Raw genomic sequence first — 137,855 nt, 5'->3', positions numbered from 1 at the left:
GAGCCCGCCCCCGGGGCGGGGGGACAGCGCTGGAGCCGCCGCCCCACCCGGTACCGGGGGGGTTCTGGTGGCCGCCGAGCCCCCTCCCCGCCTGTGCGCCCCCGAAAGTGGGGGCACCCCCTTCCCTGGGTGGGGTCTCGTCACCCCCGGGGCGCTGCTCACCCCATCCCCGGCAGATTTGGGGTGTCTCTGTCTCCAAGCCCATCACCCCCCATTCCTGACACATTTAGGGTGCTGTTCCCCCATTCCTGACACATTTAGGGTGCTGTTCCCCCAGCCCCAAAACCCCTGGGTGCCTCTGCCCCCATCGCCGTCCCCCCTGCAGTGCGTGTTCCCCCAGCCCCATCAGCCTTGGGGTGCTGCTCACCCCATCCCTGCCACCCCTGGCAGGGTCCCATGGTGCCACTTGGCCCTTTGCTGTCACCCCCCAGGACTGTCCTGCTGCAGGTGACCTCAGTCCTGTCCCCCCAAGGTCCTGTCCCCCCAGGGTGTCCCATCCCGGGGTTTTGCTCATTCCAGGGTCCCTCTCATCCCAACCCCATCATCCCTGGGGTGTCCTGCTTGGGGACAGGTCCTGCAGTGGGGACAGGTCCTGCTGTGGGGACAGGTCCTGCAGTGGGGACAGGTCCTGCAATGGGGACAGGTCCTGCTATAGGGACAGGTCCTGCAGTGGGGACAGGTCCTGCAATGGGGACAGGTCCTGCTATAGGGACAGGTCCTGCTGTGGGGACAGGTCCTGCAGTGGGGACAGGTCCTGCTATAGGGACAGATCCTGCAATGGGGACAGGTCCTGCAGTGGAGACAGGTCCTGTTGGGGACAGGTCCTGCAGTGGGGACAGGTCCTGCAATGGGGACAGGTCCTGCAGTGGGGTCAGGTCCTGCTATAGGGACAGGTCCTGCTGTGGGGACAGGTCCTGCTGTGGGGACAGGTCCTGTTATAGGGACAGGTCCTGTTATAGGGACAGGTCCTGCTGTGGGGACAGGTCCTGTTATAGGGACAGGTCCTGTTATGGGGACAGGTCCTGCTGTGGGGACAGGTCCTGTTATAGGGACAGGTCCTGTTATAGGGACAGCTCCTGCTGTGGGGTCAGGTCCTGCAGTGGGGTCAGGTCCTGCTATGGGGACAGGTCCTGTTATGGGGACAGGTCCTGCTGTGGGGACAGGTCCTGTTGGGGACAGGTCCTGTTATAGGGACAGGTCCTGCTGTGGGGACAGGTCCTGTTATGGGGACAGATCCTGCTGTGGGGACAGGTCCTGTTGGGGACAGGTCCTGTTGTGAGGACAGGTCCTGCTATAGGGACAGGTCCTGTTGGGGACAGGTCCTGCTATAGGGACAGGTCCTGCAGTGGAGACAGGTCCTGCAATGGGGACAGGTCCTGCTATGGGGACAGGTCCTGCTATAGGGACAGTTCCTGAAATGGGGACAGGTCCTGCAGTGGGACAGGTCCTGTTGTGGGGACAGGTCCTGCAATGGGGACAGGTCCTGTTATGGGGACAGGTCCTGCTGTGGGGACAGGTCTTGTTGGGGACAGGTCCTGCTATAGGGACAGGTCCTGCAGTGGGACAGGCTGTGCCGTGTGTCACACCCTCCCTCTCTGAGCACCCTGGCACACGCACAGGGAGGTTTTCCCCCTCTGGCTGCTCCTCCTCTCTGATTTCCCGGAATAGGAGACCGGAGGGGAAAGGAAAATGAGACCAAACTGATGGATTGCTCGTGCTGCCCAGGGCCCTGCAGCGCCCAGCCACTGGGAGCTCCCAAAATCCACACCCTTTAGTGCCATCCCAAACCACCAACATTCCCAGGTGCCACATCCCGAGCTCCGGAGTTTTCCAGGCACCCTGCTCCCCCCAGCGCTGCTCCAGAGCCAGCAGGGGCTGCAGGACCCCCTGTCCCCAGCACACAGCTGTGCCCTGCAGCATCCAAGGCCAGACTCCGAGGGGAAAACAATGTCCCGCTGTGTGTGCTGCACCAACAAGGTCATGTTTTGTCTCCGGCCTCCCTCCCTCCCCCCCGGCACATCAGCTCACCCCCATCAGTGCGAAATTGCTGTTAATTAAAACAGGCGGCATCTTCCTTATTGACTTTTGGGTGCCAGTTGATAAAAAGCCCTTGGACGGCTGCCGGGCTGGCCCTGGGCAGCCCCAGGAGCTGGGCAGGCTGTTCCCTGCTGGAAAACACCAGTTCCTGGAAGGTTCTTGGCTTTGGGAAGACCGAGAGTCCGAGGGAGTGTGGGATTAGTGGATACATGGTGTTTGTTCCCTGTTGGTGCTCCCAGCTGGGGAGGAAAACCTGGCAGAGCTGTGGGAGCCCTTCCTGGTGTCCTGTTCAGAAATATCCACATCAAACCCACACTTCCCACCTTCCAGGAGTGGTTTTCAGTCTTTCTGCTGGAGGTCATTTCAGCCTGGCACTGCTTTTCAGGAATGCAAAGAGTTCTGCTGTCCCATCCCGAAATCCCATGCCAAAATCCCATCCCATGCCATCCCAAAATCCCAAAATCCCAACACAAAATCCCATCCCAGCACCTTCTGGCTGTGCCAAAACCACCTCAACCCAAACCCATCCCTCTCAAACATTCCCATCTCCCATCCCAAAGCCACAGGGAATCCCAGACAGGAGTGGCACCAGCAGCTCGTCCCCACTGGACCTTTCCCAGTTCTGGGGGCTCTGGGGGGCTCCAGCCCAGCTCTGGCTGTTGGGCTGGGGACACAACTTGTCCCTGTGGAATGGATGCTTGTGGCTTTGGGGGATTTATGGGGTCGGGGTTGGGGTCAGCACCTTTTCCATGTTTCTCCAGAGGGGACAAAGGATTCCTGTCCTCTGTCCCCGCCCGGCAGGGTTTTCCAGCCGCTTTCACCTCCGAGGAATCCCCGTCTCGTCCCTCTCCAGCCTCCCCTGCAGCCAGGGCTGTGATTTTGTCATAAACAGCCCCGCTCCCCGCGGGCTCTCCTCTCCCCGGAGCATCCCCGTCCTCCCCGGATCCTTCCCGGGACCATCCCCGTCCTTCCCCGGATCCTTCCCGGGATGGAGCCGCTGCCTCCGGGATTCTGGAGCTCCGTGGGGTGGCCGTGCCTGTCCCCACATCCAGTTTTTCCAGCTTTTCCTCCTCCGTGTGTGGCTGTGGGTGACACCGGGGTGGGGGACAGAACCCATCAGAAACCAGGAATTGGCGAATCCCAGTGAAACCCAAACCATCAAAAATCAGGAATTGGCGAATCCCAGTGAAACCCAAACCATCAAAAACCAGCAATTGGTGAATCCCAGTGAAACCCAAACCATCAGAAATTAGGAATTGGCGAATCCCAGCTCAACCCAAACCATCAGAAACCAGGAACTGGTGAATCCCAGCACAGCCCAAACACCATCCCAGCCCTCCCAGTGCGAACCCAGCCCCGTGCTGGATCCCCTCCTCCACCCCAGGCCAGGTGCTGGAGCAGGGCAGGAGATGCTCGGGCTCCAGCAGAGCTTTGGAAGGGGCAGGAATTTACAGGATTCCCTCAGACGGACAGATTGTGGTCTGTCTGCTCCTCCAGCAGATGGACAGGCAGACAAATCTCTGCTGCTCCTGCCCGCCAGATCCTTGCGGATGTTGTTTTCCACTTTCCAGACCTACTTAAACTGCGGCTGATTATTAATTTATTGGGTGTTAAGCGCTGGGAGGCTGCAGGGCAGAGCAGGGAGCTGGGGAGGGGCAGGAGGGACCGTCCCCAACCCCGCGTCCCTCCCTGCGTTCCCCCACCCTTCCCGAGGAATTAAGGCAATTATTTATTCATGGACCTGGATCATCCTCCCCGGGATTTTACCCCGAGTTAAAGGGGCCCAGCCAGGGAGAACAACTGGGAATAAAAACAGAAGGATTTCCACATTGATTTATAAATAGCAAGGGAATTAACTAATTAGATCTCTCCGGGGAGAGAATTCCAGCAGGGAGAGTGTGGGGTTGGGCTGGATGGGCAGTGATGGGGACAGCCCTTGGGGACAGCCCTTGGGGACAGCCCAGAGCTGCTTTAGGGTCTGGAGTTATCCCTGTAGGGTTTGGGGTTGTCCCTGTAGGATCTGGGGGCTGCCCTGTAGGATCTGGGGCTGCCCCTGTAAGGTCTGAGGTTGCCCCTGTAGGGTCTGAGATTGTCCTTGTAAGGTCTGGGGTTGCCCCTGTAGGGTCTGGGGTTGCCCCTGTAGGATCTGGGGCTGCCCCTGTAGGATCTGGGGGCTACTCCTGTAGGATCTGGGGTTGCCCCTGGAGGGTTTGGAGTTGCTCCTGTAGGATCTGGGGCTGCCCCTGTAGGATCTGGGTCTGCTCCTGTGGGATCTGGGGTTGTCTCTGTAGGATCTGGGGCTGCCCCTGTAGGATCTGGGTCTGCTCCTGTAGGGTCTGGGGTTGTCCCTGTAGGATCTGGGGTTGCTCCTGTGGGATCTGGGGTTGTCTCTGTAGGATCTGGGGCTGCCCTGTAGGATCTGGGTCTGCTCCTGTAGGATCTGAGGTTGTCCCTGTAGGGTCTGAGGTTGTCCCTGTAGAGTCTGGGGCTGTCCCTGTAGGGTCTGGGGTTGCTCCTGTAGGATCTGGTGCTGCCCCTGTAGGGTCTGAGGTTGTCCTTGTAAGGTCTGGGGTTGCCCCTCTAGGATCTGGGGTTGCTCCTGTAGGGTCTGGGGTTGCTCCTGCAGGATCTGGGAGCTGTCCCTGCAGGGTCTGGCATTCCCAGGACATGGACACTCACCTGGGGATGTTCCAGATGTTCATCCCATGGGGATTCAAGGGGCTGAGCTTCCTCAGCTGCAGCAGGAAAATCCTCCACACTGGGGGATTCCTGATGGGAACAGCAGGAGGAACAGGAATCTCTCCCCTTTACCAGGCACAGGTTTCAAGTGACCTCTGAGCTGCACCTGGGAAAATCCTCCTGGAGCAAGCAAGGGTGTGCTGGGAGCAGCAGTGTCCCCAAACCCTTCCTGGCCTGGGCAGGGCTCCAGCCCTGCAGGCTGTGGCCAGGAGCTGACTTCCCATAGAAACACATGAAAGGGCCCCTTCTTGCACTGCCAGGACCCGTCCTTTTGGGCTGTGAGGATCCCATGGCAACCGGCGCCTTCTGCAACTGCACTTGCTGTTTCTGGGCTCCCTTCTCCCCTCCTGTGGGATCATCCCGTGGGATCAGCCCCTCTCTCCCAGCTCTGGGCCTTTCCCAGCCCATCACCCCGTCCCTGCTGAGGTGCTGAGAGTCACAGAGCAGGAAAAGGAGAGGAATCTCCTCTGGGTGTTATCTCAGAGCCCATCTGCCCCTCCTTAGGGTCAGGAGTTGGGATTTTTGCAAACAGAGCCAGCCCTAAACTCAAACCCCTCCAGCCTCACCTCAGGCTGGGCTGTGCAGCCCCAGGGTGGCCTTGGGGACAGTGGTGACATGTGAGGGTCCCCCTGGACATGATTCTGGGGGAGTTTGGGCATTTTGGGGGTCACCACCCCCGCATGGCCTTTGGATCCCTCCCGGCAGAACAGGAACGCCCACAACGTCCTGTCCCGGGCATCCCGCTCATCCCACAGCCCTTATCTCCCCTATCCCGGCCTCGGGCTGCAGCCCGGGGCTGATAAAACCTCCCTGACCCTGAGGGAGCACGGAGAGAGCAGGAAGGGTGCCAGAGGCAGAAACCGGGAATGGAACCTCCCAGAAATCCTCCCAGAAAAGCTCCAGAAAAGCTCCCAGCCCCAGGCGGGGGCAGGGATGGGAGGGGTCGCACCCGGCTCTGCTCCCTGACCTGGGCAGGGTCCCCCAGCCGGGGCCGAGCGGGGACAGGTCCCAGAGCATCCTTCCTGGCCGAGAGGGAAGTTTATAATGGAAACAAAGGCCAGGCTGGCTCCAAGCGGAGCTTTTCCCGTGCTGTTTCCTGGCTCCCGCACGCCACGGCCGGGCCAGCGGGGCAGGAGGGGTGTGCGTGACTGGGGATCCCAAAATCCCACCCAGAACTGCCCTGTGGCACAGGGAGCCATTCCTGGCACTCCAGCCCTTTATCCGAACCTCTCCAGCTCTCTGGAAGGGTCTTTGGGATTTTCCCTTCTCCAGGTGGGACTCTGGGATCTCCCCAACAATTCACATCCTCCCGGTGTGCGGGGCCAGCGCTGCGGGCGCGGCCTCACCCGAGCAGGGAGCTCAGGGACACTCGTGGGGATGCAGATCCCACAGATCCATCCCTCAGCAGGATCCACATCCCACCGCCTCCCCACCGCGCCTCCCGGGACAGCGGCAGGGAAACGGGACCGGGACAAGGGACCGGGACACGGGACCGGGACAAGGGCAGGGACACGGGACCGGGAAACTGGACCGGGACACGGGACCGGGACAAGGGCAGGGACACGGGACCGGGAAACGGGACCGGGACACGGGACCGGGACACGGGACCGGGACAAGGGCAGGGACACGGGACCGGGAAAAGGGACCGAGACAAGGGCAGGGACACGGGACCGGGAAACGGGACCGGGACAAGGACAGGGACACGGGACCGGGAAAAGGGACCGGGACAAGGATAGGAACACGGGACCGGGACACGGGACCGGGAAACGGGGCAGGGACAAGGGCAGGGACACGGGACCGGGAAAAGGGACGGGGACAAGGGCAGGGACACGGGACCGGGAAACGGGACCGGGACACGGGACCGGGACAAGGGCAGGGACACGGGACCGGGAAACGGGGCAGGGACACTGGGCCTGGACATGGAGCAGGGACAAGGGACAGGGAAGAGGGACCGGGACAGCGGCAGGGAAATGGGGCTGGGACACGGGACCGGGAAACGGGACCAGGACAAGGGCAGGGACACCGGACAGGGACACGGGGCAGGGACACGGGGCAGGAAAGCGGGACCGGGACAGGGAGCAGGGAAACGGGGCTGGGAAATGGGGCAGGGACACGGAGCCGGGACATGGAGCCGGAACACGGGGCAGGGACAAGGACAGAGACACGGGGCAAGGAAGAGGGACCGGGACAAGCACAGGGACACGGGGCAGGGACATGGAGCCGGGACACAGGGCCGGGACACGAGGCCGGGACAAGGACAGGGACATGGAGCAGGGACACGGAGCAGGGACACGGGGCCGGGACAAGGACAGGGACACGGAGCAGGGACACGGGCAGGGAAGCGGGGCCGGGACGCTCCGGGGCCGCGCTGCCTCCCCCGGGAGCAGCGGGATGTGAGGGCCCCTTTCTCCCCGCAAGTCAATGCGGTTTTTGTTGCGCTGCCGGGGCTGATACCGCCGAGCGGGGACAGACAATACGTGGCATTGTTCCCTTTCAGCAACATCTGACGGGCCCAGGCGCTGAGAAGAGGCCAGTGTGTGCCCGGGATGAGGGGGGGAAGGGACGGGCACGGACGGACAGACAGCAAGGGACACCCGAACCAGTCCGGGATGCCGGGATGGGCAGCACCGGAGGGATGCTGAGTGCCTGGGAGGTTGTGAAATCATCTCGGTTTGGGTTGGAAGGGAGTTTAAAGAGCGTTTAGATGATGGGGGATGTTGTTTGTGGTACCCAAAGAGCGTGGAAAATCATCCCCGAGAGCCACAAACTTCCCGCCCCGCTTATCCTAATGGAATATTAATTATAAAATCTCATTAGGAAGTGGCAACGGCAACAACACTCTCGCTGTTGCTCCCTCTCCCCCAGGTCCTGGCTGGGTTCCTGAGGCAGCCGGGGGTACCTGAACCCCCGGGAAATCCAGGGAAAATCCTCCCCCCGAAATCCCAGGGGTTCAGTCCCGGCCGGGGGGAGCCGGGAGCAGAGCTCGGGGGGGAATCCCGGCCGTGCCAGGGCTCTCTGCAACTTCCCACCAGAAATCCCCTTTATCCCGGGCCGGGATTGCTTCATCGCCAGCAGCAAAATTCCCCCTTGGCCTCCGAGCAAACCCGAAAGTGCCCCCAGGGTCGCGGCTGCCGGGGCACGGAGACCTCGGGGGTGGCTCTGGGGGGGTCCAGACTGAGATTTTTGGGGAGCGCTTTGCCCTCCCGGCCCGATGAGCTCCCATCCCCCTGGGGGGACGCGCTGGGAGGGGGCACGGAGGGATTTTGGACCCACCTCCCTCACTCCCGCACGGCTTCAGGGTGGGGGGAGCGCGGGGAGGAGGGGCTGGGCAGCCCCCCCAGCTCGGGGTGAGCCCCGAGAGGGATCTCGGGCGGTTTTGGGGAGGGGACGGCGGGGCCGCCCCCGCCCCCACGGCGCGCTGGGATGCAGCGGCGGATGCAGCGCGGGCAGACTTGCATGGCCGTAACCATGGCAACGGCAGCGCGGGGGGATGCGGGGGATGCGGGAGAACCGGGGGGACCGGGGGGGACCGGGGGGAACGTGGGGACCGGGGGGGACCGGGGGGAACGGGGGGGGGAACGGGGCTGCAGCTGCCATCGCACCCAGGCTCGGCTGGGGTCACCCCACATCTGGATTTGTACACATCTGGCTTCCCCAGGGCTGGATTCACCCCCACATCTGGATTTCCCAGGTCTGGGTTCGCCCTCCACCTGTTTTTGTTCTTCCGTGTTTGCTTTCACCCCACACCTGGGCTCACCCCGCATCAGGACCCTCCGCACATCTGTCCCCTCCCAGGTCTGGGTTCATCCCCCATCTGGCTTTTTCCAGTCCCGCCTTCACCCCGCATCTGGCACCACCCCAAGCCCGCCCTGCCCCTGTCCCGTGCCCCCCAAAATCTCTGCCCGCCCCCGGTGCGGGTTCACCGCCGGCGCGGGGACGCTCTCGCTGTTCCCGGGGTGCCGGTTCGGGGGTGCAGCGCTCGGGGGGAGCCCGGGGCTCTCCGGGCCATGAAAGCCGCCGCTGTTTGCTTTGGCGGGGCCGCGTTAACTTTGAACCGCGGCCGTTTTTCCTCTCCCTCCCCTCCTCCCGGCCGCGCTGGGGACACGGGGGACACCGGGCAGCTGGGGGTGGCCGTGCCAGGCTGGTGCTGCCCCACCTGCCCCCCCCGCCAGCCCGGCTGCGTTTGGCAGCAAAGCAGCTCAGCTGGAGAAAAGCCTGCGGCGCTGGAGTGACCCACTAACCTTCTTCTCCTTAAAAATGCATGAAATGCAGGCAGCTGCCGCGGGGATCGCGCATGCAGCGGGGCAGGCGCCCGGGCTGGGCACGGGGAGCCCCCCGGCGAGGATGCGCTGCCCAGATTTGGGGGGCTGGCGGTGTTTGTGTCGGCCCTGGAGGGGGGGACGGCACGGGGCTGTTGGCACCAGGGTGTGGGGACGCCGTGGAGGAGCCAAATCCACCCGGAATTTCGGCAGGGAGCTGGCCCCGCGCTGCCTTTGGGGTCCGAGGACACCCCAAAAAACCATCCCCGCTCCGCTCGGTGCCACCAGAGCGTCCCGCGGGTGACACGGGCGGGTGGCAGAGCCCTCGCTGCCACCGCAGCCCTGACCTGGTTTCTCTGCGGCTCCTCCACGCCTTTCACACACCCGGAGCAGATGGCAGCGAGCCGGGGGGGCAGCGGGGGCACAGCCCCACCGGGGACCCCGCGCTCCGAGCGCCCCAAATCCCCCCGGGGACACTGTCCCTGCAGGGGGACACATCTCCGCCCCCGCAGGGGTTAACAGCTCCTGTGGCACGCTGATTGAATTTCGGTCTCGTTTGCGTGGCTGATTGCGGCTGCGGCACCTCCGCCAAGACGCGCTGCTATTTTTAGCTGCTCCGAGCCCCCGGGCAGTGTCCGACCCCTGCGCCCCCTCCGAGGGGCACAAACACCCGCGGCCCTGGGTGGGGAGAGAGGAGGATTTGCAGGATTGAAGTTTTGCCTTTGTCTCTGTGGTCACAGAATGAGGAACAACCCCGGGAGCCAACAGCAGCACCGGCTGGACTGAGCGAACAACGGAGCTGCTCCATCCCTGCCGGAGAGCGGCTGCATCCCCGTTTCCCATCCTTCTCCCTCCGGAATTCCCAGCCTGGCCACGGCGTGCTGCTGCCGTCACCCGGAGAGCCTCGGGAAGAGGGAGGGAATCACAGCGCGGGGGTTTCCGAGGCGGTTTGGAAATCCCTGCGGCTTCCCGCGGGGTCTCAGCCCTGACTCACGGAGCGCCCGCAGGGAGCTGCGCTGTCCTGCCCCGGCACCCCCAGCGCAGCCAGGTGGCAGAGCCAGCAGTGCCTCCACTCCCCCGGGCTAATTAACATAAATTGACACTGACTAATTAGCCGTCCCGCCTCGTTAGAGCGCGGGTGCCGCATCCCTGGGAGCAGCCGAGTCCTGGCTGTCAAGGCTTGGTGGCCACGGTCCATCCCGCGCCGGCCACCCCTGTGCCCCCATCTCTGTCCCCATCTCTGTCCCCATCGCTGTCCCCATCGCTGTCCCCATCTCTGTCCCCATCTCTGTCCCCATCTCTGTCCCCATCTCTGTCCCCATCGCTGTCCCCATCGCTGTCCCCACCGCTGTCCCCATCCACGGCCCCTGTGAGGCTGCCAGCAGCGATAACGAGATTGCTTCCTAATCCACTTATTCCTGGCTGGAGCAGCGGCCCGGCAGCCGCAGCCCCCGGGGGAAAAACCTCTCTGAGCTGGGCCTGGGGCCGGCAATGACGGCCTGGAGGGGGTGGGAAAACCCAGCGAGAGTTCAAACCCTCGGGGGGAGGTGACACCATCGGCGGCGCTGCCTTGGGGAGCAGCAGGATGAGCAAATCTTGCATCAGCCTGGACGGGAGATAAGAGGCGGCCCAGCCCTGAGCCGGAGCCGGGAGGGAGCGGCGGGGAGCGGGGGGGGGGATGCTCGAGTGCAGGGGAAGGTCACCCCAAGGCGGTGACACCCAGCTCGGCGGGAGGAAGGAAAAGGAAATTTTTCACTTCCCTGTTTGCTCAGGGCTGCCGGGGGTGCGCGGGGCCCGTCCTGCCGCTCCCGCCGGGCTGAGTCACCGCCCCGCACGTCCGACCGGTTTTTGGGGGACACCCTCGGGCTCAGCGTGGGAATGTCCTGCCCTCGGCAGCGCCCTGGAGCCGGGAGCAGCTCCGGGAGTCTCAGCTGCCCAAAAACCGCCCTGAGGGGGGGTTTGGATGCTCCTGGGAAGCTCCTGCTCCTTCCCAGCGCCCTGAGAGGGGGATTATGAACTAGGTCAGCGGCAGATCCCCAAAAGTGATTGGAACGGGGGAGCTGCCGCTCCCTGGAGCCAGATTCGCTCCGCTCGATGCTTTCCCCGCTGGGCTGAAGAAGCTGCGGGTGGAACCCCGGGACAGGTCCCGCGTGGAGCTTTGGGGACCGGAGGCTCCAGGAGGGCTCGGGGTCCTGGGGACACGCGTGGAGACCAAATCCCCCTGTGTGAAGCTCGGGAAGGAGCCCCGGGGTGGGGTGGATGGTGCTGGGAAAGGCGGGAATGCCGAGCGGGCAGGAAGCGGGGCCGGGGCTGCGGGCTGGGCGGAACAGCGGAGGAAGAGCGGAGGAAAGGCTCGAGGCCACCGTGGTGGCGGCGGGAGGAAGCCAGGCCCGGCCCGGAGCTGTCCCGGGGCACGTTGTCCCCGTTTTGTCCCCGTTTTGTCCCCGTTGTCCCCGCGGGGAGGGGATGGGACACGGCACCGAAACTCGCCCGTTCCCGGCTGCAGGTCCTGGCGTGTCAGCCGCGCCTCGGGACTCGCAGCCTCGTGGGACATCCCAAAAGCGGGGACAGGACACTTGGGACACCCCTTGGTGGCCTTGGAGGTGGCGCTGCCGCTCAGGGGGTGCCTGGCTGGGGTCTGACCCAACCAGAACCCCCGGGGTTTAGGGTGGGTTTGGGGTTTCTTATGTTCCTTTTCAATTCTGGGAGGATTTTTGGGGCTCAGCCGGGGGTGGGGTCACCACAGAGCCTGACACCCCCCCTGGGGGGGGCGACATTCCTGGCACTGCCCCCATTCCTCTCCACAGCTTTTGGGAGATGTCCCAGCGCTCTCCAGAGCCTCCATTCCCCACCTCAAGCTCCTCCAGCTCGGATCACTGGGAATATTCAGCTCCAGCTGCGGTGGGGCCGGGTTTCCCATGCCGGGGGTGTCACCCCGGTGTCCCCAACACCCGCGATGTCACCTCGGTGTCCCCCAGCCCTGAGCACAGGAGCCGGAGCGCCGGGAGCCGCCATCCCTCCCCCTGCGGGCTCGGAGCTGTTAAATATTTAATTTATAGCGGCTGCCGGGGAAAATGGCAGCGGAAGCGGGAGGGAGGGTCCATCTGGCCCCCGAGCTCAGAGCCACCATCTGTCCCCGCTCCCGTGCACGACCCGTTTGGTGGCCCGGGGGGCGGCTCGGGGTCCTTGCTCCCACTCCTGGGTCCCCATCGGGGGCTTGTTGGAGTGAGGAAATGAGGACGTGAGCGTAATTGTTAATGAGATGCGCGTATGTTAATTAAGGGCTTGTAATTACGGCCTGTCCTGGTTTTGGCCGTGGCCCTGTGGCTCAGTTCAGCATCTCCAGAATTTGGGTGTCCCAAGGGGATCCCGTAGCTCAGGGGTCCCCCAGCCCGGGATATCCCTGACTGGAATTTTTTTTCCCCTCTCTGGAACTTTTTCCTCTCTTGATCTCACCCCAAACCTGCTGCGGTGTGAGGTGACAGTGAGAAAACGAATCCTTAATTAACCACTTCGGGGATTTGACTTTATTAATGTAAAATATGTTTATTAGGGAGGAATGAAAGCTGCCAGTCTCTGGGTACAGGTGGCACAGCTCAGGTGGGATCACCTTTGGTTTTGGGGGATGTTCCTGTCCCTTCCCACCTTCTCGTCCACATCAGGAACTGCTGGATGTGGATTTGGCAGGGAAGCAGCCAGGGATGGGCTGAGGGTTTGGGATGGGTGAGGAGGAGCAGGGAAGTGTCTGACAGGTCCCCACGAGGGGATCGAGCTGTAGGATCACCCAGAAATCCGGGATCCAACAATCTAGGATTGACAAGAAATCCGGGATCCAGCAACCCAGAAATCCGGGATCCAACAATCTAGGATTGACAAGAAATCCGGGATGCAGCAACCCAGAAATCCGGGATCCAACAATCTAGGATTGACAAGAAATCCGGGATGCAGCAACCCAGAAATCCGGGATGCAACAACCCAGAAATCCGGGATCCAGCAACCCAGAAATCCGGGATCCAACAACCCAGAAATCCGGGATGCAGCAACCCAGAAATCCGGGATCCAACAACCCAGGATCACCCAGAAATCCGGGATCCAGCAACCCAGAAATCCGGGATGCAGCAACCCAGGATCAACCAGCAATTCTCCATCTGTGCCGGGACCAGGCAGCAATTGGCTGCTTGGAGGTCCCAGGAACTGGGATAAGGGTGGGAGATCCCGGCAATGCTGGGATGGGCTTTTAGGGGAAAACAACCATTTCCCATCAGCTGCATCCGCTGGGGAGCGGGAGGGGATTCCCGGCAGGCACTTGGAGGAAATTTCTGCCGGGAATTTTTCTCCAGCGTGGTCGCTGCCCCAGGGTTCTGAGTTTGGGGACACCCCAGATGTGACCTGGCAGATGTGAGCTCCCTGTCCTGGCCGGGGTGGGATTGGCCGCAATTCCTGCGCTTTGATGTCATCACCTCCTCCCGAGGGATCCTCGTTACCTGCAGCAAACCTGCCCCTGGCATCTGGCTGCTAATCCCGGGATTAGCGGGCGTGGGGAGCGCGGCAGATGGAGCCCGAGACCCCCGGGGTGCAGCCCGGGACCCCCGGGGTCACCAAAGCAGCTGAGTCCCCATCGTGCGGAATTCCCACCGGGATCTCCCCTGGGACATCCTCCCTGCCCGCGGGCCCTGGGAAAGCCCCGGCTGGAGGGAAATGAAACGTGTCGCTGCTCCCAGCTGCGGGAACAGCGTTTCTGGGAAGCCAAGATTCCTCCTTCTCGCCCCCGAAATATCCGCAGCGCTCCCGGGGTGGGAAAAAGGGAAGAGAGGAGGAAATGGCTGCGTGTCTCCATCCTGTGCTCCCCCTCCAAAATCCATCTCGTTCATTCTCGGGGTCCCGGCCGGGCAAAGGGGATAAGGGAGGTGCCCCCAGGGCTGTGTCGGGGGTCTCTGCCCCCCAGTTCCCAGCCAGGCCCCCCGTCCTGGTGCCCCACGGCTGCGTGCTAACCCCAGGGTCCCCGCTCAATGGGAGGAAGGAAATCCTCATCCTCGGGAAAGGCAGGACACGGCCGCTTCCTCCCGCCGTGCTGGGGAGGGGGCCGGGCCCCGACATCACCCCCCGGCCCGGCCCGGCTCCAAACCCGACTGGGATCGGGGCTGGTGGGGTCACACGGAACAGGGACAGGCTGGGGGGGCCGCTCTGCGCCCCCAAACCCGCAGGATCTGCCGGGGGGCTCGGGGGTTCCCGCAGCCGCTCCAAGCAGCGGAGCCCCGGGAACGGGCGGTCCCCGCTCGGTGCCGGTGCCGGTCCCGGTGTGGGGTGGGGGTGAGGGAAGGCACAATCTCCAGGGCTCGGCCGCCTTTGGCTCCCCTCCAGCCTTCGCTATTCCCGCTGCTCCTTCCTCTTCCTCGCCCTTCGCCCGCTGACGGCAGCGCTGAGGAGCGGCGGCGGCTTCGCTCCGGTGCCCTTTGGTCCCGCCGTGTCCCCGCCGTGTCCCCGCCGTGTCCCCGCCGCCCCTCGGGGCTCTGCCGGGCACCGACACCCCCCTTCCCCTCCCCGTGACACGGATGATGCTGCTGCCGCTCCCGGTCCTATCCCGATCCCGATCCCGGTTCCCCCGGATCCGCTCGGGTGTTTGATCCCCCGGCGTGCTCGGGGCTGAATCGGGAGCGGTGTTGGAAACGGGACCGGAATCAGAATCGGGATGGGGAGCGGGACTGCGGTGGGAATCGGGATCGGGACCGAGATCTGCACCGGGATCGGGACCGGGACTGCAGTGGGAATCGGGATCTGGGACCGGAATCAGAATCGGGATGGGAATCTGGACCGGGACAGGGATGGGAATCGGGATCGGGACCGGGATCAGAGTCAGGATGGGACGGAGGTCGGGATCGGTATCAGAATGGGATCGGTATCAAGATTGGGACCGGGACGGAAATCGGGACGGGGACCTGGATGAGGACCGGGATTAGAGTCGGGACCGTGACCGGGATCAGAATCGGGATCGGGACGGGATCAGTGTCAGAGGCGGGATCGGTATCACGACCTGGATTGGTGTCAGGATCGGGAATAGAATTGGGATCTGTATCAGAACCGGGATCGGTATCAGAACTGGGATCGGTGTCAGGATCGGTATCAGAATTGGGATCGGTATCAGAATTGGGATCGGTATCAGAACCGGGATCGGTATCAGAATTGGGATCGGTATCAGAATTGGGGTCGGTATCAGAACTGGGATCGGTATCAGAACTGGGATCGGTATCAGAACCGGGATCGGTGTCAGGATCGGGAATAGAACCGGGATCGGTATCAGAATTGGGATCGGTATCAGAACCGGGATCGGTATCAGAATTGGGATCGGTATCAGAATTGGGATCGGTATCAGAACCGGGATCGGTATCAGAACCGGGATCGGTATCAGAACTGGGATCGGTGTCAGGATCGGTATCAGAACCGGGATCGGTATCAGAATTGGGATCGGTATCAGAACCGGGATCGGTATCAGAACCGGGATCGGTATCAGAATTGGGATCGGTATCAGAACCGGGATCGGTATCAGAACCGGGATCGGTATCACGACCGGGACGGGGATCGCGCGCGCCGGGCGCCCCCTGGCGGCCGCGTGGCGCTGCCGAACAAAGGCCGGACCCGAGACCGCCCTGAAGCCCCCGGCACCCCTTTTGGGACCCCCGGCACCCCTTTTGGGACCCCCAGAACCCCTTTTGGGACCCCCAGAACCCCTTTTGGGACCCCTCGGGACCCTCCCGTGGGCAGAGGGAGCCCGGAGCCCCCGCAGCGGCCGCTGCTCCCGGCAGGGGGACGGCCCCGGGGCACTCGGGGATGTGCTGCGACCCTTCCTCCTCTTCCTCCTCCTCTTCCTCCTCCTCCCCCGTGTCCCCACATCCACAGGGCACCCCTCAAACCAGAGCTTGCAGCAGTTTGGGCTCAGCGATTTGAAAATAAACATTTTAGAGAATTAAACGTTTTAGAGGAATTACATCACCTTTCCCTGCACAGAGCATTGGGAGGGGGCACAGGAGCCCCTGGAGACCCCCAAAATTAGAGGATGAGGTTTCATCCCCTCCTGAAGGAACCTTTAACAGGCCTGTAACTCTCACCTTCCTCCTTCCATCCACCTCAGCCAAACCTCAGCACCAATAAACTCCGCCTCACACCCAAACCTTTTGGTGGAGGTGAATCCAAACAACAAACGCACCAAACAACTTGTTGGGAGTAAAAAAATATGTTTTTTTTTTTTTTTTTTCTCTTCCTTTTAATTACATCAGTTATCAAAGAAAACGACAACAACAACAACAACAAAACAAAAAGCAGTGGTAACAAAAATACAAAGCTCTGAGGGTTTCTGGTTTTTGTTTGTTCTGTAATAGGCTGAGAGCAGCAGTGCAATTGTTTTAATTTAACTTCTGCTCTGAGTCCCTGCTGGCAGCATAGGAATAGGCTTTGCCCAGCACCAGGCGGTCCCGCAGCAGCTTGAAGAAGGCGTAGTAGTTGCTGAAGAGGATCAGAGCCAGAGAGATGGTCTGGTGCCACTTCTCTGAGGAAATCAGTGAGTAGAGCTGGTAGAAGATGACAGCTCCTTCCAGCAGGATCAGGATGTTGAGGATTCGCAGTGGTTTGCTGAAAAAGAACTGTGGGAGAGCAGGGTGAGGCACCAGGAGGGGAAACCTTGGGTGAGTGGGGATGGAGTCTGGAGGCACTGCCTGAGCCCCAGCAACTCCCCCAGCCCCAGCAGCCCGAGGAGCCCAGGCCAGCAGGAGCAGCAGATGCTGCTGTGCTCCCCTGGCCCCAGCAGGGACAGCAGCTTACGTGGAATCGGAAGTGCGAGACGTCCGAGGGCACGGCCACGTTGTAGTGACCCACGGCCTTGTAAACGTTCTTGCTGTGCTTCACCAGCACCCCCTGAGGCCACATGCACTCCTCAGTCCACCTGCAGGGAGCAAGAGAGTCCTTAGTGCCACCTGCAGGGATCCAGAGATTCCTTAGTCCCACCTGCAGGGACTAATATGGTCTTTAATTCCACTTTAGGCAACCAGAGATTCCTTAATTCTACCTGCAGGCAACAAGAGATTCCTGCAGGCAACCAGAGATTCCTTAATCTCACTTTAGGCAACAGAGATTCTTTAATGCCACCTGCAGGGACCAAAAGAGTCTTTAATCCCACTTTAGGCAACAAGAGATTCCTGCAGGGAACAAGAGAATCCTCATTCCTACTTGATGCAATGAAAGATTCCTCATTCCCACTTTATGCAACAAAAGATTCTTCATTCCCACTTTATGCAACAAAAGATTCCTCATTCCCACTTTATCAACAGAAGATTCCTTAATCCCACCTGCAAGGAACAAGATAACCCTCAATCCCACTTTAGGAAACAAAAATATCCTTAACCCTACTTGTAAAGAATAAGATTCCTTAATCCCACCTGCACGGGGCACTGGGCTGTGCTGCCTCCCCAGCAGCAGTGAGCAGAACAGGAATTCTGCTCCCAGTCTGGAATTGTCACCGTGGCAGTGACAAACTGCAGGTAGCTGTGGCCAGGAGCAGCAGGCACCTTGCCAAAAATCAGCTCTGCTTGGCAGGGGACAGTGGCCAGAGTGTCTGTGCTGCTGGATGTGTCAGCCAACAACTCTGCTCTCACTTTTTAATTTAAGGCTGAGCTGCCCACCCACCCAGCAAAAGGAAAACTCAAGGCAGGAGAGAATTCCTTACTGGTGCTGCAGCACGTTGGAGCAGAGGGCTGGGTCCACCTTCTGCCAGCAGCCCAGGTGTGCTGCAGCCTTGTGCAGCAGGTCACAGTAGCGAGCAGGCAGCAGGTACTGCATGAGGATCACCGAGGTGCTGATGGAAACCAGCAGGAAGAGCTCACAGGACCAGCGCTTGTCGTAGTACTGGGTGTTCTGGGGGACAGCAAGGTGGGACACTGTGGGACACTGTGACAGCCTCAGCTGCCCAGGCATCACAACACAAAGCACTCAGGCAGGTAAGGAAATGAGGGCTCTGCATGGAGCTGTTGATCTCCTGGAAAGGCAGAGCCCACGTGGGATGGGGGATGGAGAATTCCTGCAAAATATCTGTGCCACTGTCCTTGGTTGCAATACAGGATGTGACCAAAAGTTTGTATTCTGTCCCCATCTGTTAACCCAGCTGGGGCAGTGACCCTGATCTCCATGGAGATATCCTCTGCTCATGGGCCATCTTTAAACCAGCTGGGCAATCATCTTTATCTTCCCACAGCCCATCCTCCCTCCAGGAGATATCTCCTGTTCATGGCCAGTGAGTCCCAGGGCATGACTGATAAAATTCCATCATCCCATGGGAGATGCTCCAGCCAGGGGAGGAGCCAAACATTTCCTACCCAGATAAAAACTGAGATTTGGGACACCAAGGAACCTTCTTCCCACTGGATTCCAGAGGAAAACCAGACCTTTCCACATCATCCCTGGAGCTTCAGAGGAAACTGCACCTTCTCCAGGAGCACTGCTCCAGCTGAACCACATCTGCCCCTGCAGGAGGATGCAGCCACCATTGAATGGGACTGTGCCAACACCCTGACTGACTGACGGGTGTCAGCTTGGATTCTGACTCTGGCAGGGTTTGGGATTGTTCTGTGTAATACTGCATTTCTATTTTTCTATTCAATGTGCCACCCCCCAGCCAGGCCTCACCTTGACAAACCACACGGGCACGAAGGCCACGTAGTAGGCGCTGAGCATGGAGCTCACCAGCACCTCCTTCATGCGCCAGTTGAAGTCCATCTTGAGGAACTCCACCTCGCTGCGGATGAGGTCGGGGGACAGGCAGCAGGCGTGGCTGGGCATGGCCTCCACGCCGTACATCTGCCTCGTGTGCTGCTTCCAGGTCTCCTTCAGCACTGTCAGGTAGTCCCTGCCCCGGTTTGTCACCTCCCCCGTGTCCCTGGGGCCAATGTTGGCCACCTGGGCGAAGAGCCCTGCCTTCCTGAAGTCACAGTTCAGCTGGAGGAAGGGGATGTACATCCCAAACCTGGAAAAACACGGAGCTCAGGAGATGCAGCCCGTCCCAAATTCCCCTGTGGGGTTCTGAGCTGGAACAGCTCAAGGCTGGGATAGTGGAAGGTGTCTCTGACCCTGCTGGATGAGCTTTAAGGTTCCTCTCCCAACCCAAACCAGTCTGGGATTCCACAATTCCAAAAAGAGCTCAAACACAGGCAGCAAATCTTTCAGGATATTTCCCACTGCTGCAAATCTCTGTGGATATTTCATGCTGTAGTGAAGCAGTGAGATCTGTAGTGAAACACCCCAAACCTGCCAAAATTCCAAGTATTTCTAGGAAAAATATTGGGAAAAACCCAGAAAAAATTCAGCTTAAAAAACCCAAAAATTTGCACTAAGAAATGCAAAAATGTCCCCAAAACTGCACTAAAAATGGCCCAAAAAGTCTTAAAATCTGCACTAAAACACCCCAAACCTGCCAAAATTCCAAGTATTTCTAGGAAAAATATTGGGAAAAACCCAGAAAAAAATCAGCATAAAAAATACAAAAAGTCCTCAAAAATTTGCACTAAGAAATGCAAAAATGCCCCCAAAACTGCACTAAAAATGGCCCAAAAAGTCTTAAAATCTGCACTAAAACACCCCAAACCTGCCAAAATTCCAAGTATTTCTAGGAAAAATATTGGGAAAAACCCAGAAAAAATTTAGCCTAAAAAACCCAAAAAGTCCCCAAAAATTGGCACTAAGAAATGCAAAAATGCCCCCAAAACTGCACTAAAAATGGCCCAAAAAGTCTTAAAATCTGCACTAAAACACCCCCAACCTGCCAAAATTCCAAGTATTTCTAGGAAAAATATTGGGAAAAACCTAGAAAAAAATCAGCCTAAAAAACCCAGAAAGTCCCCAAAAATTTGCACTAAGAAATGCAAAAATGCCCCCAAAACTGCACTGAAAATGGCCCAAAAAGCCCTAAAATCTTACTAATACACCCCAAAATGTGCCAAAATTACAAGGATTTCTGGGAAATATATTGGGAAAGAACTCCTAAAAAAATCCTTGCTAAAATATCCCAAACCCCCCTCCACAAAGTCCTAAAATTGGCCACCGGACACCCAAAACCTGCACTGAAACAGCACAAACCTGCCAAAATTCCAAGGATTTTTTTATAAAAAATTCCCCAAGAAGTCCTAAACTGGGGATACTCACGGGTAGCAGAGGAACAGGAGGTTGAGGAAGGAGTAGGTCCTGAACAGGTGGATGATGGAGCGACACAAACTCCAGCCCGTGCCCGTGAGCACGGCGAAGCGAGTGACCACCAGGAAGATGGAGCGTGCCAGGGAGACTTTGCCACTCTGGGAAGCCTGGGGGGACAGGAGAGCACAGCTGGGCACAGCTGGGAATGCCCTCATCAAGGAGAAAACCCAGTGTGTAAAATCAGAGTTATGATGGAAGTGCCAGGAACGAGCTGGCACCAGGACAGGGAGGATTTCTGGGCAATCTGGGCTCTCCAAAACCTCTGGAATTCCTCAGAGTGAGGAGAGTTTCTAGTTAAGGTGCTGTGGGGCACAGGAGAGAGCTGGGCACAGCTGGGAATGCCCTCTTCAAGGAGAAAACCCAGTGTGTAAATCAGAGTTATGATGGAAGTCCCAGGAATGAGCTGGCACCAGGACAGGGAGGATTTCTGGGCAATCTGGGCTCTCAAAAATATCTGGAATTTGGGGTTCACTCCTCAGGGAGTGAGGAGAGTTTCTAGTTAAGGTGCTGTGGGACACAGTAAAGCTGGGCAGAGCTGTGCACTCTTCAAGGAGAAAACTCAGTGTGTAAAATCAGAGCTACAGTGGAAGTGCCAGGGACAAGCTGGCACCAAGACAGGGAGGATTTCTGGGCAATGTGGGCTCTCCAAAACCTCTGGAATTCCTCAGAGAATGAGTAGTTTCTAATTAAGGTCTGGTAGTCAGCAGTGCCCAGCACACTCTCCTGGAGCTGCTCACCATGGGGATTCCACAGTGAGCATCCCTGGGAAAGCTGGAGTGATGGAGAGGGCAGGAAAAGAGCCAGAGGGGAGGAGGGGGTCACAGCCACCAGAGTCTGGCTGAGACAGAAATTCAGAGTCAGAGAAGGACACAGAGCCAGCAGGAGCAGTGCTCTGGGGAGCTCAGCTCTGTTCTCTGCTCCTCCCATTGGAATAGCATGGGATTCTGAGCTGGGAATACCAGAGAGGGGTTTAGGGGAGGATGGAGGAGTTGGAACGGCAGGAGGGACACAGAGTTTACACATGTCCTGCAAGGGCAGCTCTGACTTTACCTCCTTGACGACAGCGCCGATGAGGCGCCGTGCCAGGACGATGGTTGTCACCGTCAGCACGTTGAAGTCGATGAGGTGAAAGTTCTGTGGGGACAAAACTAAAATTAATCCATTCATATCAGCAGCAGGAACCCACAGTGAGCACAGAAAATCCCAAACTATTCTCTCTTCCAAGAGAATGCCAAGCAGGCAAACAGAGCTGCCTTCAGGAGTAACCCTGAAGGGTCAGATGCAGTTTTTATCAAACAACACCTTTAAAACTTTTACATTAATGATGAAAGAGACAAGCTGGGAGCTGCAGCTGCCCCTTGGTGCTCACCAGGGAGGTGTGAGAAGGAGGGTGGGAGGGTGGGTACCACCACACTGTCTTGTAGATGTTGATGTAGTGCACGAAGAGGGCGACCAGGTGGCAGAAGAAGAGCTGCAGCTCGAACAGGACGCTCCTCTCCACGGGCAGCTCGGGGATCTTGCAGTGCCGCAGGGGAACGACTGTCTGAGCTGCCAGAGGGGGGCTGGACAGGCCTGTCCCTGAGCCACTCCTGCACCACAAACCAAGGGACAGCAGGTGAAGCCTTAAGTTTAAGTTTTTCTGTTCTGCTTGGGTGTGCAGCTCTTAGTTTTAGATCAAGGGTTACTAGGATCTTTTCATAGGATGGTGAAGACAAAACAGTTTTATTCCAGCTGGGGACTCAAGGACAATCTCTTCAAACATAAAATAAGCATTAAAGGATGAAACCTCATGATTTGAGGCTATTAACTGAACAGTTGTATGCAAATGGACTATAAAAATGTGAGCTCTTGTGACCAATCTCTCTTTTGATTCCAGCAGGGCAGGGCCACAACTGCCAGGGTTTGGCCTCTGGAGGCCCCTCAATAAATTTTATTCCTCTTGACTCTGTCTAGCCTCTGTTCCAGCTCCTCCAGGCATCAAGGGGAATGTCCTCCAGCACCCCCCACAAGTCTGAGATTGACTGGGAAACCCAAGCTATCAGTGGTTGGCACAAATCACACATTTCAGGCAGGTGTGAGCAGGGATTTGCCCACACAAAGCAATATTTGGACTCAAGACATTTGATATTAATCAAACCCAGGGTGGTGCTGTGCTACTCAGTGGCTCTCCTAATTAACTGGAAGCTTTCAGAGCTCAAGTTGGTGTTTACACATCTAAGAGTGCTTGAACATGAAAGGCACAGCAATTACACACAAGCCCTTGTTCATTCTTCACCTTCTGTTCACCTGAGGAGGAAAAACGAGTTTAGCCAGAGGTGCCTCCTGCTCTGAGCACACACACCATCCCAGAGTGATCCTCGGGACTGAGGGGAATTATAACTCCCAGATCGAGCTGCAATCTCTAAATAACAACAGGAAAAGGAACCTTGGGGAGTGGGATGAACTTTAAGGTCAAGGAATTGGCTGAGTTTTAATGTCAGGGAATGGGATGAGATTTAAAATCAAGGAATGGGTTGAGGTTTAAGGTCAGAGAATGGGCTAAGCTTTAAAATCAGGGAATGGGCTGAGGTTTAAGGTCAGAGAATGGGCTAAGCTTTAAGATCAGGGAATGGGATAAGTTTTAAGATCAGGGAATGGGATGAGATCTAAGATCAGGGAATGGGATGAGATTTAAGGTCAGGAATTGGGATGAGTTCTAAGATCAGGGAATGGGATGAGATTTAAAATCAAGGAATGGGATGAGGTTTAAGGTCAGAGAATGGGCTAAGCTTTAAAATCAGGGAATGGGATAAGTTTTAAAGGTCAGGGAATGGGGTGAACTTTATGATCAAGGAATGGGATGAGTTTTAAGGTAATAGGATGAGGTTTAAGGTCAAAGAATGGAATGAGCTCCAAGACTGGGGAATGGGCTGAGTTTTAAGATCAAAGAATGGGACAAGCTCCAAGGACAGAGAATGGGATGAGTTTTAGGGTTGGGAAACGGGACAAGTTAACGTCAGAGAATGGACTAAGCTTTAAGGTCAGGGAATGGGATGAGCTTTAAAATCAAGGAATGGGATGAGTTCTTAAGGTCAGAGAATGGACTAAGCTTTGAGGTCAGGGAATGGGTTGAGTATTAAGGTTGAGGAATGGGACAAGTTTTAAGGTCAGAGAATGGGATGAGCTTTAAGACCAAGGAATGGGATGAGCTTTAAGGTCAGAGAATGGGACAAGGTCTAAGAACAGGGAATGGGATGAGCTTTAGGGTTGGGGAATGGGCTGAGTTTTAAGATTAAGGAATGGGACGAGTTCCAAGGTCAGGGAATGGGACAAGTTTTAGGGCTGGGGAATGGGCTGAGTTTTAAGATTAAGGAATGGGATGAGCTTTAATGTCAAATAATGGGATGAGCTCCAAGGTTAGGGAATGGGAAGAGCTCTAAGATCAAGGAATGGGATAAGCTTTAAAATCAAAGAATGGGATGAACTCCAAGGTCAGGAAATGGAACGAGCTTTAGGATTGGGGAATGGGATGAGTTTTAAGATCAGGGAACGGGATGAGCTCTAAGACCAAGGAACGGGCTGAGCTCCAAGGTCAGGGAACGGGACAAGTTTTAGGGTTGGAGAACGGGATGGGTTTTAAGACCAAGGAAGAGGCTGAACTCTAAGGTCAGGGAATGGGACAAGTTTTAGGGCTGGGGAATGGGATGAGCTTTAAGACCAAGGACCGTGCTGAGCTCCAAGGTCAGGGAACGGGATGAGTTTTAAGATCAGGGAACGGGATGAGCTCTAAGCCCCAGGACCGTGCTGAGCTCCAAGGTCAGGGAATGAGTCAGGGAATGGGACAAGTTTTAGGGTCAGGGAATGAGATGAGCTCTAAGCCCCAGGACCGTGCTGAGCTCCAAGGTCAGGGAATGGGTCAAGGAACGGGATGAGTTTTAAGATCAGGAAACGGGATGAGCTCTAAGAGCCAGGACCGTGCTGAGCTCCAAGGTCAGGGAACGGGATGAGTTTTAAGATCAGGGAACGGGATGAGCTCTAAGCCCCAGGACCGTGCTGAGCTCCAAGGTCAGGGAACGGGATGAGCTCTAAGCCCCAGGGCCGTGCTGAGCTCCAAGGTCAGGGAACGGGATGAGCTCCAAGCCCCAGGACCGTGCTGAGCTCCAAGGTCAGGGAACGGGATGAGCTCTAAGCCCCAGGACCGTGCTGAGCTCCACGCCGCCCCAGCCGCCCCGTCCGTACCTGGTGCGGGAGCGCACGCCGCTGACGGCGGAGCCCGAGGAGTGCGCGGCGGCGCCGGCGGCCCCGGGCTCGCACAGGGGGTTCCGGCAGTAGGAGCTCCTGTTGGGACCCCGGCGTCCCCCGGCCATGCCTCGGGGCGCTCCTGGCTGCTCACTGCGGGCTGGGCTCGGCCCCCACCACTGCAGGGACACAGGGATCCATCAGCACCCCCTCAACACCCACCAATCCAGGGTAAAACACTTTTCTCCTCTTGTTTTTGCCCCAAGGAGTCCAGCCCTGCTGAGGTGTAAAACCAATTCTATCTGCACCCCTGTGGTGGGATCCTTGTTTTCCACGCTCAAGGGATGCTCGACAGTTTGGCCCCATGAACTCAGAAATTTGGGACTACACTCAAGGGATGCTCAACAGCTGGCCCCAAAAATTCAGAAATTTGGGACCACGCTCAAGGGATGCTCAACAGCTGGCCCCAAAAATTCAGAAATTTGGGACTACACTCAAGGGATACTCAACAGTTTGGCCCCAAAAATTCAGAAATTTGGGACCACGCTCAAGGGATGCTCAACAGCTGGCCCCAAAAATTCAGAAATTTGGGATATTTCTGCATTAGAATTAAAGGTTACAATTTTTTAAAATTATTGTTTTATTCTTGGCTTTTTAAGATGGGAAAACCCAGCATTTTTAGGGTATTTTTGTTTTGTGTTTTGATGGCACTGAGGTCATTTGGTTCAGCTTTTCCAGTGCTTTTTTTTGCCACACAAAAAATTCATCCCAAGGTTTTTCAAGCTTTCTTTGGATCCTGTTAACCTCAGGAGAATCTACACATGTGATAAAAACCCCACATTTCCAAGTGAAATCTGAGCTGTGAGTGAAACTCAGCTCAATGACTGCACATTCCTTTTCCTGGTGGATCATTTCCAGCTTGCACCGCTTTGAAATTCGCATCTGGAGCAACAAAATATCTGCTGAAGGTTTAGAAACTGATCTCAAAGGAGTTTTACAGCTGATGCTGAGTTCAGCTCTCCAAAAACTGCATCCTAGAGCGGGATCTTGAGGGAGCTGCTGTTTTTGGGGAGTGCTGGGGTGGATTTTGGGAGTGCTGGGATGGTTTTTAGGAAGTGCTGGAGCTCTGGGAGCTCCAGGGAGGCTCTGAAGCAGCAGTGGAAGCTGTGAGAGCACAGACTGGGAGGAATTTGGGGTTCAGAGATGCCACGAAGGCTCCAGGAGGGAAATGGGAAATGTGGGGGCACAGTGTGGGCTGTAAAGGGAAATCTGGGGGTAAAATTTGGGGTTAAAGGGGCTCCGGGGGAGCAGCCAGGGAAAGGGAATGTGGGAGAGCACAAGTGGGAGCTGCAGGACAACACTGGGGGCCGCAGGGGCTCTGGGGGAGCTGTGAGGGAAATGTGGGGGCTGCACAAAAGCTGCGAGGGCCCCGTGAGCTCTGAGGGCCTGGGGGGTCCGGCCAGGGCTGCAGGGGGATCCTCGGCGGCTTTGAAAACACGACTGGGGTACGATGGAAGGCTCTGGGGGGACTCCGTGAGGCTCTGAGGGGCCCTGAGGGGCTCGGGGGCTCCGGGCGAGGCCGCGCCGCGGGAGCCGCCCCCCTCACGGCGGCGGGGCGGGGCGAACCGCGGGGCTCTCCCGCGCCCCGCCCGCCACCCGGGCCGCTCCCCCCGCGGCTGCCGGGCGGGTTCTCCCCCCTCCCGGCCCGTTCCGCCCGCTCCCCCTCCCGGCCGCGCCGCCCCGGGCCCGGCTCCCCTCACCCATCGCCGGCCGCCGCTCCGCCTGCGCCGAGCACAATATGGCGGGCGGGGCGCGACGGCGGCCGGCGTGGGACAAGCTGCTGGGGGGCGCGAACGCGCTCGGGGCCACGCCCCTTCAATGGAACCACGCCCCTTCATTGGAACCACGCCCCTTCAATGGAACCACGCCCCTTCATTGGAACCACGCCCCTTCAATGGAACCACGCCCCTTCATTGGAACCACGCCCCTTCAATGGAATCACGCCCCTCAAGGTGGCCACGCCCACCGGCACCGCGTGGTCCCCTCCCGGTGTCACCGCACGGAAACGGGAGAAATTCCCAAATTCACAGAATCTATAGGTTGGAAGAGACTTCAAGATCAAGTCCAACCCGCGCCCTAATATCTCAACTAGACCACGCACCCAGTGCCACATCCAGGCTTTTGACTGGTGACTCCACCACCTCCCCGGGCAGACCATTCCGGTACTTTATCACTTTTTTTTCCGTGAAAAACCTTTTCCTAATATCCAACCTGTATCACCCCTGAGTCTCCTTTTCTCCAGGCTGAACAACCCCTGGGATTCACCTGCAGGGCTCAGCACGTCCCCCGTTATTTGCTCATTTTTGGGGGTTGATGCTTCAGCACAGATAGTTACACAAAGCTGAGAGCCAGCCCTGCCTGGGCTGGAGGAAAAAGCAGCCCTGGAATGAATGGATTTAAATTTTGTTTATTTTCTGGTCATTTTTTTGCTGCCCTTTTTTTGGAGGTATCCAAGGAATGACTGGGTCACAGATCTTGGAGGGCTTTTCCAACCTAAGTTGGTTGTGGGATTGTGCAAAACCATCAAAAATCAGCAGTGGCCAGACATCTGATGTTTAAGGGAATTCTCCAAAGTACCAGGACATCCCTAAAAACACTGTCAGGCTAAAAAATGTATCTGGAATGTGATGGATGAACTTTTTCTGGTTGTGTCTAGTTCCAAATTCAGTGGTAAAATGAACACCTCCATCAGGAAACAGTTTGTATTTCAGTTTTCCAAGGGAATTCCTGGGATCCAAGGGAGCCTCTGGTGTTCTCCACCACTCCCAAAAAACCTGGCAGATGATTCCCATTTTCCAATCCCAGCAAACAGTGTTTGAACTGATCCTCAAGCAGCTCTGGAATCCATCCCTCTTGGCAAAAGGAGCAAAAAGGAGCGTGGAAAAAAAAAATAAAAAATCCCATGAAAACATATGGAAGGTTCAAATGAGCAGCACAGCTCTGTGCTCACTCCAGGAGGAGAAAATCCAAGGAATGACATCTCCATCCCAAATGGGCACTGCAGGAATTCCCTGAGCTGGGATTTCCTCCCCAAAATCTCCCAGCTGGAGCAATCCCTGCTCTCCTCCAGGGCCTCTCCAGGCTGCTGGAATCACCCTGATCCCAAGTTTTCTCTGGGAGAGCAGCAGGAGGGGGTTAAGGGAGTAAAAAAATGCACATTCCAGCTGTTTTTCTTGGCTCTGCTCCTGGCAGATGTTCTCATAAAAATTCAGATTTGTTCAAATCCAGCTGTGCTCTCCGAGCTGGAGTTTTGGAGGTAAAAGATCAACCCACTGTGCTTTCAGTGAGGCTGAGAGATAAAAAAAAATCCCAGGGAAGCTGTGAAATCCCCATCCCTGGAGTGCTCATGGAGTGTTGGATGGTGGCCCTGGAAAGGGACTGGAGCAGCTTTAAGGTCCCTCCCACCCCAAATTATTCCCTGAATCCACAATTCCATAAAATAAAGCTCGGAGCCACTTGTTTTATTGAAACAATCCAAACAGAAAATGGAAACCAGGGGGAAGGAACAGAGCAGGGGATGAGGAAAAAGGAGATTTTCCAGGAAAAGCTGCTGGGATACCTCTGGAATTCCAGCTGGAGAGTTCTCCTCAGATTCACTCCCCACTAAGGACAAAATCCAGCTCCAAGGCTGAGGTTTTACACCCCAGGGCTGGAGAAGTTGTTCCCACTCAGGGAAGGTGGGAATGCCAAGGCACAGAGCAGGAGGATGCTCCCAGAGCCAAATTTCTCCTGACAAAACCAGGGTTTTGTTGGGAAATTCCAGAGAGGAGATGTGAACAGGCTTTTCTCTGGCTTGGGGTTTTCAACCCCAAAATCCTACAAATCACAAGGTGTGGATGAACCCTTTGGGAAAACAGGGAGAGGAAAAGATCCCTGGGAGCAGAATTGCACTGGAAAGGGGAGGTTCTCCAGGTTCCTGAGGTTTCCCAGGAATACCCATCCCAAATGCAACAATTAGGATGTCTGGCTAATTAGAGCATCTCTGAGAGGCACATCCCATGCTGAGGGATATTTTGGGATCTCCAATGACCTCCAGGGCTAAAATCTGCCTGGAGAAGAGCTGGGAGAGGGGGGGAAGGAGGGAGGGGAGCTGCCTGATGTAAGGAATGTTTGCAAAACACTCCCAGCACATCCAGTTAATTCAGAATATTCCCATTTCCACCCTGCCATAACATCCCAGCCCTTGCCTCTGACATCCCACAAAAAGCAAGGCCTGAGCTGGGTTATTCCAAAGGCAGCAGCATTTATTCCATCTGGGAATAAACTGCACCCTAAGAGATGATCTCTAGCAAAAATCTTTTTCTACTTGATTCTTGTGTTGCAATATAGAGTGTGGCCAGAAATGTGGATTCTGTCCCCATCTGTTAACCCAGGTGGGGCAGTGACCCTGATCTCCATGGAGATATCCTCTGCTCATGGGCCATCTTTAAACCAGCTGGGCAATCATCTTTATCTTCCCACAGCCCATCCTCCCTCCAGGAGATATCTCCTGTTAATGGCCACTGAGTCCCAGGGCATGACTGATAAAATTCCATCATCCCACTGGGAGATGCTCCAGCCAGGGGAGGAGCCAAACATTTCCTACCCAGATGAAAAATGAGATTTGGGACACCAAGGAACCTTCTTCCCACTGGATTCCAGAGGAAAGCCAGACCTTTCCACATCATCCCTGGAGCTTCAGAGGAAACTGCACCTTCTCCAGGAGCACTGCTCCAGCTGAACCACATCTGCCCCTGCAGGAGGATGCAGCCACCATTGAATGGGACTGTGCCAACACCCTGACTGACTGACGGGTGTCAGCTTGGATTCTGACTCTGGCAGGGTTGGGATTGTTCTGTGTAATACTGCATTGCTATTTTAATTTTCCTAGTAAAGAACTGTTCTTCCTAATTCCCATATCTTTGCCTGAGAGCTCCTTAATTTCAAAATTATAATAATTTGGAGGGAGGGGATTTATATTCTCCATTTCAAAGAGAAGCTCCTGCCTTTATTGTCAGACACCTGTCCTCCAAACCAGGACAGAGAGAAATGGCAAAGGTTGGTGCATTGCCTTAGCAATTGATGTCCCAATTCCACTGGGAATGGAGATGGATTTGATAACCACAAATCCAGCCCTGTTATCGCTGCCCTCCTGGCAGGATGCAATTTTTCAGGAATTCAGGGTGAACTCCCTGCTGCAGCATTCCCACAAATTCCTGCTGCTCCTGAGGTCAGAGGGGCTCGTTTGGGAGATTTAGAATTCCCTATAAAATCAGATTTGTCCTTTATGTTCCCTGTTCAGTTTGGTTTTGGGCTTTTCCAGCATTTTTAGGGTGGATTCCTTTGTAATTTTTATTTCTGGAGCTCAGATTTCCAGGGAGCATTTTTCACCCCTCAACCATCTCCAGCCATTGAGCAAAGGGATTTTTTTAGGGAAGGATCTCCTCTGTTCCATCCCTGGAAATGTTCCTGGAAATTTGGGATAGGAGAAGGAATTCCTGCTCATGGGAATGGGGTGAAACTTAAGGCTGCCCCCCTAAATCATTCATTCTGATCCCAAACAATTTTGGGATTCTGAAATGCATCCCAGGATCACTGAGGGAGATTCCCTGGGAGAATTCCACAAAAAACAAAACCCCAGCAGCCACACCCCACCCCAGGATCCACAGAGGAGAAGAGGAAAGGGTGGAACTGCAGCTGGAATTTTATGGGATTGTGGCTCCCTGTGGGAATTCCCCCAGAGTAAAAAATCCCAAATTTTGGGAAGCACTGACCCTTTAAGGCCTCTCTGTGATTTCACTCACAAATTCCTGAATCCCAGCTCCCAAAATCCCCTAAAATCCCTTAAAATCCCCCAAAACCTCAACTCAGGAGCCCCCTCCATGTTCTGACCTCTGCCAGAGCAGCAGGCAGGGAAGCAGATTTCCTTTTTTTTTTAATTTTTGTTTTTTTCTGGTGTGGATCCAAAGGAAAAAAAAAAAAAAATCAGAATTTAGCAGCTCAGATGGTGCCACCCCCACGTTGGGAACTCAAGGGGTTGTAAAAATCCCCCAAAAACTCACCCAGCTGGTGCTGCTCCTCCTCCTCACCCTGCTGAGTCACAGCCCCAAATCCCTGCAAATTAAAGGAAAAAAAAATTGTGAGGATCCTCAATGGAAGCAGAGATACCAAATTTTAAAAGAGTTAAAAATAAAATAAAATAAAAGAAAAGGGAAAAGAAAGAAAAAAAGATTCCTGCATGCAATTACACATGAAGGAAAAACATGCACCTTCAGCTGAGCTATGGATATTTCACATTAAACAGCAATTCTGGGGGGGTTAAAAATTGATATTTTCAAACAACTGAGCAGAATTTGGGTTGGTTTTGGGTTTTTTTTTTTGGCAGTAGCTTGGATTCATGTTCATTTTACATCTTTTATCCTTTGAAAAATCCAGGATATTTAAAGATTCCTTTTGGCCCACATTCCAGTGCATCTGCCAAGGGCACGTTATTAAAAGTTATTGCTAATTTATGCCACGTGGGTTGGTTTAAATGTTTATATTTAAAACATTTTTTTTTTTTTTTTTTGTTTTTTTTTTTTTTTCCCCTTTTACATTAAATTACTGAAGGGTCAAAAGTTTACATCACAGGTTTATGGAAAAGAGAAATGTGCTGTATTAAAATCAGACATTTAGGTTTTACCTTTTGGGCTTTGCGGTGCCTTTTTTACACATCCTGATTTCTCCTGCTGATAATTTTCCTTTAAAAGGGGGGGCAGGGGCTGATCTTTTCATCACATTATGCCCTGAAAGCTGACTCCAAACCAGTGTTGAAAATTCAGTTATTTGCACTTTAATAACAATCTACAAATACAATTTTTGTGGTTTTTTTTTTTTTTTTTTTAAATAATTTAAAATATTCCCCTCGGTTCGTACGCTGCATTTTTTTTTTCCCTAAAATTCTATTTTTCACCCCCGAGCAGTTTAATCCTTTCCCTCTAAAAATTCCAAATTTATCTGCTGGATGGGAAATAAACCATGAAGCATTTATTTTTTAAAAATAGAAATATATTTAATATTTCTACATCCACACCCTCTCAGAAAAGATTTAAGGAGAAGCTGCAGCACCGTCCACCAACAAAATAAATTCATTTTTAGTTTTTTTTTTCCAAGGAAAAGCTGCTTGGAAGCATCATCTCAGCCAAGGGGATAAATTCCTTGGAATTCTCAGCATTCCTACTTCAATTTTTAATATTCTGGAATATTCTCTGAGGCCACCTGAAATCTGAATCATCAAGCCAAGAACCATCACAAGCTTTCCAAATTCAGATTTCTGCCTCAAAACTGCTTTTTCAGCAACTTCCAGGGGGTGAAAAACAATTTTTTTTTTTGTTGTATTTTTCATATTTTTTTTAAAAATAAATTTAAGCTCAACGAGCTCGAAAAGTTTTTTTGTTTGTCATGAGAATTACCAAAAAACCACCATTATTTTTTTTTAAAGAAATGCCTCCACTGTTTTAAAAGAAATAATAATAATAATATAATAATAATAATTAAAAATAAAGACAAATTAAATTTAGCACGAATTGAAAAAAAAATAAATATAGAAACCTCCAAAAACAAATGACAATTCATCACATTTAATTTGATTAAAAAAGGACTAAACTTTATTGACAGCTTGAGACAAACATTTTGACAAGTTTTGAGCTACCTAGTTAGGCAGACTTTACACAAAATATAGCATTTTTCTCATTTTTTTCTCATTTTTTTCTTCCAGAACAGAGTGGGAGGACAGTGGAACAAATCCAATTAGGACTTTATTTTATGTACAAAGTGAAATTTGGGATTTTTTTTTTGTCTGGTTTGTTTTTTTTTTTTGGTTTTGATTTTTTTTTTTTTTTTACAGCTGCAGTGTCCCTTTTTATGCAAAGCTGGTGCTGAGATACACTTGAACAAGTGGCTGGGACTGCTGAAAATTGAGATTTTTTTTTTGGGGGGGCAAGTTGGAAATTTTAATCAGATTTTCTGCCCCAAACTGCTACAAAAAATGAGAATTTTACAGGATTACCTATGGAATATTATTTCTATCAAACACTGGGTAATTAGAGCCATATTTTGGGTTTTTGCCCCTTAAAATTGTTCATTTAGAAGCAAACTAAAAATATTCCCAAGCATATCTCAACACTGCAGGGGGGGGCTAGATTTCAAAATCCACATAAGAAAAGTCAATTTTTTTACCAACCTAATTTTTCCTTTTAAGTCAAATTCTCTTTAGAAAATGCTATTTAATTTGTTTGGAGGATCCTTTGGGTTAAAATTTAAACTTCAAGATTCACCTTTTAAAGGTTTGGCATCTGAAGTTGGATTTTTTTTTTTTTTTTTTTTAAATGGTGGCAGCCACTACTGTTACATTATAATTTTAATACTTAAAAAATAACCCTGAATTTTGAAATGTAGCCTATTTTGGGATTCTGCAACTACAACCTTTATGGGTTCCTTTAAAACAAACTTTAGAATTTTTAACAAAACCTTAATTTCAGAACTAAGCAAAGCATGTCACTTTGGAAACTAACATTTTTTAACTTGGTATTTTTTTTCTTTTAAGTTTTTTTTTTTTTAAAAAAGGTACAGTTTTGTTGTTTTTTTTTAGCTAAAATGACAAAGAAAGAAAAGCCATCTACACACTGAAGGAAAAAAAAATAATAAAAATTAAAAAGTTTTTTTTTTTTTCCTCTAAATCTATTTAAATTCCTCTTGAGAAATCACTGAGTACAGAAGCCAAAAATGCAAAGTGAGGATGGAGTGGGAGGAAAAAAAGGGCCAGGAAGAAAAACAGGGAGACAATTACTTGTCTGCTGTGGGTAAAGCAACGAGAATCCTGGGAGATACAAGAACCAGTAACAAGATTTTTGCTCCTAAATTGGGATTTTTGCCAATTTTGGGGTTTAGTAGCGTCCATAGGGGTGCTCTCTGTAGCCCCCCTTGACTGGCCTGGCTGTAGGAGCCTTCAGGGAGGGCCTGGTTCCATTCCAGTCATCTTGGCCTGTGGGGAAAAGGAGGAGAAAAGTCAGGGATGGGTGGGTGGAGATGGGGAGGAAGGGGTTAAAAAATGGGTGGGGAAAGTTTGGGGGGAGAGCAGTGGTGGGGCAGGAGAGGAGTGACAGGGAAATAGAGCCATGAACTGGTCCTGAGACCCCAAAACTGCTCCTGATCCCCTAAAACTGCTCCTGAGCCCCTAAAACAGGTCCTGATCCCCCAAAATAGAACCATAAAACAGGTCCTGATCCCCTAAAACTGCTCCTGAGCCCCCAAAACTGCTCCTGATCTCCTAAAACTGTTCCTGAGCCCCCAAACTGCTCCTGAGCCCCCAAACTGCTCCCGATCCCCCAAAATAGAACCATAAAACAGGTCCTGATCCCCCAAAACTGCTCCTGATCCCCTAAAACTGCTCCTGAGCCCCCAAAACTGCTCCTGAGCCCCCAAAATAGAGCCATAAACAGGTCCTGAGTCCCCAAAATAGAGCCATAAAACAGGTCCTGAGCCCCCAAACTGCTCCTGAGCCCCCAAAACTGCTCCTGAGTCCCCAAAATAGAGCCATAAACAGGTCCTGAGCCCCCAAAACTGCTCCTGAGTCCCCAAAACTGCTCCTGATCCCCTAAAACTGCTCCTGATCCCCTAAAACTGCTCCTGAGCCCCCAAAACTGCTCCTGAGTCCCCAAAATAGAGCCATAAACTGCTCCTGAGCCCCCAAACTGCTCCTGAGCCCCTAAAACAGGTCCTGATCCCCCAAAACAGAGCCATAAAACAGCTCCTGATCCCCCAAAACTGCTCCTGAGTCCCCAAAATAGAGCCATAAACAGGTCCTGAGCCCCCAAAACTGCTCCTGAGCCCCCAAACTGCTCCTGATCCCCTAAAACTGCTCCTGATCCCCTAAAACTGCTCCTGAGTCCCCAAAATAGAGCCATAAACTGCTCCTGAGCCCCCAAACTGCTCCTGAGCCCCCAAAACTGCTCCTGAGCCCCCAAAACTGCTCCTGGTCCCCTAAAATTGCACCTGAGCCCCCAAAATAGAGCCATAAACAGGTCCTGAGCCCCCAAAACTGCTCCCCCAAAACTGCTCCATAAAACAGGTCCTGATCCCCCCAAACAGGTCCTGATCCCCCAAAACTGCTCCCCAAAAACAGCTCATGATCCCCCAAAACAGCTTTTGCTCCCTCAAACAGCTCCACCAAACCAGCTCCTGATCCCTCAAAATCCAACTTGTGGTTTGGGTTCAAACCTGAGCAGGGACCAACCTGAGGTTCCTGGATTTGGGTTCAAACCTGAGAAGGAAATTCCTTAATGGTCCTGGATTTGGATTTAAACCTGGAGCAGGGAATTCCTTGATGCTTCTGGATTTAGACTTAAAACTGAGCAGGAACACCCCAAGGTTCCTGGATTTGGATTTAAACCTGGAGCAGGGAACACCCCAAAGTTTCTGGATTTGGGTTTAAACCTGAAGCAGGGAACACCCCAAGGTTTCTGGATTTGGATTTAAACCTGAGCAGGGAATGCCTTGATGCTTCTGGATTTTAATTCAAACCTGGAGCAGACAAAACCCTGAGGTTCCTGGATTTAGACTTAAACCTGAGCAGGGAATGCCTGAATTCACATTGTGCAAAATGCTCCTCTGGGGTGAGAATTCTGCTGGTTTGGGTGTAAAAGAGAGGAAATCACAGCTGAGGGTGCAGGGAGTGACCTTTGGAGTGTCCCAAGGAAGGAAAGAATTAATTCCTTGTTTTACTTTGCTTTTCTTGTTGAACTTTATCCCAACCCATTAAAAAAAAACACATAAAAAAAAATTCTCTCACTTTTACCCTTCTAATTCTCTCCCCATTCCACAGGGCTCAGCTGCCCTTGGGGTTAAATCACATTTTGGTTCAGCCCAGCCTAAATTGGGAAATTTTACACAATCCAGCTTAGCTAAGCTTTGCCTACTGAGTGAAACAAAGCCAAGGAGAGGCCTCCTCATGACATTTAAACCAAATTTTTGAGCAGCTCCACAGCCCAGAGTCAGGCTCAGGGTTTGTGAGGATAAAGGAAACAGATGGAATCAAATAAAACCCAACCCATGAAAACCAGACTGCAGCACAAGTGCTGTGGGTGGGAATCCAGATCTCCCAAAATATTCTAAACCACAAAATGAAGACACTCCCAGAGTTAAAAAATGGATTTTTTAAAAGCATCACCTTTGAGACAATCAAGATTGAGAAGAATCTGAACCCACAGAGAGGATTTTTAGACCTAAATAAAAACACCATGAAAACCACAAGGTTTTCTTCAATTTTTTATCCAGACATTAATTGGAAAATTGACCACAAGCAATTCCCAATCCTTTGTTTATCCCAGAATTCCCAGACTTACCATAACCTTCATAAGTTTCCTGTGCCTCCCCATGTCCATAATCATAATATTCTGTATCCCTGGAGAAGCAAAGAGGTGGTTACACACAGAAAAATCTCATTTTTACACACAGAAAAATCCCACTTTTACACACAGAGAAATCCCATTCACAAAAAACCAGGGTAGAGAGAAGATGCTTGGGGGAAAAAGGGGGGAAATGGGAAAAAGGAAGGAAAGAGGGGAGGAAAGGGGGAAAGGGGAAGAAAAATGGGAGAGAAAAGAGGGGAAAACTGGGGGGAAAATGGGGGAAAAAAGGGGGAAAAAAGGGGGAAAAAAGGGGGAAAAAAGGGGGAAAAAAGGGGGAAAAAAGGGGGAAAAAAGGGGGAAAAAAGGGGGAAAAAAGGGGGAAAAAAGGGGGAAAAAAGGGGGAAAAAAGTGGGAAAGGGGAAAAAGGGGAAAAAAGGGACAAATAGTAAAAAATGGGAAAGGGGAAAAGGGAATAAAGGGGAAAAAAGGGGAAAAGGGGGGAAAAGGGAAAAAGGGGGAAAAATGTGAAAACAGAGGGAAAAAAGGGAGGATAGGGGACAAATTGGGAAAAAATGGGAAAGGGGAAAAAAGGAATAAAGGAAAAAAGGGGGAAATTGGGAAAACAAAAAGGGGAAAAAAGAGGAAAAAGGGGGGAGAATGGGAAAAAAGGGGAAAAGGGAAAAATGGGAAAACAAAAAGGGAAAAGAGGTGAAAAGGGGGGGGGGAAGAGAAAAAAATGGAAAAACGGAAAAAGGGAATATAGAGAAAAAAGGTGGAAAATTGGGAAAAATGGGGAAAAATGAGGGCAAAAGAGGGAAAAAAGATAAAAAAGGTACAAAAGTGAGGAAAATAAACCCACTCACCCCTGGCCCTGGCTGTAGTAGCCCTCATAGCCCTCATAGCTCTGCTCTGCATAGGTGTCATCGTAGCCCTGGCAGGGATGGGGACAAAAAAATGTCACAAAAGGAGCAAAAAGGAACTAGAGATCCTGGCTTGAAACAGTGTTTTGGTTTAGTTTAGGTTTGTGAGTTTTGATATGTTTCATTTTTGTTGTGAGATAGGATGAGGAGTAAAAATAAGGTTGAAAATTTATAAGGGTCAAAGGAAAAATTTGGTTAATAATAGGGAGAAAATAAGAAATTTTGGATAAGTTTTTTTAAAGTAATTTTTTTTTTTTTAAATTTTTTTGGTGTGTCTGTGTAGGGCTGGATGATCCCAGGGGATCTCTCCCAGCTCAGGATATTCCAAATATTTGGAACACCAAAATTTCCTTAGCAGGAGGGTGGTGCTGGGTTATAGGGCTTGAAACACCACCCTGTCCATTCCAATATTTACTTTTTAGGGGATTTTGAAGAATTTTTTAAAGAATTTAAAGAATTCTCTTGCAGAAAGAGAGAGTGAAATGCAAAACTTCAGTCCTTGGGGACACTTTTATAAAAACCAACCCTGATCCTGGATTCAGGACATTTTGAGTTCCATTCTTTGAGAAATAAAGAGGCAGAGGAGGTCACCCAGCACCATCCCAAGGAACCCTGGGGATCCCAGAACCATCCCAAAGGTCCCTGGGGATCCCAAACCCCTCCCAGTGGTCCCTGATGATCCCCCTGACCCCCAGTGACCCCTAGCCCACCACAACCTCCCTCCTCCCCTCCCACCCACCCTGCAACCATGAACCCCATAATCCCATGAACCCCATAAACTAACCCATTAACCTCATAAACACCATAATCCCATGAACCCCATGACCCCATAAACTCCATGAACCTCATTAACCTCATTAACCCCATGAACCCCATAAACCCATTAATCTCATTAACCCCATAAACCCATTAACCCCATTAACCCCATAAACCCCCTAAACCCATGAACCCATTAATCTCATTAACCCCATTAACCTCATTGACCCCATGAACCCCATAACCTCATTAACCCCATAAATCCCATAACCCAAATTGATCCCATAACCCCATGAACCCCACTAACCCAATAACCTCATTAACCCCATAACCCCCATGAATCCCATAACCCCATGAACCCTCAACCCCATGAACCCCACTAACCCCATAAACCCCATAACCCCATAAATCCCATAACCCAAATTGATCCCATAACCCCATGAACCCCACTAACCCAATAACCTCATTAACCCCATGAACCCCATTAACCCCATAACCCCCATGAATCCCATAACCCCATGAACCCTCAACCCCATGAACCTCATGAACCTTTAACCCCATGAACCCCACTAACCTCATTAACCCCAAAACCCCCATGAATCCCATAACCCAAACTGATCCCATGAACCCCATAACCCCACAAGCCATCAATTCTGAACCCCTCCTCACATATTCCTCGTAGCTCTCCGGCACAGGGGGCGGGGGCAGGGGGATCCTCTGCATTCCAGCTGCCCGTGCCCGGGGGGCAGGAGCCCCTCTGACCGTGGGGGGAGGGGGGGGAGGGGGCACCCCCCGGGCCAGGGCGGCCCCCCGGGCCAGGGCCCCCCGCACGGGGGCTCCCCTGACCAGGGCACCCCGGGGGGGAGGAGGGGGAACGACCCCACGGCCCCTGCAGAGGAGACAGGAAGGTTTGGGTCAGTGCTGGTGCAGGAACTCAGTCACAGGGTGATGGCGTGGAGGTGATTTCGTGGGAATCAGGGGTACAAACCCAAACCTCACTCCCACATGGACATGGTTTTACACCCTTTTCATTATATATTAATTATTAAACCCATATTGTTCTATTGTATACACTGATCAGGGGCTTTTATGGGAATCAGGGGCACAAACCCAAATCTGACTCCCTCATGGATTCCAGATGAACATGTTTCATCCCCTTTTCTTTATAAAATTATATATTAATTATTAAACCCATATTGTTCTATTGTATACACTGATCTTATCCAAGCATGAATTCTTGTGATTTTCAACAGGACCCCCAAACATCCTTTCTCATGACTCTTGTTACGATTACATCATTTCTCATGATTCTTGCTATGATTCAACAATAATTCTATTCAATTACCAATCAATCATAATATTTAACAATCATATTATTTACCATATGATGATTACACAGGTGCAGACAAAGCTCAACATTCCCTTTTCCAAACCAAACACTTCTCTCCACCCCCTGAATCCCCTGTACACAATTCCCACGTTTCAGAACCATTTTAACCCTGTGCTATCACTGGTGCCCCACGTTGGGCGCCAGCTCTCGGTTTGTTCTCTCTCCCCGTCCCCTTTGGGAAGCTCTGGACTGCTGGAGAGAGGAGAAACCAACAACTGGAGTTAGTGCAGAAACACAATCACAGGGTGATTGTCTGCTGGTGATTTTATGGGAATCAGGGGCACAAACCCAAATCTGACTCCCACAGTGACTCAAAATAGGCATGTTTTTATCCCCTTTTCATTATAAAATTATATCTTAATTATTAGCCTATATTATGCTATTGTATACATTGATTTTATCCAAGCATGAATTCTTGTGATTTTCATCAGAACCCCCCAAACATCCTTTATCATGACTCTTGTTACAATTAAAAAATAATTATATTCAATTATCAAACAATCATTATATTTACAATTGTATTATTTATCCTATGATAATTGCACAGGTGCAGACAAAGCTCAACATTCATTCCCAGGGCCAAGTTCCCTTTCCCAAACCCAACCTTTCTTTCCAATCCCTGAATCTTTTTTATACAATTCCCATATTTTAGAAACATTTTAAGCCTACACTATCATCAGGAGCTGGAGATCCCAGGATGGGGAGTTTGGATTTTTTTGTATCAGTAAGGACACAGAGGTGATGAAAATGCAGGCAGGAATTTTGTATCAGCACCAGAATTCACATTGTGGGGCTGCAGGAGGTGCAAAATGCTCCTCAGGGGTGAGAATTCTGCTGGTTTGGATGTAAAAGAGAGGAAATCACAAAGGGAGGGACCTTTGGAGTGTCCCCAAGAAAGGAGAGAATTAATTCCTTGTTTTACTTTGCTTTTCCTGTTGAATTTTATCCAAACCCATTAATTCCCTCACTTTTACCTTTCCAATTGTCTCCCCATCCCATGGGAGATTTCCTGGAGGATCAAGGCCCATTCCAGAGGATTTTTGGGATTTTCAGGATAAGGTTACTTGCAGTGATAAAGGCCCATTCTAGAGGTTTTTGGGATTTTTAGGATAAGATTTCCTGGAGGGACCAAAGCCCATTCCAGAGGATTTTGAGGATTTTTGGAATTTTTTGAGAAGTTTACATGGAAGAATCAAAGGCTACTCCAGTGTTTGTTTTTGATTTTTGGGAGGTTACCTGGAAGGATTAAGGTCCATTCCAGAGTTTTTTTGGGAGAAGGTTACCTGGAGGGATCAAAGCCATTCCAGAAGTTTTTTGGAATTTTTGGGACAAGATTTCCTGGAGGGATCAAAGCCCATTCCAGAGTTTTTTTGGAATTTTTGAGACAAGATTTCCTGGAGGGATCAAAGCCCATTCCAGAGATTTTTTTGGAATTTTTGAGACAAGATTTCCTGGAGGGATCAAAGCCCATTCCAGAAGTTTTTTGGAATTTTTGAGACAAGATTTCCTGGAGGGATCAGAGCCCATTCCAGAGGATTTTTAAGATAAAGTTACCTGGAAGGATCAAAGCCCATTCCAGAGTTTTTCTGGGAGGGAAAAGCAGAACTTTTGGGAATTTGGGATTTTGGGAATACCTTGGCACAGGTGGAGGGGGAGCTGCCCCCCGGCCCCGCCCGGGGACCCCTCGGCCACGGTTGGGCTCTGGGACCCCGTTGAGATAAGAGAGCTCCAAAAACTGCTCCTGGCAGATATCATCCATCATATCCTGCAAAAGGACACAAAAATGAGAATAAAAATGAGGAGGAGGAAAGAAAAATAAGAAGGAGGAAAAGGAGGAGAAGAAGGAGGAGAAAAAGAAAGAAGAGAAAAAGAAAGAGGAGAAAAAGAAAGAGGAGAAAAAGAAAGAGGAGAAAAAGAAAGAGGAGGAAAAGAAAGAGGAGGAAAAGAAAAATAAGGAGGAGAAAAATCAGGATTTCAAGACTCAGCTGCAGAGATATCTAGGATATCACAGGTGCTGGGATAAAATAATAACAAGAGAACTAAAAAATTAATTAAAAAATAATTTTTAAAAATTAAAATTTAAAAGATTAAACTAAAAAAAAAAAAAAAAAATTAAATTAAAAAACCACCTTCTTGAATGATGCTGCCACACATTGACCAACTCACCTCTGCAGGAGGAAATTCCACCCATTGTGATTAAATTAAATAAAAAAAAAAAGTTACATTAAATTAAAAATAAATTAAATTACAAAAAAATTAAAAACCACCTTCCTGAATAATGCTGCCACATGTCAACCACATCATCTACACAGGACGAGGAAATCCCACTCAATGCAATTAAATTAAATTAAATTAAATTTAAAAAAATGAATTAAATTAAAAAAGCTTAAATTAAAAAAATTAAATTAAATTAAAAAAAAAAAGAAATTAAAAATAAAAACCACCTTCCTGAATGATGCTGCCACACCCATCGACCACCTCACCTCTGCAGGAGAAAATCCCACTCAACGCGATTAAATTAAATTAAAAAAAAAATTAAATTAAATTTAAAAAAATAGATGAAAATTAAAAATAAGAGGCTGAGGAGACTCACAGGGACCAGGAATTTCTTGACCTCCTCCATGGCGTGGGCCATGAGCCCGTAGGCCTCGCAGGGGGGCCCAAACACCTCGATGAACACGTGCAGCTCCATGTTCAGGTGAGCGTACTTGGGGTCCCCCCCTTTGCGCAGCTCCTCCTCCTGGGGGGACAGCAGAGCAGAAAGGGTTAAAAACAGGGAAATAAACACAGCAGAAAGGGTTAAAAAATGTGAAATAAACACAGCAGAAAGGGTTAAAAAAACAGGGAAATAAACACAGCAGAAAGGGTTAAAATCTGTTATAAAGGGAAATAAACACAGCAGAAAGGGTTAAAAACAGGGAAATAAACACAGCAGAAAGGGTTAAAAAAAAGGGAAATAAACACAGCAGAAAGGGTTAAAAAAAGGGAAATAAACACAGCAGAAAGGGTTAAAAAATGTGAAATAAACACAGCAGAAAGGGTTAAAAAAAGGGAAATAAACACAGCAGAAAGGGTTAAAAAATGGGAAATAAATAAAGCAGAAAGGGTTAAAAAATGGGAAATAAACACAGCAGAAAGGGTTAAAAACAGGGAAATAAACACAGCAGAAAGGGTTAAAATCTGTTATAAAAGGGGGAAAAAACACAAAAGAAAGGGTTTAAAAAAGGGAAATAAGCAAAGTAGAAAGGGTTAAAAAATGGGAAATAAACACAGCAGAAAGGGTTAAAAAAAAGGGAATAAATAAAGCAGAAAGGGTTAAAATCTGTTTAAAAAAAAGGAAAAAACAGCAGAAAGGGTTAAAATCTGTTAAAAAAGGAAAAAACCCACTAGAAAGGGTTAAAATTTGTTTAAAAAAGGGAAAAAACACAGCAGAATGATTAAAAAAACAAAAGGAAAATAAACACAGCAGAAATTGTTAAAATCTGTTTAAAAAGGGAAATAAACCACAGCAGAAAGGGTTAAAATTTGTTTAAAAAAGGGAAAAAACACAGCAGAATGATTAAAAAAAAAAGGAAAATAAACACAGCAGAAAGGGTTAAAATCTGATTAAAAAAAGGAAATAAAACTCAGCAGAAAGTGTTAAAATTTGTTTAAAATTTGCTTTTTTTTACCTCTTTAATGTGTGTGTAAAGGCATTTTGGGTATAAAGTTTTAAAAATAAAATTATTTTCTTTTTCTTTTTAAAAAGAAATTTGGATCTAGGAAGGTATTTGGGACACAAAGTTTTAAAAGAAAAAACTTTTAAATTTTTCTCTTTTTAAATTTTTTTTCTTTTTTTTTTTATTTTGGGGTCTAGGAAGGTATTTTAGGCACAAAGTTTAAAAAGAAAAAACTTTTTTATTTCTTTTTTTAATTATTTTTTGGATCTAGGAGACATTTTGGGCAAAAATTTTAACAGGAAAAACCTTTAAATTTTTCATTTTTTACATTTTTTTTTCCCTTTTTTTTTATTTTGGGGTCTTGGAAGGCATTTTAGGCACAAAGTTGAAAAAGAAAATATTTATTTATTTATTTTATTTTACAAATTTTTGGATCTAGGATGGCATTTTGGGCACAAAATTTTAACAGAAAAAAACATTAATTTTTTCTTTTTTAATTTTTTTTTTTTTTTTTTTTTTTTTTTGGATCTAGGAAGGCATTTTGGACCCAAAGTTTTAAACCATTTAAATTTTTCTTTTTTTCTCTTTTTTGTTTTATTTTGTGGTCTGGGAAGGCACTTTGGGCACAAAGTTTTAACACAAAAAATCTTTAATTTTTTATTTTTAAATTTTTTTTTTCTTTTTTTAATTTTTGGGCACACAGTTTATGGAGGGGAAAAAAAATCCCTTTATTGAATGGCTTAATCCTTATTTTATCAACTTGGTAGCTCATCTTTCATTGAAGCTTTTCCTAGTTTAATTTTTAATAAAATTTTAATGAAGTACTTTTAACAAAATTTAAAAAAAAATTAAAATTTTATTTTCAGCGAAATTAAAAACGCAAATAAATAAATTTTAAAAAAATATATTTAAAAATAAAAAATTATTTTTATTTTATTTTTATATTAATGAAATAAAAATTAAAAATAAATAAATAAATAAAATTAATGCAATTTTTAAAATTGCTTAACCACTAATTCTCAATAAATGAATAAAAGAAATAAAAATAAATAAAAAGAATTTTGGTTTTTTTGCTCACCTTGGCTTTATCTCTCATGGAACCTTTCCCCAGAACAGAAATTTTGGCACCAGTTTCTTCCTGGAGTCTCTTAATGGTGTTTCCTTGGGGTCCCAAAATCTTCCCAACAAAGTTGAACTGGAAATGAAGAAAGAAAAAAAAAAATCAAAAAAAAAGAAAAAAAAAAAAAAAAAAGTGAAAATTTTGAGCTCAAAAACAGCAACAAAAATTTTTCTGAATTGTTGGCAAAAAATAAAAATAACTCCCCATTTTTTCCTCACCAAAAAAAAAATATAAATGCACAGGAAAGTTTTAGTTTGGAAAGGAAAATTTTAGATTTGGAAAGGAAAATTTTAGGTTTGAAAAGGAAAATTTTAAGTTTGAAAAGGAAAATTTTAGGTTTGAAAAGGAAAATTTTAGGTTTGAAAAGGAAAATTTTAGGTTTGAAAAGGAAAATTTTAGGTTTGAAAAGGAAAATTCAAGTTGGAAAAGGAAAATTTTAGGTTTGAAAAGGAAAATTTTAGGTTTGAAAAGGAAAATTTCAATTTGAAAAGGAAAATTTCAATTTGAAAAGGAAAATTTTAAATTTCAAAAGGAAAATTTTAAGTTTGAAAAGAAAACTTTAAGTGTGAAAATGAAATGTTCAGTTTGAAAAGGAAAATTTTAAATTGCAAAAGGAAAATTTCAGTTTCTAAAGAAAAAATTTTAGTTTGAAATAAAAAAAATTTAAGTTTCAACAGGAAATTTTAAGTTTGAAAAGGAAAATTTCAGTTTGAAAAGGAAAATTTGAAATTTCAAAGGGAAATTTCAGTTTGAAAAAGAAAACTTCAGTTTGAAAAGGAAAGTTTCAGTTTTGAAAAGAAAAATTCAAATTTCAAAAGGAAAATTCTAAATTTCAAAAGGAAAATTTTAAATTTCAAAAGGAAAATTTTAAATTTCAAAAGGAAAATTCTAAATTTCAAAAGGAAAATTCTAAATTTCAAAAGGAAAATTCTAAATTTCAAAAGGAAAATTTCAGTTTCTAACCTTTCTTTTCATTAAAAAAACCAAAACCAACTCCATTAGGAAAATAAAAGTATTTTATTTATTTTATTATTTTTATTATAGAAAAATTAAATTATTTCCATTCCAACCCCTGCTGGGCAGCAGCTTCCAGCAAATCTTTAAGGATTTCAATGAAAAATCACAAATTCCAGAATTATTCACAATTATCAGTCCCAGCAATCCCAGCTGGGATTTAGAAATCCTAAAAAAATTTAATATATTCCAAATAAAAACCCTGAAAAAAAACAACAACAACAACAACAAAAATACTCCTTACTTTTAAAAATTGATTTTTTAAAATATATTTAACTCCTGTGCCACTTTTTCAGGCAGAAAATCCTCCAGAATTTAGGAAATCTCAAAAATTTGGATTTTTTTTTTGTGGTTCTCACCTTGGGGTATTGTTTGACAGGGATCAGAACTCGTTCTTTCAGCTTCATGTTCTTGTGAGAAAATAAATCCAGGTAATTTTCTTCCTCATCCTTCTTTGTTGGCTCACCCTTCTGGATTTTTTCAATTTCTAAAGAAAATAAAAATTATTATAAAATAAATTATTAGAAAATAAAAATTTATAAATCTATATTTAGATTTTTATGTTGAAATTAATATATATTTATATAAATATATTTATATACTTATATATAAATATTTTATATTTTTACACTTTTATATTTTATTATATATATTAATTTTTATATTTTAATATGAATATCGTAATTCAGCCCCTCAACTATAAATTTTTGGCTCTGAAAATTAATTTTTTTTTCTTTTGTGGTGAATTAAAAATTAGTTTTCAAACCAATGAGCTGCTGGAATTAGGTCATTAATGGAAGTTAATGAAATTAATTAGGGATTGGAACACCAAGAGCTCCTGAAAATTCAGATTTTACTGAGAGATGGAGATGGATTTCTGAATTATAATAATAATATAAATAATATAAATTTCTCTATAAAGTCATAAATTGATATTGTAATATTAATTTGAGTTATAATTTTATGAGTAATATTAATAATATAAATTATACAAAAACAATATAAATTTATTTATAATATAAAAATAAAGTATAACACAGTACAATATAACATGATACAATACAATATATTTTAGTATATTTTCATATAATGTAATATAAATTTCTGAGTTATAATTCTGACTTATTAATGCATTTTCCTGGAATAACCCCCAGAATTTTCCAGATGTAATAAAACCCCAATTTTTATTTCAAGGCCAACAACTCCATGACAAAATTCCCCCAAATTTGGAGTCAATCCATTGGTAACAACCCCAAATTTCTGCTGATTTTTTTGTCCAAATAATAATAATTATTAAATTATTTTTTATTAAAAAATAAATCCAACCTCAAGGAAAAATCATCAAATAATCTCTATTTTAATTATTTTTTGGGGGTCCAGTGTCATAAATTTTGCCTCCTGCCAAAGCTGCAGAAACATCTGGGAATTGGAAATTCCACAAAAAAAATTAAAACTCATTCCAGAAGTTTTTTGGGATTTTTTGGAAAATATTTCCCAGAAGGTTCAAGACCCATTCCAGAGGTTTTTTGGGATTTTGGGAGTTTTTTGGGAATTTTTGGGAGAAGATTTCCTGCAGGGATCAAATCCCATTCCAGAGGATTTTTGGGATTTTTCAGGTTTTTGGGAGAAGGTTTCCTGGGGGGATCAAATCCCATTCCAGAGGATTTTTGGGATTTTGGAATTTTTTGGGAGAAGGTTTCCTGGGGGGATCAAATCCAATTCCAGAAATTTTTTGGGATTTTTTTGGAGGTTACCTGGAGGGATCAAGGCCCATTCCAGAGGGGTTTTTTTTTTTTTGATTTTTTGGGAAATTTCCTAGAGGGATCAAAGTCCATTCCAGAAGTTTTTTGGGATTTTAGGGAGAACACTTCCTGGAAGGATCAGAGCCCATCCCAGAGGGATTTTTTGGGAGATTTCCTGGATGGATCAAGACCCATTCCAGAGGTTTTTTGGGATTTTTGGATTTTTTCAACGACCTGCCCTGGGGAATTTAAGCAAGAATGGGAATGGCCACAAAACTGGGAATGGGAATGGCCACAGAACTGGGAATGGGAATGGCCACAAAACTGGGAATGGGAATGGCCACAAAACTGGGAATGGGAATGGCCACAGAACTGGGAATGGGAATGGCCACAAAACTGGGAATGGGAATGGCCACAAAACTGGGAATGGGAATGGCCACAAAACTGGGAATGGGAATGGCCACAAAACTGGGAATGGGAATGGCCACAAAACTGGGAATGGGAATGGCCACAAAACTGGGAATGGGAATGGCCACAAAACTGGGAATGGGAATGGCCACAAAACTGGGAATGGGAATGGCCACAAAACTGGGAATGGGAATGGCCACAGAACTGGGAATGGGAATGGCCACAGAACTGGGAATGGGAATGGCCACAGAGCTGGGAATGGGAATGGCCACAAAACTGGGAATGGGAATGGCCACAAAACTGGGAATGGGAATGGCCACAAAACTGGGAATGGGAATGGCCACAAAACTGGGAATGGGAATGGCCACAAAACTGGGAATGGGAATGGCCACAAAACTGGGAATGGCCACAAAACTGGGAATGGCCACAAAACTGGGAATGGCTACAGTGTTGGGAATGGCCAGAAAATTGGGAATGGGAATGGCCACAAAACTGGGAATGGGAATGGCCACAAAACTGGGAATGGGAATGGCCACAATACTGGGAATGGGAATGGCCACAATACTGGGAATGGGAATGGCCACAAAACTGGGAATGGGAATGGCCACAAAACTGGGAATGGGAATGGCCACAATGATGGGAATGGGAATGGCCACAATGATGGGAATGGGAATGGCCACAAAACTGGGAATGGGAATGGCCACAAAACTGGGAATGGGAATGGCCACAAAACTGGGAATGGGAATGGCCACAAAACTGGGAATGGGAATGGCCACAGAGCTGGGAATGGGAATGGCCACAGAGCTGGGAATGGGAATGGCCACAGAGCTGGGAATGGGAATGGCCACAGAGCTGGGAATGGGAATGGCCACAGAGCTGGGAATGGGAATGGCCACAATGATGGGAATGGCCAGAAAACTGGGAATGGCCAGAAAACTGGGAATGGCTACAGTGTTGGGAATGGCCAGAAAATTGGGAATGAGAATGGCCAGAAAACTGGGAATGGCCAGAAAACTGGGAATGGAAGTGGCCACAGAGCTGGAATGGGAATGGCCACCCTCACACATCCTTGGCAAGCTCAGCTCTTTTCCCCTGGAGCTTCTCCATGAAATAAAACCAGCTGAAATTCCCAAAAAGCCCCAAACCCCAGATCTGGCTGACACAGCTGGGATATCTCCCATTTTCCCAAAGCAGGGAAGCAGAAAGGGCCGTGCCCTTCACACCACCAGCAGCTCCCCCTGCTCTTTCCACAGGAAATCCAAAGGGGAAAAATATTATTTTCTTGTTCCTATGGATAAGGAAGGCCACACAGACCCCAAATGCCAGGAGGGAAATAAGGATTATATTTGAAAATGCAAGAAATCCGAATTTTCAGTTTCTCTTTAGGAAAGCAGAACCCTCAATGTGGTCACTTCCACACCAGAGTCCCTGGAATGAATAAAAATCCCATCATTGCCAGGACCTTGCTCCCAAAAAAACCCAATTCCCTCTAAAAATACAGAACCACCACAGCATTACAGACAACTTCAAGATGTTTCAAAAAGAATAAATGCAGAATTCCTGCAGGGCTCCATCCCTGAGGCAGGCAGGCTGAGAAGGCTGATTTCCCAGAAGGCTGGGAAGAAGAAAAGAGGCTGGAATAGAAATTCTGCGGACACTCAGGATGATTTCTGGGTCTGGAAGTCATTTTGCTGGAGTTGTGCTGGCTCTGTGCATCACAGACTGAAATTCCAAGGAATCCTGAGCAATCTGGGGGTCATCAGGTAAAAAAAATGACCTAAACCCACAATTTTACCTCAAATTCTTCCTTATTGTTTTGCTTCTCAGCTCACCCTGAATAACTGTGAATGCTCCCCCAAAAAAGTGATTTTCAAAATATCCACAGCTGGAGCTGCTCCAGTTTTAAATCTCCCAAAGCTGCAATCAGCAATTTTTAAATTAATACTAAAAAAAACCTTCTAAATCCTCATTACACCTCAAGTAAAGGAGGCTTTGCAGGACACTGCTCTTTGTGTGGGAATTATTTGCAAACTCCTTGAATTTATTTGGCTGGGAGTCATCACAGCCAAGCTGGGTGAAGAATTTTATTAATCAAAACCATTAAAGTGACAGAAAAGCGGATTATAAAACTGATTTATTTAGATCAAGATGCTGGTGGGTGATGCCGTGATGATCCCTCTCAGCGAGAAAACAACCCCAAATAATTATTCCTTGCATAAAAAAAAAAAGCTGGTAAAACCTCAAAACTCTGCATTTTTAAACCTTGAAAAAACACATATTTTTAAAAATAATGATATTAAACACCGAGGAGATTAAATCAAGGAGCCTCCCAGAGCACGGAGAGCAGAAAGTGGTTTGGAATATTTGAATAATTCGGGTTTTTTTTAAGCTGGCTCGGGTGCTGGGAGCAGCTGAATGGGTTGAAGGCGGCGCAGCAGCTGCAGAGGGGAGATCCAGGGAAATCCGAGCTGCCAAACGATTGGACAGCGGCGCTGGGGAAGGAGAAGGCTCGGCTGGGCACAGAACAAAGACTGCCATTTCCCATTTATTTATTTCCCATTTTCAGCCCTTTCCTTCCTCGGGTTCCGCACTCAGCCGCGAAAAAAAAAAAAATGAAAAAAAACCAAACCAGAAATGGCTCGTTGCGATTCAAGCATCGCTGCGTGAAAATCCCCGCTGTGGTTTTGAAGGGTTTTTTTTAGTTTCTCTGTCCCCAGGGATGGAAGGGCTGCCCTGATTTCGGCTGGGACAGAGATCCTGTTCTTTTCAGAGCTGTTTTTAGGGATTTTTATGGGAATCGCCGTGATATTTCGGCTTTTCCCGAGCAGCGTTTTGCCCAAGATTTCTCAGCAAAGGAGAGGAGATGTCCCCAAGGTAGGGGGAGCAAGGTCCAAAGGGACATCCCATCCCCCCGGGCTGCCATTCCCATCCTAAAAAACTGGAAGGAGCTCTGGATGGGGTGGGCATCTCTTATTTCTACCCCCTTCAACATCATTATCAGCGTATTTTCTATTACAAATCTTATCCCAATTATTAAACGCTTATCTCAACGCAAGGGTTTTGATTCTCCCGTGGGGCTGAGGAAACACCACAATGGCTAACACAATATAACGCAATAAAACACCAATAAAACACACCATGGATTACACAGGGAAATCTCTCATTTTAACCCCAGAACGGCACCGGGAGCCTCTGCCCTGCCCCTCGTCCCGGTACCTGCGGTGAGCAGCTGCATGGCGTGCGTGAAGGACGGGTCCAGACTATCCTTCTCGGCCATCAACTCGGGCAGGTATTTATTCTCAGGCTCCATCTTGCCTCCAACCATCTGCACCGAAGCGGCGGGGCTCCCTGAGATCACAGCGCTCGGGCCCACACCGGGCGGCGGCGGCTGCGCCCCGCAGACGGCTCCGCGGCTTCCTCCGCCACGGGGCGGCCGGCGCGGCGGCGGCGGCGGCGGCGGCGGCGGCGCGCGGCCTCCGGGGCCCTGCCCTCGCGACAAGCGGCCGGTCGGGTCGTCGCGACGCTGCATGAGGCGGTGCCGGGGGAAAGGGAGGCCGGGCCGAGCCGGGAGCGGCGGCGGGAGCGCTGCGGCCACACCGCCCGCGCAGCGCCCGGGGCCGGAAGAGGCGCGCGGGAAGCGCCGCCCCCTCCGGGCGTGTGTGAGGGGCTGAGGGGGACCCGCCGCGGGAGCGCCGCGCGCATGCGCCGCTGCCGGCGGCCCCTCAGGAATGGCGCGGGGATAAGAACGGGTGTGAGGGGATGTGGTGATTGATAAATGATTCGTGTTAATCAGAGTTTTGGAGTTTGTATAAACAACAATGATTAAAATAGGGAAAGAACGTGGACCTAGATAAATGGAAATATATGATTAAGCCCACTCTGTTTAAATCCCCCTGTTATGAATATTGTAGATTGTATATTGTATACCAGTTTGTAAAAGAGAAAAAAAAAAGGGTTTTCCATAGTCTGAAAGAATCAGATTTCCTGCCTTTGTGTAATCAATCACAAACTATCTGCTAAAGATCAGACTTCCCAATCCTGTTTTTTATCTCCCAAGAGCAGATGGTTCCATGACCAATGTCCCAAGAGCTGTCCCAGGGCAGTTTGGAAGTTTCTTTGACCACCACTGCTCACCTTGCAGAATTACTACAACAAAACAATAATAATTATTGATCACTACAAGGAAACCACGCTATAAAAAGGGAGCTGCAAACCAAGTTCTGTGGAGCATGGAGTGGGCGGTGACCCCTCACATTTTCCCCAGCGCTGCTTGCTCTGTTTATATATATAAAATAAATCAATCGAAATTTTGATGACTATCGAGACTTTGTTTCTCATTTATAACACAAATGCAGAGTAAATAGAATCATAAAGATATAAGAGAAACCATGATGGGATTGGGACAGGGGGCGGGATTCGAACCCGCGACCCCACGCGAACCGCCGACTGCGGGATTCGAACCCGCGGCTCCGCCCTGACGGCGCCGTGGCGGCCCAGGGCGCATGCGCGCTACGAATTCCCGCCAGGCGGCGGCGCTGAGGCGCGGGAAGGGCCTGAGGGGGAACCGGAACCGGGACCAGAACCGGGTTATAAGGACCGAGATTTGGGGCTGCCGGGTCACAGCGCTGCCCTGAGGTACAGCGATAGTGCCGCCTCCGCAGTCCTGCAGCGCCCTTGTGGGAGCTGAACCTTCCCCTCCCTGCCCTCATGCTCCTGTGGGGCAGAGCCCGCTGAGGGAACGAGCCCTCACAGTCCCTGTCTTGGCTCCTGTGTCAGCTGGTGTCAAACAGTGCTGAAGAAGGTAAAAAAAAAGAACCCTAAGGACTGTGCTTATCAAAGTTTATGTGACCCCAGTTATGAATTTGCAGTGCCATTAAACCCTGTGTCTTTTGAGGGACAAAGGTTTGCTGGTTTCTTTTTACCCCTTCATGGATGATTCTTCAAGTTTCTTTGCTGATGGGTTTGGAGTTGGACTTAGTGGCCCTTATGAGTCCTTTCCCACTTGAGGTTTTCCATTATTCTATAAATGAAAAAAAACCTCTTTTTTGCAGGGGTTTGCAATCCAGGCACTGCAGCTGCTTAAATTAGTATAAAACACAGCCCTCTATTAATAATTCAACAGTCAGAGCATGGGAAATGGGAAGACAACAGCTTTTATAATTGGGGAAATCACACATCTCCTCCAGCTGTGCAGGAAACAAGGGATTCTTATTTATCCATCTCTCCCTGAGCTGTGAGAAGATGTTGTGATAATTGATAAATGATTTGTGTTAGTCATAGAAGTTTTGGAGTTTGTATAAACCAGAATACTTAAAATAAGAAAATAACATGGACCTAGATAAAGGGAAATACATGATTAAACCCAGTCTGTTTAAATCACGCTGTTCTGAACTTTGTATATTGAATATTGTATACCAGTTTGTAAAAGAGAAAATAAAAAGGGTTTTTCATAGTTTGAAAGGGTTTTTTTGCAGAATCAGATTTCCTGCCTTTGTGTAATCAATCACAAACTATCTGCTAAAGATCAGACTTCCCATTTCTGTTTTTTATCTCCCAAGAGCAGATGGTTCCATGACCAATGTCCCAAGAGCTGTCCCAGGGCAGTTTGGAAGTTTCTTTGACCACCAGTGCTCACCTTGCAGAAATACTACAACAAAACAATAACAATTATTGATCACTACAAGGAAACCACGCTATAAAAGGGGAGCTGCAAACCAAGTTCTGTGGAGCATGGAGTGGGCAGTGACCCCTCACGTTTTCCCCAGCGTGACTTGCTCTGTCTGTATAAAATAAACCAGTCTATATTTTGCCGAATATCGAGACTTTTGTTTCTCATTTATAACACAAGCAGTGTCACACCTGGCCACAGGGTCGCAGGGGGTGTCACCTCGGGTCGCCTGAGGCCCCACAGCTGCTCCCAGCCACGCTCTGAGGCAGGAACGCCGTGACACGTGTGGGAGAGGAGAACCGGATCCACGGCTCGTGGGTTTACTGGCGCTCCCGGGGGCAGGGCTGGACCCACCAGTGTTTCCCGGTCCGTTACTGACCCAGTTCCCGGTTCTGCGGTCCCGGTCCCGGGCTGAGGGAAGCGGAAACCCTGGGAAACCCCCGGCAGGACCGAACCATTGGCCGCAGTGGGGAACAGCGGGCTGTACCACTGCGCTGGCGCGGGGGGGGGATGCTGGCGTGGAAGGCTCCGTGTGCACGTGCGGCCAGAGGGCCGGTCCAAGTGAGCGGGGCTGCGGGGGGGGCCCGGCACATACCAAGGGTGACTGGGGACTGTAGGTGTCTGCTCAGGGCGAGCCGCCCCTGGGCTATACCAATGCCCAAGGGCGGGGGCAAGAGGCCTATAGAGGGTTGCTATAAAAGCGGGATGGAGAGGAGGCAACTCCCACTAGAGCGGGTTGCTTAAGGCATTATCTAATCTAGCTTCGAACAATTCCAGCCTCGGGGCATTCCACAACCTGTGCCTCACAGTACCTTGTCCTATCACTGCAGCTGGTGACGATCCCTCTTAGGGATCCTTAGGGACCACTCCAGACACCGAAAAGTACCGCGACACCCTCACGCAGCTCCCCCCCCTCCCCCGGCGCACCCCAAATGGACGCGCCCATCTCTGCGCCCCGGGGCGGGTGCGCGCGTGGGCGGACCGTACCACTGTGGCGGCCGTGGGTGTGAGGGGCGGGCCGTACCACGGCGGGAGCGGGCGGGGCGCGGCCTGTGCGCGAGGAGCCGTGTGGCGGCGCGCGGGCTCTCGGTGTCTCCGGCCGGACCGGGCCCAGCGCAGCCCCAGCCCCGTCACGGGCCCCGCCGCCCGCCCGCGACCCCGCCCGAGCCCGCCCGGCCCCCGGCCCGCTCAATGCACAGGGTGAGCGCGACACCGAGGCCATTCCTGGGGAGGGGGGGAACCGGGGAAAAGCTGGAGGCGCCGCCCCGGGAGCTGGGAAAGGAGGGTGAGGGGGAATCCCTTGGCGGTGCTTTAAGGAGATTCCCTGCTCTGGGTGGGCTGCGGAGTGTCCTTACGGCCTTGTGGATGGTTTAGAGGGGTTTTTATGCTCTGGGGAGCATTTTGGGGGGTCTCAGGGTTACACAAAGCTGAGGCGTTGATTTGGGGTGGGTTTGAATCTCCCTCTGTGCTCGAGGGCTCCTTTGGAGGGGGATTTGGGGGTTCCACGAGGCTCTGCCTGGTTCGGGGGGTCCTTCCTGCTGTGGAGGAAATTCCCGGCCTGTGGGGTTGGTGTGGGGGGCTCTGAGGGGTCCCTGAGTGTGAGGAGAAATTTGGGGGCGCCTCGTCACCTGTGGGGTGATTTGGGGGTCACCAGGGGTCCCTCCTGTGCTCTGGGTGTCCCCAGGGTCCCTCCTGTGCTTTGGGTGTCCCCAGGGTCCCTCCTGTGCTTTGGATGTCCCCAAGGGCTGGTTTGGGGACACTGCAGCTTTTTGGGGGTCCCGTCTATCAGCAGGGCTGGTTTGGGGGGGTCTCCCTCACCTGTGGGGTTTGGGGGGCTCAGTGCTCACCCCCAGCATTTTGTGGGGTCCCCCAAGCTCCCCCTTGCACCCGATTTTGGGGGGGTGTTCAGGAAAGGAAGGACTTTCCTGTGGGATTGAAAGTGGGGGGACAGGGAGGGTAGAATGTGGGGTCTGTACCTGGTTTTATTTGGGGGTGTTGTACCTGATTTTTGGGGATTTTACCTATTTTTTTGGGGGGAGATCTGTCCCAGGTTTTGGAGGATTATCTGTACCTGGTTTTAGGGGTTTTCCTTGGTTTTGGGGAATTGTCTGTCCCAGGTTTTGGGGAATTATCTGAACCTGGTTTTAGGGTGTTACCTGTTTTTGGGGGATTGTCTGTACCTGGTTTTGGGGAATTGTTTGTACCTGGTTTTAGGGGTTTACCTGTTTTTGGGGGATTATCTGTACCTGGTTTTAGGGGTTTTACCTGTTTTTGGGGAGCAGTTTATACCTGGTTTTAGGAGTTTTTACCCGGTTTTGGGGGTCATTTTTGCAGCTGTGTTTTGAGGGGAGTGATGTTCCTAATTCCTGTGTGGATAAGAAACAATTTGATAAAACCTGGGGGATTTTTTGGGATGGAAAAGGTGATCCTCGAGATGACTTGTAAAGGGTGAAGAATTTTTTTTTGTGTGTGTTTAGAGCTGAAAAAAGAAGGGGAAAAAGCTGGGGGGTGCCATTTGTCAGGAAAGGAAGGGTGTCCAGGATGTGGTGGTTTTCCTGGGGTGGGAATGGGGGCAGGGCTGGTTTGTCTGGATAAAGAGCTGCCCTGTGGGATTTAGGACTGGAAAAAAAGGGGGGAACCCATAAATTCTGAGCCAAACAGCTCCTCAGGAAAAATCCTGGCGTGGCCCAGGGTGCTGTGAGTGACCTGGGGGAAGATCTGAGTCAGGGTTGATATTTTTTTTTTTTTTTTGGGAATGTCAGCTTTGGGATGAGAAGGAGCTGAGCTTTGGGATTTTGGTTTTTTTTTTTTTTTTGGAGCACAGGTGAGGTTGTGGGGAAATGTTGGAAGTGGCTTCCTTCAGTCTCATGCTGGTTGCTGGGTGTGATTAGTCACGATCTGCATTTTCTCCCGGGGCAGTCTGTGCTCGCTGGTTTCGGGGTGAGGAGGAGGAGGAGGAGGAGGAAGGCAGAAATTTGGCTTTGAAAGGCTCCTGTATAAATGGAAACTCGCCTCGAAACTCCCTGAACCAAGCAGGCAGGGCCTGACTCAGAACTGCAGTTAGGATTTAAAGGAGAGGAAAAAAAAATTAAAAAAAAAAAAAAAAAAAAAGAGAAACCCACCACTAGCAGCAGCCAGAAAACTCTTTCTCCTTATGACTCAACATTTGAAATACTTGGATTTAATCAGCTCAGCTGGAGTTAAGGTAGGAGTGTGGATGCACAGCCAGGAATGTGGGTCTCACTTAGGGTCTGGTTGTGAGTTTTCCTTTTTTTTTTTTTGTTTTTTCCTGGCTCCTGGACTTTGCCCTGCTGTGGAATTACCTGGGTGATTCATGGGAAGGAAAATTCACTGCAGCAGGGATCCACAGCTGGCAAAGGGAACTTCCTTCCACAGTGCCAGGACTGAGGGGAGCAGCTCACACTGCCAGGCTTTGGATGGGGTTTGAGATTTAAATGGGATTTTGAGCTTTAAATGGAGTTTTACTTCATCCCTCTGAGGGTGGGATGGAATTCCTGGGGAAATTCATATTCCAGGAGGGATCCACAGCTGGGGAAGGAGCTCTGGAGGTGCAGGGCAAGCAGGAACTTCCTACCACAGTGCCAGGACAAGAGGGATTAGATGAGATCAGATGGGATTTGGAGATTTAGATGGGATTTGTTTCATCCCTGTGGGGGTGATGAGGGGCTGGGATGGAATTCCCACAGGCTGCCCCATCCCTGGAAGTGCCCAAAACCAGCTGGGAGGAACTTTAACATCCCTTCCCACCTGAACCATGCTGGTTCCAAGGGATGTTTGTGTATTTTGGGAGGAGAAAACACATTTTCAGTGATGCTCCTGCCCTGGCAGAGAGCAGCTGGGTGCTGCTGGTGCCTCTGCATCACTTTGACAGCTGCAGATTCAGATCAGCTCCGTGTCAATATTGGAAATCAGCCCCAATTCTTGCTCTTTTTGGGGCTGAGAGCTGGAGAATAAGAATTACCAAATCCCTTTGGAGTGGCTGTGGTATCATCTCACAGCTCCTTTTGCTGATTTTGAAGAGCTGGAGGAGTCTGAAATCTCCTTTTTCTCCTTTCCCAGGTTGGCTCCAGCGGGGTCACTGTTACTTTTTGTTGCCCTGTGAAGAGCTGAGCTCTGGAACAATCGGGACTTTGTGGCAGCACAGTGACATTTATCAGTCAGCCCCAGGCTCAGCTGTCAGCCTGCTTTAACTCCTCAGCTCCAGACTCAAATTAGTGACTCAGCTCTGCAGTTTCTGTGTTTTCTGGGCGATTTCTGAAGTTGCTTTTAAGTCCTGCTCGACTCGTTAATGGGGTTTGGGTGTCGGGTTTGATATTTGGGCTGCAGGTGTGAGAATATTTTAGGCTGAGCTGTTGATCAGGGGCCTTGTTTTCAAAGCCCAGCTTAGACAACTCTGATTTTTAGGAAAGGCTTCTTGATGTCACAAACAAATTGCTGAAAGTAATTTTTTATTTCGTGGTTTAAACAGCATTATAGCTCAATTTTTAATTTATTTATTTTTTTTTCCTTAGCAGAGCCTTTTCCTTTCAACTTCAAACACTTCCAGCAACTTCAAACACTTTTAACAACTTTCAACTTTTTGGGCATGGAATGCAAATACCATTCCTCTAAAAACTGAAGTGCTGGGTGGGGAAGGTATATATATATTTTTTTAAATAATCCCAGTGTCAGAACAACAAGAACAATCCTGTAAGAATTCTCCTATGTCCAGCTGATTTTTCCTGTTTAACCCAATTTGTGAGCTTTGCCTCGGGCCGAGCAGGTGACAATTGTCACCATTTCCTGAGTGTCGCTCGCTTTTTCACACTGAAGGTTTTCTATTTTTTTTTATTTTTTTTTTTTGGTTGCTGCTCGGGTTGATCCCTTATCTGCTGCCTGGGTTTTGAGAGGAAGCGAGTGAGTCACCCCCAGAGCTTGTCAGCGAACTGGGAGGGAACTGGGAGGGACTGGGAGGGACTGGGCAGGAGCTGCAGCCGCCCGCGGGGGTGGACAGGGTGGAACAGTGAAATTTTTTTTGACCTCACCCCTCTCTGGGCACGTGTCAGTCTGAGCAAACTTGAGAAAAGGTTTCCGAGGAGTTCATTTCCTTCCGTGTGCTAGGAGAGGGTGTTTGAAAAAATAGAAACATTTTTGATGTTCTGGTTGGTTTGTGTTTTAAGTTTTTAGAGTGTTTTGGAGTTCTCTGGCTTCTTTCACTTGGGAATTGTTCAGATGAAACATTTTGGTGGTGTAAGGATAGAGAGGGGAATTTTTAGGAAGGGGAATTAAAACCTGGAATGGGCAGAGCAGCAGGAAAAACCCAAACCCTGCTGGGGCAGGATGGAAGTTCGATGCGATCCAGTTTTTGCGGTGGAGATTCTATAAAAGCAGAGTTCCTCTTGGAACAGATTTGGGATGATTTGAATTCGCAGGAACAGATTATCGGGAGCGGCAGCGCCCCGTGCCCGGGGGGGAAAGGGGATCCCGCTGACCTTTGCCGGGATCGGCTCCGGCTCCTGCAGCTGCTGCTCCTGCGGGAGCTCGGCCTGGGGAGCTGCTGGAGCTGGGAGTCCTCGGTGCCATTCCTCGGTTTTCCTTCCCTCTGGGAATCCTCGGTGCCATTCCTCGGTTTTCCTTCCCTCTGGGATTCCTCGGTGCCATTCCTCGGTTTTCCTTCCCTCTGGGATTCCTCACAGTGCCATTCCTCGGTTTTCCTTTCCTCTGGGATTCCTCGGTGCCATTCCTTGGTTTTCCTTTCCTCTGGGATTCCTCGGTGCCATTCCTCGGTTTTCCTTTCCTCTGGGATTCCTCGGTGCCATTCCTCGGTTTTCCTTCCCTCTGGGATTCCTCGGTGCCATTCCTCGGTTTTCCTTCCCTCTGGGAATTCCTCGGTGCCATTCCTCGGTTTTCCTTCACTCTGGGATTCCTCGGTGCCATTCCTCGGTTTTCCTTCCCTCTGGGAATTCTTCGGTGCCATTCCTCGGTTTTCCTTTCCTCTGGGAATTCCTCAGGTGCCATTCCTCGGTTTTCCTTTCCTCTGGGAATTCCTCAGGTGCCATTCCTCGGTTTTCCTTTCCTCTGGGAATTCCTCAGTGCCATTCCTCGGTTTTCCTTTCCTCTGGGAATTCCTCAGGTGCCATTCCTCGGTTTTCCTTTCCTCTGGGAATTCCTCAGTGCCATTCCTTGGTTTTCCTTTCCTCTGGGAATTCCTCAGTGCCATTCCTTGGTTTTCCTTTCCTCTGGGAATTTCTCTCAGTGCCATTCCTCGGTTTTCCTTTCCTCTGGGATTCCTCTCAGTGCCATTCCTCGGTTTTCCTTTACTCAGAGCTCCTGGAACTGGGAATTCCTCAGGTCTCATTCTTTGGTTTTCCTTTCCTCTCTGGGAATTCCTTTCCTCATTTTTCTTTTCCCCTCTGGGAATTCCTTTCCTCATTTTTCCTTCACTCTCTAGGAATTCCTCTCAGTGCCATTCCTCTGTTTTCCTTTCCTCTCTGGGAATTCCTCAGATGTCATTCCTCTGTTTTCCTTTCCTCTCTGGGAATTCCTTTCCTCATTTTTCCTTTCCTCTCTGGGAATTCCTTCCCTTGTTTTTCCTTTCCACTCTGGAATTCCTGGCAGTGTCATTCCTTGGTTTTCCTTTATTCTCTGGGAATTCCTCACGATATTATTAATTATTTTTCCTTTACCCTGGACTGGTTTTGGCTCTGTCCTGAGCTCCTGGAACTGGGAATTCCTCATGATGTCATTCCTTGTTTTCCCTTTCCCTCTGGAATTCCTCATGATGTCATTCCTTGTTTTCCCTTTATCCTCTGGGATTCCTCATGATGTCATTCCTTGGTTTTCCTTTCCCCTCTGGGATTCCTCATGATGTCATTCCTTGTTTTTCCTTTCCCCTCTGAAATTCCTCATGATGTCATTCCTGGGTTGTTTTTCCTTTCCCCTCTGGGATTCCTCATGATGTCATTCCTTGGTTTTCCTTTCCTCTCTGGAATTCCTCATGATGTCATTCCTTGGTTTTCCTTTCCTCTCTGGAATTCCTCATGATGTCATTCCTTGTTTTTCCTTTCCCCTCTGGAATTCCTCATGATGTCATTCCTTGGTTTTCCTTTCCTCTCTGGAATTCCTCATGATGTCATTCCTTGTTTTCCTTTCCCCTCTGGAATTCCTCATGATGTCATTCCTTGGTTTTCCTTTCCTCTCTGGAATTCCTCATGATGTCATTCCTTGTTTTTCCTTTCCCCTCTGAAATTCCTCATGATGTCATTCCTTGTTTTCCCTTTCCCCACTGGAATTCCTCATGGTGTCATTCCTTGGTTTTCCTTTCCCCTCTGGAATTCCTGGCATTGTCATTCCTGGGTTTTCATTTCTCCTGGGCTGGTTTTGGCTCAGCTGGAATCTCTGATTTAGGAATTGATGTCCCTGGAATTGCAGATTCTGGATGTCCTGGATTTCACTCCCAGCTCCTGCAGATCAAGCCAGGAATTCATTTCCCTCATCAATTGTTATCTTGATTAATTAGTGCTGATTAATCACTGCCATTTCCGTGGGTTTTCACCTTATTTTTACCCATTGGAGAAGGAATTCCTTCAAATTCAGGCTGGGAGTGAGGAGAGCCTGATCCAGGTGGGATCAGTTAAAACTTCCCCAAATCCCTCCCAGCTGTGTGGATCACATCTGGAGGGATCAGATCACATCTGGATCAATCACCTTTCCCTGATAACACCACCAGGAGCTGCCTCCCAGGCACATCCTTGCAGCTCCAGGGTTATTCCTTATTCCTGATTCCTGATTCCTGATTCCTGATTCCTGATTCCTGATTCCTGATTCCTGATTCTTTATTCTTTATTCTTTATTCTTTATTCTTTATTCTTTATTCTTTATTCTTTATTCTTTATTCTTTATTCTTTATTCTTTATTCTTTATTCTTTATTCTTTATTCTTTATTCTTTATTCTTTATTCTTTATTCTTTATTCTTTATTCTTTATTCTTTATTCCTTATTCCTTATTCTTCATTCCTTATTCTTCATTCCTTATTCTTCATTCCTTATTCTTCATTCCTTATTCTTCATTCCTTATTCTTCATTCCTTATTCTTCATTCCTTATTCTTCATTCCTTATTCTTCATTCCTTATTCTTCATTCCTTATTCTTCATTCCTAATTCTTCATTCCTTATTCCTTATTCTTTATTCCTTATTCTTTATTCCTTATTCTTTATTCCTTATTCTTTATTCCTTATTCTTTATTCCTTATTCTTTATTCCTTATTCTTTATTCCTTATTCCTTATTCCTTATTCTTTATTCCTTATTCCTTATTCCTTATTCTTTATTCCTTATTCCTTATTCCTTATTCTTTATTCCTTATTCCTTATTCCTTATTCTTTATTCCTTATTCTTTATTCCTTATTCTTTATTCCTTATTCTTTATTCCTTATTCTTTATTCCTTATTCTTTATTCCTTATTCTTTATTCCTTATTCTTTATTCCTTATTCTTTATTCCTTATTCTTTATTCCTTATTCTTTATTCCTTATTCTTTATTCCTTATTCTTTATTCCTTATTCTTTATTCCTTATTCTTTATTCCTTATTCTTTATTCCTTATTCTTTATTCCTTATTCTTTATTCCTTATTCTTTATTCCTTATTCTTTATTCCTTATTCTTTATTCCTTATTCTTTATTCCTTATTCTTTATTCCTTATTCTTTATTCCTTATTCTTTATTCCTTATTCTTTATTCCTTATTCTTTATTCCTTATTCTTTATTCCTTATTCTTTATTCCTTATTCTTTATTCCTTATTCTTTATTCCTTATTCTTTATTCCTTATTCTTTATTCCTTATTCTTTATTCCTTATTCTTTATTCCTTATTCTTTATTCCTTATTCTTTATTCCTTATTCTTTATTCCTTATTCTTTATTCCTTATTCTTCATTCCTTATTCTTCATTCCTAATTCCTTATTCTTTATTCCTTATTCTTTATTCCTTATTCTTTATTCCTTCTATATATCTATATCTATTTATTTTTATTATTTTTATTATATTTGTCCTGCTGGCTCTCTGCTTTTCTTCCTTTTCCAGCCCAGCCTCTCATTTTTTGCTTCCTCTCCTTGCTTTATCTCATTCTGATTAAAAAATCTGGAAGTTAATGGGCTGAAAAACAATTCCTTGTTTGCTGGTTACAATTTATTCTGATCTCTTGGGGGTTTGAAGTGCAAATTTACTTGGTAACACAGGGAGAGAGAACTTTTTAAAATATTTACTTGGAAAAATCACAAGTTTTAATTTTTTTTTTTTTTAATTAAAAGCCTGATTTTGCTTTTTTAAACTTGATATCTGTCAGCAACACAAATTTATTTAAAATCAGCCTTGTGTGCTACCTCAACTCCTTATCCTGCTGGAAATAATTTATTTTTTTTAGGTTTAAATACAGTGCTTTACATTTTTAATTACTCCTGAGCTAGGAGCTAATTAAATAATTGAGGAATATTCCTCTGGGGAGAGGAGCTGGTGACTCCTTGCCACTCTCAGGACATGTGGAAATTAAATATTCCACTTGTTAATCACTTGGTAAATGGTTTTATTTATGGAATGGTTTTATTTGTAAAAATGGTTTTATTTGTAAAAATGGTTTTATTTGTAAAAATGGTTTTATTTCTAAAAATGGTTTTATTTGTAAAAATGGTTTTATTTATAAAATGGTTTGATTTATAAAAATGGTTTTATTTGTAAAAATGATTTTATTTATAAAATGGTTTGATTTATAAAAATGGTTTTATTTATAAAAATGATTTTATTTATAAAATGGTTTTACTTATAAAAATGGCTTTATTTATAAAATTATTTATAAAATTATTTTATTTATAGCATGATTTAATTTATAGCATGATTTAATTTATAACATTATTTCATTTATAAAAATATTTTATTTATAACATGATTTTATTTATAGCATGATTTAATTTATAAAACATATTTAATTTATAAAACATATTTCATATATAAAAATTATTTCATTTGTAACATGATTTTATTTATAAAACCAGTACAACTCCTTTTTAAAAGAATTTGGATGAAATTCCCTCTTTGATTTGAGGATTATCCAAAATGTCCCTGATTTATTAAAACTTCCAGGACAAAAATAACTCTGGATGAGGCTCTTCCACCCAAACCTGAAAAGAAGAAAATCTGGGAATGGAAATTCTCCTTTTCTCCTTGTTTAACCATTAAATTATTTATACAAACATTTATATAATCCTCAATTAAATTCCAATTGTGCTTTCACCTCTTAATTTTCTATATGAGGGAGTGAATTATAAATGGAAGGAGTTGAGTGGTGGAAATTTGGGTAATAATCTCATTTTCTGACCCTCAAATGATGCTTGGAGGGAATAATTGCTGGTTTTGGGTTTTTTGTGGCACTAAAAAAAGATAATTTTGTGCTGCTTCATTTCTTTTTTAAAAGTGAGGAGCTCATTAAAGGCTGGGCTGAGTTTTTCATTAATTAATCCTCATTAATTATCTTATTTTTGGGCCACCTTGACCTCCCCACTCTCCCCTTGCAGGTTTGGGATTTTGCCTTCAGCTTGGATTTTCAACCTTTTTATTTCCACCCTGAAAATGAAACAGCAGCAGCCACTCCTTGGCTTCTTTATTTTAAAAACACTGAAAAACCACATTGATAATTAAATATTTCAGTCCTGATTGGAGGTTTCAGTATTTTTAAAATCACTGAAAAAAATCACATTGATAATTAAATATTCCACTCCTGATTGGACATTTAGTTATTATTAAAAGTACTGAAAAAGTACATTAATAATTAAATATTTCAGTCCTTATTGGAGGCTTCAATATTTTAAAAATCACTGAAAAACCACATTAATAATATTTTATCAATTATCACAGTAATTAAATATTTCACTCCTGATTGGAGGCTTCAGTATTTTTAAAATCACTGAAAAAAATCACATTGATAATTAAATATTTCAATCCTGATTGGACACTTAGTTATTATTATAAATACTGAAAAACCACATTAATAATTAAATATTTGACTCCTGATTGGACACTTAATTATTCTTAAATTCTTAAAAAAGCACTGAAAAACCACATTGATAATCTTTTATCAATTATCACACTAATTAAATATTTCAATCCTGATTGGAGACTTAGTTATTTTTAAAAGTAATGAAAAACCACATTAATAATTAAATATTTCACTCCTGATTGGAGGTTTCAGTATGTTTAAAATCACTGAAAAAAATCACATTGATAATTAAATATTTCAATCCTGATTGGACACTTAGTTATTATTATAAATACTGAAAAACCACTTTAATAATTAAATATTTCACTCCTGATTGGACATTTAGTTGTTATTATTAAAAGTACTGAAAAAGCACATTGGTAATTAAGTATTTCACTCCTGATTGGACATTTAGTTATTATTATAAATACTGAAAAACCACATTAATAATCTTTTATCAGTTATCACAGTAATTAAATATTTCACTCCTGATTGGAGGCTTCAGTATTTTAAAAATCACTGAAAAAAACCATGTTGATAATTAAATATTTCAATCCTGATTGGACACTTAGTTATTATTATAAATACTGAAAAACCACTTTAATAATTAAATATTTGACTCCTGATTGGACACTTAATTATTCTTAAATTCTTAAAAAAGCACTGAAAAACCACATTGATAATCTTTTATCAATTATCACACTAATTAAATATTTCAATCCTGATTGGAGACTTAGTTATTTTTAAAAGTACTGAAACACCACATTAATAATTAAATATTTCAGTCCTGATTGGAGGCTTCAGTATTTTTAAAATCACTGAAAAAAACCACATTGATAATTAAATATTCCACTCCTGATTGGACATTTAGTTATTATTAAAAGTACTGAAAAAGCACATTGGTAATTAAATATTTCAGTCCTGATTGGACATTTAGTTATTATTATAAATACTGAAAAACTACATTAATAATCTTTTATCAGTTATCACAGTAATTAAATATTTCACTCCTAATTGGAGGTTTCAGTATTTTTAAAATCACTGAAAATACCCATTTTGATAATTGAATATTCCACTCCTGATTGGAGGTTTGGTTATTTTTAAAATCACTGAAAAAAACTACATTGATAATTAAATATTTCACTCATGATTGGAGGCTTCAGTATTTTAAAAATCACTGAAAAAAACCATGTTGATAATTAAATATTTCAATCCTGATTGGACACTTAGTTATTATTATAAATACTGAAAAGCCACATTGATAATTAAATATTTCACTCCTGATTGGACACTTAGTTATTCTTAAATTCTTAAAAAAGCACTGAAAAACCACATTGATAATCTTTTATCAATTATCACACTAATTAAATATTTCAATCCTGATTGGAGGTTTGGTTATTTTTAAAATCACTGAAAAACCACTTTAATAATTAAATATTTCACTCCTGATTGAAGGCTTCAGTATTTTTAAAATCACTGAAAAAAATCACATTGATAATTAAATATTTCAGTCCTGATTGGACACTTAGTTATTACTATAAATACTGAAAAACCACTTTAATAATTAAATATTTCACTCCTAATTGGACATTTAGTTATTATTAAAAGTACTGAAAAAGCACATTGGTAATTAAATATTTCACTCCTGATTGGACATTTAGTTATTATTATAAATACTGAAAAACCACATTAATAATCTTTTATCAGTTATCACAGTAATTAAATATTTCACTCCTGATTGGAGGTTTCAGTATTTTTAAAATCACTGAAAATACCCATTTTGATAATTGAATATTCCACTCCTGATTGGAGGTTTCAGTATGTTTAAAATCACTGAAAAAAACCACATTGATAATTAAATATTTCACTCCTGATTGGAGGTTTCAGTATTTTTAAAATCACTGAAAAAATCACATTGATAATTAAATATTTCAATCCTGATTGGACACTTAATTATTATTATAAATACTGAAAAACCACTTTAATAATTAAATATTTCACTCCTGATTGGACACTTAATTATTTTTAAAATAATTAAAAGACCCCACGTTGATAATTAAATATTTTCATTTGAGGTACTTTGAGATAATTCCCATTTTCATCCCCTTAAATTTTATGACTTTTGTTCCTCCCTTACTGCTGAAATTTGATGTTTTGATTTCTGATTTTTTTTGCCTTTAAAGCCCTGGTCTGTAAATAGAGATAAGGCTGTGAAAAACCTGGTTATAACTGAATTAATTAAAATAATTAATTTAAAAATAATTAAAATAACTAAAATTTATTGCTGGTGAGTGACCATTTTGCTGGATTTTGGGGGGATATTTCAAAATGGGTGAAATTTATCTAATAGCAAAAGCTCAAACACATTAAAAAATTGATTATAATCTATTATTTTATTATTATTTATTTGCTATTTTATTATTTTATTTATTGTACTCTTATTTCTGCTTATATCTGGGTTTTTTTTCAGTATTGATCTGGTTTTCTCCCCATTCCAGATGTTCTGTTTGGGGGATATTTGGGCACATTTCAATATTTCAATATTTCAATAGTTCAATATTTCAATAGTTCAATATTTCAATATTTCAATATTTCTGATTTGGGCTATCAGAACTTTTATATATTTGGATTTTTTTAGTGTTCATCTGGTTTTTTCCCCAATTCCTGGTGTTTTATTGGAGAATATTTGGGCAAATTTCAATATTTCTGATTAGGGCTATCAGGACTTTTATCCATTTATTATTATTTTTAATATTGATCTTTTTTTCCCCAATTTGAGGTGTTTTATTGGAGAATATTTGGACACACTTCAGTATTTCAGTATTTCTGATTTGGGCTATCAGAACTTTTATATATTTGGATTTTTTTAGTGTTGATCTGTTTTTTCCCCTGTTTGGGGTGTTTTATTGGAGAATATTTGGGCACTTTTCAATATTTCTGATTAGGGCTATCAGGACTTTTATCCATTTATTATTATTTTTAATATTGATCTTTTTTTCCCCAATTTGAGGTATTTTATTGGAGAATATTTGGGCAAATTTTAGCATTTCTGATTAGGGCTATCAGGACTTTTATCCATTTATTATTTTTTTTTAATATTGATTTGTTTTTCCCCAATTCCAGGTGTTTTATTGGGGAATATTTCGGCACATTTCAATATTTCTGACTAGAACTTTTACCCATTTCCATTTTAACATTTTTCTATTTTTCCCCAATTCCAGGTGTTCTATTGGAGGATACTTGGGCCCATTTCAATATTTCAATATTTCTGATCAGGGCTATCAGAACTTTTATATATTGGGATTTTTTTTCCCCAATTTGAGGTGTTTTATTGGAGAGTATTTGGGCAAATTTCAATATTTCTGATTAGGGCTATCTGGACTTTTATCCATTTATTATTATTTTTAATATTGATCTTTTTTTCCCCAATTTGAGGTGTTTTATTGGAGAATATTTGGGCACACTTCAATATTTGTGATCAGGGCTATCAGGACTTTTATATATTGGGATTTTTTTAGTGTTGATCAGTTTTTTCCCCTGTTTGGGGTGTTTTATTGGAGAATATTTGGGCAAATTTTAGCATTTCTGATTAGGGCTATCAGGACTTTTATCCATTTATTATTATTTTTAATATTGATCTTTTTTTCCCCAATTTGAGGTATTTTATTGGAGAATATTTGGGCACACTTCAATATTTCTAATCAGGGCTATCAGGACTTTTATATATTGGGATTTTTTTAGTGTTGATCTGTTTTTTCCCCTGTTTGAGGTGTTTTATTGGAGAATATTTGGGCACATTTCAGTATTTGTGATCAGGGCTATCAGGACTTTTATCCATTTGGGATTTTTTTTTAATTTAAGTTTCTCTGGGGTGGGTCAGTGATGGGAACAGAACCCACCAAAACTTTTCCACTTTCCTGCTGTTTTATTGGGAGATACTTGGGCACGTTTCAATATTTCTGACTAGAACTTTTACCCATTTATTATTTTTTAACATTTTTCTGTTTTTCCCCAATTCCTGGTGTTCTATTGGAGGATACTTGGGCACATTTCAATATTCCAATATTTCTGATCAGGGCTATCAGGACTTTTATCCATTTGTGTTTTCCTTTAGTATTAACCTGGTTTTCCCCGTTCCAGGTGTTTTATTGGAGAATATTTGGGCAAATTTCAATATTTCTGATCAGGGATATCAGGACTTTTATCCATTTATTATTATTTTTAATATTGATCTTCTTTTCCCCAATTTGAGGTATTTTATTGGAGAATATTTGGGCACACTTCAATATTTCTGATCAGGGCTATCAGGACTTTTATATATTGGGATTTTTTTAGTGTTGATCTGTTTTTTCCCCTGTTTGAGGTGTTTTATTGGAGAATATTTGGGCAAATTTCAATATTTGTGATCAGGGCTATCAGGACTTTTATCCATTTATTATTTTTTTTAATATTGATCTGTTTTTCCCCATTCCTGGTGTTTTATTGGAGAATATTTGGGCACATTTCAGTATTTGTGATCAGGGCTATCAGGACTTTTATCCATTTGTGTTTTCCTTTAATATTAACCTGGTTTTCCCCAGTTCCAGATGCTTTATTGGAGAATATTTGGGCACGTTTCAATATTTCTGACTAGAACTTTTACCCATTTATTATATTTTAACATTTCTCTCTTTTTCCCCTTTCCAGGTGTTCTGTTGGAGGATACTTGGCACATTTATGGCGATTCTGAGCATCAGGGCAGAATTCTGCCAGGCCCAGCACAGCACCCTGGCTGCCAAGTGAGCTCAGGGCTCTCCCCACGTCTGCCTGCGTGCCAGAATCCCTTTTTTTTTTTTTATTTTTCTTTTTCTTTTTTTTTTATTTTATTTTCTTGGCCTTCAAGACTCTGGGAAACGCAGCAGGACACAGATTGATGCTGACATTTATGGGATATCTCCTTCCCCTTGGGAGCTGTCACTGAAAACCTGCCCTGATTTCCTCACCTCAGCAGTGCCTCCATGTAGAACAGCCCCAGCCTTGCCTGCAGTGGGAATTTTGGGAGCCTGAAGGATTCCACCCCCAGCAATTGAGGATTTGGAAGCAAATTTGCTTTTTCTAGAAAAAAAAAACCAAACCAATCCAAGCAAGCTCTGATCAATCCCAACCACACTGGTGATCTTTTTGATGTTTTCTGCTGTGAAACGTTTCCAAGGTCATTGATTTATTTTTTTCCCCCCTTTATTTTTTTTTTTTTAATTTCTTTATTTTCTTTTATTTCTTTTTTATTTTATTTTTTTTTTTTGGCCCCCCACACACACATTTTTTTTTATTTTTGGCCATTATGAACCGTCCAGCCCCCGTGGAAATTACTTATGAAAATCTTCGATTCCTGATCACTCACAACCCAACCAATGCAACCCTCAGCAAGTTCATCGAGGTAAGGAGCCCAAAAATTCCCAAATTCCTCAAAATTCCTGCCCAGAAATCTCCTTCCCCACCTCTCTGCCTGTTAAGTTTTTTTTTAAAATTTATTTTTCACATTTTCGTCACACTTGGGAAAATCACTGCTGATTTTTTCTGAATTTCTTGGCTTGAATGAGTCCCAAAAAATTCCCAAATTCCTCAAAATTCCTGCTCAGGAATTTCCTTCCTCACCTTTTTACCTGTTACCTGAAACTTCAAATTTTTTTAAAAATTATTTTTACATTTTCCTCACTCTATAAGGATCACTGCTGATTTTTTTCTGAATTTCTTACCTTGGATGAGATTCAATTTTGGAATGCCCCAAATTTCCATCAAGAATTTAAGAATAATGAGCCCAAAAAATGTCCCAAATTCCTCAAAATCCCTGCCCAGAAATCTCCTTCCCCACCTCTCTGCCTGTTAAGTTTTTTTTTTAAATTTATTTTTCACATTTTCGTCACACTTGGGAAAATCACTGCTGATTTTTTCTGAATTTCCTGGCTTGAGTGAGCTTTGAGTCCCAAAAAATTCCCAAATTCCTCAAAATTCCTGCTCAGGAATTTCCTTCCTCACCTCTTTACCTGTTATCTGAAATTTAAAATTTTTTTAAAAATTATTTTTACATTTTCCTCACTCTATAAGGATCACTGCTGGTTTTTTTCTGAATTTCTTGCCTTGGATGAGATTCAATTTTGGGATGCCCCAACTTTCCATCAAGAATTTAAGAATAATGAGCCCAAAAAATTTCCCAAATTCCTCAAAATTCCTGCCCAGAAATCTCCTTCCCCACCTCTCTGCCTGTTAAGTTTTTTTTTAAAATTTATTTTTCACATTTTCGTCACACTTGGGAAAATCACTGCTGATTTTTTCTGAATTTCTTGGCTTGAATGAGTCCAAAAAATTCCCAAATTCCTCAAAATTCCTGCTCAGGAATTTCCTTCCTCACCTCTTTACCTGTTATCTGAAATTTAATGTTTTTTTAAAAATTATTTTTACATTTTCCTCACTCTATAAGGATCACTGCTGATTTTTTTCTGAATTTCTTGCCTTGGATGAGATTCAATTTTGGAATGCCCCAACTTTCCATCAAGAATTTAAGAATAATGAGCCCAAAAAATTTCCCAAATTCCTCAAAATTCCTGCCCAGAAATCTCCTTCCCCACTTCTTTACCTGTTAAGTTTTTTTTTAAAATTTATTTTTCACATTTTCGTCACACTTGGGAAAATCACTGCTGATTTTTTCTGAATTTCCTGGCTTTAATGAGTCCCAAAAAATTCCCAAATTCCTCAAAATTCCTGCTCAGGAATTTCCTTCCTCACCTCTTTACCTGTTACCTGAAATTTAAAATATTTTAAAATTTATTTTTCACATTTTCCTCACTATTTTTTTCTAATTTTTTATTTGTTTTTTTCTGAATTTCTTGGCTTGAGTGAGCTTTAATGAGTCCAAAAAATTCCCAAATTCCTCAAAATTCCTGCCCAGGAATCTCCTTCCCCACTTCTTCACCTGTTACCTAAAATTTAAAATATTTTAAAATTTATTTTTCACATTTTCCTCACTATTTTTTTTTAATTTTTTTTTTTTTTTTTCTGAATTTCTTGCCTTGCATGAGCTTCAATTTTGGGACACAAACATCCCCCAAATTTCCATCAAGAATTTAAGAATAATGAGCCCAAAAAATTTCCCAAGTTCCTGCCCAGAAATCTTCTGACCATTCCTTCCTCACCTCTTCACCTGTTACCTGAAATTTAAAATTTTTTAAAATTTATTTTTCAGATTTTCCTCGCTATTTAAGAATAACTGCTGATTTTTTTCTGAATTTCTTTGCTTGAATTAGTCCCAAAAAATTCCCAAATTCCTCAAAATTCCTGCTCAGGAATTTCCTTCCTCACCTCTCTGCCTGTTACCTGAAATTTAAATTTTTTTAAAAAATTATTTTTACATTTTCACTTGAAGGATCACTACTGATTTTTTTTCTCTATTTTAACTTCATTTTTATAATTTTAATTTCATTTTTTCCCACTCAGAAATTTTATCCTATCCCTTCTAATTCTTCCTCTTCAATTTTATCCCACCTGAATACCCTAAAATGGTGAAAAATATTGAATTTTATTTGATAAAAATAAATTTATCAATCCCTAATATTTATTTTTCTTTTCCAGGAGCTGAAGAAATATGGGGTGACAACTTTGGTGAGAGTTTGTGATGCCACTTATGATCAAGCTCCAATTGAGAAAGAAGGAATCCAAGTTCTTGTGAGTTTTCAAAACTAAAAATTGGGATTTTTTTGTCTGGAAACTGGGATTTTTTTGTCTGGGAATTGGGATTTTTTTGTCTGGAAATTGGGATTTTTTGTCTAGAAATTTGGATTTTTTTTTTGACTGGGAATTGGGATTTTTTGGGTCTGGAAATTGGGATTTTTGTGTCTAGAAATTGGGATTTTTTTTTTTGTTTAGAAAACTGGGATTTTTGTGTCTGAAAATTGGAATCCAAGTTCTTGTGAGTTTTCAAAACTGGTTAAAAATTGGGATTTTTTTGTCTAAAAATTGGGATTTTTTTGTCTGAAAATTGGATTTTTTGTTTTGTTTGGTTTGGTTGTTTTTTGTTTTTTTTCCTTCCTTTTTTTTCCTTCTTTTTTTCCTTCCTTTTTTTTTTCCTTCCTTTTTTTCCCTTCCTTTTTTTCCCTTCCTTTTTTCCTTCCTTTTTTTCCTTCCTTTTTTTCCTTCCTTTTTTTCCTTCCTTTTTTTCCTCCCTTTTTTTTCCTCCCTTTTTTTTCCTCCCTTTTTTTCCCTCCCTTTTTTTTTCCTCCCTTTTTTTTTCCTCCCTTTTTTTTTCCTCCCTTTTTTTTCCTCCCTTTTTTTTCCTCCCTTTTTTTCCTCCCTTTTTTTTCTCCCTTTTTTTCCTCCCTTTTTTTCCTCCCTTTTTTTCCTCCCTTTTTTTCCTCCCTTTTTTTCCTCCCTTTTTTCCCTCCCTTTTTTCCCTCCCTTTTTTTCCCTTCCTTTTTTTCCCTTCCTTTTTTTCCTTCCTTTTTTCCTTCCTTCCTTTTTTTTTTCCTTCCTTTTTTTTCCCTTCCTTTTTTCCCTCCCTTTTTCCTCCCTTTTCCTTCCCTCTTATGCCACCAGCAAAAGATACAAAATTATGTTTATTATTTCTTATTTTAATAGAGAATTGTGTTCATTATGTTTTTTTTTTAAATACAGAATTGCATTTATTATATATATATATTTTTTTTTTATTTTTATTTATTTTATTTTTTTTTTAACTAAATCCATTTTTTTCTCTCACTGGATATTATGGATTTTTTTCTTTTTTTTTCATTTCAGGACTGGCCATTTGATGATGGAGCTCCACCCCCAAGTCAGATTGTGGAGGATTGGCTGAACCTCCTGAAAACCAAATTTCGGGAGGAGCCCGGGTGCTGTGTGGCTGTTCACTGTGTGGCTGGGCTGGGCAGGTCAGAGCTGAAAATCCCAAAAAAATCTCATTTATTTTATCCCAAATTCTCTGCTTTATCCCTAATAATAGAAATAATAATATTATTAATAATAATAGTTCACTGTGTGGCAGGGCTGGGCAGGTCAGAGCTTCAAATGCCACTAAAATCTGATTTATTTTATCCCAAATTCTCTGCTTTATCCCTAAGAATAGAAATAATAATATTATTAATAGTAATAGTTTACTGTGTGGCAGGGCTGGGCAGGTCAGAGCTTCAAATGCCACTAAAATCTGATTTATTTTACCCCAAATTCTCTGATTTATCCCTAATTATAGAAATAATAATATTATTAATAATAATAGTTTACTGTGTGGCAGGGCTGGGCAGGTCAGAGTCTGAAAATCCAGAAAAATCTGATTTATTTTACCCCAAATTCTCTGATTTATCCCTAATAATAATAATAATAGTAAAAAAATAGATAATAATAATAATAATAATAATAATAATAATAATAATAATAATAATAGTAATAATAATAATAATAGTTCACTGTGTGGCTGGGCTGGGCAGGTGAGAGCTTCAAATGCCACTAAAATCTGATTTATTTTACCCCAAATTCTCTGGTTTATGCCTAATTATAGAAATAATAATATTATTAATAATAATAGTTTACTGTGTGGCTGGGCTGGGCAGGTCAGAGCTGAAAATCCCAAAAAAATCTGATTTATTTTATCCCAAATTCTCTGCTTTATCCCTAATAATAGAAATAATAATATTATTAATAATAATAGTTCACTGTGTGGCAGGGCTGGGCAGGTCAGAGCTGCAAATCCCAAAAAAATCTCATTTATTTTATCCCAAATTCTCTGCTTTATCCCTAAGAATAGAAATAATAATATTATTAATAATAATAGTTCACTGTGTGGCTGGGCTGGGCAGGTCAGAGCTTCAAATGCCACTAAAATCTGATTTATTTTACCCCAAATTCTCTGATTTATCCCTAATAATAATAATAATAGTAAGAAAATAAATAATAATAATAATAATAATAATAATAATAATAATAATAATAATAATAATAATAATAATAATAATAATAATAATAATAATAATGATAATAATAGTTCACTGTGTGGCTGGGCTGGGCAGGTCAGAGCTGAAAATCCCAGAAAAATCTGATTTATTTTATCCCAAATTCTCTGGTTTATCCCTAATTATAGAAATAATAATATTATTAATAATAATAGTTCACTGTGTGGCTGGGCTGGGCAGGTCAGAGCCTGAAAATCCAGAAAAATCTCATTTATTTTATCCCAAATAATAATAATAATAGAAATAATAATAATAATAATAATAATAATAATAATAATAATAAAAATTATAATAATAATAATAATAGAAATTATAATAATAATAATAGAAATAATAATAATAATAATAATAGAAATAATAATAATAATAATAATGATAATAACAATTCTTCAAATTCCAGAAAAATCTCATTTATTTTACACTAAATTCTCTGGATTATTGCTATTATTATTATTATTATTATTATTATTATTATTATTATTATTATTATTATTATTATTATTATTATTATCATTAGTTCACTGCATGGCAGAGCTGGGCAGGTCAGTCCCTTCAAATCCTTTAAAAAAAAATTCATTTTACACCTTTTTACCCCCTAAGAAATACTGAAAAAAAACCAAAACCCTTCAGCTGCTTGTTGAGAAATCTGATAAATTTTGAAGGATTCCTTTTATTATTTCTGTGCCTTCCTTAAATTTTTATTTTAATTTTTAATTTTAATTTTAATTTTAATTTTGATTTTGATTTTGATTTTTAATTTTAATTTTGATTTTAATTTTGATTTTGATTTTAATTTTAATTTTGATTTTGATTTTTAATTTTAATTTTGATTTTAATTTTTATTTTGATTTTAATTTTGATTTTAATTTTAATTTTGATTTTGATTTTAATTTTAATTTTGATTTTAATTTTAATTTTGATTTTGATTTTAATTTTAATTTTGATTTTAATTTTGATTTTGATTTTAATTTTGATTTTGATTTAATTTTAATTTTGATTTTGATTTTAATTTTAATTTTGATTTTAATTTTAATTTTGATTTTAATTTTAATTTTGATTTTAATTTTGATTTTAATTTTAATTTTAATTTTAATTTTAATTTTAATTTTGATTTTTCCCTGCAGGGCTCCTGTTCTGGTGGCACTGGCTCTCATTGAATGTGGAATGAAATATGAGGATGCAGTTCAGTTTATAAGGCAGTAAGTGAAAATTCACATTTTTTTAAATATTTTTATTAATTTTATTAATAAATATTAATTTTATTAATATTTTTCAATATTTAATTTTAATTCCTTGAATTTTAATGCCAACTTGACCCTGTTAAAAAAAAAAAATCTGTTTTTTTTTTTAGGATTTTATCCTAATATAAATAATATCTCATTAAAATCTGTTTAAATGTGAAGAAAAAGCTCCAAAAATTTGATTTTTATGAGGTAAAAATGTTTAGGCTGGTTAAAAATTGCTGTTAATTAATGAGAATTAATGAGTAATCTCTCTTCAAAAATCTGGATTTAAATGTAAATTAAATCCTCAAATATTTTAATTCAGGCTATTCCCTGATATATTGTGAGAAAATTGAGAAATATTATTTATTAGTGAAATATTTGGAGAAAAATTCTGCTTTTTAGCAGAACCTCAAAACTAAAAAATCTCAATTAATCTGCCAGAAATGAACCCAACACTGCTTTTTGCACTGCTATTTTTCTATTCATATTTCAATATAAATATAAAATATTTTAAATTATAAAAATATAAAATATTTTATATTTTGAGATTTTATACTTCAATATTTTATATTTCGATATTTTATATATTTGAGGGTTTTTATTTTGATATTTTATATTTCAATATTGTATATTTTGATATTTTATTTTATATTTCGATATTTTATATTTCAATATTTTATACTTCAGTATTTTATATTTTATATTTCAATATTTTATACCTCAATATTTCATATTTTAATTTTATATTTCAATATTTTATACCTCAATATTTTATGCTTCAATATTTCAATATTTTATACTTCAATATTTTAGATTTCTATACTTTATATTTTATATTTCAATATTTTATATGTAAATATTTCAATATTTCGTATTTCAATATTTTATATGTAAATATTTTATATGTTTATATGTCAATATTTTATATTTCAATATTTTATATTGCAATATTTTATATGTTTATATTTCAATATTTTATATTTCAATATTGTACATTTAAATATTTTACACTTCAATATTTTATACCTCAATATTTTATATAGCTAAAACTTTTATTTTTTATTTTATTTTATTTTAATTTAATTTAATTTAATTTTTATTTTATTTTATTTTATTTTTTTATTTTATTTTATTTTATTTTATTTTATTATTTTTTTATTTTATTATTTTTTTTATTATTTTTTTTATTTTATTATTTTATTTTATTTTTTATTTTATTTTATTATTTTATTATTTTATTTATTTTATTTTATTTTATTTTATTTTAATATTTTATTTTATTTTATTTTATTTTATTTTATTTTACTTTATTTTATTTTATTTTATTTTAATTTTATTTTTTTAGGAAAAGGAGGGGAGCTTTCAATTCCAAGCAGCTGCTTTACCTGGAGAAATACAGACCCAAAATGAGATTACGCTGCAAAGATGCCAACGGTCACTGCTGTGTTCAATAAATAAATAAACACCCAAAAAACCCCAAAAATTTGAGATATTCATCTCAAAAAAAACAAAAAAAAAGAAATAAGCAGGAATTCTCTGGACTTTGGCACCTGGAAATGTGAATTTGGAATCAAAAAATGATAAAAAAAAACCAAAAAAATGAAATTAAATTAAATGTGGAGTTGGTGCTCCTCAATCTCTGGTGTTAAAAATAAAATGAAAAAAGGGTGGTGATGATTGAGAGTTAAGTACCCCAAAATTAAAAGTATATAATAATAATAATAATAATAATAAAAAAACCAATTAAGAGCAACATTTCAGTGAAGGATTTTCTCCTTCAAACCTGTGAGGAGAAAAGCAGTTTGTGAACCTTCTGTATTTTTAACTTTTTAAGAAAAAGAAAGAAATAAAATCAATTTATGTGGAAGGAAAAGCAGCAGAGCCTCCCTTGTGCACAAAGGATTTTCACAGCCTGAGATGCAAAAATTCCTTTTTAAAATTCTTAAAAATTGAATTTATTTTAGCACAAAGATTTCCAAAGGTGAGGAAACCCCTCCCTGAGATGCAAATTCCCTTTTTAAACTTTTAAAAATTTAATTTATTTGTATTTTAACACATTCAAAGGTGAAGAAACCCATCCCAGCATCCTGAGATGCAAATTTCCTTTTTAAAACTCTTAAAAATTTAATTTATTTTTGTTTTAACACAGAGGAATTTCAAAGGTGAGGAGACCCCTCCATGAGATGCAAATTCCTTTCTCAAAACTCTTAAAAATATAATTTATTTTTGTTTTAACATGGAGGATTTTCACAGGTGAGGAAACCCCTCCATGAGATGCAAATTCCCTTTTTTAAACTTTAAAAAATTTAATATTTTTATTTTAACACATTCAGAGGTGAAGAAACCCATCCCAGCATCCTGAGATGCAAATTCCTTTCTCAAAACTCTTAAAAATGTAATTTATTTTTATTTTAACAAAGGATTTTCACAGGTAAGGGAACCCCTCCCTGAGATGCAAATTCCCTTTTTAAACTTTTAAAAGTTTAATTTATTTTCATATTAACACATTCAAAGTTGAAGAAACCCATCCCAGCATCCTGAGATGCAAATTCCTTTTTAAAACTCTTAAAAATTTAATTTATTTTTGTTTTAACACAGAGGATTTTCACAGGTGAGGAAACCCCTCCATGAGATGCAAATTCCCTTTTTTAAACTTTAAAAAATTTAATATTTTTATTTTAACACATTCAAAGGTGAAGAAACCCATCCCAGCATCCTGAGATTCAAATTCCTTTTTTAAACTTTTAATTTATTTTTGTTTTAACACAAAGGATGGGGGAGGAGCAGGAGGAGGATGTTGAGCACAGGAAATCAGCAGCCCAGAGAGGCAGGGAGTTGTTGCAGGGTTAAGGGAACTGAGGGGTTAAAAATCCATTTTTTTGGGATTTTGGGGTGAGGAGCTGCTGCCTGTGGCTGTGAGTGGATCTGGTCCCTCGGCATCCTCCTGGAGTGATTCCTGCTTGGAAAGCACATCCACAGCTCCAGGTGAGCAGGGGTCTCAGGTGTGCAGGATCTCAGGTGAGCAGGGATCTCAGGTGTGCAGGGATCTCAGCAGGATTTCAGGTGTGCAGGGATCTCAGGTGTACAGGGATCTCAGGTGAGCAGGGATCAGAGCAGGGGTCTCAGGTGAGCAGGAATCTCATCAGGACTCTCAGGTGACCAGGAATTTCAGCTGTGCAGGGATCTCATCAGAGCAGGGATCTCAGGTGAGCAGAAATTTCAGCAGAGTAGGAATTTCATCAGGGATTTCAGGTGAGCAGGAATCTCATCAGGATTCTCATGTGAGCAGGAATCTCAGCTGTGCAGGAATTTCATCAGGGATCTCAGGTGAGCAGGGATCTCAGGTGAGCAGGGATCTCAGGTGAGTAGGGATCTCATCAGGGATCTCAGGTGTGCAGGATCTCAGGGATCTCAGGTGAGCAGGGATCTCATCAGGGATCTCATGTGAGCAGGATTTCATCAGGGATCTCAGGTGAGCAGGGATCTCAGGTGAGCAGGAATCTCATCAGGGATCTCAGGTGAGCAGGGATCTCATCAGGACTCTCAGGGCTCAGCCCATCCAGCCCTGGCTCCCAGGGGATCCCATTGTCCCCAGTAATGGCTCCTGGTGCAGATGGATCTGGCACCCTGCAGACACCTCACCCCAGCCAGGAGGGTGAACCCACAGACACCAGAGCTTTGTGGCCAAAGGAGACAGAGAGTTATTTATTGTACTGGAGTAAAGGGAGAGGCCATGGGGCATCCCCTGGGATCTCAGATTTTTGGAGGACACAGCCTCCTTTTTATCCCAATTTCCCTCTCTCTGTCCCCATTGCTGAGGTACTTGAGAGGCTCAGACTGCCCAAACACCTGATACCTGAGATTCCCCTCTCATGTACAGCCCTCCCTTTGCATTTTTAATTCTTACAGAACTCACGGTTTTCCCCCATTGCTTCTTTCATCTTCCAATATCCAATTTCATTTATCAGCAAAAATCTCTTTTTTCCATTCACCAATCAGTGGAATCCCTCCCATTGTTTCTTTTATCTCTCAGTGCTGGTTTTATCTACCAGCAGACCCACAGCTCGTTTGTAAAGACAAATCCAACATTCCTCTCAATTCCCAGCCTGTCCTGAACATTCCTATTCCTGATCCACAGTCACAGGATGGACACAGCAGAGGCTCAGAGGTGATTCCTGGCCCCCCTGGGATCACAGGAGGCTGTTTTTATTTTTTACCTTGAAATTCTTGAAATCAATTCTTTGGTTTTTTTTCTTTCCCAGTTTTACTCCCTGCAAAACCCCAGGTGTTGTGGAATCACCATTCCAGGCAGGTGGAAATTTTGGATCATAAATCCTTTGAGTTTCCCCTGCCAGAACCAACCTCCCCAAAACTTTTTCAGGTTTTTTTTTTTCCAGCCTCATCCCTCCTGTCCCTGTGGAAAACCAGCAGGATCCGTGCTGCCTTTTCCTGGGATTTTATTGCAGGGATCATCCCATTTTTGATGCATTGTCCATAAAATCTGCATTATCCATAAAATCTGCATTGTTCATAAAATCTGCATTGTCAATTAAATCTGCATTGTCCATTAAATCTGCTTTATCCATAAAATCTGCATTATCCATAAAACCTGCATTGTCCATAAAATAATGCAGATTTTGAGATTTTTTTATTAATATATTTTTTGCAGATACTTTTTTTTTCTTTTTTTTTTTTTTTCTTTTTTTTTTTTTTTTTTTTTTGCAGACACTCATTGATCTGAGTCTCCCTGGTGTTTTTGCCATGGAGCTGAGGCAGCAGAGGGCTGGGAATGGCAATCCATGGAGGCTGAGCCCAAATTCCCCATCCCAGCCCCCAAATTCCCCATCCCAGCCCCCAAATTCCCCATCCCAGCCCCCAAATTCTCCATCCCAGACCCCAATCCCAAATCCCAGACCCCAATTTCCCATCCCAGCTCTATCCCTGGATAAGTTTTCCCCATCCAGGAAGAATTTTCCTCCTGTTTTCCTGGAGCTGGTTCCTTATTCTGGGAACAGAAAAGGAAATAATGGGAGGGAGCATTTCCAGGTCTGGAGAGGCAGAAAAATTCTGGGATTTTCTGCTGGAAAATGGGGATTTTTGGAAATATAATAATGGGAGGCAGGGAGCATTTCCACGTCTGGGAAAGGAGGAATAGTCAGGAATGTTCTGCTGGAAAATGGAGATTTTTGGGGAGGTTTTTGGGATGTAATAATGGGAAGCAAGGAGCTGGAAAATAGGGATTTTGAGGGATATAATAATGGGAAGCAGGGAGTGTTCCTAGGTCTGGGAAAGCAGGAATAGTCAGGAATGTTCTGCTGGAAAATGGGGATTTTTGATATGAAATTTCCTGATTTCCCAGGTCTGGGAAAGGAAACTCTGGGATGTTCTTTAGGCAGGAGCAGAGGCTCAGCAGGGCTGTGGGAATTGGGGCAGGGATCTGGGCAGGCAGAGGAGTCACCGAGGATCAGGGAAATCTCGGGATTATCCCGGGGAAAATCCGGCAGGGCTGGGGCTGGGCAGCAGGGGAGTCACCTCGGGAGGGGAACTGGGCTGGGCTGGGCTGGACTGGGCTGGACACTGACCCTGGGCTGGGCTGGGCTGGGCACTGACCCTGGGCTGGGCTGGACACTGACCCTGGGCTGGGCACTGACCCTGGGCTGGGCTGGGCTGGACTGGGCTGGGCACTGACCCTGGGCTGGGCTGGGCACTGACCCTGGGCTGGGCTGGACACTGACCCTGGGCTGGACACTGACCCTGGGCTGGGCTGGACACTGACCCTGGGCTGGACACTGACCCTGGGCTGGGCTGGACACTGACCCTGGGCTGGGCTGGGCTGGGCACTGACCCTGGGCTGGGCACTGACCCTGGGCTGGACACTGACCCTGGGCTGGGCTGGGCACTGACCCTGGGCTGGACACTGACCCTGGGCTGGACACTGACCCTGGGCTGGGCACTGACCCTGGGCTGGGCTGGACACTGACCCTGGGCTGGACACTGACCCTGGGCTGGACACTGACCCTGGGCTGGGCACTGACCCTGGGCTGGGCTGGACACTGACCCTGGGCTGGACACTGACCCTGGGCTGGACACTGACCCTGGGCTGGGCACTGACCCTGGGCTGGGCTGGACACTGACCCTGGGCTGGACACTGACCCTGGGCTGGACACTGACCCTGGGCTGGGCACTGACCCTGGGCTGGGCTGGACACTGACCCTGGGCTGGGCTGGACACTGACCCTGGGCTGGGCACTGACCCTGGGCTGGGCTGGACACTGACCCTGGGCTGGGCTGGACACTGACTCTGGGCTCTCCTGTGCCACTCCCCAGTTGTTCCCACAGGAAAAATTCCAGGGAATTCTGGTTTGGAACCAGCCACATTCCCTGGCTCTGCTCCTCTGGTGGCCCTTGCACCTGCCAGGTGACAATTGGTTTATTCCAAGTGTTCCCTGCTTTATTCCAGCTGACCCCTCTTTTATTCCAGGTGATCCTGGTTTATTCCATGTGATCCCTGCTTTATTCCAGATGACAATTTTTTTTTATTCCAAGTGATCCTGGTTTATTCCATGTTATCCCTGTTTAGTTCCAGGTGACAATTGTTTAATTCCATGTGACCCTGTTTTATTCCAGGTGATCCTGGTTTATTCAATTTGATCCCTGGTTTATTCCAGCTGACTCCTGTTTTATTCCAGGTGATCCTAATTTATTCCATTTGATCCCTGGTTTATTCCAGATGACAATTTTTTATTCCAGGCACTCCTGGTTTATTCCAGGTGCCCGCTGTTTTATTCCCAGTCCCATTCCCAGGGTTGAGCAGCAGCCCTACCCCGGGGCTCGCTATAAATAGATAATCCTTAATCCTAAAAAAGACCAACCCCTGCAGATTAAGGGATTTTGGGGGGAATTTTCCAGCCTGCGGAGCGGGAGGACGGAGGGATGAACATTCCTGGTCTGTGTCCCACGGAATTTTGGGATTTTAGGTGCTCCCGGGGGGCAGAGGGGACAGAGCCGCCTTGGGAGGCATCAGGAAAATTCCTCCTCTGAACCGATTTAATTTCCTTGCGCAGGATCCGGGTGGATCCTCGGGACAGGAATTTCCAACCTCGGGGAGGATCTGGATCGATCCCTCGGGTGTGCCCTTTGCCGAGCAGACATTTCCCGGGCAGCCGCTGCGTGTAAATAACACAAATTAATTACAAGGCAAATCAAATCTCGGCTCGTTTGTAATTAGATCATCCACAGGCGCCCCTGGCTTAATTAATTATGTTAATGGAGCCTGGGGAGACACGCGGGGATGGGCACAGCGGGTGCTGGATGGGGCTGGGAGCTGAGGGAATTGGGGATGCTGAGGGAATAGGGGCTGGAAAATAGGGATTGGGAAATAGGAGCTGGGAAATTGGGGCTGGAAAATAGGGATTGGGAAATGGGGATTGGGAAATAGGGGCTGGGAAGTGGGGATTGGGAAATGGGGACTGGAAAGTAGGAACTGGGAAACTGGGGCTGGGGGATGGAGCAGCCTTGTCCTGGGATCCAGAGCATCCTGGCCATGGATCCCAGAGCTTCCATGTCTTGGGATGCAGAGTATCCTTTTCTTGGGATCCAGAACATCCTTTTCCTCGGAGTCAAGAGATTTCTTGTCCTGGGATCCAGAGCATCCTGGGCATGGATCCCAAAGCATCCCTAAACCTGAATTCCAGAGCAGAATTCTTGGGGTCTGGAGCATCCCTGATCCAGAGCATCCTGGCCATGGACACCACAGCATCCTTGTCCTGGGACCCAGAGCATCCTGGACCCTGGAGTGCAGGGCATCCCTGTCCTGGGGTCTAGAACACCCTTGTCCTGAAATCCAGAGCATCCCTGACCATGAATCCCAGAGAATCCTCGTCTTGGGATCCAGAGCATTCCTGATCCTGGATCCCACAGCATCCTGACCCTGGATCCCAGAGCATTCCTGATCCTGGATCCCACAGCATCCTTGTCTTGAAATCCAGAGCATCCTGGCCATGGATCCCAAGCATCCTCATCCAGGCATCTGGAGCATCCCTGACCCTGAATTCCAGAGAGGAATTCCTGATGTCTGGAGCATCCTTGTCCTGGGACCCAGAGCATCCTGGAGCCTGGAGTCCAGAGCATCCCTGTCCTTCGGGCAAGAAAATCCTTGTCCTGAAATCCAGAGCATCCCTGATCCTGAATCCCACAGCATCCTTGTCCTGAAATCCAGAGCATCCCTGATCCTGAATCCCACAGCATCCGTGTTCTGGCATCCAAAGCATCTTTTTTGGGGGGTGCAGAACCCACCGTCCCATTCCATTCTGTCCCGTTCCGTTCCGTGCCCGCCGTGAGCAGCTCGGTCCCGGCAGGAGCCTTTCCCTCTCTATTCCCTTTTCCCTTTCCCGGGATGAGGAATTCCCTGGCAGCAGAGGGCAGCAGCTGCCCGGGCTCGGCGGCACCGGCACCGCCGCGGCTCTGGGGGCTCTGGGTGAGCACCCCGGGCGGGATTTGCATTCCCAAAGTGCTTCCCGAGGGAAAATTCCTGCAGTGGAAATGGGGCTGAGCTTCCCTCTGCTCCCCCTGGACAGCGTGGGCACAGCGGGATTCTTCCTTTCCTTTCTTTTCCTTTTCCTTTTCCTTTTCCTTTTCCTTTTCCTTTTCCTTTTCCTTTTCCTTTTCCTTTCCTTTCCTCCGCAGTTGCAACTTTACAGCCCAAACCTCCATAAAAACAGAGCTGGAATTACCTCGTTCTCCTTGGGAAACAATTCCAGGTTTTATCTGTGGATATTAAAAGGAGATGGGACATATATAATTGTTCCGTGTAGTTAAATATTTTCCTTTTATTTAGTGTATATATATATATAATTTAATTTTTATGGCTCTGTGCAGCTCTGGGATGGGAAAAGTGATGGCGAGAAGGATTTTGGGGGGGCTGTGAGACCTTCCCAGCTTTCCTCTCCAGAAAAGCTCCGGGATAAATTTTTGGGAATGGGCGGGACCCGTATCCCGGTGCCCCGGCACGGCTCTAATCTCAGGTAATTGGATTTACCGGGAGCGCTGCATCCAATTACAGCGCCCTAATTAACGGCCCGCGGTTACAAGCCTCGCTCGCAGCCACGGGAATTCATTTTTCCAGGTTTTTTTTTATTTTTTCCAGGATCCAGGATGAGAGGAATGCGGGAAATGGAGCCGGCAGGAGGAGCAGGAGGCACCTCCAGGGGTGATGGGCACGGCCCTAGAATTTGGGGGGGTCCTGCTGGAGGCTCCCTGGAATTTGTGGCTCCTCCTTGGAATTTGGGGGGTGGTCCTGCTGCCTCCTCCTTGGAATTTGGGGCTCCTCCTTGGAATTTGGGGGGTCCTGCTGGAGTCTCCCCGGAATTTGGGGCTCATCCCTGGAATTTAGGGAGTCCAGCTGCCTCCTCTCCGGAATTTGGGGATCCTGCTGGCTCCTTCCTGGAATTTTGGGGGGATCCTGCTGCCTCCTCCTTGGAATTTGGGGGGTCCTGCTGGTTCCTCCCTAGAATTTTGGGGGTCCTCCCTGGAATGTGAGGCTTCTCTCTGGAATTTGGGGGAATCCTGCTGGCATCTCCCTGGAATTTGGGGCTCTGCTAACTCCTCCTTGGAATTTGTGGCTCCTTGGAATTTGGGGATCTTGCTGGCTCCTCCCTGGAATTTGGGGATCCTGCTGGCTCCTCCATAAGGAGGATGTGGAATTGCTGGAGCAAATCCAGAGCAGAAGCTCCGGGATCTGGAGCCAGGCTGGGAGAGCTGGGAATGCTCCCCTGGAGAGGGGAAGGATCCAGGAAAAGCTTCCAGCACATTCCAGGGCTCCGGGAGAGCTGGAGAGGGACTGGGAACAAGGGATGGAGGGACAGCGAATGGCTTTGAACTGGAAAAGGAAATATTTGGGGATTTTGGCTGGGAGGGTGGAAAGGGGCTGGGATGGAATTCCTGGATCCCTGGAAGTGGCCAAGGCCAGGCTGGAGCAAGATGCCCGTGGGAATGAGATGAGTTTTAAATTTTCTTTCCAACCCAAACCAAATGATAAAACCTGGAATTCCCAGAGATTCTCTGGGATATTCCCATGGACACACCAGATTTGGGAACAGGGAACAGCATCCCTGTGCGGGAAAGTGCATTTCTGCACTTTCCATCTCCTCTCCAGCATTTCCCACTTTTTCCTGGGGCTCTTCATTCCTTATTCCCTCCCTGCTGGACGGAGCTGCTGCCGAGCCATTCCCGGGAAAACGCCTGAGGGATCACAGCCGGGAATTCTTTTATTCCAGGACAATCCTAGGCCTGGATCAGCTGCGATTCATCCCATTTTCCCTCCCCTGGAAAAAAAAAAAATAAAATCCCGAAGTGACAAGAATCTGAGGAATCTCTATCACCTCATGGATTTTCCTGCATCCCAGGGCTCCAGGATTCCCAAATTATCCCGGGATTTCTGGCCCGGAAAAGCAGCGGGATCGCTTCTCATTGCTCTGTTTGCCGTTCCTCATTAGGATGTTCCCGAGCATCCTCCAGTTCCCAGCTCGGGATGTTAATCCAGCACAAACCAGAGGCTTATCCAAACAGCGAATCTTCCTCGGTGATTTCAAACTAAACCTGATAAATCCTTCATAAAAGAAAAAGGGATTTCATCTCCAGAGGAGCCGGGGAGGGATAAAAGCTCCGGAGCCGCGCGTTTTCATCCCGATTCTCCCTGGAGCTGCGCGTTTGCTCCGGTTCCCGCTGGATTTTTTCCCTGCTGGTGGAGAAATCCCGGCCTGGGGACATTCCCGAGGTGTCCTGGAGCTGGGATTTGGGGCTGGATCTTGGGGATTTGTGCCAAAAGGGAAGCAGGGAGGGATTCTGGTTGTCGCTGGGGTGATCCCTGTGACCCTGCCGGGTGACAAGTGGGGACATCTGCCCTCTATTCCCAAATTCGGGAGCGGCAGGGTGGGAAAAGGACCCAATTTGGAGACAGGGACATCCCTTGGCTGCTCTGCCGCATCCCCCCGATCTCAGCTCCTTCCATCTTTTGATTCCCAGCCCTGGCGCGGGGCTTTGATCTCCGGGAAGCCCTTCCCGGCTCCGAAGGTTCTGGAACGCTCGGGGGGGGCTCGTTAGAGCAGCTGGGGCCGCTTTGATCGCGGCCGTGCCCGCGGGACCTTCCCCAGCCCCGGCCCTTCCCTTTCATCCCTTCCCCGAGCTGCAGACCCGCAGCCGCTCCTCAATTCCCGGGGGATCCCGGCCCTTGGGGATCCCCCCAGGAGGGTCCAGGTGAATCCCGGGAAGCTCCAGCAGGGTGGAAAAGTCGGATTTTGGGAGTGCTGGAGGTCTGGGGAAAACGGGAAAGGGGAAGATAAAAAAGATCCCGGGAGAAAAAAAAGGGAAAGGTTGGGAAGAAAAGGAGGCCAAGGGCAGCTGCACCCCCTAGGAAAATCTAGTCAGGATTTTGGAGAGACGTGTCTGGGATGGATAAATCAGGATTAATTAATTAATTAATTAATCATGGCCCCGTTCTCGGCCCTGGGTTTGGCTCTGGGAGCTGGGATGGGAATGGGAATGGGAACTGGGAATGGGGATTTGAACTGGGATGGGAATGGGAATGGGAACTGGGGTTTGGAACTGGGGATGGGGATGGGTATGGGGCTGGGATGGAAATGGGAATGGGAATGGGAATGGGAATTGGGATGGGAACTGGAGAGATTGGAGGGGTGAGGGTGCAGGGATCCAGGGATGAAGGACACAGGGATTTGGGGATGTAGGGAATGGGGATGTGGGATACAGGACACAGGGATTCAGGGAATGGGAATATGGGATGTGGGATATGGGATGTGGGATATGGGATACAGGGATGTGGGATGTGGGACACAGGTATATGGGATGTGGGATATGGGATGTGGGATGTGGGATGTGGGATATGGGATATGGGATGTGGGATGTGGGATGTGGGATGTGGGATATGGGATGTGGGATGTGGGATATGGGATGTGGGATGTGGGATATGGGATACAGGGATGTGGGATGTGGGATATGGGATGTGGGATATGGGATGTGGGATGTGGGATATGGGATATGGGATACAGGGATGTGGGATATGGGATGTGGGATACAGGGATGTGGGATGTGGGATATGGGATATGGGATGTGGGATGTGGGATATGGGATGTGGGATGTGGGATATGGGATGTGGGATGTGGGATATGGGATACAGGGATGTGGGATGTGGGATGCAGGGGTATGGGATGTGGGATATGGGATGTGGGATGTGGGATATGGGATATGGGATACAGGGATGTGGGATATGGGATGTGGGATGTGAGACACAGGGATGTGGGATGTGGGATATGGGATGTGGGATATGAGATGTGGGATATGGGATATGAGATGTGGGATATGGGATGTGGGATGTGGGATATGGGATGTGGGATATGGGATGTGGGATATGGGATATGGGATGTGGGATATGGGATGTGGGATATGGGATGTGGGATGTGGGATATGGGATGTGGGATATGGGATACAGGGATGTGGGATATGGGATGTGGGATGTGGGATGTGGGATGTGGGATATGGGATGTGGGATATGGGATACAGGGATGTGGGATATGGGATATGGGATGTGGGATGTGGGATATGGGATGTGGGATATGGGATATGGGATGTGGGATGTGGGATATGGGATATGGGATACGGGATGTGGGATATGGGATGTGGGATATGGGATATGGGATGTGGGATATGGGATGTGGGATATGGGATATGGGATGTGGGATGTGGGATATGGGATGTGGGATATGGGATGTGGGATATGGGATACAGGGATGTGGGATATGGGATGTGGGATGTGGGATATGGGATGTGGGATATGGGATGTGGGATGTGGGATGTGAGATGTGGGATATGGGATGTGGGATGTGGGATGTGGGATGTGGGATATGGGATGTGGGATATGGGATGTGGGATGTGGGATGTGGGATGTGGGATGTGGGATGCAGGCCAGGCCATGGGGGTGCTCCAGGAGGGTCCCCCCAGGGAACCGTCCCCCCTCAGGACCCGCCTTTCCTGGTGCCGAGAGGAGACACGGGGGTGACCCCAGGAGGGGACAGGGGCCTTGGGGACACCGAGGGCCACACGAGGCTCCTGCCCTTTGTCACTCGGGCTGCTCCACCCCCGGGGACCAGCCCTGAGCAAACGCTGCCCGGGCTGCTACAACGAGGCTCCTGCTAATTAGGGCTAATTAACGGCACCGCAGATGCTGCCAGCCCCGTGGGGACTGTCCCCAACCCCTGGGGTGAGCAGCAGTGCCAGTGTGTCCCCGAGGATGGCACAATGTCACCAAGGATGATCCTGTGCCACTGGGAGTCACCTGGTGTGGCACCAGGGATTGCTCTGTGCCACCAGGGAGGGCACCACACACTGAGGGTGGCAGGGTGTCCCTGAGGGTGGCAGGGTGTCCCTGAGGGTCACAGAGTGCCACTGGAGGTCACAGAGTGCCACTGAGGGTCACAGAGTGCCACTGAGGGTGGCACCGTGCCACTGGGGGTCACAGAGTGTCACTGAGGGTCACAGAGTGTCCCTGAGGGTGGCAGTGCCACCGAGGATCATGCCGTGCCACCAAGGATGTCACACGGCCGCTCTGTCCCATCAGGGAGCCTCTGGGACCACATTCCCTTGTCCCATCGTTGTCCCTCTGTCCCCACCAGGGTCCCTTTTCCCCTCCATTGTCCCTCCATCCCATCACTGTCCCTTGTCCCATCACTGTCCTTCCATCCTCTAATTGTCCCTCTGTCCCATCATTGTCCCATTACAGTCCTTCTGTCCCACCACTGTCCATCTGTCCCATTATTGTCCCTCCATCCTGTCACTGTCCCTCTGTCCTGTCACTGTCCCTTTGTCCCACCATTATCCCTTGTCCCATCACTGTCCCTCCATCCCCTCACTGTCCCTCTGTCCCACCGCTGTCCCTCTGTCCCGTCACAGTCCCTCTGTCCCGTCACTGTCCCTCTGTCCCGTCACTGTCCCTCTGTACCACCGCTGTCCCTCTGTCCCACCGCTGTCCCTCTGTCCCACCGCTGTCCCACTATTGTCCCTCTGTCCTGTCACTATCCCTCCATCCCCTCACAGTCCCTCTGTCCCGTCACTGTCCCTCTGTCCCGTCACAGTCCCACTATTGTCCCTCCATCCCCTCACTGTCCCTCTGTCCCGTCACTGTCCCTCTGTCCCATCTCTGTCCCACTATTGTCCCTCTGTCCCCGCGGCCCCGCCCGGCTCAGACCCTCTCTCAGCCCTTAATGAGCCGTGATTCACCGCGTGCTTAATTAGCAATTCCGCTAACGCTTTGTAATTCCGGCACGACCCCGATCGCACCGAGCGCTGCTTTATTTCTTCTCCGCCGCTCGCATTCTGAGCACTAATTACGCCTCTTTGGATGCTAATTGCTTCCCAGCCCTCTGCCGCCGCCTTTCCTGAGCAACATTTATTTTTCACGGCTCCGTGTGTTTAAAGTGAGAAAAGCCGGGAGGGAGGTGGGAGGAGGGAATGGCGAGGTCCGAGGATCCTCCGGGATCCGGGAGAGGTGAGCTGGGGAGTGCGAGTGGGAAAGAGCCGGGACCGTCATCATCATCATCGTAATCATCATCACCATCATCATCATCACCATCATCATCGTCATCATCATCCCCCCAACCCCGCTGCGCCCCCTCGGGATGGGGATCCCGGGATCCTCTGGGACACTCCAGAGAGGATGGAACAGCCCGTGTGTGAAGGGATCAGAGAGAGGGATCCTGGATTTGGGATGGGGTCCTGGATTTGGGATGGAGTCCTGGATTTGGGATGGAGCCCTGGATTTGGGATGGAGCCCTGGGGGATCAGGATGGAGCCCTGGGGGGTGAGGATGGAGTCCTGGATTTGGGATGGAGCCCTGGAGGGTCAAGATGGAGCCTGGATTTGGGATGGGGCCTGGATTTGGGATGGAGCCCAGGGGGATCAGGATGGGCCCTGGATTTGGGATGGAGCCCTGGGGGGTGAGGATGGAGCCCTGGATTTGGGATGGAGCCCTGGATCAGGATGGGCCCTGGATTTGGGATGGAGCCCTGGATTTGGGATGGAGCCCTGGATTTGGGATGGAGCCCTGGATCAGGATGGAGCCCTGGATTTGGGATGGAGTCCTGGGGGGTGAGGATGGAGCCCTGGATTTGGGATGGAGCCCTGGATCAGGATGGGCCCTGGATTTGGGATGGAGCCCTGGATCAGGATGGAGCCCTGGATTTGGGATGGAGTCCTGGATTTGGGATGGAGCCCTGGATTTGGGATGGAGCCCTGGATCAGGATGGGGCCCTGGATCAGGATGGAGCCCTGGATTTGGGATGGGGCCCTGGATCAGGATGGAGCCCTGGATCAGGATGGGGCCCTGGATTTGGGATGGAGCCCTGGATTTGGGATGGAGCCCTGGATTTGGGATGGAGCCCTGGGGGTGAGGATGGGATGCAGGATTTGGGATGAAATCTGAGAGGCTGAGGTTTTGGTGTCAGATTAGGGACAAATTCCTGGTGGGTTCAAAGTTTGGGTCTGGATTTGGGATGGAGCCATGGAGACTCAGGATGGGGTTGGATTTGGGACAAATCCCTGGTGGGTTCAAATTTGGGGTCTTGATTAGAGTAAAATCCCTGGGTGGATTCAAATTTTGGGTTTGGATTTGGAATGAAACCCTGGGTGGGCTCAAATTTTGGATCTGGATTTGGGATGGAGCCATGGAGACTCAGGATAGCGTGCTGGATTTGGGATAAATCCCTGGGTGGGTTCAAATTTTGGGTCTGGATTGGGGATAAATCCCTGGTGGGCTCAAATTTTGGGTCTGGATTCAGGATGAAACTCTGGATGGGTTCAGATTCTGGATCTGGATTTGGGACAAATCCCTGGGTGGGTTCAGATTTTGGGTCTGGATTTGGGATAAAGCCCTGGTGGGTTCAGATTTTGGATCTGGATTCCTGGAGCCACCTCCCTGTCCTGTGCTGTCCCTGTCCTGCCCTGTGCCTCGTTTTCCCCATCCTGGTGGTGGGGCAATATTCCAGCGATATTCCAGGGTTATTCCAGGGATATTCCAGGGAAATTCCATGGATATTCCAGGGAAATTCCAGGGATATTTCAGGGAAATTCCATTGATATTCCAGGGAAATTCCCGGGATATTCCAGGGAAATTCCAGTGATATTCCATGGATATTCCAGGGATATTCCAGGGATATTCCAGGGATATTTCAGGGAAATTCCATTGATATTCCATTGATATTCCAAGGATATTCCAGGGATATTTCAGGGAAATTCCATGGATATTCCAGGGAAATTCCATTGATATTCCATTGATATTCCTGGGATATTCCCGGGATATTCCAGGGATATTCCATGGAAATTCCATTGACATTCCAGGGATATTCCAGCAATATTCTAGCAATATTCCAGCGATATTCCAGGGATATTCCAGGGAAATTCCACGGATATTCCAGGGAAATTCCAGGGATATTCCAGCAATATTCCAGGGATATTCCAGGGTTATTCCAGGGATATTCCCGGGGGTCTGAGCACTGTGGATATTCAGGATGCTGGCCAAGGTCACACCACGGGTGTCCCTGATGAAGATGAGGGAAGGATCCACATTTTCCTGCCTTTTCCAGAACTTTCTGCACCTGGCACGGCACGGGGGGATCAGAGTGGCCGATTCCAGCCTGGAGGAGCCGATTCCTGGAATTTGCTGGAATTTGCATTTTGTTCCATGAATAGTTCATGGGCAGAACCCACGGGAGGGTCCCGCGGCCGCCGGGAAAACATTCCATGAATATTCATGGGCCGGGAAGAGGTTTGAGTGACAGCTGTCAATCAGCCAGCCCCGGGCATCCCTGCGGGGAGGATGTGCCTGGTGTGGGGTTTTGGGGTCCTGGCAGGGGGATTTGGGGGGTCCTGGGTTTGGGGTTCTGGGTTTGGGGTCCTGGCAGGGGGATTTGGGGTCCTGGGTTTGGGATCCTGGATTTGGGGTCCTGATATGAGGGTTTGGGGAGTTCTGGCACAGAGATTTGGGGTCCTGGGTTTAGGATCCTGGATTTGGGGTCCTGATATGAGGGTTTGAGGGGTCCTGGCACGGGGATTTGGGGTCCTGGGTTTTGGGGGGTCCTGGGTTTGGGATCCTGGCACGGGGATTTGGGGGGTCCTGGCAGAGGGATTTGGGGTCCTGCGTTTGGGATCCTGGATTTGGGGGGGTCCTGACACGGGGATTTGGGGGATCCTGGCACAGGGATTTGGGGTCCTGGGTTTGGGGTCCTGGCACGGGGATTTGGGGGGTCCTGACACGGGGATTTGGGGGATCCTGGCACAGGGATTTGGGGTCCTGGGTTTGGGGTCCTGGCACGGGGATTTGGGGGGTCCTGACACGGCAATTTGGAGAATCCTGGAGTGGGGGTTTGGGGGATCCTGATGTGGGGGTTTGGGGTCCTGATATGAGGGTTTGGGGGGTTCTGGCACAGAGATTTGGGGTCCTGGATTTGGGGTCCTGACACGAGGATTTGGAGAATCCTGGCGTGGGAGTTTGGGGGGTCCTGGCACGCGGATTTGGGGGATCCTAACGTGAGGGTTTTGGGGGGATTCTGGCTTGGGGATTCGGGAGTTGCTGACAGTGGGGTTGGGGGTCCTGACACGAGGGTTTGGGGGGTTCTGATGCGGGGATTTGGGGGATCCTGGTGTGGGGATTTGGGGGGTCCTGACACGGGAATTTGGAGAATCCTGGCATGGGGGTTTGGGGGATCCTGATGTGGGGGTTTGGGGTCCTGACACGAGGGTTTGGGGGGTCATGATGGGGGGATTTGGGGGATCCTGGAGTGGGGATTTGGGGGGTCCTGGAGCGGAGATTTTAGCGATCCTGATGCGGGGATTTGGGAGATCCTGGCCTGGGGATTTGGGGGGATCCTGGTGTGGGGAACAGGGAGGTGCTGGCCCCAGGGTTTGGGGTCCTGTAATCAGGGTTTTGGGTGTTCAGAGGTTGGCACCGGGATTTGGGATTTGGGATTTGGGATTTGGGATTTGCAGAGAGCTAAATCCCGTGACGGGGGTGGGAGATGGGAGCAGCATCCATCCATCAGCACTGCGGGCCGTTAATGCAAAGCTTTATTAAACCCGACAAATCCCCTCGTTCCCGGCTTTTCCAGGACCGAGTTCAGGCTGTGGCAGAACCGGCTCTGGGGCTGCGAGCGCACCTGCGAGCTGAGGCAATCGCTTTTATTTATTTAAAACTATTTGCCGAGGGGAGAGCCGAGAAATCCCGTTTGCATCGGGATCCTGCGGAACCCCGGCGGGCGCCGGCCGATTAAAAACCATCAGGAAGAAGGAAAACAAAACTCCTGGAGATCCCTCCCCGCCGCCGGTCAATGAGGAGCCGCACCCGCGGCAGGGAGGGAGGAGGGAGCGATTAGAGAGCAGGAAAAGTGGGGGGAATCATTAGGAGGAGGGTGAGTGCTGGGATGGGAGCGCCAGAACATTCCGTGATTCTGTGATTCCATGATTTCGTGGTTCCACAATCACATGAGTCTGTGATTCCATTATTCCGTGATTATGTGGTTCTACGATTCCGTGATTCTGTGATTCCACAGTTCCATAATTCCATGATTCCATGATTCCACAATTCTGTGATTCCATGATTCTGTGATTCCCTGATTCCGTGATTCCCTGATTCTCTCATTCCACAATCACACAATTCCATGATTCCACAATTCTCTGATTCCACAATTCTGTGATTCCCTGATTCCGTGATTCCCTGATTCTCTCATTCCACAATCACACAATTCCATGATTCCATGATTCCACAATTCTGTGATTCCATGGTTCCACGATTCTGTGATTCTGTAATTCCACAACTCCATGATTCTGTGATTCAATTATTCCATGATTCAATGATTCTGTGATTCAATGATTCCATGATTAAATTATTCTGTGACTCCATGATTCCACGATTCCATGATTCTGTAATTCCATGATTCCATGATACGATGACGTGATCCTGTAATTCCATGACTCCATGATTCCACAATTCCGTGATTCCATGACTCCATGACAACCTGACTCCGTGATTCCATGATCCCAAGATCCTACAATTCCACTTTTCCACAGTTCCATGATCCCACAATTCCATGATTCCACAATTCTGTGATTCCATGATCCTGTGAACCTGTGATTCTGTAATTAAATTATTCTGTGATTCTGTAATTCCACAATTCCGTGATTCTGTGATTCCCTGATTCCATGATTCCACAATCACACGATTCCATGATTCTGTGATTCAAGGACTACACAGTTCTGTGATTCCATGATTCTGTAATTCCTGATTTTGTGATTCTGTGATTCTCTGATTCCATGATTTTGTGATTCTGTGATTCCATGAATCCGTTTTTCCTCAATTCTGATTCCATGATTCCATAATTCCATGATTTTGTGATTCCATGACTTTGTGATTCCGTGATTCTGTAATTCCATGAATCCATTTTTCCACAATTCTGTGATTCCGTGATCCCATGATTCTGTGATTCCCTGATTCCCTGATTCCACAATCACACGATCCCATGATTCTCTGATTCCAGGATTCCGTGATTCCACAGAACCAGAGGGATTTAACCCCTCCTCTCCTGACCCAAATCCCACATTTTTCCCCCCAAAAAACCTGCGGGGATGGATGGAGAACCCACAGGGATTTAACCCTTCCTGTCCCGACCCAAATTCTGCATTTTTTCCCCCCATGTTACTGATTATCACTTCAAACTTTGAAAAAAAAACACACCAAAAACTCGGTTTGGGACTTTTTTTTGTGTGGTTTTTTTTTTTGTGATTTTAATTTTTTTTTTTTTTTTTTTTTTTTGAGGATTGTTTTCTGAAAGGTCTCTATGGTGCCATCCCAGCTCTGGGCTCCATCCCTGAATTTTGGGATTCTGATCCCTCAATTAAAGCTCACCAGGATTCGGGGGGGTGGAGCCACCCGACCCTAAATAACCCCAAATCCCTGTGCCCCTCCTGATCCCCCCAGGCTGCTGCTGCTGGGAAAGGTTCTGCTAATCAGGGGTAATTTTATTCATCATTAATTGCAGGCCTTGATTAGGAGGAAGGGAAGTTCAGCCGAGGGGAAGATGAAAGGAGGGGCAGGGATGAAAGGGGAAGGGGGTTTGGGGGGATTTTGGGGGAATTTGGGGCTCTCTTGGTGCCACAGAGAGGTTTTTTGGGGGATCCTGGGTGTTTGAGGTGCTTTTTCTCACCCCTGCTGTCCCCTGAGTGTGCCAGGATGCAGAGTCCATTCTTTGGGATGAATCCCTTTCAATCGGAAAATTTGGGATTAAGGGGCCAGAGCTGCTGGGATTGAGGAGAAGGAAAAGGGATTTTTTTTGGGACATTCACTTTTTCTCACCCCTGCTGTCCCCTGAGTGTCTCAGGATGCACAGCCCCATCCTTTGGGATCCTTTTTGATCAGGAAATTTGGGATTAAGGGGCTCTCCCAATGCCAGAGCTGCTGGGATTGAGGAGAATAAAAAGAGATTTTTTTTGGGGGATCCACTTTTTGCTCACCCTGCTGTCCCCTGAGTGTGCCAGGATGCAAAGCCCCATCTTTTGGGATGAATCCCTTTCAATCAGAAAATTTGGGATTAAGGGGCCAGAGCTGCTGGGATTGAGGAGAAGGAAAAGGGATTTTTTTGGGGACATTCACTTTTTGCTCACCCTGCTGCCCCCTGAGTGTGCAGAGCCCCATCCTTTAGGATCCTTTTGTTCAGGGAATTTGGGATCCAGGGGCTGTCCCGGGGCTGGGGAGGATTTTGGGGAGCCCTGCACAGCCCCCCCCCAGAGCCGATTTTTCGCTTCCTCCCTTAACTCCGTTTTCCTCATTAAATCTCCTCGGAGCCTCTCCCGCATCAAAGGAATCTCCTGCGCAGGTTTGGGATCAAAATCCCAAAAATCCGAAATCCCCGTGCCCTGGGGGTGGGAAACGGAGCCAGCCCTGCCCGGCGGCCCCAAAACTCCCCCTGCGCCCCCCTGGCCTCCCCCCGGCCGATCCCGCAGGATTTGGGGCAGGATTTGGGGCTGAGTTTGGGGCTGGAAGCTTCTCCTGATCTCATTCAGACCCCAAATCCTGCAGGGATCATCCAGGGATGTCCGTCAGCCCCACAACTCCCCCCATCCTTTCCAGGTTTCTCCCTGGCAGGATTTAGGGCAGGATTTGGGGCTGGATTTGGGGTTGGATTTGGGGCAGGATTTGGGGCTGAGTTTGGGCAGGATTTGGGGCAGGATTTGGGACAGGACACTGATTCTGGGGGATCAGCACCCCACAACTTCCCCTGTCCCTTCCTGGCAGGATTTGGGGCTGGATTTGGGGGAGGATTTGGGGCAGGACTTGGGGCAGGATTTGGGGCTGGATTTGGGGCGGGATTTGGGGCAGGACACTGACCCTGGGGGATCAGCACCCCAAAACTCCCCCTGTCCCACTCTGGCTTCTTTCTGGCTGGTCTCAGCAGGATTTGGGGCAAAACTTGGGGTAGGACTTGGGACAGGACTTGGGGCAGGATTTAGGGCTGGATTTGGGGGAGGATTTGGGGCTGGACACTGATCCTGGGGAACCAGCACCCCCAAAATTCCACCTGTCGCCTCCTGGCCTCTCACTGGCTGATCCCACAGGACTTGGGGCTGGACTTGGGGTTGGATCTGAGGGAGGATTTGGGGCAGGATTTAGGGCTGGATTTGGGGGAGGATTTGGGGCAGGATTTGGGGCAGGACTTCGGGCTGGATTTGGGGTTGGACTTGGGGCAGAATTTGGGGCTGGATTTGGGGCAGGACTTCGGGCTGGATTTGGGGAAGAATTTGGGGCTGGATTTGGGGTTGGATTTGGGGAAGGATTTGGGGCTGGATTTGGGGCTGGATTTGGGGCAGGATTTGGGGCTGGATTTGGGGAAGGACTTGGGGCTGGATTTGGGGCAGGATTTGGGGCTGGATTTGGGGCTGGATTTGGGGCAGGATTTGGGGCTGGACTTGGGGCAGGATTTGGGGCAGGATTTGGGGCTGGATTTGGGGTAGGAGATGTGGGTGGATTTGGGGAAGGATTTGGTGTTGGATTTGGGGAAGGATTTGGGGAAGGATTTGGGGCAGGATTTGGGGCTGGATTTGGGGCAGGACTTGGGGCTGGATTTGGGGTTGGATTTGGGGAAGGATTTGGGGCAGAATTTGGGGCAGGATTGGGGCAGAATTTGGGGCTGGATTTGGGGCTGGACTTCGGGCTGGATTTGGGGTTGGACTTGGGGCAGGATTTGGGGCTGGATTTGGGGTTGGATTTGGGGAAGGATTGGGGTGATGTGGGGCTGGATTTGGGGTTGGATTTGGGGCAGGATTTAGGGCTGGATTTGGGGCAGGATTTGGGGCTGGATTTGGGGCTGGATTTGGGGCTGGATTTGGGGCAGGATTGGGGCAGGATTTGGGGCAGGATTTAGGGCAGGATGGGGTTGGATTCGGGGTGAGATTTGGGGCAGGATTTAGGGCTGAGATTTGGGGCTGGATTTGGGGCTGGATTTGGGGCTGGATTTGGGGCAGGATTTGGGGCAGGATTTGGGGCAGGATTTAGGGCAGGATTTGGGGTTGGATTTGGGGCAGGATTTAGGGCTGGATTTGGGGTTGGATTTGGGGCAGGATTTGGGGCTGGATTTGGGGCTGGATTTGGGGCAGGATTTGGGGTTGGACTTGGGGCAGGATTTGGGGCTGGAAGCTGCTCCTGGCCTGTCAGACCCCCAGGCTCACCCCAAATTCCTGTGGCCGCTCCTCTCCCCGGGAATGATCCCGATGATTCCTTGGAGACAGCCCCGACTCTCCTTCCTCCTCCTCCTCCTCCTCTTCCCCTCCTTGACCTTCTCCTTCTTGTTTTCCCTCCGAGCGAGGCTCGGCCGTAAATCCCAAACCTCCACCACGAAAACAACATCTGTCTGCTCTGCACCGGCGGGAGAAGGAAGGAAAAGGCACCTGAGCGGCGCCTCCGGGTTTTTTTTTTTTTAATTTATCTTTTTTTTAATTTATCCCCAGGGAAAAATCCACCCCAAGCTCCTCCAAGTGAGGTTTCCCCCTCTCCAAGTGGAGATGAGAAGGGACAATCCTCAGGAAGGAAAAAAAAAAATCTCAGTTTTCCTCTGTTTTAAGTCCTAAAGTTCGCCTGGAATTCCATATTTGGGGTTAAACCCTCCTTATTTTGGGGTTAAAATTCCATATTTGGGGTTAAATCCTCCTTATTTTAAGGGTTAAAATTCCATATTTTGAGTTAAACCCTCCTTAATTTGCGGGTTAAAATTCCATATTTGGGGTTTAACACTCCTTATTTTAGGGGTTAAAATTCCATATTTGGGGTTTAACCCTCCTTATTTTGGGGGTTAAAATTCTATATTTGGCGTTTAACACTCATTATTTTGGGGTTAAAATTCCATATTTGGGGTTAAACTCCTCTTATTTTAGTGGTTAAAATTCCATATTTGGGGTTAAAATTCCATATTTTGAGTTAAACCCTCCTTATTTTGGGGGTTAAAATTCCATATTTAGGGTTTAACACTCCTTATTTTGGGGGTTAAAATTCTATATTTAGGGTTAAATCCTCCTTATTTTGCGGGTTAAAATTCCAGATTTGGCGTTTAACACTCATCATTTTGGGGTTAAAATTCCATATTTAGGATTAATTTACTTTGAGTAAAATTAAAAAAAAAAAAAGAAAAAGCTCGAAAGTTCGCCCTGGAATATGAACCGTGATGAGATGAACTTAATTGAACGATTTTACGATGTCATCCTCGTTTCTCTTTTTAATTAGGAGCTTCTTCTGCAGCCGCACGAATCCGTGGGATTGAGAATTCCAGGGATGGGCGGGAACGGGGGAGGCAGCGGTGCCAAAATTGGGGGAGGTGACACCGAGCCCTTCGTCCCTTGTGCTGTCCCCTCGTCACTGGAAAAATTTCAACCGGAAAAATCGAGAGAAAATGGGAATAGAGAGGAGAAAATGGGAATAGAGAGGAGAAAATGGGAATAAAGGGGAGAAAATGGGAATAAAGGGGTGAAAATGGGAATCAACGGGGTGAAAATGGGAATAAAGGGGTGAAAATGGGAATAACGAGGGTGAAAATGGGAATAAAGGGGTGAAAATGGGAATAGAGAGGAGAAAATGGGAATAAAGGGGTGAAAATGGGAATAAAGGGGAGAAAATGGGAATAAAGGGGTGAAAATGGGAATAGAGAGGAGAAAATGGGAATAAAGGGGAGAAAATGGGAATAGAGGGAGAAAATGGGAATAGAGAGGAGAAAATGGGAATAAAGGGGAGAAAATGGGAATAAAGGGGAGAAAATGGGAATAGAGAGGAGAAAATGGGAATAAAGAACGAAAAATGGGAGGTGTGGGTTTGGGAGGAACTGGGGACACTCGTGGCATGTTGGGGACAGGGTGTGACACAGGGACTGTCACCAGTCCTGGGTGACGCAGGGACTGTCACCAACCCCTCGTGACACAGAGATTGTCACCAATTCTGGGTGACACAGGGAATGTCCCCAACCCCAGTGACACAGGGATTGTCACCAACCCCTCCGGGATGTCCCCAGCGTCCCTTCCCCGCTCCCTGCTGGCACCAAACGCCGCTTTGGGCAGGCTCTGTCCCCTCCCTGCCACAAAAATCCACGAATTCCCCCTTTTTTCCCCCATTTTGGCCTTTCCATGGATTGGAAAAATCCTCGGAAAAAAAAAAAAAAGAGAAAAAAAATAAATAAATAAAACCCGCACCGGCCAAAACCTCGCGTGCCTTCCTTGGATTCCTGCTGGAAAAATCCCCCTGAGGGATCTGAAACATTCCCGAACTCCTGAAAAGTTGGAATTAGGGCACTGCAGGAGGATTTTTTTCCCGAGCAGGAATTTAGCAGGGAGAGCACTCAGCGCATCCTCGCTGTAATTAATCATTTATGGAGCTCCGGGACCCCCGGCGCGGTAATTAAACCTCTCCCCTCCTCTTCCTCAGCCCGCAGAAGTTTTTTGACAAGGTGATCAATGAAGGGCTGCGGGAATTGGAGCAGAAAAAGGGGCCTGGAGGAGGCAGCTCGGCCTAATGGAGCAGGCGAGGAGGGAGAAAAAAAAAAAGGGACTAAAAAAAGGAATAAAAGCAAAAAAAAGCTGCTGACCTCTGTCTGAGCGCACGTGGAGAGGGAAACCGGGAGCCAAAGATGCTCCAGGGTTGTGCTGTTCACTCCTAGGGGTGGGAAGAGGAGGGGAACAGCCCAAAAAAAAGCAAAATTTGGGATTAATTTAATTCCCCACCTGCCTGAGAGCATCAGGGGCTGGAGGGATTTTTGGGGTGTGAGGCAGAGGAGGTGATGAAATCCACGCGGGAAACGTTTCAAATCCTCATCTCCAACCCCAAACATCGTTAGCTAAAATCCCGGGTGGTGAGGGAGAAAAAAAAATAAAAAAAAATAAAAAATAAAAAAACCCTCGGTCCTTAAAAATGCAAATAACACGGGCTGCTGAATGTCCTTGTTTGCCGGTAATTGCAAAATTCCTCGGCTCAATCAGCCGGAGATAAACTGTGTTATTTAGGAGCAATTTGGAGGCAGACGGATGGAAAACAATGGGCAGGATTGGGCTGGGGAACGACGCCAGATCCCGGCGGGATCAGCTGGGATTCCCCAGCCGGGCACGGAGAGCCCGGAATCGAGTCCTGGGAACCCCCCGCGGATTTCCTGCTGGATGTTCCCAGCTGGAAAAGATCGGGGAGTGCGATTCCTGCACAGACAATCCCAAAAATCCCATCCTGGGGAGGCTGGTCCTGCAGAATTCCCAAATTTCTTCTCTCAGCATCTTCCTGGTGGAGGCACAGCTTGGATGGGCTCATCCTGCTCCCAAATCCCTGGAGATAATTGAATTTTTTAGGGAAGATGGGGCAGAGGAACTCAATCCCTGGAGTTCATTTAATTTTTAGGGAAGAGGAGGCAGAGGGTGCAAGGAGCTGGAGCAGCATCCAGGGATTTATAAATTTTTATAAATATGAATTTCTAAAAATTTATTTTATTATAGAAATTTAATTTGTAATTTTTATTTTTTTTACAATTTTCCTGGTTTCCATAAAACCCAAATCACTTCAGGGCCTCTCTCTGCTCTGCTCTGCTCCCCTGGATCCTCTCCTTCCCCTGGAATCTCATCCTTCCATGATTTCTCATCTTTTCCTGTGGGCTCTCCCTTCTCCCGGTGCTCTCTTTCCTGGGAGTTCACCTTTCCTGGATACCTTCCATTTTCTAGATGTTCTCCCTTCCCTGGATTCCCTCCTTTCCCTGGATCCTCCCCTGAATCATCTCTTTTCCCTGGATCCTCTCCCTTCCCTGGATTCTCTTTTTCCCTCGATCCTCTCCATTCCCTGGAGCCTCATCCTCACTTGGATCCCCTCATTTCCCTGGATTCTCTCATTTTCCCTGGATCTTCTCCTTCCCCTGGATCCCCTCATTTCCCTGGATCCTCTTCTTTCCCTGGATCCTCTCCTGGATCACCTCAATCCCCTTGATCCCCTCCTTTCCCTAAATCCTGATCCTCTCCTGGATCCTCATCCTTCCCTGAATCCTCTCCTTTCCCTGGATCCTCTCCTGGATTCTCTCCTTCCCCTGGATACCCTCCTTTCCCTGAATCCTCTCCTTTCCCTGGATCCATTCCTGGATCCCCTCCTTTCCCTGGATCTTCACCCTTCCCTGGATCCTCTCCTTCCCCTGGATCCTCTCATTTCCCTGGATCCTCTCCTGGATTCTCTCATTTTCTCTGAATCCTCTCCTTCCCCTGGATCCCCTCATTTCCCTGGATCCTCTTCTTTCCCTGGATCCTCTCCTGGATCACCTCAATCCCCTTGATCCCCTCCTTTCCCTGAATCCTCTCCTTCCCCTGGATACCCTCATTTCCCTGAATCCTCTTCTTTCCCTGGATCCTCTCCTGGATTCTCTCATTTTCCCTGGATCCTCTCATTTCCCTGGATCCATTCCTGGATCCTCTCCCTCCCATGGTTCCTCATCCTTCCCTGGATCCTCTCATTTCCCTGGATTCATTCCTGGATCCTCTCCCCACCATGGATACCCTAATTTCCCTGAATCCTTTTCTTTCCCTGGATCCTCTTCTTTCCTTGGATCCATTCCTGGATCCTCTCCCTCCCATGGGTCCTCATCCTTCCCTGAATCCTCTCCTGAATCCTCTTCTTTCCCTGGATCCTCTCCTGGATCCTCTCCCTCCCATGGATCCTCTCCTTCCCCTGGATCCCCTCATTTCCCTGATTCCTTTTCTTTCCCTGGATCCCCTCATTTCCCTGAATCCTCTTCTGGATCCTCCCATTTCCCTGGATCCTCTCCTTCCCCTGGATCCATTCCTGGATCCTCATCCTTCCCCTGGATCCTCTCCTGAATCCTCTCCCTTCTTTGGATCCTCTCCCTTCTCCACCGACCCCACAAATCCCCTACAAACCCCACAGTTCCAGCCCCCAGCTCTCTCCAGGAGCTCGCAGGAATTCCCAACACCTCGGGAATTATTTCCCAACCGCCCCGTTCCCTTTTTCCGCGCCGACCTACCAGGATGTAAACACGATTCCCTTTTCCTCACATGTTTCCCCACCATCCATCACCCCATCCAGACTTTATTATGCTCCACTCTCGGCGTTATAAATTACATTTTAATGATAAATTACGCCCTCCCGATGCCGACCGCGGCCTCCCGCAGCCGGCAAAAAAAACAAAAAAAAACAATAATAGGTTTGTAGGAAGTGAAAATTGGGAAAATGCATATTTATGAGGTTGGGTGGTTTGGGCAATTGTGTTCTGAAATATTTGGATTTATGGATTGTTTCCTGGTTTTAAAAGGATTCTGTGTCTTGTCGCGCTCCAAATGCAGAGTCATTCCAGGGAAAAAGGGTGGGAATTGCTCCCGGGGGTTCCTTTGGGAAATGAATGGGATGGGACAGGAAATTCCAGGGTTTAATGGGCTGAAAATTCCCGCTGGAATTCCAGGGGGATGTTTCCGGGGTGATGGTGGCTGCGGGGCTGGGGTGGAGCCCGAAAATTCCGCGGGTTGGGGAAATGTCCAGAATTTAGGGAATGATGGGGATGGGATGGGGGAATATGAGGGGATGGGATGGGATGAGATAAAATAAAAAAAGGGGATTAAAAAGAGGGATGGGATGGGATGGGATGGGATGGGATGGGATGGGATGGGATGGGATGGGATGGGGGATACAAAAAGAGGGATATTATGGGATGGGGACAGGATGGGGGGATCCAAAAGTGGGATGAAATTGGGTGGGATGATGTGGGGATGTGATGAAGGGCGAGGGGATTTTCTGGGATGTGATGGGGGAATCTGAGGGGATGTGATGGGGAACGTGACGGGAATTCCGTGGGGAGGGGACACAGAATGGGGATGAAACGGGGATTTCATGGGGAGGGGTGAGAGGAGAGAACGGGGATGTGGCGGAGGGGATGTGATGTGGGGAGAGCAGTGACACCCCAGGAGGCAGAGGGGAACAAGCAGGGGACACACCCGGGGGACACCTGGGCGGGGAGGGGACACACCCGGGGGACCCCGGGCCGGGAGGGGACACACCCGGGGACCCCTAACTCTCCACACCCAGGGGACCCCGGGCGGGGAGGGGACACACCCGGGGGACACCGGGCGGGGAGCGGACCCTGCTGAGCCCGGGCGGTGCCGCCGGGGCCGCGCTGCCGCGGGCAGCGAGCGGGGAGCGCTCGGGCTCGCTCCATCCCCGCCGAGCCGGCGCCTTTGTCTGCACATCCATTACCGGAGCGGAGCGGGGCTCGCCTCTCTGGCCTTCAGCAAATGGCTTTTTCAAGGTGAACGTCAGCTCTGTGCCAGAGCCGGAGCTTTGGGAGCTTTTCAAAGAGCGGCTTTTGTTGGGCCGAGGCGGCAGCTGCGGGATCAGAGCCCCCCGGTGCAAATCCCCCGAGAGAGGAGGAGAAAAGGGAGAAAAACAGCGGGAGATGAGAGGGGAAGGGCAGGAGCAGGGAGGGTGAGTCCGTGAGGAGGGCCCAGCTCCAGGGATGAGGTTTTTGGAGGCTGGGAGGGGATGGAAACACTCCTGGGGACAGCAGGAGCGAGAGGCTGCTCCAGTCACAGCGCTCGGGGTGAGGGAGAGGTGAGAACCAGGAGATCAAAAGGGCAGAGAGTGCAGGAGGGAGGGAAAACCGGCGGGGAGGAAAAACTGACAGGGAGGAAAAACTGATAGGGAGGAAAAACCGACAGGGAGGAAAACGGGCAGAGAGGAAAAACGGGCAGGGAGGAAAAACTGATAGGGAGGAAAAACTGACAGGGAGGAAAAACCGACAGGGAGGAAAAATGGGCAGGGAGGAAAAACTGATAAGGAGGAAAAACTGATAAGGAGGAAAAACTGATAGGGAGGAAAAACTGATGGGGAGGGAAAACTGATAGGGAGGAAAAACTGACAGGGAGGAAAAACTGATAGGGAGGAAAAATGGGCAGGGAGGAAAAATGGGCAGGGAGGGAAAACTGATAGGGAGGAAAAACTGACAGGGAGGAAAAACTGATAGGGAGGAAAAATGGGCAGGGAGGAAAAACGGGCAGGGAGGAAAAACTGACAGGGAGGAAAAACTGATAAAGATGAAAAACGGGCAGGGAGGAAAAACTGATGGGGAGGAAAAACGGGCAGAGAGGAAAAACGGGCAGGGAGGAAAAACTGATATGGAGGAAAAACTGATAAGGAGGAAAAACTGATAGGGAGGAAAAACTGACAGGGAGGAAGGGCTGGCAATAAGGAAGGGATGATGGGGAGGAAGGGATGATGAAGAGGAAGGGCAGACAGGGATAAAGGGCTGACAGGGAGCAGAAGCTGGAAGAGAGGAAAAACTGACAGGGAGGAAGGGCTGCTGAGGAGGATGGGCTGACAGAGAGGAAAAACTGGCAGGAAACAAAGGCTGGAAGGGAGGAAAATCTGGCAGTGAGGAAGGGCTGGCAGGGAGGAAAAGCTGACAGGGAGAAAAGGCTGGCAGGGAGGAAGGGATGATGAAGAGGAAGGGCTGATGGGCAGGAAGGGCAGGGAATTAGGGGTGACAGAGGAAAAACTGGAAAGGATGAAAGGATGAGGAGGAGGAAGGGCTGACAAGGAGGAAGAACTGACAGGGAGGAGTGGCTGGCAGAGAGGAAGGGATGACAAGGAGGAAAAGCTGATGGGGACAAAGGGTTGACAGGGAGGAAAAACAGGAAGGGATGAAGGGCTGAAGAGGAGGAAGAGCTGGCAGGGAGGAAGGACTGAAGAGATGCCAGGGAGGAAAAACTGACAGGGAGGAAAGGCTGGCAGGGAGGAAGGACTGATGAGGAGGAGTGGCTGGCAGGGAGGAAGGGATGACAGGGAGGAAGAGATGACAATGGGGAAGGGCTGGCAGGATTTAGGGATGACAGGGAGGAAAAGCTGGCAGGGAGGAAGGGCTGATGAGGAGGAATGGCTGGCAGGGAGGAAGGGCTGAAGGGAGGAAAGGCTGGCAGGGAGGAAGGGCTGAAAAGGAGGAAAAGCTGGCAGGGAGGAAGGACTGAAGAGGAGGAAAGGCTGGCAGGGACCAAGCGCTGACGTCGGCGGTGACAGCGACATCGGTGCCACTTCCTCCGTCCCCTCCGGGCAGCCTCCTCATGCCGTCCCCAGCCCCTCCCCGGTCTCCGCTGGGAATTGAGCCGCCGCCCCCGGGCAGGGGCAGGAGGGGCCGGGCTGCATCACCCGGGCGGTTTCTGCATGAGCGGCCCCGGGCTCACGCACAAGTGCCCAATGTTCCCTCGCATGGGCACCCAAGCGAGCCGAGCTGTGCCCCGGGGGGGGGTTGGCACCCGGGTGGGGCTCGGATCCTGCTTGGTGAGAGGTTTCACCTCGGAATTCCAGAATTTCTGGCTGCTCCCTGATGCTGGGAAGGGATAACGGCAGTGGTGGAAGGGAAGGATGCAGGTTTCTGTAAAGCTGGAAATCTCTGGGTGGGAGCATCGGGGATTGCCTGGGGAGGGGGTCTGGGAGCCCCTCGGGGACTGGGGTGGCCCAGAGCCGAGTGCCAAGTGGGGACAAAAATCTCTGTGGGATTTAGGGACAAAGGACGAGCTGAAATTTGGGATACGAGCAATTTTGGGAGCTGGGATCCGGAACAACACATCCCCTGCAGGGCAGGGCGTTGATTTGGATCATCAGAGCAAGAGGAGGACTAGAGTCAAGAGCAAAACCAGCAAGGAAGAAACCCCCAGGCCTGGCTCTGCTGGCAGCAAATGATGTCCTGCAAGCAGGAAAAATCCCAAAATCCAGCCAGGAATGCTCTGCAGCACCCAGCCAAACTCTGTCCTCTCAGGAAAAATCCCAAAATCCAGCCAGGAATGCTCTGCAGCCCCCAGCCAGGCTCTGTCCTCTCAGGAAAAATCCCAAAATCCAGCCAGGAATGCTCTGCAGCCCCCAGCCAGGCTCTGTCCTCTCAGGAAAAATCCCAAAATCCAGCCAGGAATGCTCTGCAGCCCCCAGCCAGGCTCTGTCCTCTCAGGAAAAATCCCAAAATCCAGCCAGGAATTCTCTGCAGCCCCCAGCCAGGCTCTGTCCTCTCAGGAAAAATCCCAAAATCCAGCCAGGAATGCTCTGCAGCCCCCAGCCAGGCTCTGCCCTCTCAGGAAAAGTCCCAAAATCCAGCCAGGAATGCTCTGCAGCCCCCAGCCAGGCTCTGTCCTCTCAGGAAAAATCCCAAAATCCAGCCAGGAATTCTCTGCAGCCCCCAGCCAGGCTCTGTCCTCTCAGGAAAAATCCCAAAATCCAGCCAGGAATGCTCTGCAGCCCCCAGCCAGGCTCTGCCCTCTCAGGAAAAATCCCAAAATCCAGCCAGGAATGCTCTGCAGCCCCCAGCCAGGCTCTGTCCTCCCAGGAAAAATCCCAAAATCCAGCCAGGAATGCTCTGCAGCCCCCAGCCAGGCTCTGTCCTCCCAGGAAAAATCCCAAAATCCAGCCAGGAATGCTCTGCAGCACCCAGCCAGGCTCTGTCCTCCCAGGAATAATCCCAAAATCCAGCCAGGAATGCTCTGCAGCCCCCAGCCAGGCTCCTCCTCTTGCTCCCTCGCAGCTGTTTGGGACAGGGGCACCTGGGGATGTCCCTTCTCCTTCTCCCAGCCCTGGCACTCGGCATTCCTGGGAATTTTGGGGAGCAGGAGGTGAGAGCTGCCTCTCCTCCCTGGGCATGGGAAGCTGTTCCCGGCGATTTTTGGGGCGGTTCCTTGTGCTGGGGAGGGACAAACCGCCAGGACCGGGTCTGTGTCCCCACGGTGCCACCAGCCCCTCGGCCCTGCTTGTCACCAGCGGGGTGGGAGAGGTGACACGAGGATGGGGGTGGGAGGGGTGGGACGGCATCCCAGTATTATCCCAGAATCATCCCAGTATCATCCCAGTATCATCCCAGTATCATTGTCATCATCCCAATATCATCCCAGTATCATTGTCATCATCCCAGTATCATCATCCCAGCATCATCCCAGTATCATTCCAGTATTATCCCAGCATCATCCCAGTATCATCCCATCATCACCATCATCATCCCAGCATCATCCCAGTATCATCCCAGAATAATCCCAGCATCATCCCTGCATCATCCCAGCATCACTATCACGATCCCAGTATCATCCCAGCCCCATCCCAGTATCATCCCAGTACCGTCCCAGCCCCCTCCCAGCCCCTCCCAGTACAATCCCATCACCGCCCCAGCCCCGCCCAGCCCCCAGGCGGGACCTGCTCTCTGCGCGGGCAGCACCTGCTGCTCTATTCAGGAGCAATGTAGGGCAGCTGGAGCATCCCCTCCATCCTTCCATCCTGCCATCCTTCCATCCTTCCATCCTTCCATCCCTCCATCCCTCCATCCCTCCCATCCCTTCTTCCATCCCTTCCATCCCTTCCACCCTTCCATCCCTTCCATCCCTCCATCCCTTCCATCCTTCCACCCTTCCATCCCTCCATCTGTCCACCTTCCATCCTTCCACCCTTCCATCCCTCCATCCCTTCCATCCCTCCATCCCTTCTTCCATCCCTTCCATCCTTCCATCCCTTCCATCCCTCCCATCCCTTCTTCCATCCCTTCCATCCTTCCATCCCTTCCATCCCTCCCATCCCTTCTTCCATCCCTTCCATCCTTCCATCCCTCCATCCCTCCCATCCCTTCTTCCATTCCTTCCATCCTTCCACCCTTCCATCCCTCCATCCCTTCATCCCTTCCATCCTTCCATCCCTTCCATCCCTCCATCCCTTCTTCCATCCCTTCCATCCTTCCATCCCTTCCATCCCTCCCATCCCTTCTTCCATCCCTTCCATCCTTCCACCCTTCCATCCCTTCCATTCCTTCCATCCCTTCCATTCCTTCCATCCCTTCCACCCTTCCATCCCTTCCACCCTTCCATCCCTCCACCCTTCTTCCATCCTTCCATCCTTCCATCCCTTCCACCCTTCCATCCCTCCCACCCTTCCCGTCCTTCCATCCCTCCATCCCTTCCATCCCTTCCATCCCTTCCATCCCTTCCACCCTTCCATCCCTCCCATCCCTTCTTCCATCCCTCCCCCCATTCCTTCCATCCCTTCCCTCACTCCATCCCTTCCACCCCTTCCATCCCTTCCATCCCTTCCATCCCTCCATCCGTTCCATCCCTTCCATCCCTTCCATCCTTCCATCCCTTCTTCCATCCCTTCCATCCTTCCATCCTTCCATCCTTCCATCCTTCCATCCTTTCCACCCTTCCATCCCTTCCATCCCTTCCATCCCTTCCATCCCTTCCATCCCTTCCATCCCTCCATCCCTTCCATCCCTCCATCCCTTCCATCCCTCCATCCCCTCTTCCATCCTTTCCATCCCTTCCATCCCTCCCATCCCTTCTTCCATCCCCTTCCTCCCTTCCATCCCTTCCATCCCTTCCACCCTTCCATCCCTTCCATCCCTTCCATTCCTTCCATCCCTTCCATCCCTTCCATCCTTCCACCCTTCCATCCCTTCCCATCCATTCCATCCCTTCCATCCCTTCCATCCTTCCATCCTTCCATCCCTTCCATCCCTTCCATCCTTCCATCCCTTCCCTTCCATCCCTTCCATCCTTCCACCCTTCCAACCCTTCCATCCCTTCCATCCCTTCGACCATCCCTTCCATCCCTTCCATCCCTTCCATCTCTTCCATCCCTTCCATCCCTTCCATCCCTTCCACCCTTCCATCCCTTCCATCCCTTCCACCCTTCCATCCCTTCCATCCCTTCCATCCCTTCCACCCTTCCATCCCTTCCACCCTTCCATCCATTCCATCCCTTCCATCCCTTCCATCCCTCCCATCCCTTCTTCCATCCCTTCCATCCCTTCCATCCCTTCCATCCTTCCATCCCTTCCCCCTTCCATCCCTTCCACCCTTCCACCCTTCCATCCCTTCCATCCCTTCCATCCCTTCCATCCCTTCCACCCTTCCATCCCTTCCACCCTTCTTCCATCCCCTCCTCCCTTCCATCCCTTCCATCCCTTCCATCCCCTCCATCCCCTCCATCCCTTCCATCCCTTCCATCCCTTCCATCCCTTCCATCCCTCCCATCCCTTCTTCCATCCCTCCATCCCATCCATCCCTCCATCCCTTCCATCCCTTCCATCCCTCCACCCCTTCCATCCCTTCCATCCCTTTTCCATCCCTCCATCCCTTTTCCATCCCTCCATCCCTTCCCACACGGAGCGCGGCATGTGAGGGCCGGGGCTGGGCAGGGGGCCCGGGGGGCGCTGCCAGTGCCGGCTCGGAGCTCCGGCTCCGGCTCTGGCCAGCCTGCCCAGGGCTCGGGGGATTTCTCCCGAGGGGTTTTTCCCCTGGGTGAGGGGTAACAGCTCTGCAGGGCTGCGCGGGGCCCCCACCCCGCTGTTCCTCATTCCCGCTCCCGCTCCAGGGTTTTTTTTATCCGGCTGGAAGCGCCTCCAGCTCGGTCACGCTGATCTCCTCTCGGCAGAGGCCTTTGTTCTGCTGCTCGGGAGATGTTTAATTCCCATTGTTGTCATTAGCATAGGAGTACAAAGAAAGGTGAAGGGAGGAAAATCGCTCTTGTCCCCAATTCCCTGGATCTGTGCGGCCTGGAGAGCGGAGCTGGCGGCGGGAGGGAGGTGCCAGCCCCGGGTCGGGAAGGATTTGGAATCCCGGCTCAGCCGGGGGACCGGGAGGTGCCACCCTGGGCGCTCCACATGGACACACCGCCCTTGGCTGGGCATGGTGGGAGCCCTCGGCTGAATTCCAGCGGCTCCCAGAACTCTGGGAAGCTGCTCCAGCCTTGTCTGCATCCCTGTGTTCATCCCCATCCCCGTGTTCATCCCCATCCCCGTGTTCATCCCCATCCCTGTGTTCATCCCCATCCCTGTGCCCATCCCATTCCCTGTGTTTATCTCCATCCTTGTGCTCATCCCATTTCCTCTCCTCACCCCATCCCCTGTCCTTCTCCTATTCCCTGTGCCCACTCCCAAACCCTCCCCTGGCTCCCATTCCCACTCTTTTCCACGTTTTTGGGGTGGAACCAAGCCCGTCACCCCCAGCCAGGAGTGCCCAGATGTGCCCAGATGTGCCTGGTGGCCATTCCCGATGTCCCTGTCCCTCATCCCAGCAAATCTCCCTCATCCCTGCCTGTGTCACCTCCACGGTGCCCGTGACCCCACCCTGTGCGGAATTCCTGGACATCCAGAGGTTTGGAATATCCCGGATATTTTTGTGTGGGGCAGGTTCCACCAGCCCCGAGGCCACCACGCCCGGCTGATTCCTGTTCCTGAGGGAAGGACAGGAAACGGCACCGCCTGGGAGCTGCGATTTTTAATTTTTTTTTTAAATTTTTTTGGAAGAGCTTCTTGCTGCTCCATCCTTGAAATTCCAGCGAGGGATTCCCTCCCTCCAGCCGCGGGATCAGAGGGAAGCGCTCCCAAATCCTGCCGCTCCCGCCTGCTCCGGGCTCTCTGTCCCCCCGCCTCGTCACCGGCGCGGTGGAAGAGTCGGAAGTTCTCATCCCTGCTCCTGGCTGAACCCCTGAGCCCAAAACTGCCCCAAAAATCCCTGTGTGGGATTCACCCGTGTTCCCCCAGTGACGCACAGAGATGAGGGGACAAATGTGACAATGGGGACACACGGGCGTGGTGATGGCCGAGGTGAGGTGGATCCGCAGCATTTCCATCACTTCACATTTCCATCACTTCACATTTCCATCTCTCCCCATTTCCATCTCCCCATTTCCATCTCCCCCATTTCCATCCTCCCCCATTTCCATCTCCCCCAGTTTCCATCTCTCCCATTTCCATCTCTCCCCATTGCCACCACCCCACATTTCCATCCCCCCCATTTCCATCCCCCCCCATTTCCATCTCCCCCTTTTCCGTCTCTCCCATTTCCATCTCCCCCAGTTTCCATCTCCCCCAGTTTCCATCTCACATTTCCATCTCCCTCTATTTCCATTTCCCTCTATTTCCATCTCCCCCAGTTTCCATCTCCCATTTCCATCTCCCTCATTTCCATCTCTCTCCCATTTCCATCCCCATTTCCATCTCCCATTTCCATCTCCCCGTTTCCACCTCTCCCCATTTCCATCTCTCCCCATTGCCACCACCCCACATTTCCATCCCCCCCATTTCCATCTCCCCCATTTCCATCTCTCCCATTTCCATCCTCCCCCATTTCCATCTCCCCCATTTCCATCTCCCCCATTTCCATCTCCCCCATTTCCATCTCCCTCCTATTTCCATCTCCCCATTTCCATCTCCCCATTTCCATCTCCCCCATTTCCATCTCACCCATTTCCATCTCCCCCATTTCCTTCTCCCCCATTTCCATCTCTCCCCATTTCCATCTCCCCCATTTCCATCTCACATTTCCATCTCCCCCATTTCCATCTCCACCTGCACTCTCCTTCCCCCACTCCTTCCAACCCCAGATTTGTCCCAGATTCCCACGGACGGCTCCAGGGATGCCCAGCTCGGGGTGACAACATTGCCCACCCCCAAGCAGAGGAGCCGGGGCTGGATTTGGCTGCAAACACGCAGGAACCGACCCAGGCCGAGCTCTCCCTCCAATCCAGGGGCTCATCCAGAGCCTGCGGCTATTCCTGAAGTCACCACTTCACGCTTTCCCTTCCCAGCGCTGGAATTCTCTCCCAGCTCCTCCCAGGAGCCGGGAAAAGGGGGATGGATGGGTGCGGGGTTCAGCACCGCCCTCCCACCCATCCCACCCGCAGCTCCCGTCATTCCCCCGCAGGAGGAGCAGAGGTTGGGATGATGGCTCAGCTCTCCTGACAAATTCGCGGATTTGCTCCTCGTGGCCCAGCTGGCAGCCCCGTGGTGCTGACCTGCCTTAAATCCGGGTATAAATAAATATCAAACGCTCCTCTGTTCGTCGAGGGGCTCCAGCCCTTTCCCTCTCTTTCCCTCGGTTAATTAATTTAATGGCTTTATGATTGCGGAGGGATTAGCTGGGAGCTATAGAATCTATATATAGAGGTATAGAGGGGACTATAGATAGCGCAGGGAAGTGAGAACAGCCCCCACTCCCCTGGAATTGGGGGGTTTGGGAGCGGAGGGGCGGCCGTGCATGGAGAGCCTGGATGCAGCCGGCTGGCGGCAGAGCCCCGGGGATGCTCGCAGGGATCTAGGAGGGCTGGCAGGAAGGTGAGTGAGGGGGTCCCGGGGGTCGCAGAGGTTGGAATTGGAGCTGGGGGAAGATGGAGCAGAGAGTCCTGACCCGCGGGTGGGACAGCGATGCTGGAGGTCACAGTTTTGGGGTGCCCCCAGTGCCGGGTCGGGCTGTGCCGGGTCCTGGGAGAGCTGGAAAAGCTCTGGCTCCACCCCAGCGGGGCTTTGGCACCGGTGTCACCCCCCGCACGTGTCCCCATTGTCACCCTTGTCCCCTCATCTCTCCAGGTAAAGAACAGGGGGAACATGGGTAGGCGCACCCCTTAAAGGGACTTTTGGGGCCTGGGCTGACCCTGGGGGGGCTGAGCCCCATTTGCAGCCCTCTGGCTGTTCCCTCTTTCCCGGCCCGGTGCCACCGCAGCTGGCAGAGCTGTGACAAACCCCATCCTCCTCCCTGTCAGCGCTCCCTGGCAGCTCCTTTGTGCAGGGAACAAAGCCAAGGCTCCCAGGGAGCGCAAATCCATCGCAGCATCGACAGCTGCCACCGAGGCAACATCAGGAGCGGCCGCTGTCCCTGCCCGCGGTGACAGCGACCAGGGTGACAGGGACGAGCCCCCCCGGCTCGTCACAGCACCGTGGCTGAGGCTGGAATTTGGGGTGATGCTCCTGTGTTTAATCCTTTATGAACACCGTGGCTCATCCCGGGGGTGTCCCCAGGGTACACCTTTGTCCTGGTGTCACCCACAAGTGGGTGGCTCTTTCCTTCGTGGCTCCCAAGAATTTCTTTCCTTGGGGTTCAGGGAGTTGAGGCTGATGTTGGAATTTGGGGTGATGCTCCTGTGTTTAATCCTTTATGAACACCGTGGCTCATCCCAGGGGTGTCCCCAAGGGACGCCTTTGTCCTGGTGTCACCCACAAGCTGGTGGCTCCTTCTTTTCTGCCTCTCAGAAATTTGCATCCCTGGAATTCGAGCAGCTGGGGCTTGATGCTGGAATTTGGGGAATTCTCCTGTGCTGGTGTTCAATCCCTTTGGTGCTGAGTCCCCTTGGATCACCACAGCTCATCCCAGGGATGAGGTGACACGGTGACACCTTGTCCTGGTGTCACCCACAAGCCTGTGGCTCTTCCCCTGCTGCTTCCCAGGAATTGCAATCTCTGGGTGAAGGGAAATGGGGGCTCATGCTGGAACTGGGGGTGACGCTCCTGTGCTGGTGTTTAATCCCTTTGAACCACCACAGCTCATCCCAGGGGTGTCCCTCAGCCGTGGGGGACAGTGACACCTTGTCCTTGTGTCACCCACAAGCCTGGTGGCTTTTTCCTGCCTTCTTACCAAGCATTTGCACCCCTGAGGTTCAGGGAGATGTGAGCTGATGCTGGAATTTGGGGTGAAGCTCCTGAGCTGGTGTTCAGTCCCCTTGGATCATCACAGCTCATCCCAAGAATGAGGGGACAGAGTGACACTTTGTCCTTGTGTCACCCACAAGCCTGTGGCTCTTTCCTGCCTTCCTCCCAAGAATTTGCACCCCTGGAGTTCAGTGAAACCTGATTCTGGAATTTGGGGTCACACTCCTGTGCTGGTGTTTAATCCCTCAGCTCACCTCAGGGATGGAGGGACACAATGACACTTTATCCTTGTGTCACCCACAGGCCGGTGGCTCTTTCCCTCCCACTTCCCAGGAATCTGAGCCCTGGGGGCTGCGCCGGGACGTGCCGGGGCCACCCCGACTTTCCCCGCACGGCTCCGGGGCGCTGCCCGCGCCCGTCCCACCGGTCACGCCGGACCCTCCGGAGGCGCGGGTTGACTTTGACAAACGCGGCCCGGGAGCTGCTTCGTGGCGGATGCAAATTATTCAGCAGCTCCCGGGAAGCAGGCGCGGTGACAGCGCGGGGGGTGGGAAGGGGCTGTGACACCCTGTCACATCCCTGCCAGCGGCAGCCGCGCTGTCCCCCCGCCCCCGGCGCGCTCCCGGCGCAAAAACGGGGGGGGACAGGCGCGGGGGTCCCCAAAGGAGAGGCTGGGAGGTGACAAAAGGGGTTGGGAGAAGGATGGAGGTGACAGCAGATCCAGGGACAATCGCTGAGGAGCTCGTGTGCATCTCCGAGGGGAGACCCAGAGTGTCCCAGCTCATCCCAGCTCATCCCAGCCCATTCCAGTTCATCCCATTTTGCCCCGTGGGGCTGAGCTGGGTGTGGGATTGAGCTCGGGGCTGTTCGGGAATTGGCGGGGAGCTGATAACGGAGATAAGGACATGGAAGGCGTCTCCCAGGATCATTTTTCCCGGGACCATTTCCCCAATCTGATTCCCAGGACCATTTTCCCAATCTGATTCCCAGGATCATTTTCCCGATCTGATTCCCAGGATCATTTTCCCGATTTGACTCCCTGGATCACTTTCCCGATCTGATTCCCAGGATCATTTTCCCCATTTGACTCCCAGGATCATTTTCCCGATTTGACTTCCAGGATCATTTTCCCGATCTGATTCCCAGGATCATTTTCCCAATTTGACTCCCAGAATAATTTTCCCGATTTGACTCCCAGGATCATTTTCCCGATCTGATTCCCAGGACCATTTTCCCAATCTGATTCCCAGGATCATTTTCCCGATCTGATTCCCAGGATCATTTTCCCAGTCTGCCTCCCTGGATCATTTTCCCGATCTGATTCCCAGGATCATTTTCCCGATTTGATTCCCAGGATCATTTTCCCGATCTCTTGCTGATGGATCTATCAGGAAAATCTGTTCCCAGCCGAGTTTCAATTCACACTCAGATGTACAAAAATAAGATAAAAAATAAAATCACTCCTGAAAATAAAATAGAAAATAAATCACTCCTGGCCGCGAGGCTGCGGCGGGACCTTCCCAGGGATGTCCCCAAGTGGGTGACGTTGGGATCGGACACCTCAGGCTGTTCTGCACCCAAAATTCTGCTGTTTCCATGAAAAAATTCAGTTTTTGAGGCCATCCCCTGCCCCATCCTGAGGGTTTTCTCTGGCTCCCAGGCCCCAGAAAACCCGAAGCTCTCTCGAATTCCCGGGATCGAGCGTGCAAACCCTGAGGAGGAGAACGACGAGGGGAGAAGCTGTTCCGAGCCAATCCCTCTCGGGGGTGGCATTTCAGCAGATGGAGGAGTGGAGCAGAGCTGTCTGAGGAGGATGTGATGGAAATGTGAATATGGATGGAGGCTCCGGCTGCCTGCTGGGAGCCGGGATCGCCGGGAACAACATCCCGCCAGCTCACTCCTCGTGCCGGCCCTTCGGAAAGGCAGCAGCTGATTTTAGGGACCATTAAATGTTTTTTTTCCTGGGGTTCCCTTCACTTCCCAGGAGGTGGATGGGGCCGCAGCACCCTCTGGAAAATCTTTCCGTGCTTTTCCTGGGAGCAGACAGGGATTCCGTGCCAGGAATTGCCGGGACTCTGCTGGCTGCACCAAACCCTCCACGCTGGATCCTCATTCCTGAGGCTCTGGAATTAATATTTATCTATCAGTAGCTGCTAATTAGGCCTCTCAATGATGCTCTGCGTTGGAGCAGATAAAATGTGGATGATGTGTGAGAGGAGCCACGGGCTGGCTCGGGGATGTGCTTCGCCTCCAGATCAATACCAAGGCTCGGCTGAAATTTTCCATGATGTATTTCTCACCTTCTGCTTCGCCCCAGGGAGGGGGGAGGCGTGGTGGGAGGTGTGATTTTCCCCTCCAGGTGTTTCCCCAGATTTCCGTGTCCCGGGGCTGTGGCAGGGCCAGGGATGAGGCGGGCAGGAGGGAGGATTCCTCTCGGATCCCTCTCCGTGCTGCTTCCCATCTGCTGGATTATTTCAGCTTTTAATTATTTACCGCAGGCTGTGTGGGCAGCTGTACAGAGGCAGTTATTGCTTAATTGAGCTACTTGACTCCAGCGCTGCCAAAACGGGAACAGGAGTGGAAAACAAGGATCTCCCCTCTCCTTGCCGGGCAGACTCGGGAAGAAGAAACAGGGACAGCACAACATTTTTGGAAAGATCGGGTTTTCCAGGGGAAATTCGGGGCGCTGCCACCTTCACCCCATCGCTGCTCTGAGGGGTGCTCCAGGCAGGTGACAATCTGCCCACCCTGGAGCTGGGATGTCCTCAGGAATTTCTGATTTCCCAGCGCTCAGGGTGTGCCCTCCTGCTGAGAAAAGAAGGAATTCTGCAGCGTTCCCCCAATTCCCAAAGGGAACCCCAGGTTCTCTTCCCTCCCAGCGCTGTGACTCCCCCTCTGTCACCCGGTGTCCCCCTGGCAAAGCGGCTCCATCCGTCCCCGTTTCCCGGCGAACACAGAGCTCCGTGGATGAGAGCTCGGGATAATTGATATTATTATGGAATCCAGCAGGATGCGGATTGGCGCCGAGCAAACATCTGCCTGCCGCTCCTCAGGGAGCCCGGGGGAGGCAGGAGGGACGGGGCCGATCCCATTTCCCTCTGGAGGGCCGGTGGGAAGGAGGATGAAGTGAGGAAAAGCCGGGAGTGAGTTTTGGGGTGCTCAGGTCAGGGTGTGCGGCCCCCGGGATGCGGGATTTGGGGTTGTCACATCCAGAGGCTCGGGATGGGGTTTGGGATGGCCAAACCCCTGGGAATTGGGGATTTACCGCCCTCCAAAAGCTGTGTGAGCCTGCAGGGAGCACTTTGGAGCCATAAATGCGCTGCGGGTGCTCCTGGTGCTCACAGGGACAGGGCCGGGACCTTTGGATCTGCTCAGCTCGTCCATCAGGGGATCCCTGAGGGGATTGCGGGATGGCGCGGGTGACAGGGACAGGGGACGGGGACAGCGGGGACAGCGGGGACAGCGGGGACAGCGGGGATAATGGGGAGATAGGGGACAGCGAGGAGAGGGGACAGTGAAGAGAGAGGGGAGAGAGGGGACAAAGGGGACAGAGGGGACAGCAAGGAGAGAGGGGAGAGAGAGACCATGAGACGCCACGGGGACACTGAGGACAAAGGGACAGAGGGACATCAGGGACAGAGGGGACAGAGGGACAGCAGGGACAGTGAAGACAGAGGGGACAGAGAGGACACTGAGGACAGAGGGACAGAGGGGACAGAGGGACAGCAGGGACAGAGCGGACAGTGAAGACAGAGGGGACAGAGGGGACACTGAGGACAGGGGGACAGTAAGGCAGAGGGACAGAGGGGACAGAGGGACAGAGGGGACAGGGGGACAGTGAGGACAGAGGGACAGAGGGGACACTGGGCAGTCCCACCGAGGCACAGCTCAGTCCCAGAGGGTCCTTGCCCTGGGTGCAGCCCCGATCCCCGGGATCTGAGGGTTGGGGACACACGGGTGACCCCAGCGCTGCCATCACCGCTGCTGTGACATTTCTGATGTCCCTGCTGTCACCTGCTGCCGTTCCCAGCCTGGCAGCAGCCATGCCATCATTTATAGACGATTTTATTTCCGTTTATTTCCCCCCTGGTGGGACAGGAACACAACCACGCTGCGCCGCTCTCCCCGTCCTTGTCCCTGTCCCTCTCCCAGGTGACCCCGGGATTTTGTGGCTGCCAGGACAGCACAGGGGTGACACTGAGCTGCCACTCCCCTGGGAATTTGGGATGTCACCCAGCCCGTGGTGACCGCTGCTCCATCCCTGTGCCCTCAATCTTTTGGGGTTTTGGGGGCCGGGACCACCCATCCCTTCAGCTGGAATTTCCCAGCGCAGGGATCTCCAAAGCCCCATAGGGAGAAGCGATCCCGCCGGGAAGGAAGGAAGGAAGGAAGGAAGGAAGGAAGGAAGGAAGGAAGGAAGGAAGGAAGGAAGGAAGGAAGGAAGGAAGGAAGGAAGGAAGGAAGGAAGGAAGGAAGGAAGGAAGGAAGGAAGGAAGGAAGGAAGGAAGGAAGGAAGGAAGGAGCAGGGAATTTGTCTCGCTGCCAGCTCGTGCGCGCCAGCTTGTGCTGCTAATTGTGTGTTAATTGTAATGGAGCCGTAGTCAGGGGTGCGCTAATTAGCGCCGCGCCTCATCAGGGAGCGGCTCGGGGGAGCTCCGGGCTCGGGGGGATGGAGACGGGAACTGCCATTCCCTCGGGATGGAAAACGCGAGGAATTCTCGGGGAGAAGCCTTGGGATGAGCAAGGGGAATTCTGGATTTTTGGAGAGGCCTCGATTCAAGAGGGAGCTGGTCCTGTGGGATCTTGATCCCGTTCCCAAAATGATGGGAGAAGGGAAAGACCCGAGGGAAACTTTTTGGGTTAATCCTGTGGGATCTTGATCCCAAAATGATGGGAGCAGGGAAAGACCTGAGAGAAACTTTTTGGGTAAATCCTGTGGGATCTTGATCCCGAAATGATGGGAGCAGGGAAAGACCCGAGGGAAACTTTTTGTTAATTCTGTGGGATCTTGATCCCGTTTCCAAAATGATGGGAGCAGGGAAAGACCCGAGGGAAATTTTTTGGGTTAATCCTGTGGGATCTTGATCCCGTTCCCAAAATGATGGGAGCGGGGAAGGAACACGAGAGAATTTTTTTGGGTTTTTATCCTGAACACCCTCGGAATTTTCGCTCTGTGCCGAGCCCATCCCAGAGTTTTCTCTCCATTTCCTGGGATGCTCCAGCCTCGATTTTGGGACATCCATCACTGTCAGAACAATCCCAAAAAGCTCCTTCCCTCAAAATCCCACTGCCACCCCAAAGCCTCCACAAATTTTGGGAATGGAGAGTCTGATCCTCTTCATTCCAAATTTTTCCATCCCAAATTTTGGGAATGGAGAGGCTGATCCTCTTCGTTCCAAATTTTGGGAATGGAGAGTCTGATCCTCTTCATTCCAAATTTTTCCATCCCAAATCTTGGGAATGGATATTGATAGATATTGATAGATATTGATAGATATTGATGGATATCGATGGATATCGATGGATATCGATGGATATCGATGGATATCGATGGATATCGATGGATATCGATGGATATTGATGGATATTGATGGATATCGATGGATATCGATGGATATCGATGGATATTGATGGATATTGATGGTTCTGTGGCTCTCTGAGGGTGGGGACTGTCACTTACTGAGCACTTCCAGCATTATGGAAATTCCCTCCTCACTCCTCACCCCGAGCAATCCCAATGAGAGCAGGCACCTTTATTTTATTTTATTTTATTTTATTTTATTTTATTTTATTTTATTTTATTTTATTTTATTTTATTTTATTTTATTTTATTTTATTTTATTTTATTTTATTTTATTTTATTTTATTTTATTTTATTTTATTTTTAATTTTTTTTTTTTATTTTGTGAAACCAGAACCGGTTTCAAAACCTCTTCCCAACCCAAAATTATCCGTGAAGAGCCCCAAAATTCCATCCTGTTGTTCTGAGCACGCACGTGCTGGATCAATCCCTCAGAAAAACACTTGGATTCGTGCTCATCCGCCTCCTGGAAGTACTTTTAGCTCCTTCCCTTTGTAATTATTCCCGGGATGAGCCGGCAGCTCGAAGACCTGGGAGGAAATGTGTCAGTCACTGAAAGATTTCCTTCAGATTTTTTATTTTCCCCCTCCTCATCCCCTTTCAAATGAAAGTTGGCTAATGGCTCGTTGCAAAAAAAAAAAAAAAAAAAAAAAAAAAAAAATAATTGCCACTGATTTCTCCAAATTGCAGAAAATGTATTAATGTTTTTTTTTTTTTTTTTAATTTTTTTTTTTTTTTTTTTTTTTTTTTTAACACTGAGACAGAAATAACGCGATTTGCATTTAAATGCTCCCGATCTTTGGGAGTTTTCTCTCAGCCACATAAAAAACCAGGGAGTGATTTCAGAGCAGGTGTCGGGGGTGGGGACAGCGGGTGGCAACGGGAATTCGGAATTCCAGCGAGAATTCGGAATCCCAGCGGAAATTCGGAATCCCAGCGGAAATTCGGAATTCCAGCAGAAATTCAACCGGGAATCTCCAAACCTAGAAGGGAAGCAGAGCTGATTCTCTTCTTTAATAACTTTATCCTTCATTTTATTGCTGCCTCATTAGACCCCACGGGGACGGGCAAACCCATCGATTTATGGGGTGGGAGATGAAGGAGTGACCCCATAACGCAGGGTGAGGATTTTGGGGTGTCCTCTGCCGCTTCTTGGTGTCTGTGGGTGAATATGAGGAGATTTGGGGTCACCAGGTCCCTTTCCTGCTTTTCCATCCCGCTGGAGCAGCGCCGGGATTTGGGATCATCCGCTCCTCCGTGGTTTAATTCCTCATCAGGCAGAAAATCGCCGGGTTTTAGGAGATCAGGACGGGCTCAGAACTGTGGAAATTGGGCTTTTCCCTGGATTTGAGGAGCTGAGAGCAGAATCCCCCCCGGTGGTTTCGGTGGGAAGTGAAGAGGAGCCGAGCAATGAGGATGAATCCTCCTAAATCCTCCTCTTGGCCAGGATCCGGCTCCTCGTGCGCGGCTGGGAGGGGAAACTGAGGCACGGGGAAGATTTTGGGAAAATTTCCCGAGGGTTCAGAGTCTCTCTAGTTCCTGGGATTCCTCCCTCCCATCCCTTCCTGTGGGATAAATGTTTTTATCCAGATATTTCCTTTATCCATGGCGAAATCACTCATTTTTTCCACATTTTCACCTTTTGTGCCCCCAAATCTGGCAGGGCTCTTCCTGGGGGATGAATTCCTGGGAATTCCCAGCTCTGCTGCGAAAGGAAAAGCGGGAAGGAGAAATTCCAGGCGGGATTTGCCTGGGTGGGTTTGGACCCTTTCCCCTTCCACCCAGGCGTGTTTCCCGGGATATTTTCCATCCCAGAAGGAACAGTTTTGGGGTGCAGGATGCTGGGAAATGCTGGGAATTCCGGCTGCATCCCAAATTCCGGCTGCATCCCAAATTCCGGCTGCATCCCCGGCACGGCTGCGCTGCCCTCGGGGGTGGGGGGAGGTTTTAATTCACTCGCTTGTGTTTTATGCGCGGCTCCCTCGGCTCCATAAAAAGCAAACGCCTGCCCTAAAAGCTAAAAGGAGAAGGAAAAACATTCCTCGGTTTATTCCCTGCCCGGATTTTTTCCCAAAAGCTTTTTCTCTTCTCCCTCCTCCTCTTCCTCCTCCTCCCGGAGTTGCAAAAATCTATGGAGAAGTAAAAATGTTCCTTTTTAGAGTTGGTTTTGGGATGGTTCCTGAGGTTCTCACATCCTGGGGTCAGGGCTCATCCCAGGTGTTCCCGTTCCTTGGAAGGGAGAGAGGTGCAGGTCGACCCAGTTCATGCCCTAAAATTTAAAACATTCCGTGGTTTATTCCCTGATCTCTCCTGCCTGGATCTTCCCAACAGATTTTTATCTTCCTCCCCCTCCTGGGGTTGCAAAACCTATGGAGAGGTAAAAATATTCCTTTTTGGAGTTGGTTTTGGGATCGTTCCCGAGGTCCCAACACCCTGGGAAACTCATCCCAGGGTTGATCCCGATTGTTCCCATTCCTTGGAGAGGAGAGAGGCACAGGATGTCCCAATTCATGCCCTAAAATTCTAAAAGGAGGAGGAAAAACATTCTTGGTTTATTCCCTGCCCTCTCCTGCCTGGATCTTCCCAACAGATTTTTATCTTCCTCCCCCTCCTGGGGTTGCAAAACCTATGGAGAAGTAAAAATATTCCTTTTTGGAGTTGGTTTTGGGATCGTTCCTGAGGTTCTCACATCCTGGGAACCTCATCCCAGGGTTGATCCCGATTGTTCCCATTCCTTGGAGAGGCACAGGATGCCCCAATCCACGCTGTGTTCCCATGGTATGCACGATATTCCCTGGAAATAGGATCAGGATGCAATTCCAGGATTTTTTTTTGGAGTCCCCGTGGCAGGGGAACCTCCCCAGCCTCTCTCTCCTCCCCAGGTTCTCCCTCCCTTCTCTCCCCTTGTGTTTTCCCTGCAAACAGCCTCGCCTTTGAAATTCAAATGTTGCCGTGGCCCTTTCCTCACCCTCCGCAGGAATATCTCCCTTTTCATCTGAAAATAATTAACAAATGAACAAAACTCCTGTGTGAAATTAAAATTCATGCCCAGAGGTGACCTTTGAAACCCAGCACCGCTGCTGGCTTGGCTTGGGTTTTTATATTTTCCCTTCTCTCTATTTTTTTTTTTTCATTCTCTCCACAGCTCCAGAGGGCTGATTTTCCCCTCTGGGTTTTTTTTTTTTTTTTTTTTTTTTTTTTTTTTTTTTTTTTTTTAATTGTCATAAATTGAATTCCTCCAGGGATTCTCTGCCTCCCCAAAAATCTGTCCCTGGGGAGGGGTTGGGGCACAGTTTATGGGGTTTATCTGGGATCAGGGAAGGAATTAAATCCCCACCTGCTGGACACGGGTGGGGTCAGCTGCCATGGGAGGATAATTAATTGTAATTAATTAAAAATAGATTTCATAGCTCCCAGAGCAGGGAGCTTCACTTGGAAATGGAGATGTTGCATCTCTGATGGTTTGGGATTTGTTTTGGGATTTATTTTGGGATCTTATTGCCTGCTGGGATGGATTTTTTCCTCTATTCTTCCCACGGAGAATCAAAAGTGGGAGAAATCCTCAACCCCAAACTGGTTTCAATGGAAAAAAAAGAGGAAATGTTGAGATGGGAAATCCTGGTTCTGTTTGGTCTGGTATTGGAAATCCAGTTGGGATTGAGGGATGGATGGATGGATGGATGGATGGATGGATGGATGGATGGATGATGGATGGATGGATGGATGGATGATGAATGATGGATGGATGATGGATGGATGGATGATGGATGGATGATGGATGATGGATGGATGATGGATGATGGATGGATGATGGATGGATGGATGATGGATGATGGATGGATGATGGATGGTGGATGGATGGATGATGGATGGATGGATGGATGGATGATGGATGGATGGATGGATGAAGGATGGATGATGGATGGATGGATGGATGATGGATGGATGATGGATGGATGATGGATGGATGATGGATGATGGATGGATGAATGATGGATGGATGATGGATGGATGGATGGATGGATGATGGATGGATGGATGATGGATGATGGATGGATGATGGATGGATGATGGATGGATGGATGATGGATGGATGATGGATGGATGATGGATGGATGGATGATGGATGGATGATGGATGATGGATGGATGAATGATGGATGGATGATGGATGGATGGATGGATGGATGATGGATGGATGGACGATGGATGATGGATGGATGATGGATGGATGATGGATGGATGGATGATGGATGGATGATGGATGGATGATGGATGGATGGATGATGGATGGATGATGGATGGATGGATGGATGGATGATGGATGGATGATGGATGGATGGATGGATGATGGATGGATGGATGGATGATGGATGGATGGATGATGGATGGATGATGGATGATGGATGGATGGATGATGGATGGATGATGGATGGATGATGGATGGATGGATGATGGATGATGGATGGATGGATGGATGGATGGATGGATGGATGGAGTAGGGACAGAGCAGAGAGTGAGTAGAGAATGAGCAGGGAATGAGCAGTGAAGGATTAGGGAGTGAGTGGGGACGGAGCATGGCACGAGCTGGGCGTGAGTAGGGAATGAGTAAGGAATGAGTAAGGACTGAGCAGTGCAGGAGCAGGGCCGGAGCAGTGAGTGAGTAGCGGATGAGTAGTGAACCGGCAGGGCCGGAGCAGTGAGTGAGTAGCGGATGAGTAGTGAACCGGCAGGGCCGGAGCAGTGAGTGAGTAGCGGATGAGTAGTGAACGAGCAGGGCCGGAGCAGTGAGTGAGTAGCGGATGAGCAGTGAACCGGCAGGGCCGGAGCAGCCCCGCCCCCGCGCAGCACAGCGCTCTGTAATTAAGCCGAGAGGAAAGGTTGCCATGGCACCACCAGCGCGGAAACGGCGCTGCACCTTTATGGCCGCTCGGAGCCTCGGGGCGTTCCCCGCCCCTCCGGGGGTCCCTGTGACACCCCAGAGACCCCGCGGTGTGACCCCGGGGCTGTGCCCTGTGTCCCCACCCGGCTCTGAACTGTCCCCGCTGCGCCCTGGCCCTGCCCGCCGGCTGCAGGCGGCTCCTGGCGGGTTCTGTTACGGACCCGAGATTCGGGGAGCTCCAAACCTGCTGCCTGCTGTGGCCCCTGGTGGGTGGAGGTGGATCCATCGCATCCCGTTGTCCTGGCAACGGGGCGAGGATGCTGCGGAGCCGGGCCTGGCCTGTCCCCTCCGGTTCGGGGGATGTCCCTTCTGCTGTCCCCTCCTCTGTCCCCTGTCCCCTCCCCTGTGCCCTCTTCCCAGCCAGCCAGCGAGGGAAACCCTGGATGTTGGGACTGTCCCCTCCTCACCCCCGCCCTGCCCACGGGACAGGAGTGTTTGGTGACATTTGTGTCCCTTTGTCCCGCCCAGAGGAACAAACCAGCTCCAGCTCTCAGCCATTCCCCTGCCCGGGGTTTATTTTCTCTCTCCCTCTGTCCCACATTCCGAGCCGTTCCTTGCCCTTTCTCTGGCCTTGCGCTCCTGTTGTGTTTCTGCCGCGACAAAAATAACCCGAGAGGTGCTAAAATAGAATTAAGGATATGTAAATGCTGTTTGTGCTCGCCCTGTTGCCTCCTTCTTTTCAGCAGGAGCGATGATTTTCCTGCCAGCCTCAGCCCTGCGAGGCGTTTGGGATCAGGGAATTTTGGCACTCGGAGCTTTGCCGGGGGGGCGAGGATGGATTTGTGACCCTTTCCCCAGAAGCTCCTCTAAATCCTGATGTTTTTCCACCCAAATTTGGCCGTCACCAGGTCACCCCGGGAGGAGGTTTTGCACTCAGCATCTCCCCAGGAATTTGGGGAATTTGTGCCCCGAGGCGCGGGGTTGGATCCCTGCTGACGCTGCGAGCGAGGGATAAAACTCGGGAGCGCTGCCATGAAGCTGCTCCGAGGGGAAGGAATTAAACACTTTGCGGAGCTGGCAAAGATCCCTCCGGGAGCCCCGCGGCGGCTGCTTCAAACCCAGCGCGTCCTCCCGGCCCTCCGGAGCCACAGCACGCGGCCAGCGCCGCTCCTGCCCGAAATCCCCCGGCTCCGGGGCGCCATCCCGTCCGGGACACCCCGAAATTCCCGCTGAGACCCCGAAATTCCTGCTGAGATCCCTAAATTCCTGCTGAGACCCCGAAATTCCCGCTGAGATCTCGAAATTCCTGCTGAGACCCCGAAATTCCTGCTGACACCCCGAAATTCCTGCTGGCATCCCGAAATTCCTGCTGAGACCCCGAAATTCCTGCTGACACCCCGAAATTCCTGCTGGCATCCCTAAATTCCTGCTGAGACCCCGAAATTCCCTCTGAGACCCCGAAATTCCCTCTGAGACCCCGAAATTCCTGATGACACCCCGAAATTCCCTCTGAGACCCCGAAATTCCTGATGACACCCCGAAATTCCTCCTGACACCCCGAAGTTCCTTCTGAGACCTCGAAATTCCTGTTGACACCCCGAAATTCCTGCTGAGACCTCGAAATTCCTGTTGACACCTCGAAATTCCTCCTGACAACCGAAATTCCTGCTGAGGCCTCTTGTCCTCCTTCTCCTGGCTCCATGGGCGCCGTCCCATCCCTGAACCCATTTAGGACACCCCGAAATTCCTGTTGACACCCCAAAATTCCTGCTGACACCTCGAAATTCCTGCTGACACCGTTTGTCCCCCTTCCCCCGGCTCCATGGGCACGATCCCACCCCTGCACCCATCCAGGACACCCCGAAATTCCCGCTGACACCTCGAAATTCCTCCTGACACCCCGAAATTCCCGCTGACACCTCTCGCCCCCCTTCCCCCGCCAGGTTTTTCCCCGCGGGTGCGATCTCTGCCAGCCGCCGCCGACGCTGGATTCGCTCCCACCACAGCTCCTCTTCCCCTCTCCAGATTTTTATTTTTTTTTTTATTTTTTCCCCCCCAGATTTTACCCTGCAAAAGTAGGGCGCAGCCACGGCTGCCCACGTTCTCCTCACCTCCCTCCCCATCCCTGGCATCTGCTTCTCCTCGTGCTGGGGGACGGGGGATTTGGGATCAGCCCCAAAAAAAAGGCTCCGGTGGCCAAACCCTGGCAGTGCCACCGCTCTGTGGCACCTCCCAGCAGCATCAGGGCACCGCTGGCACCTCCGCCGGCTCTGGGATGGGGTGGAGAGGCAGGGCCAGGTCCCAGCCGCCCACGGCGGTGCAGGGAGGCAGCGCAATCTGCATCTCAATGGGGATATTTAAAGCCGGAGCCGGGTGGGAAGCGAAGGAATCGATTTCCCAAGTGGGAGGGCGGGGTGTTATTTTTACACCGCGCTGGATACGCGGCTTGAATCCGCTCCTGGGAGATGGAGGGGAAGCGGGGCGGGTGGGGAAGGAGAATCGTGTCAATCCCTGCGGCCGGCCCCGCACCGTGCCGGGCTGAGGTGACAAGAGGGGACCGCGTGCTGTTCCCCGTGTCCCCACGGGCTCTTTCCCTCCTCCCCGAGCGGCTCCGGCTCTTTCGGTGTCGCTGCCGGGCACGGCCTGGATCCGTGGGCGTCCTCACGGAGCTGCGGCTGCTCTCCCAGCAGCGCCGCCGGCTTTGGAGGTGGGCAGGGGCTCCTTTTGTGCTCGCCGTTAATTAAGAGGATCATTCAGAGCCACTCGTAGTGTAGTGTGTTGTCTTCTAATAGTCGCGATTCTGTCCCTGTGCCAGCTCCCATTAGCAACAAAACCCACTTATCTTGTTCTTCCCTATCTCTTCCCTTTATATTTTTATCCTCCCCTCTCCCTGCAAGTCTCTCTCTCTCCTCTTTTCCCCCCCTCCCCGCAGTAATAATTCCACCACTCGTCATCTCGCTTGACAAAACACTGGTGATGTGGCAGCTCCGAGCTATGAAATCTCCGTTACAGGCTCCATAATTAATTTGCTAATTGCTGCTGCGGGCCAGCTCCGAAGGCAGCGGGGCCACCCTGACCCCGCCGTGCCCGGGGTTGTCCCCTCGGGGGGAACGCGGTTTTCCTGGGAATTGGGGGGGTTGGGATGGAGGGAAGTGGGTGGGGAAAGTGTCCCCGGTGCCACCCGGTTTGTGTCACCCCCCACGTGTCACCTCCATCCTTTGCCTCACCGCAGTGAAGGTTTCAAATCTGGAAAAAAAAAAAACCAAAAACCAAACCAAATCCAACAAAACAGCCTTTTCCTGCCTCGATCCCAGTGGATAAATGAACTTTTTTTTCCTGCTGCCAGTGTGGGATGGGATTTGCCCCCAAATTCTCCGGTTCTCATCCAGCTCCTCCGCGAGTTTGGGGATGTTGGTGGAGGGAGATCAAAGGTTTTTTCCTCTTTCCCATCCATTCCCAAACCCTCCAGTCCCGCTCCCCGAGGGGATTTGGGATATTTGGATGTTTCTGAACGAACAAAATCTCTCACTCCGACACTAATTCCTGGAGGGAAATGTTGAGTTTAGTGTTGTTTTGCTGTTTTTTTTTTGTGGTTGTTGTTTCATTTTTTTTAATCCCCTCGCCGTCTCAGACCCCAGACGTGCTTTGTCAACTCCGTGTCGCCGGTGGGAGAGACGGGGCAGGGCCTGAGCAGCGTTTGGGTTTAAATCGCTCTGTCAAGGGTTAAACCACCTCTGATCGGGGCTAAATTCCCATATTTGGGGTTAACACAGGGGTTGAACCCCCACATTTGGGGACAATCCCCCTCTATTTGGAGTTAAAATCTCCTATTTAGGGTTAAAATCCGAACTGCCCTCCTGTGCCATCCCAAAATCAGGGCGGATTTAGAGTTTGGGGGGTTCTGCCGCTGGGGGTGGCACCACCGTGTGCCCCCTTTGTCCTGGGGGTTCTCCCTGCGCTCACCCCCGATTTGGGATTTGGGATTTGGGAGGGCAGGGGCTGTTTGGCTCGGTGAGTGATGGCTCCGGAGCTCCGAGCTGCGGCTCTCAGCAGCTTTTGAAGCTGGGCGAGGTGCTCGGGAGGAGAGGGAGATGCATTGAATTTCTGGGATTCCTCCGCTCCGGAGCCCCCCGCGGGGCACGGTCCGGGGTATTCCCACATTCCTGGGCTTTGTCTCCGCGGTTTTGTCCCTTCCTCGGCTCCTGGAGCTCAGCAGCAGCGCGCGGTTCCCACCATCCTGGCCTGGAGGGATGGAGGGAACGAGGGATGGGGCTGGGTCAGAGCCTGGATCCCAGACGAGGGTAAAACCTTTCCCAGATAAAGCCTTTTCCACCCTGAATGTCCTGATGCTCCTGAGCCTCCTCCCAGGTGGGCTTTGGTCCCTCTGAGAGGTGGGAAAGGAGATCTGAGGGGGTCTGGGACTGTGATCCTGAGTATCCCAAAATATCCAAGTGGGTTTGGGCCCCTCAGAGGTGGGAAAGGAGCCGAGAGGGGATTGGAGACCCTGAGCACCCCAATCCTCTCCGAGGTGGGAAAGGAGATGGGAGAGGAAGGGGGATGCTGATGCTGAGTATCCCAAAATCTCCTGGTGGGGTTTGTCCCCCTCAAAATTGAGAAGGGGGCTGAGAGAAGGTGGAGAACCCCGAAGCTGAGCGCCCTGAGGGTCCCAATCCTCTCCTGACCTCACTCCTGGTGGGTTTTTCTCCACCCAGAAATGGGAAGGGATCTGGGAGGAGATGGGGACTGTGATCCTGAGCATCCCAATCCTCTCCTGACCTCACCCCAGGTGGGCTTTGTCCCCCTCAGAGCTGGGAGGAGATGGGGACCATGATCCTGAGCATCCCAATCCTCTCCTGACCCCACTCAGAAACGGGAAAGGGGCTGGCAGGACATGGGGACCATGATCCTGATCATCCCAATCCTCTCCTTGTGGGCTTTAATCTCCTTCAGGTGTGGGAAGGGATCTGGGAGAGGATGGGGACCGTGATCCTGAGCATCCTGAGCATCCCAATCCTCTCTGAGGTGGGAAAGGAGATGGGAGAGGATGGAGGATGCTGATCCTGAGCATCCCAATCCTCTCCTGACCCCACTCCTGGTGGGCTTTGTCCCCCTCAGAGCTGGGAGGAGATGGGGACCCTGATGCTGATCATCCCAATCCTCTCCCTGTGGGCTTTGATCTCCTTCAGATGCGGGAACGTATCTGGGAGAGGATGGGGACCCTGATCCTGAGCATCCCAATCCTCTCTTGACCCCACCCCAGGTGGGCTTTGTCCCCCTCAAAGCTGGGAGGAGATGAGGACCCTGATCCTGAGCACCCCAAATCCTCTCCTGGCCCCACCCCAGGTGGGCTTTGTCCCTCCCGAGAAATGAGAAGGGAGCTGGGGGCAGATGAGGATCACGGTGTTGAGAACCCTGAGCACCCCAATCCTCTCCTGCTTTCCCAAAAAAGCGCTTCCCCCACGGCAGGAGGGGGTTGGTGCCGGATTTTTGGGGTGGGATTAAGACAGCTCAGGCAACAAAAAAACAAAAAAACCCCAAAAAACCAGAATCGCCGGCTTTCATTGCCGATAATAAACGGGAGCGAACTGAGGCGAGGAGGGAGTGAGCGACAAACGCCGGTGTTTTAATGTCCTCACAACAGCCCCGTGTGCAAGTGGGACTTTGCATGAGTAATTCCATACATTTTTCATGGTGGCCCTGGGGGAAAATCCATCACGAGATCGAGTTTCCCTCATGCCAGGCAGCACAAAGAGGGTTGGGTGGAGGAGGCAGCGCTCCAGAGGCTCCTTTTCCCCGGAAATCCCCCCTTGGAGTGGCTGGGAAGGTTTTTTTTCCGGCTGTTTTTGGGGTGTTTTTGGCATGGAAAAATCGTGTTCAGCTCGTTGTGGGGTTGTCTCCGTTCCGTGGCATCCCTGGGATCATCCTGAGATTTAGGGTCGCAAACCCTGAAGGTTTTTTGGAGCATCTCCTCAAAATTCCCAGAGAATCTATTCTTATTTTGGGGAGAGGGGGAGTGAAAGGTCCTGCCAAAAACGGTGTTTGAGGGGAAAAAATGACCCTGATTGTTATTCCGGATCATCCCAGCTCCATTCATCTCCTGTGGCAGGACACTCAATATGGATCAACAGAGCTTCCCTACAGGTTTAACCCCAAATAGGGAGTTTTAACCCCCAAAAAGGAGGGTTTAACCCGCAAAATAAACAGGATTTAACCCGAAATATGGGGTTTTATCCCCCCTAAATATGGAGTTTTAACCCCCCTAAATATGGAGTTTTAACCCCCCTAAATAATGAGTTTTAACTCCTCAAATAAGGAGGGTTTAACCCTAAATATGGAGTTTTAACCCCCCAAATAATGAGTTTTAACTCCTCAAATAAGGAGAGTTTAACTCCAAATATGGAGTTTTACCCCCAAAATGAGGAGGGTTTAACCCCAAATATGCAATTTTAACCCCCCCAAATATGGAGTTTTAAAGCCCAAAGTAGAGAAGGTTTAATCCCAAATAATGACCTTTAACCCCCCCCAAAAATGAGGAGGGTTTAAGCCAAATATGGAGTTTTCACCCCCCCAGATAAGGAGGGTTTAACCCCAAATATGGATTTTTAACCCCCTAAATATGGAGTTTTAACTCCTCAAATAAGGAGGGTTTAACCCCAAACAAGGAGTTTTACCCCCCCCCCCCAAAATAAGGAGGGTTTAAATCCAAACATGGAATTTTAACCCCCAAAATAATGAGGGTTGAACCCCAAATATGGAGTTTTAACATCTAAAATAAAAGGGTTTAACCCCAAATATGGAGTTTTAATCCCCAAATACGGAGTTTTAACCCCCAAATACGGAGCTTTAACCCCCAAATATGGAGTTTTAATCCCCAAATATGGAGTTTTAATCCCCAATTATGGAGTTTTAACGCCCAAATACGGAGTTTTAACCCCCAAATACGGAGTTTTAACCCCCAAATATGGAGTTTTAATCCCCAAATACGGAGTTTTAATCCCCAAATACGGAGTTTTAATCCCCAAATATGGAATTTTAACCCCCAAATACGGAGTTTTAATCCCCAAATACGGAGTTTTAACCCCCAAATATGGAGTTTTAACCCCCAAATACGGAGTTTTAACGCCCAAATACGGAGTTTTAACCCCCAAATATGGAGTTTTCATCACCAAATACGGAGTTTTAACGCCCAAATACGGAGTTTTAATCCCCAATTATGGAGTTTTAACCCCCAAATATGGAGTTTTAATCCCCAAACACGGAGTTTTAATCCCCAAATACGGAGTTTTAATCCCCAAATACGGAGTTTTAACCCCCAAATACGGAGTTTTAACCCCCAAATATGGAGTTTTAACCCCCAAATACGGAGTTTTAATCCCCAAATACGGAGTTTTAACCCCCAAATACGGAGTTTTAATCCCCAAATACGGAGTTTTAACCCCCAAATATGGAGTTTTAACCCCCAAATACGGAGTTTTACCCCCCAAATACGGAGTTTTAACCCCCAAATACGGAGTTTTAATCCCCAAATATGGAGTTTTAATCCCCAAATACGGAGTTTTAATCCCCAAATATGGAGTTTTAATCCCCAAATACGGAGTTTTAACCCCCAAATATGGAGTTTTAATCCCCAAATACGGAGTTTTAACCCCCAAATACGGAGTTTTAATCCCCAAATATGGAGTTTTAATCCCCAAATACGGAGTTTTAATCCCCAAATATGGAGTTTTAACCCACAAATACGGAGTTTTAATCCCCAAATATGGAGTTTTAACGCCCAAATATGGAGTTTTAACCCCCAAATATGGAGTTTTACCCCCCAAATACGGAATTTTAACCCCCAAATATGGAGTTTTAACCCCCAAATATGGAGTTTTAATCCCCAAATATGGAGTTTTAACCCCCAAATACGGAGTTTTAACCCCCAAATATGGAGTTTTAACCCACAAATACGGAATTTTAACCCCCAAATATGGAGTTTTAACGCCCAAATACGGAGTTTAAATCCCCATATATGGAGTTTTAACGCCCAAATACGGAGTTTTAATCCCCAAATATGGAGTTTTAACCCCCAAATACGGAGTTTTAACCCCCAAAATAAGGGTGGCTTTAACCCCTGGTCCAGCAGGGTGGTGGCATTTGCGGACCTGGAATAATTTGGGGACACCTCACGCATCCTCTGTCCCCTGGAGGCGTCCCTGGGGGAGCAGCAGGAGGAGGAATTTTTGGGAGTTAATGCCGCAGCCCGTGCCGGGGATACGGAACACCTCATTTACCGGGATCCTCTTTCTCCCGGAACGGGAGGAAGCAGCTGCTATCTGTACAAACAAAATTAGGCCGAAGGAGGAAAGTAATTTTGTCAAAGAAATAGAGAGATGCAGGGGGAGATGGAGAAGAGATAGATGAATAAACACAATCTACATAGGAGCTGATAAAAATTCAATTTCTGCTCACACACGTCCCGGTCTCGCTCACACCCTTCCTCTCCTCCTCTCCACGCTCTCCCCGGCGCTGTCTGCAGCCCTCGTGCATCCATCTGGGATGTGGGAGGCAAACACAATGATCCTCTCCTGTCTCCAGCAGGCTGGAAAATTTTTCCCTTTAATTATGGAGCTTTAGCTCCCTTTGCTCCAGTTTTATATTCTGTATTTTTTTTTTTTTTTCCTGGAGAGCAGAGCGGGATGGTCTCGGGATGGGGCATCACCCCATTGCTCTGTGCTGATCCAAATTTGGGGTGCCCGGATGGGGATTTGGGGTTGTAGCACGTTGGAAGAGAGTTGGGAATTTATCCCAGTTCTCCCAGTGGACTCTCAGAGCTGTGGGAGCACAAAGGGCTCTCCTGGATGGTTTTTTTTTAATGGAATTTAGATTTGGTGTATTAAAAAAACACTTCTAAATTTTCATGGGGTCACTTGTGCCCCGTGGCTCTGTGATCCCCGATCAGGAATGATGTTCAGAGAGGAATCCTGGCTGGAAACCTGCACACCCAAATCTCTCCTGCACACCCAAATCCATCCTGCACACCCAAATCTCTGCACACCCAAATCCCTCCTGCACCCCAAATCTATCCTGCACACCCAAATCCAACCTGCACACCCAAATCCGTCCTGAACACCCAAATCTCTGCACACCCAAATCCATCCTGCACACCCAAATCCATCCTGAACACCCAAATCCTTCCTGAACACCCAAATCCTTCCTGCACACCCAAATCCTTCCTGCACACCCAAATCCCTCCTGCACACTCAAATCCTTCCTGCACACCCAAATCCATCCTGCACACCCAAATCCCTCCTGCACACCCAAATCTCTGCACACCCAAATCCTTCCTGCACACCCAAATCCTTCCTGAACACCCAAATCCATCCTGCACACCCAAATCCATCCTGAACACCCAAACCCATCCTGCACACCCAAATCTCCTCTCTCCACCCCCATATCCCCTCTGCACACCCAAATCCCTCCCTGCACGCCCAAATTTCTCTCTACACACCCAAATCTTTCCCTGCACACCCAAATCCCCCCCCTCACACCCACACATCCCCCTGCTCTCCCCCTCCGCGGAGGCTGAGCTGAGCTGCAGCCCTGTTTCCCTAGGAAACCAAGCGGAGCCCAAAATCCCGCAGGGAACGGCTGGAGGGGCTCCAGAACGCGGCTGGAAGAGCTCTGCACCCCCCCAGGGCAGCCTGGCTGTCCAGCGGTGACAGTGACAGCGTGGTGGCACTCGGGTGGCACTCGGGTGGCACTCGGGTGGCACTCGGGTGGCAGAGGAGCTTGGGAACGAGGATTTGGGAGCGGTGACAGAGCTGGGGCGGGGCTGTCCCAGCGCTGTGGGGCTGTCACCCGTGCAGGGTGACCCAGAGCGTCTCCTCCTCAGCCACAGGGATTTTTGGGGGTTGTTCCTGCGATCCTGAGCCTGAAATTTTGCTGCCGTGGGGGGGCATTTCCCTGGGATGAGGGAGAGGAAGAGGAAGGAGCGATTTATTCCAGGATTGATGCTTGGAGAGGGAAGCACGGTCACACCTTCACCCCTCTGTGCTTTCTCTACCTCCTCCTCTTCTTCCTACACCTTCTCCTCCTCCTCCTCCTCCTCCTCTTCCTCCTCCCCGGCCCTTTCTCACGCTGCCAAGCGAGGATGCATTTACCGGGGCTGCACGCTCCCAAAGTTGCTCCACTCCCCTCCAGGCAATTAAAGGGAAGCGATTTCTCCTCAATCAGGCGTATTTGAATATGGAAATGATTTTTAATTACTCAGAGTCAATATCATTTTATCACCGAAATGTGTTTGAACGAGGTTCGCCCGTATTTGCCGGGTGTCTAATGTGCAGAATGTAAATTCAACCTTGACTCACGGGTTCTGCGTGTGCCGGTGAGGCAGAGGAAGGTGCTGCCCTTTGGAGGTTTCATTCCCAGGCTCCTGACGGGGCAGGGAATCCCGGTGAAAAGGGAAAATCCCAGGAAGGGACGCAGGGACAGCAAGTTTCGGCCATCCCCGCGTCGCCTGGCCCCGAACATGCCCGGGGTCAGCTCCGCGCGGAGCTCGGCAGCCTCAGATCCCCGGCTATTGTCTCCTGATTAATTTGCTAATTATGTTCTGCTTTAATCCGAGGGCCTGGCGGCTGTGTGGAAATGTCAGGCTCTTGTTTATGCCCCGGGTTGCTGGCGGAGTGACAAAGGCAGCGTCCCGCAGGTGTCCCCACGCGTCACCTGGCCCCGCCAGCTCCGAGCTGCTGCCTCTGTCACTGTCACCGTCACCTCCCCCAGGCCTGGCGCTGTCCCTGTGCCTCAGTTTCCCCCACAGGAGCTGGGAATTCCTGGATCCAGCCCTCTGCCAGCTGTCCCCAGCTGTCCCCGGGGCTGGGCATGGCCCTGTCCTCGCTGCCGTGGCTTCGTGCAGCTCAAATCTGGCTCTGAACGCCCCTTTTGGAGCCACGGGAGGGTTTGGGGCTATTCCAGAGCCCCATCCCAGTGCAGCCACACCCAAAGGGGACTGGGACTCTGTGTGGGTGTCACCAGGGCAGCTCCCCGTGTCCCCATTTCGGTTTTACCGGGCTCCAGCCCCCCGGGGAGATGCCACCCCCTGGCTAACGAGGGGACAAAGGACGTGGCCGAGCGCTTTCCCAACCTCTGGGTTTTCCTGCTGTGCAAAACCCGTCAGGTGCCGGGGTTGAGCTCCTTCCTGCGAGGCTGAGCAGCCGCTGACACCCCGCTGCCGCTGCAGCCGGGCTTTCTGCAGCCCTCATGTTTATTAATCGAGATGAATATTTATGCAAAGTTCCTCTCTTCTGGAGCGGCTGCTCGAGTGCAGGCGTGATCCGGCCGCTGCTGCGGGGCTGGGCAGTGAGATGGCTCCGGGGGATGGAGCTGGAGAAGGGGCTGAGGGTGGGATTGCTCCTTTCCAGGCTGCTCTGGGTCAGGGAGGATGTCGCAGGAAGCACCTGGAGGTGAAAATCCCACGTTTGTCCCACTGGGGTTGTGCTCATCCATCAGTCCCACAGGCCCAGCAGGGAGGTCAGCACCTCACCCGGCAGAAATTCCTCTGATTTCCCCCCAAAAACTCTGCCTGGCCTGGCAGCTCGGGCCCTTCCCTGTGCCACAGCATCACCCGGCACAGATGGGATCAGCCCCGATCCATCCTTGGATGGATCCTGGGAACACCAAAATGGGGACGCTGAGCTGGAATCCACCCTGGTGGGCGCAGCAGAGACCCGGGAGCCGCTCGGGACGGGCTTTGGGCTGTGAAAAGTGAAATTTATTCCGTGGCTCGTTCAGCCCTTCCTCTGCCTCTCATCACCTGCGCTTTGCTCGCTTGTTTTCCTGGGTTTTTCTCGCTGCCACCAGCGGGATGTGAAGGTCCTGGCAGGGAGCGGTGGCCGCGGGCGGGGCCGGTCCCTCCACCCCGGTGCTGGCACCCAGCGAGTGGCGCAGGTTCCCCGGGGGGCTCTCCCATCAGAGCGGATTATCCTGCGAGCCCAACTCCCCCCCGTTCACGGCTGGTTTTGTTTTCCCGCTGGAGCAATTCGCCGCCAAGTTTACGGGAAGCGAATCAGACAAGCGGCTGCTCGGGGGCTGCTCGCCCCGTCTCGGAGCCGAGGTGTTCCTGATAAACCTTTGTGAAAAGCTCCCTGCCCTGCTCAGGGGAGACAATCCCTGCGGATGGAGCTGGATGAGAATCCCCAAACCCCCGGCCGGGAGCTGGACTCAACTCTTCTCTGGATCCTCGCTGGGCACAGAGCAGCTGCCACCTCGGTGACTCTCCCTGTCCCTGATTTCTGTGCCAAATGAAGGGGAAACAAGAGCTCTGTGTTGGAAGCAGCCTGGGGAGCCCCGGGCCGGCTCGGGGGGGGGCTCGGCTGTCCCGGTGTGCCCGGTCCTAATGACGCTGGTGGCACCGGGGACCTCGTGTGTCATCCCGGAGGGTTATTGCGGCCTTAATGGACGGGTTCTGATTCCCAGCGAGCCATAAAGCCCCGGTGTCACCACCTCTAATTACACCCTGCCAGAAGCTCCGCTCGCTCCCAGCCCCGCAGAAACCCCGATCAGTGTTTTCCCACATCCCAGCAGCTCTCGGGAGTGAGGAGGAGGAGGATGGGGGCTGAGACCCCTCACTCTGGACACCCTGGGGGGTCTCCAGTGCTTTTCCAGGCTGTGCTTTGGGGCTCAACCCCCCGATTGAGGATTCGGTGGCGGTGCCGGGGGAGGTTTGCAGGGATGCAGCAGCAGCAGCGAGCGGCTCCGGAGAGCACCCAGTTGTCCTGGTAACAGTGGGTGCCTCCCGCTCCCACAGCTCGGCACCCCCAGAGCCGGAGCCCCCCAGCTCCTCTTTGCCCTCCTGGGGCAGAGGGGACTCGGCAGGGAGGGGACACGGAGGGAGATGGTGGCCTCGTGGGACACAGCGACACGAGCCAGGATGTGCCACAGCTTCAGGGAACAACCCACGGGCATCGCATCCCGCACTGCATCCTGCACCAGCACCTGAGCTGCATCCCCTGTTGCATCCGGTATTGCATCCCGCATCCCACATCGCATCCTGCATCCCACGTTGTATTCTGCATCCCACGCTGCATCCCGCATCCCACGCCGCATCCCGCATCCCACGCTGCATCCCGCATCCCACGCCGCATCCCACGTTCCTCGCAGGGCAGCGGCAGCCGGGGCAAGAGATCCCTTTGGAAATTCCCAATTCCCTCAAGCCGTGCCCGGCTGCTTGGCTGAGGGAGCAAACACCTCGTGGGAAGGCGGGAATGGCCCAGGGAGCCGCGGTGGGTTTGGGATTGCTCATGCACGGAGCTGCTCTGAGCTGTATTTACAGAGCCGGGGTCGGGAATATCCTCCAGCTCCGGCGGAGCTAATGCTGCTTTTCTCCTCGGGATAAAGACCAGCCTGAAAAGCTGGTTTGCTTTCTCCCAGCTTTGACCCGCAGGGCGTGAGTGTTTGTCTAGGGACGCTGGGTCAGGCACCCGGGGACTGCAGGGAAGCGCTGGGAAAAGGGAATGCCAGGAAGGGAAGGAGCTGAGCTGCACAAAGCTCGGGGCTGGATGTGATCCCGCACTGCCCGGGCTGGATCAGCGCCACAGATCCCCAGGGTGCGGAGCAGCT

At 48.8% G+C, this 137,855-nt stretch overlaps 3 protein-coding genes across 4 annotated transcripts; 1 reads left to right on the top strand and 2 right to left on the bottom strand.

The window, feature by feature from the left end:
- Positions 1-16,237: 16,237 nt before the first annotated feature.
- Positions 16,238-33,431, bottom strand: TMEM39B (transmembrane protein 39B). Of its 2 annotated transcripts, XM_056509431.1 has the most exons (10): positions 33,349-33,431; positions 30,584-30,635; positions 24,483-24,661; positions 21,634-21,853; positions 21,315-21,398; positions 20,217-20,371; positions 18,705-19,041; positions 17,749-17,936; positions 16,848-16,968; positions 16,238-16,669 (listed from the first exon to the last, which is right to left on the bottom strand). In XM_056509431.1, the coding sequence occupies exons 3-10, from the start codon at positions 24,608-24,610 to the stop codon at positions 16,433-16,435; spliced, it is 1,470 nt and encodes a 489-aa protein (XP_056365406.1). In that variant the 5' UTR covers positions 24,611-24,661; positions 30,584-30,635; positions 33,349-33,431; the 3' UTR covers positions 16,238-16,432. The 2 variants fall into 2 exon arrangements, with proteins under 2 accessions (XP_056365406.1, XP_056365407.1); XM_056509432.1 differs by lacking the exons at positions 30,584-30,635; positions 33,349-33,431 and adding an exon at positions 26,243-26,373.
- Positions 33,432-33,436: 5 nt separating this feature from the next.
- Positions 33,437-50,537, bottom strand: KHDRBS1 (KH RNA binding domain containing, signal transduction associated 1). Its single transcript, XM_056509433.1, has 9 exons — positions 50,134-50,537; positions 45,127-45,254; positions 43,712-43,828; positions 41,568-41,714; positions 40,609-40,739; positions 38,254-38,473; positions 36,772-36,839; positions 35,903-35,961; positions 33,437-33,543 (listed from the first exon to the last, which is right to left on the bottom strand). Exons 1-9 carry the CDS (start codon positions 50,444-50,446, stop codon positions 33,446-33,448), a joined length of 1,281 nt encoding a protein of 426 aa, XP_056365408.1. The 5' UTR covers positions 50,447-50,537; the 3' UTR covers positions 33,437-33,445.
- Positions 50,538-53,611: 3,074 nt separating this feature from the next.
- PTP4A2 (protein tyrosine phosphatase 4A2) lies at positions 53,612-76,681 on the top strand. The gene is made up of 6 exons (XM_056509430.1): positions 53,612-53,785; positions 68,295-69,024; positions 71,214-71,306; positions 72,375-72,505; positions 74,704-74,778; positions 76,151-76,681. The coding sequence occupies exons 2-6, from the start codon at positions 68,929-68,931 to the stop codon at positions 76,257-76,259; spliced, it is 504 nt and encodes a 167-aa protein (XP_056365405.1). The 5' UTR covers positions 53,612-53,785; positions 68,295-68,928; the 3' UTR covers positions 76,260-76,681.
- Positions 76,682-137,855: the final 61,174 nt, after the last annotated feature.

The sequence above is a fragment of the Oenanthe melanoleuca genome, chromosome 23, assembly GCF_029582105.1.
Source record: "Oenanthe melanoleuca isolate GR-GAL-2019-014 chromosome 23, OMel1.0, whole genome shotgun sequence".
Lineage (NCBI taxonomy): Eukaryota > Metazoa > Chordata > Aves > Passeriformes > Muscicapidae > Oenanthe > Oenanthe melanoleuca.
This window is presented reverse-complemented; position numbering and strand designations above follow the sequence as displayed.

Bases quoted from the DNA above. Each gene is read 5' to 3' on its own strand.
- KHDRBS1 (XM_056509433.1), bottom strand. From the start codon at position 50,446: ATGCAGCGTCGCGACGACCCGACCGGCCGCTTGTCGCGAGGGCAGGGC. The intron at 45,255-50,133 runs GTACCGGGACGA...TATTTTCTTTAG, and splicing joins CATGCAGCTGCTCACCGCAG to AAATTGAAAAAATCCAGAAG. The intron at 38,474-40,608 runs GTATTCCCAAAA...TCTCCTCTGCAG, and splicing joins CCCCCTCCACCTGTGCCAAG to GGGCCGTGGGGTCGTTCCCC.
- PTP4A2 (XM_056509430.1), top strand. From the start codon at position 68,929: ATGAACCGTCCAGCCCCCGTGGAAATTACTTATGAAAATCTTCGATTC. The intron at 69,025-71,213 runs GTAAGGAGCCCA...TTTCTTTTCCAG, and splicing joins CCCTCAGCAAGTTCATCGAG to GAGCTGAAGAAATATGGGGT. The intron at 72,506-74,703 runs GTCAGAGCTGAA...TTTTCCCTGCAG, and splicing joins TGTGTGGCTGGGCTGGGCAG to GGCTCCTGTTCTGGTGGCAC.
- TMEM39B (XM_056509431.1), bottom strand. From the start codon at position 24,610: ATGGCCGGGGGACGCCGGGGTCCCAACAGGAGCTCCTACTGCCGGAAC. The intron at 19,042-20,216 runs GTGAGTATCCCC...GTGTTTTTCCAG, and splicing joins CTCCTGTTCCTCTGCTACCC to GTTTGGGATGTACATCCCCT. The intron at 17,937-18,704 runs GTGAGGCCTGGC...GCTGTCCCCCAG, and splicing joins TGCCCGTGTGGTTTGTCAAG to AACACCCAGTACTACGACAA.